We start from the raw sequence: 108,292 nt of genomic DNA on the forward strand, positions 1-108,292 counted from the left end.
CTGCTGTATCATCCATGTGCTCTCTGGCAAACTTCAGACGGGCCTGGACATGCACTGGCTTCAGCAGCGGAACACGTCTGGCACTGCGGGATTTGATTCCCTGCCGTTGTAGTGTGTTACTGATGGTGACCTTTGTTACTTTGGTCCCAGCTCTCTGCAGGTCATTCACCAGGTCCCCCCGTGTGGTTCTGGGATCTTTGCTCACCGTTCTCATGATCATTTTGACCCCACGGGATGAGATCTTGCGTGGAGCCCCAGATCGAGGGAGATTATCAGTGGTCTTGTATGTCTTCCATTTTCTGATGATTGCTCCCACAGTTGATTTTTTCACACCAAGCTGCTTGCCTATTGTAGATTCCCTCTTCCCAGTCTGGTGCAGGTCTACAATACTTTTCCTGGTGTCCTTCGAAAGCTCTTTGGTCTTGGCCATGGCGGAGTTTGGAGTCTGACTGTTTGAGGCTGTGGACAGGTGTCTTTTATACAGATGATGAGTTCAAACAGGTGCCATTCATACAGGTAACGAGTGGGGGACAGAAAAGCTTCTTACAGAAGACGTTACAGGTCTGTGACAGCCAGAGATTTTCCTTGTTTGAGGTGACCAAATACTTATTTTCCACCCTGATTTACGAATAAATTCTTTACAAATCCTACCATGTGAATTCATGGATTTTTTTTTCACATTCGGTCTCTCACAGTTGAAGTGTACCTCTGGTGCAAATTACTGACCTCTGTCATCATTTTAAGTGGGGGAACTTGCACAATCGGTGGCTGACTAAATACTTTTTTGCCCCACTGTACTTTCCACTGAGGGATTTGGGTTTAAGTCATGCCAGGATAGTTTACGTATACCTTTAATGTCACTGGAATTGGTTTTCTTCTTTAAAATTTGTTTGTGTTTATATTTTCATGGACGTAGATATAGAAGTAGCAAAGACTTTGACTGCTAAATTTGAGCTTTTTTGTTGTAAAGTACCTTTAACACTAGAATTACTGACCCTTTTTTTTCCTGGTGTAAGTCCCTACTACTAGATTTACTGACCCTGCGTAAATTTGCGTAAATTCCCCTGAACCTAACACCTCCTAGCACCCCGCTGAGAGGCCTACAGCTCCATTGTTCTCCTGCTTTTGTTGTGCAAACATACCCTCCGCCAACCCCCAACCAGGAGAGATTCAGGAGACAGGAGAGAACCAGGAGAAGGTCTTTCCTTCCAATCGTTGTCAGACTCAACAACAAAGTACGGTACCTGCAGCCTACAATACACCATATTAGTAGTAGCTTTTATGTGCAGTATTATGCAATATTAGTTGTCACTACATTGCATACCTGTCCATAAACATATATACAGAGTATATGTACATATATTTATATATCCACACCTTACATAATATATATATAAAGTCTAGTTTAGGATATCTGGGCCTTTTTCTTTTCATGTGATATGGGCTAACAAGGATTTGAACGTCCCCCTTGAACTTTCACACATTTTGTCACATTACAGCCACAAACATGAATCAATTTTATTGGAATTCCACGTGAAAGACCAACACAAAGTGGTGTACACGTGAGAAGTGGAACAGAAATCATACATGATTCCAAACATTTTTTACAAATAAATAACTGAAAAGTGGGGTGTGCGTAATTATTCACAAATCACAAGATCACAAATCTTCCACTGCAGCACGTTGACAAAAGTTGTTGGAGCTGGAAGTGAAGGGAGGGTGAACACAAATATCTTCCTGTAGATCTTCACATATATATTATGTGTCTGACAACTCTCTTTTTTTTTAAACAAAGCTGCCTGTCAGCACACCAGACTGGCCTAACTTTAACCCGTAGCAAAAGCCAATACAAGTGCAGGTTTAATACAGGCTATCTGGGACTGTGTTTAACAGAATAGTTCAAGTCTCCAAATGGATGTTTTTCGGTGTTGTGTGCACCATAAGAAATCGAGGTAAAGGCTGCATGGCCATCTCAAGGCATATTGATGTTTTTATGATAACAATTTGTAATATTATTCGGAGGCTCAACGTCTGCGGGACCATTGCTAACCTCATGAGAAACGACCACAACAGACAAAAATCAACTGAAAGATTTAACATGTTAACAAAAAGGAAGAAGAACCAAATAAAGTCAGAGTCGAAACACATATAACAAGCCGGCGAGATCAAAGCAGGTGTATGGGGAGAGACCCACGATGACCCCGCTTTTAAAAGAGAAAACAGAAAAGCTCATGTTGACAAGCCAGTATTTCTGAAAGTCATTTTACAGATGAAACATGATTAAGAGCTTTTTGGTAAGTTACATCAGCTCTGGGTTCACAGAGGGAAAACAGAATCTGAAATGAAGTTTCATGAAAAGGACACAATCTTCACTATGAAAAATGAATTGCCTCCTTTTTAGTAAAAGACATGTTACGGGCTTGTGCACAAATCACATCGAACATTGCACGGCACAGTGCATCAAGTGTCAAGGTGGAACATATCTATTGTCAAAGCTCGGTCTCACTTGCAGGTCATGGCTCCTCCAATCGTATAAAAGACCCAAAGTATACATTTAAAAGCTCTCCACACGGGTTGAGAAGGTGACCTTTATGTGGTGCCCTGCTATGAATCCCAGTTTTAATCCCACTGAACATCTGTTGAAAGAGCTGAACCTCTTCACTGGGAGAAGGTACCAATCTACCAATCAAGCCTGAGACAGGTTTGCTCAAGTAAGAGGGTGAAACTACCGGTTATGAGCAACAATAGGGGCTTGGTTTTCATCTGACTCAAGAGTGTACTACAGAATGTTATTTTAAGTGTCCTTGAAATAGATGTCCTATATATGTGCGTGAATAGTCTATCTCAGCTACAAGTTTTGTTTATTGGCTCAGAATCAGTACTATGTCACACACTTTAATGTATTTTAAGATTAAAGAGCGTGGTAGCATGGTGGTTAGCACTGTTGCCTCACAGTAAGAAGGTCCTGAGTTCAATACCATGTGTTAATTGAAAAATCTAAATTGCCCATAGGTGTGAAAAGGTGAGTGTAAATGGTTGTCTGTCTCTCTGTGTGTTAGCCTTGTTACAGACTCGTGACCAGTCCAGGATGTACCCTGCCTCTCACCTTTAGATAGCTGGGATAGGCTCCAGTGACCCCCATGACCCTGAAAAGGAGAAGTGGATGGACGGAGTTGTTTTCTACCCTAAAGATCAAAACATTCAAGGGGCTCAAAGTGAAATGGCCACATCTTACAAGTCTCCAGGTATCATTAAAGATCAGAAATGAGCATTTACTACTCGCATTTAAAGGTTTGCGTCCAAGATGAAACCTAAAGTGATTTATGCAACATTTTACATCTTTTTACCTTTATTATGTTGTGGTGATCTTCTTTTTATGATTGCACCTGACCAGTACCCGAAGAGCTTAAATACTGCACTGGCTGTGGAAATCATTTACATCACTGTTATCTGTTTGGTAAATGGCCTGTATTTATATAGCGCTTTACTAGTCCCTAAGGACCCCAAAGCGCTTTGCATATCCAGTCATCCACCCATTCACACACACTGGTGATGGCAGCTACATTGTAGCCACAGCCACCCTGGGGCGCACTGACAGAGGTGAGGCTGCCAAACACTGGCGCCACCGGGCCCTCTGACCACCACCAGTAGGCAACACGTGAAGTGTCTTGCCCAAGGACACAACGACCGAGACTGTCCAAGCCGGGGCTCGAACCAGCAACCTTCCAATTACAAGGCGAACTCCCAACTCTTGAGCCACAATCGCCCACACCGGGGCAACTAAATAGCCATCTCTTTATATCTGCAGACTTTCCCATTGTTTGGCTTTTATCTATAAATCTCTGCTTGGACTGGTGCCTTCTTATCTGCGTTTCTATATGTGTAAAAACCTCAACCTCAACCAATACGTCATACACTCTTACAGTAATATAAAAACGTTTGTCCCCAAATTTAGAACAGAATATTGCACAGACAAGTGCAATATTTTGCACTTGTCTGTGCAAAATATTGTATTTGTTTCTTTGTTACATGTTTATGTGTTGTACTGGTTGTAATTTCCTGTGCTCTCATGGTCTCTCTTGGCAAAGAGATTTTGATCTCAATTAGACTTTTGCCCAGATAAATAAATGATAATGAAGTTAAATATAAATATAAATAAAAGTAGCAGAACAATCTAATCTAAAAAAAAAAAGTTTGATTAACAATAAAAGTATTTAAATACTTTGGAGCCTAAGGCCAGATTTAGTTGGAAGGATGCTCTCTCTACACCCTCTGCCTCCCAGCTGAGGGACAGCTGCATCTTTAGGACATCACTGTGTCATCAGAGCACTCTTCCTCCAGAATGATCTTTACTTGTTCCAGACCGATCTCGGCCTTTCTCATCCACATGATTCAGCGGTCATCCCCGCCTCTCCCTTCTCCTTCCAACAGGGATTGCCCCCACCAATCACCGGAGTAGGCAAGGGATTAGCTCCTCAGATTAAAGTGGCCATCTCCAAACCCTGTCTAATCCTACCATCTGTCAGAGAGCAGCAAACTAGCCAAGACTCTTGCCACTAGGCTAATCAGAAAGTCAAAAGAACACAGCTAGAGGGAGAAAGACATTTCGAAAACACACTTTTCTGTTTCCCAGCGTGGCAATGGAGGAGACATACCTTCTCAACTATCCAGGTGTCAGGAAGAAAATTCTGGCAGGAGGCAGTGGACCGTTGCCTCACTTTCCACCTGGGACAAAGGTATTCTAAATTGCAGTTAACGTGATAACCTAATCGTTAGGGTAGGTTATCACGCAGTGTTGATGACACTGGTTGTGTGTACAATAATAACCATTGTGGAGTAATTCATGTTCCACGGGGGGGGGGGGGGGGTTTCTATCTTGGGTGTCTATTTTTAGCTGTGTGTTGCAATGCCCACTTCAATTAGATTCTGTTGAATTATTCATGAAGTTAGAAAATTTATTCCGTATCTGGCTCATGCACACAGAGCAAACATTTGGTCAACCAAATTGCAACATGTTTTTTGGCACTGTATCTTTGTTTCTGTGCTTCCACTGATCTGCTGGTTTCCGACTTTTTCCCTTCCTAGTCACATCCAGCCATATGGCACCGAGCCTGGACACTGTGACAAATATTTTCCATGACAATGCCAGCATGAATTTCCATTTACCTGTGCGCGCGTGTGTGGATGTGTGCGTTCCCTCCCCAGTGAGGTGATTCCCATTTGTTCACACAGTTATCAGACTGTTGCGATTACACGCAATCTGTCAGGCTATAAATAAGGTTACACAGATCCAACATTATTTTTAAGTCAGGGTGATGCTAAAACCTTGACGACTCTTAGATGCACGCAAACAGATGATGTCTGAAATATATCATGTATGTCATTCAGTTTAAAAGTACTTACTGTAAATTATATTTACAAAATATACAAGAAAATAATTTTCAAGTTAAATTGGATTTTGTTTTTATTTGGAAATGACAAAGGGGGCTTTTTAGTTTTCTTGTTGTAATTCAAAACTATTTTTGTTTTAGCCACTGATTTAATGGGCTTTTAAAGCTTGCAATCAATGGAACAAATTAACATTCACTAGAAAAGGACAATCAATAGGCTTTGAGAAGATGTGGTAGATCCTTTATATTGACTGCAGGAAATTATTTAAGAAAACTTTCAAGATTTAGGTGGTGATGTAAGTATTTGCAGACAAAGATATTTTTTAAAATTATTATTTCTGTATAGTGCTGTGAAAACGTATTTCTGATATATATATAATTTTTACATATTTGTCACATTTACATGTTTCAGGTGGTCAAATTAATTTTAATATTGTTTTTAAATGATGATTCAGTTTGTCAAGAGAAAAAATGTATCCAAACCTAGGCTTATGTGGAAAAGTAATTGCCCCCTAAAACTAGAAATTGGTTGGCAGCAAGAATTGTAACCAAGCGTTTGTGACAACTGGCAATGAGTCTTTCATATCTCTGTGGAGAATTTCTGTCCCACTCTTCTTTGCAGAACTGTTGTAATTCAGCCACATTAGAGGTGTTCTGAGGTCATCTCAAAGTATGGATTTATGTCTTAACTCATTGAAACACAACAAGACTTGCACCACATTTTTGTCTCACTGCGCAATCCCTTACGTGTGCAAACCCTGCACCTCCTTGCAGGTCTACTTTTACTGCTGGTGGGCTTCAGTTCAACTTACGTTGACTGCCATTGACGTCTATAGACGTCAATGGCAGTGAATGAGTTAACTTATGGCCTCTCAAAAACCTTCATATTGTTGTTATTGAGCCATTCAGAGGTGGAATTCCTCATTGTCCTGCTGGATAACCCATGTTTGCTTGGGACAAAATGATGGCTGGACATTCTCCTTTAAGATTTTCTGAAAGAGAAAAAAATGTATGGTTCAATGAATTACAGCAAGTCATCCAGGTGCAATGGGACATAATATATTTATAAAAGTCTTCAGGATGTCTTCAGTTAAGAAGTTTTATAGCAAATGGTGAGACGAGCCTTCGTGTTCTTTCTGGTCAGCAATGGTTTTCACCTTGAAACTCTCCCATGGATGCCATTGTTCCCCCGTCTTTCTTATTGTTGAATCATGAACACTTTAACTGTGGCAAGTGAGGCCTGCAGTCCTTCAGATGTTGTTCTGGGTTCTTTTATGAGCTCCTGGATTAGTTGATGCTCTTGAAGTAATTTCTGTAGGCTGGCCACTGCTTAAAGGTTCACCTCTGTTCCAAGTTTTCTCTATTTGTGGATAATGGCTCCCATTGTGGAGTCTCAAAGCGTTATAAATGACTTAGATGTCAGGGACTTTGTTTTTCGTCTGTTCTTACGTTTTTGGGCTTTTTTCGACTTTTTTACTTTGTCAGATTGCTTCTATTTCTCAATTCAAAAGGCAGCAGTCAGGCTGGGTGTGAAAGTGGAAAAAAAAAGTTAATCGGAACTAATTCCTGATTTAACAAGAGAGGACAATTAATTTTCCACCCAGTTAAGTTTAGATAGCTTTTACCCCTTTAATAAATAAAATCATCATCAAAACTGTATTTTATACTCAAGCAGCTTATCTTTGTCTTGTTTTGTAAACAACTTGATTTTTCATGAAATATGCAAATGTTACAAAAATGCAAAAAGCTAAGAAATCAGGGAAGGGCTAAATGTTTTTCACCACACTGTATATTAAATATTTTGTTGAAAAATCAGTGGCCACTTTATATGTCTAGTGAAGTCTCCACTGACTGTAGTTTGTGCCATTAATCTCTTGTACTCTCCCTGTTCCCACTTTCCAAGCTGGTTTTCCACTTCCAGACACTGTTGGACAACTTCGAGAGGACAGTCATTGATGACAGCCGACTAGCTGGCAGACCGGCAGAGATCTTTGTCGGAAAGATGTTTAAGATGGAAGTCTGGGAGACCCTGTTGACGTCCATGCGTGTTGGAGAGGTGGCTGAGTTCTGGTGTGATGCCATTGTGAGTTGGATTACAAACCGCACGCACACATTCTGAGATATCCGGCCCCTGAGAGGATGTAATAAGTGTTCATGACTGGGAAAGGGAAGCTTTTACTCCTCATTATAATGCACATGAATCAACGTTCTGTAGCCTCCAACATGCTCAGTAATATAAACATAAACAAAGCAATCTCTTTGTGCAATTTTTTTCTGTTTTTCCTTCTGGAGGAAAATGTAATTTGCAAGTAAAATTTTGCGACTTCTTGTGTTTTTTCTTGTACGGCTGATTGGCACGGGCTGCCAGAACCAGAGGGTTAGCATGATTAAGTGCTTCTGTGTTTTATTCTAGATGTTGCGTGCATGATTTTGTTGATGTGCTAATTTCACAGCACACAGGCTTGTACCCCATTGTGTCCAAGGGAATGAGACTGATCGCTCAAGGGAAAGACCCTCTGGAGGGTCAGAGACACATGTGCGGAATGGGAAACCTGTTCCACTATCACTCCACGGGTTTCCCGGAGCTGGATGAGCTGATGCGGACTCCTCAGCCGCTCATATTTATTATGGAGCTGCTGCAGGTAAGCATCTGTGACAGTGACAGTGAATAGCGGAAGAAGAGAATGAACAGCTTCTCCCACTTTTTAGCTTACGCTACACCAGCTTACGCTTTTCTAAAATTTACTGACAGCACTGACTAAAGTGCCTCTCTGTCTAAAACATTCAGCTTTGAAATATTATATTTTCCCAAACAAGCTTGAGACTAATTAGCGAGTCCAGTATTGCTGGCAGTGCATTAACATTATTTCTGTTTCACATCAGCTGACAAATCTTCAGCAGTGGAAAAATGTAGATACTTTATGAAATGTCTTGATGCATGCTCAATGATCCAAGTAAAGAAATTCCAAAAAGTTGATTCTATTTATCTGGACCTAGCGTTTCAGTGGGAGAAATGTTTTGCAACTCATCAAAATGACTTCTTCAGTCTCCAAAAATGGATCCTTTACCTAAGTAAAAGTTTCATTATCACAAATTGAAAGTATATAAGCAAAGTTTAAAGTTAAACAATTATTATTGCTATTGGTGGACTGAAATAACTACTAACTGTAGCTTTAAATAACTGTAATAAAATAGACAAATTTATCACGCATGCTTAGTACCTGTTTAAAATTCACTTGCATCATTTATCTTCTTCTCCTATGCAGGTAGGAGACCCCATGTCCTACCACAGAGAGTCGTGGATGATGGAAAAGGATGAAAAGCTGCAGACAGTGCCAGTTCTCCACATGCAGGGCAATGCTCTGGTCCAACAGAAGAAATACAGAGATGCTGCCAGCAAGTACAAAGAAGCTGTCCTGCTGCTAAAAACTGTCCAGTCTAGGGTGAGTGAAGAGCGGTTGGAAGAAAGGTGGGATGTAGGCAGGGTGTGTGTGTTGTTTGTGTGAATCTGTCTGTGTGTTTGTGTGGGGAGGGGCATGCAAAATGAGTACTGGGGAAGCTTGTGAATTCTGAGGTCTCTTCAGGATTTGGGGTTTTTGGGACATGCAGCTCCTTCTTTTCCAGTGGGACATTCCTGTTTTCCTGTTTTGCTCTGCTTCATGGTGTCCCTGATTACATGCAGCCGGGTGGGAGGCAGGCAGCAGAAAAAAAAAGGAGACCTGTCTTAGATAAGAGCAGAGAAGGTGGGTGGTGGGGTGTGAGGATAGCGCAATGCTCTAGGGAGAAGAAAAGTTATGTTAAAGTGAACACACAACAGTTTTAGACATATTTGAAGGTTTCATGTTGTGGCTTACAGATAGCTGGCCTTAAACGCTTGGTAAAGTAAAAATGATAATTAAATGTACTGAATTCTTATAATTATTAAAACAGCAAAACAAGAGACACTCACAGACACAGACTTGACACTGAGACATGACTAACTGGGGAAACGCAAGGGAAGCACGAACCCGGAGCACAGAGACAAGAGTAACAAACTGATAAACATGGAAGAAGAATGACCACGGAGACAGAACTAAACATACACGATAGACTACGCAGGGAGGCACAAATGAGAACAGACTAAATGAACAACAACACACAACAGAAATACAAATGATTAAACCAGGAAGAACGAAACTAAACAATAGTAAAACGAGAACATAAGAAAACTAGAAACACCGTGACAATCTCTCAGAGAGCTGAAAATGACTGTTCAGTGATGTTCCCCATCCAACCTGATGGAGCTTGAGAGATCCTGCAGGGAAGAACTACCCAAAAAGAGGAGTGTCAAGCTACTCAACAGGACCTGAGGCTGTATCTGCTGCCAAAGGTGCTTCAACAAAGTATTGAGCAAAGGCTGTGAATACTTATGTGCATTTTGTATTTTTGTTTTTTATTTTTAATAAACTTGCAAGAATTTCAAGTAAAGGTTTTCCCTTTGTCGTTATGAGTTATTGTGTGTAGAATTTTTAGGTGAGAAATAAATTCAATTGATTTTTGAATAAGGCTGTAACATGACAAAATGTGGAACAAGTGGAGAACTGAGAATACTTTTCATGTGCACCGTATAACTACTAAGCAAGTGTTGAATGAACATGTTGTTTTTCTTTTAAATCTGCATTCTTGTGTAGGAGATGCCAGGTGATATAGACTACATTAACCTAGGTCGAATGATTGTCCCCCTGGAGCTGAACTACTGCCAGTGTATGCTGGAGCTGGAGGAGTACTATGAAGTCATAGAGCACATGGATGAGCTGCTGCAGAAACACAAAGGTAAAGAAACATGCTGGAGAAAGAAGAATTGTGAGGGTTTATTCTGATTATTCTCATCATTTCTGGTTAAGAAACATTTTTAATTTGACTTTTTTCAGGAGAATCAACAGGGCACACTTTTATATATTTCCTGTCACCTAGATTCACATTTGCACGGTTGCATCAGCAAGCTTAATCCTGTGCACAGAAGTAGTTCAGCAGTGCACGGCTGTTATTCACTCTTTCCCTCCAGAGATTTGAACCAGCAATGATACCATATGCTCATAGTTCTCTAACCTCCAGGGTACTGCTGTGCCCAAACTTTGAAAGGGGGAGGGATAAGCTCCAATTCTTGCTATCATCAGCCTTTGTTAGCTGGGCTAGCATAATTTACGCATGAGAGCCATTACTATTTAAAATGATTCCAAATCTTTTATTCTTTCCAGAGCTGTAAAAATAAAGAAATCTTACATTTGACAGAAATCTTTTTCTATTTTTAAGACTTTAGAGCTGTTTTTGCGTATACATGTCAGTGAAGAGGTTTGTTTTCTTTATAAAAATTCTACCTGCAAGTCTAAGTGTCATTCATGCAAAGTGATTCAGAGCAAGCTTGACCAGAATATCCTCGAGAATGTCCTATAACATCGACATAACTGCACGCATTATTGTATTCTTGACTTTTCTAGAAATAATTAACATTTTCGTTTGTAACTGACTTATAGGAATTTTGACATTTTGATACATTTGGCTATTTGCTTTCTTGACAAGACAGAGGAAGATTGATGCCACTCTGATGCATGAATTTTAAATCTGAAGGAAACCCAGATGGCCTTCACATAGATCCCTCCTGGTGTTATTTTTTTAGTCTCATAAACTAAGTTGGGATAATATCAATTCACTCTTTATAACCGTCATCATTATCAGTTTAATTTGCACCTCTCGATTCAGGCTTAACAAAAACAGTCATTTCAAAATCTTGTAAAAAGCTGCCAGGTGAGAATCTGATGCCTGCACTGGTTTTACTGCATGTTGCAACTGTTTCTTGTTAATGACAATTTTAAAGCTGCAGCAGTCCCGGGAATTGCAGTGTCATACCCATGGCTGCTCAAAATCCTAGAAGAGCCTCTTATGCTGGCACAGCCTTCACTTCAGAGCCTCATGAATTATGCCCATGTTGAGGCAGTCTTTATTTTACTCTCTTCTCCCCAGTCTGGGGTTTCCACTTCCCCAGTGTTGTGTATTTGACTTTTGCATTATTTGTGATGTGGGGCTATAAATCTGTTTATCACATTATGGTGACTTACCTTTCCTTTAAGGACAAAAAAAGTACTCATGGTGTAAGGAGAAGACTAGGTTGTAAGGAAAAGATACTGTAAGTCTTTTGGAAAGTAGTGTATGCAATGTAATGTCTTTTGAAATGATGCAAACACAACACTATGTGGGGCAATAGAAGGAGATGTGTAAACTGAGCACAAAAGTTTAGCATGGATATGGTGGGCAGGATTTTCTGGGCTTCCCGACCCAGTTTGAGCACTTGTCACAAAGCTGCAGGGCTCTTTATGAAGCTTAGAAGCATGTAGCCCCCACACAAGCATTGATACACCTTCTTCTACTCTTCTCCTCTCTTATTGTCCTCAGTTTCATTTCTCCAGTCCTTTTCTAGCTGTGTCTTAGTTTCATTTCACACTTCCGTCTCCTTTTGCTCACCACTCTGCTTGCATTCTTCGTGCTGTTGTTGTTCCTCCTGTCATCAGTATCACGTTGTCTGCATGAGTTCCTGTCAGCCACTCGGCTGCTGATTCATCCCTTCAACCCATTTGTTCTTTAGAAAAGGATCACTGCACTGTCTCTGCTTTGCCAGAGGCGACAGTGAAATCTGTTTAATTGCTGGCTGAACGAAGATTTAGCGTAGAGGGAAATTAAATGCAGAGAAACAGGAAAATTCAATTATATGTGTCTATCTAAACTAAACACAAACAGGGGCATTGCAATGTGTTCGCATGGTGTTTCCACATGTCTGCACTTTCCAATTTGGGAAATGCAGTTATTCACTTTGTGGTCTTTAATTAAATGCTTGAAAAAAAACAAAACCCATCTCTGTTCATCTTATTTCGCATGAAAAAACAAAACAAAAAACACTGTTATGCCTTGATTTGGCTTAGCTGTAACTCAACACCTTTGTCTCATTTAATATGTGTAGATCTGTGAATATGCAAATTCTTTCCTGCCTCCTCCATCAGCTACTACTACCTCCATCTGCCCCCTGCACACTCCCTGTGCACAGTGGTGGTCCAAACTTCAAAACTGAGTGTTTTGTTAAGCACAGGAGGAAAAACCCAGTGTTCAATTTGTAAAGCAGGAGATATGCTGTACAGTGAGGCTGCTGCTCTGCTGGGTCAGGGGAGAGAAAAATTCCTGGAAAACACACACACACACACACACACACACACACACACACACACACACACACACACACACACACACACACACACACACACACACACACACACACACACACTCAAGCATAGAAAACAAAGACTAGGTGCTAGGTTTTAAAAACTAAACAAAACAAATAATTTAGGCAATTTAATACTCGCTGGGAAGCTTTTAGTGCACTTATAGTAAGGTCTCATAATGATGCTTTGTAAGTCTGAGATTTTTAGGTGTACTCAGTCTAGAGAATATCAAAGGAGAGTAAAATAACAGGCCTGTGTTTACACTTCCATGCCTATTTGTCCTTTTAGATATTACGTGGATGATTATTTTCCCCTAAAGTACAACAATTTTCAGCATCTTGACATCCTCCTAACATGGCAATGCTGCACAGCAGCAGCTACACTGAGCTTAAATGAAATAAGTCTACACTGACAACATTAGCTTTCACGCTACCAAACTCTTAGACCCACCAAGATTGGATTCCGCTGTTTGCTATTTATGAAACACTGCCTCAACACACAAGATTGAAGCATTTCGTAAATTACACAAGGTCAGCCTCACATGGAGCATGACACTCTGAAAAAGACTGAAAGAGAAGTTTAACATATAAGTATCAAATGTTAAAACTATTAGTGTTATAAAAAGAACAACTTACAAGGGTGCAAAGGATGAGCAGCAAATGCGCAGTACATTCTGAATCTCTGTTTTTGAGTTTGTCATTGGAACACTGCAGTTCTGGGGAAGCCATACTGACTTTCAAAAATATGATTTTCATAGACGAGGTTCTTTAAATAAAACGTACAGCCAGCTAGTTTAGCACAAACACTCTAATAAGGGGGAAACATTTAGCCTGACTCGATTCAAAGGTCACTCCACAGTCATTTCTAAAGCTACCTAATTAATGCGCTGTATTTTGGTTGTTTGATCTAATAAAACTACATTTTTTAGTCTTTTTTCTCACAAATACACAATGGGGTTGTTAGTGAGCTGTAGAAGTGGATGGGGCAGAGCCAAGCTTGCTGTTTTTCTCTGTTTCTAGTCTTTGTATGAAGCTCAGCTAACCCACTAGATGTAGCTTCAGCTTTTCATTAGTTGCACCATATCTCATTCAACTCTGGAAAGCAAATAAGCTTTCCAGAATTATTTTTTTTTAGGGTTTATTAGAGTTTTGCAGATTTAGTTTAGATGAGAACTAACAGGTCACACCTACTCTCTGTCCTAAAAGCTTATAAATAACCACCTGTGCTTCAACGTGCATATCAGATTGATTTACGTTTTTTTGCAGTTATTATTTCACTGTGTTGTTGTTTCTTGCCTTTTCTGTTTCGTAGACTGTGTCAAAGGCTACTACAAAAGAGCCAAAGCCCACACTGCTGTGTGGAATGAAAAGGAGGCCCGGAGAGACTTCAACATGGTGGCTCAACTTGACATCACTTTGGCGTCCCTCATCCATCGAGAGCTGAAGGCCCTGTCGGAGCGCATGAAGGAGAAATATTGGGAGGAGAAGGAGCAATACTGGAACAAGCTAGAGAAAAATGAAAACGCAAAAGAAGTGGGGGAGGCAGAGAGGAATGATGAGGAGGAGGAGAAGCAGACAGGAGAGATAGAAGAGGGAAAACAAGAACATCTCGAAAGTGTGACAACAGCGGCAAATGATAAAGTGGGAGGTGGTTCCGAAGAATCTCCCCCTGAATATGCAGAAGTTCACAAAGAGAACCTCGGGGAAAATAAGGTTGCACTGACTGAGGGAACAGTTACCAAAGAAGAAGCAGTGAATTTAAACACTTGCAATAAAACAGAAGGCAAGGACTGGCAGCAGATGTTACGACTGGTCATGTTGCTGCAGAATGAGGGAAATTTCCTCATTAAAGAGAACCACTTTCAAGAAGCTTCTGGAAAGTTCAAGGAGGCTATAGAATATGTGGACTGCCTTCAAAATAAAGTAAGTAATTGGTGATTAAGTGAGGGTTTGTAAAAGCGTTCAAGTAATTGTGTTGTCTTTTCCAGGCAATTGAATGTAAAATAGAGCTTTTTGTTGCGATGACAGTACCCAGATGGACATACCACATTAACAGCCACCGGTTCAATCCACTCAGTGTGATGAATAGTCGAACATGCCAGAGAGTAGTCTTGCTAAAGGACCGCGACTCACTGTGGCTTGTAAACTGTAATCATCTGTCATTGTTGCTTTTTTACTGAAGAGCAGCTGTGGCATTGTAGGTACGCTGGCAAAGTGAAGAGCAGAGAAAGTGCTCTGAAAATAACAGCTATCCACAGAGATATCACTGTCACACTCTCGCCATCTATCACTACCACCTCCTTTGCCCTCACCCTCCCACCTACCCGGCTTTCATGTCCACTCTCTTTTCTCTGCAGGTGGATCAACAGGGTGAGGACTGGGATTCGCTGGAGAAAGTGCGTCTTCCTTTGACTCTTAATTTCAGCCAGTGCATGCTGGAGCTAAAACAATACCAGCAAGTTGTGGAGCTCAACACCAAGCTGCTGAAGAAACACAAAGGTAATATTAGAGTGAAAATTGAGTTTGGTATAGAAATAGATACTTGAGTATATAAATATACCCCGGTTTAGTGCGTACAGAAAAAAAAAAAACAACCCCAAAAAACCTATCATTTTTAAGCTAAAAAATGTCAAGTTCTCCTGCCAGCCCTCAGCAAACACTCGCCTTCACAGTGCAACAAGCCTTGATCTTTGTGTTTACCAGGGAAAGAAGAAACCAAACATTCACAACCGCAAAGCTGTGTCTATCTTTTGTTCCCTCAGCTCCCACCCATGGACATCACAGTCAAAAATGAATTCATTGTTTTCTTTTTGTTTGTGCTATGATGAATTATTAACAGTTAGGGCGATCTGAAAAGGTTGTTTTATGCGTTTCTTTCCCGTTCATTTACTCCTCTCGTGCGTTCACCTCCTACTACATCTCCTGTCTCACCGCTGGCATTCAGTGTAGTTAACTCCTGTGGTATTCATTTTATCTTCAACTTTTACGGCTTTCCAGTTTTACTCTTGCCGGCCTACCAATCATTCTTACCTCCTGTTGCCTCTTGTGGTGTTTACGAGTCAATAGTATTGCCATTTATACTTATTCGCTCTCTTTTCTCAATAGGTAATTTCAAGGCAGTGTACCAGAGGGCTCGGGCTCATGCTGCTTTGTGCAATGAGGATGAAGCTCGAAGAGACTTTGATACGGTGGAGAAACTGGACCAGAAGTTTAAACCCTTTGTGCAGCAGGAACTGAGGAAGCTGGGCCAGAGCATGCGTTCTATGCATGCCAGTCAGAACAAGACTTACTGGGATACAACACAGGAGAAGTGGGGGCCTGGTGGGACCAAGCCCACGAGTGCAGCCAGAAAGAAGAACGTCAAATTTCCTCCAAAAGCCACAGAAGGAAAAGCTAAAGCAGATATTAATGTAGATAAGAAGACTGAAGACACTAAGAGCCAGGAGATGGAAAGCTCAGAGAAATGCACCCCTGTCGAGACAGAGGGGGTGGATGGTGCAGAAACAGGGAAAAATCCAGATGTGAAAGCAGAGCAGGGTAATAAAGAGCCAGAGCGTGGGAGAGCGAGTGGAGAGGGGTTAGATAATGAAAGTATAGAGAAGGCCGTGGTTCATGAAGCTGGGCTGGGTGTACCAGATAATCAAGCAATAGATAAAGATAGAGATCCTGCGCCCGCCAGCTCCGGCAAAGATAATGCAGCGAGCAAGAGATCAGTGCGCGATAAGGCGAGAAAGAAGGTAAAATGTCAATCAAGTGCTGCACCACAGCCAAAGAGAACAAACTCAGGGAACAAAGCCAACAGGGCTAAAACAGAAAAGGGTGGCACTGCATCAGAATAGACCAATGAGCCGTTTTTTCTGCGCTGAAGCAAAGGTTTAAGGTAGAAGTCGAGGGCAGACTGAATAACAGAGTCAGAAAAAAAATGACAAGCACACAAGCCTCACAATGGGACATACACAAATCCAAATATAAACACAAAAAGAAAAATTAATATAAAACAGCCTGTATTTGGCACCATTCTGAGTTAACTTTCATTATTCAAATCTCAAAGGGATAACTGCAGTCACATGAAATAAACAAAAAAAAACAATAACACGAGCAGACAAGGAGTTTGCCAAATACAAACTTTTATTTCTGTACACAAAGAGTAGAAAGCAGCCAGTAACCCACTTGTTATTACAGTAAAAAGCCTTTCTTCAGAAACCCTTTTTTTTTAAATACAGATTAAAAACTCCAGAGAAAAGACGAAAAGAAGTGTTTTGAGTTCTGGACAATAAAACAGGAAATCAAAAGTGTTAAAGAAGTCAAACATTATGATTAATGAGGTATATTAATGGTGATTTAAAAGAACACACAAAGAAGAAAAGAAACCTCATTTCATCAGAAAAAAAACCGAGTGTGTTAGAGTAACAAACTTATATATGTTGCGTGACATACAAGCGCATGTGTCCTTGTTACATATTTAGATGCGTGTTGGTAAACACAGGAGGGAGGGTCTGACACTGAGGCGGCAGATTAATGACAGGGCCCGTGGAGCATGTTGGCAAGCTACATGCAGTAACAGAAGTCTGAGCAGTGATAGCGGTGTCCTCTGGGGGTGACTCCGGCTTATGTAGAGAACCTTTTTTCACCCGGCTTCAGTCATGCCACAGGGAGCAGTGTGTGTTAGTGTGTGTGGGGCAAAACAGGAAGCCACTAGGAGTAAAGAAATGTGCACACGGATGAGACCTCAGATGATCACACAGTCACGCATCATCATTTATTTGGATGGCGGTGTCGAGCAGCAGCAGAGTGAAATGTTGGGACAAACTGTGAATTGCAATGTAACCCTGTAGTATAACTACCTAGTCTATGTGCGTATATGTTTGTGTCATTCTTTCGCCACTATATGGTGTTAAAATAAACATGACAACTGTTGATGTGCAGTCCTACTGGGGGGGTTGTCTCCCCTTCTTTTTCACAACCTGTCACTGCGCCATCATCTTGTGTACCCACATAGAAACGTATGGAGCAACTGAGAGCAATGGATAATCATCACTGTGTAATGAGATGTGTAAATACCAATAGATAAATGTCTATGAATAAACATCGCTTGTCATGGCTTTTTTTTTTTCTCCCACGAGCTGTGCAGCTGCTCTTTGTTCTGAGTTGCGAGAGCTTTAACAAAACAAATTCTCAAGCAGTGCTGATGCAGAGATGGGTTCAACAAATAGTAATGACTATCTTCAGCAGCTTAACAGTGGCAGGCTTCAGTGGAGGTGGACGTGAAGAAAAGGAGAGCTGTGTTTGGGAACCAAGGGCCTCTCTTGCTTCCCTTAAGGCTATTAGCATTTGTATTATGAATGGCACATCACGTTTCCAACTTGCAAACCTGTGGAGCTTTGTCCTTGGGGGCAGTTCCCTAGCAACGGTATCAAAACTAACAGGCAACGAGTGCTGAGGAGGATGGTGTCAAATGTGAGTGCTATGTGCCTGGAGGAAGATCCCATAATGAATGCAGCACATGGGTTTTAAACTCATGTATGTGGGGTCAGAATGATATTTTTAAAGTTTAGCATGGATTCTTCAATGTATATGAGAATGGGGTGGTTTGAGTACGGAGAAACACACAGAACCACAGCTTCATTGTTTCAGGCAAACTTTAGTCCTGCTTCTGGAGATTTTGCTGTGGCAGGCACATCAAAGTGGATCTCTCCCACCAGCCCTCAAGCAATAAATGGATTGTTTTTTTTATGCCTTTCCTCTCTTGTCTCTTAGATCTTTACTCCCTCCAAGCATACCCGGCACCATGGGTTCACTCATACAAGCCTTATTTAACCGGTTTCACCCTATGGATGCTCACATGCTGTGATCCACACTTTTCCATTCCAGCTGTCACTTCCAATCAACCACAGGTCTGTCCGGGACTGACAGACACTAGTGCACAAACACACTCCTGACGCAACCTCCTTCCCTGAATTTAAAGCATAATGAAAAAAGAAAGAAAACGTGGAGAAAGACTAACTCTTGTCTTTTATGGATTCAGCTCGGTTTTAAGGCATTAATTGACTGTGCTATGTTTAGAACAAAATGCACCCTATGAGCTTGATACGATGAGGGTGAAACTATATCAACGACACATCCTTTTGTAAATCTAAAAGCAATTAAGTATGCATTAACATGAGGGGAAATGACACATGCAGAGTCAGTAGCTACTGTTCTTTTCATATCTACATGGAATGAAGGGATTATTAAGAACGGAGCTGGTGTGGGACTGAGTTATCTTGGTGTGCCTTATACCCCCCCTGTAGTTTTTGGAATTAGCATATCGAGGGGTGGGGGAGCTTTAACTTTTAGGAGCTCCTTCCTTCTGTCTGCACATAGCAGGAGAACCCTAAGATCTCAGAGCAGTGGCATGCATGCTGATATTTATCAGCAGACATTTCCTAAACAAAACACAATCCCATTCACAAAACAAATTGGCTTACCACTGAGAACTTGTTTATATCCTTCAAGATGAAATAGATCTCCATTTTTATGAAATTGGCCTATGGTGTATTTCTGGCGATACATCACAGCACATGTTATCGATCATGCAGGGAGCCATTTGGTTATTTGTGCATAATGTGGGTGGATGCGTGGGGGCTATTGCAAATAGGGGTGCGTGTGTAGCAGCATACGTGTGTGCACATACACTGAGTGCAGTTAGTGCTCTATGGGTGTAAAGGGCTCACTTAGGAGAGGCAAGCAATGAGTGCGACAAGCAGTGAGACAGGATTAGAGGAACACAGTGTGTGCATACAGAGGCGCTGTGCTAGCGGGCACTTTGGCTGTCTCAAATAAGTCATGGATTTAACTGATAATGTGTCATTCTGAAAAAGTAAATAAGCCCATTGTGGGTGCTGTCAGCTCCTTGACAGTCTGCACCACGCAGCCACATAAAATGTAGTCAGCCCAGCCCTGATCTAGCTTACACGGTTAAGCTTTAGCTCACCTCCTTGTTTCAAAATACAAAAATAACAACCATGACAACACATTCAGGAGGGGGGGGAAACACACACTGAAGATACAGGCATTTTGATAGAAACAATGGATGTCCTTCCTTTTCCCTTTTTGCATTTTTTTGAGGTTCTTTTCACGGAAGGTCTGATTTGTGCTGCAGACTGATATAAAGCTTCCCACCTCTGAATGACTACACAAATACTGGTAAACACAGTGTCTTGGCTGGGCATTTTCCATCACTTTAGTCTCTCCCTGACCTGCTGCTAACATTAGTTTCCTTTGGCTCGTTAACATGGTGTCAGGCTGCGCCACTGAAGCTATGAAGCACAGCCTGGCCAAAAGGACATCAGCGTGAGCCTTTAGCAGTTTGCATGAAAAAGGCTTTTAGTGCACAAAATTCCAGTAGAGGGTTAGCTCTAAGTATCATTGCCGCTGCAGTGGTCACATGGCCTGGTGTACTGTGGCCTGACCTCAGCTGCATAGAGCTCCTCCCTCTGCCATCAGGCGTTCTTTCAGGCTTTCTTTCTGCTCCTCCAGGCACACTCAGGGTTAGATGTGTGATGTGGTGCCTGAAATTAGGATATAAAAGAGAATTTAAAGAAAAGAAAAGGGTTAACAAGTTTAGGAGCACATGCAAAGGACCAAGGAAATGTTCTTGGTTATAACTAAGAAGGCTATAATTATTATAATCCCTTTCTTTGTTCAAATTGCAGGCTTTGGATTGCCCAGCAAATTGCATTTTAAATGCAGTGGGGCACTGTGGCAAAGTGTGTGACAGTGACACGCTCTGTCTTTCTCTGCTGCAGTCGCCCTCTTATCTTACTTCTCCTCTCTGCCATTCAATCTTTCCATCCCTACCCCCTCCCCTTCTATCGATCCACACTAGTACATATTTGCTCTCCTCTCCATCTCTCATGGTCCCAAGGGCCATGGGGGGAGCAAAGAAGCTGTCTCTGAAGTGTGGAGTGCTACAGCAGCAAAGATCCATGTAGCCGAAACAAACTCACCAGGTTCTGAAGGGAAGACGTTTCTCAGCTGCTCAATGACCTCCTGGAGCTGCAGCACCGTGTCCTGCTCATGCTCCAAATCATCTCCTGCCACACACACACACACACACACACACACACACACACACACACACACACACACACACACACACACACACACACACACACACACACACGGATTCAAGCCGCCACAGAAAATGTTACTTCTCAGTGAAAAGATAAGGTTTTACATTTAGCATGCATGCATATGTCAAGCCCTCATCTTAGCCTGGCTGCATGCCACTGACCTGCTGCTTCAGTGTCTGTAGTCTCTCTGCTAGCTGGCTCCCCATGGTGTCCTCCTCCAGACACAGGAGAAGACAGGGTTGATGGTTCTGATCCATTGGCCTCTGAATCATCTTTGGGCTGCTTTTGGGAGAGACTTATTACCATTCTTTCTAAATAACCCCTCATATCTATCATATTTCAGACATCAGAGTCATTTTGCCTTTCAGATAGCAATGAATGTGATGTTTAATGGCAGCCGGCAGTCCTCAAATGAGAACTCAGAGAAAAAATATTTAAAAAGGCAATTTTGCCCAACAGCTGTTCATCAGGTTACTGTGATTTGTGCTTTGATAGGTAGGTAAAAGCCAAAGGGAGTTGCACTGCACAGACAAGCATTGCAGAAAACAGACTGACACCACAATGGATGCCTCAATTCAGAATCAAAGGGGGATAGTGTAACTCTCGAAGATCTTATATGCAACATTCCCATGGTTCGTATTGTTTTTAGCAACACTGTGGCAATACTCCAGAGGTGAGTAAGTTCAGTAGCTGCTGCAAAACAGGAGTCTCTGTAGAGACTGGGAGGGATTCATACATATACTTCTAGAGACTACAGACTGCAGATTCTACAGATTTTATTTTCTGAGGAAATGAAACTGTGATATAGGTCCACAGAGAAAAGAATTCAAATAGCTTTTTTCCCTCCCTTTATGTTTTTAACCCAGGAATATGTGCCTCTTGCTCTCTTTAACCTGAAGATGCAGATCCCGTTCTTGTTCTTTCTCCTACTGTCATTTATTCCCTTCATTTTCTCTTTATTCTGTGGCCTGAGTGTGCAGTTTAGATACTCCCACTAACAACAATTTACACATTGCCATTATAGTAACCAGTAACTGTGAGTGTCAGCTCCCACTCGCCTATCTCTTTGCCACACCTTTCCTTTACACCGCAGTAAATCCTTTTATATGATGCTCCAGAGTGTATTAAGGCTTATCCTCTTTCTTAACTCCTTCCATACTGTACTTCTTTGTACTCCCATTCCTTCTTTTAAATGAACACTGTGTGCCTTTTTGTACTTTTATAAGTGTATTTCAAGAACTTTGCTATCTGTGCTGTCTGTGAGGAATACAAATATTGAAAACTGGTGAGGTTAAATTTCCCTCTGTGCCCCTTTTTTTAAACTGCAGCTACAGAAATCTGCAAGAACTATACAGTGCTGTGCCAAAATATTTGTCCTCTATCCAAAATATCCAAACCTACCTAATTGTCCCCTAAACCTAATAACTGGTTGTGCCACTCTTGGCAGCAAGAACTGCAATCAAGTGCTGGTGATACCTGGCAATGAGTCTTTCACATCGCTGCAAACCACTCGTCTTTGCAGATTTGTTTTAATTCACACACGCTGGAGGATTTTCAAGCATGAACGGCCTGTTTGAGATCATGCCAAACATCTTAGTCTGATTTAAGTTGGGAATTTGACAAGTCCACTCCAAAACCTTCAATTTTTCTTTTTTAACCATTCAGATGTGGACTTGTTAGTGTGTTTCTGATTATTATCCTGCTACATAACCCAACTGAACTTGAGCTGGCAGGACATTCTCTTCTGGGATTTTCTGGTAGAGAACAGAATTCCCGGGCCTTCCACAAAATTCAGCTTTTGTCTCATCAGCACACAGAATATGTTCCCAAAGATCTTCACTTCAGTCTGTTAGACAGATTCTGTTTAAGCTTTTTGTGATTCAACAGGTCTGTCAGTAATGAGACCTGGGCGTGGCTATAGTTCAACTGAGCGCAGCTTTCCAAAAAATGTGGTTAATCACAATTAATTCTTGATTTAAGGAGGGCAATTTGTTTTTCACGTGTGGCCTGGTAGGTTTGAATAGCTTTTTTTCTAAATTAATTTATTTTACATTTACAGCGATAATCTTTGTCTAATATAATTTTTTTTTTAAAGATCTGCACCTAAAGTATTTGCCTGTAAAACCTAGTTGGTAGACTTAGAAGTACACATAAAAACATACAAGTATTGTTTTTAAATAAATAAAATCCATTGTAGGAACTGTTCATGTCCTTTCCAGGTCTCCCTCAGAGGTGTACCGCTGACCTGTAGCAGTAGCTCCCTGAGCCGGCGCAGCTGGGACTCGAGCTGTTTGTTGTGGTCCTCCAGGATCTGCATACGGGTCTCCAGGCGAGTCTTGTGTTGCCGGAGGACCCGTGCTTCAGCCAAGAGCTCCTCGTCCTGCTGCCCTTCCGCTGTAGGTGAACCGAGACCTCCTTCTCCAGCCTCAGTCAACATGGGAACTGATGCCGCCTCTTCGTGTTTCCACTTAAGCCGCCTGTACTCGCTCTGCAGCACCCTGAGGACCAACAGATGGAGGAGAACAGTCAAGGCAATTTGTTGGTGCAGCAAGCAAAACATCAACTTAGAGAATTATACTGACACAAACAGAAACGCATTATAACCTGACATTTGTATTTATGAGACAAATCATTTGAATGATTTACTAAATACCAACACATTAAACAATCAGTACTGCAGGATCCTAATGTATTATTGATGACTAACCACATGGAGTGCAATCTTCATTTTTAATAGAAGCCTTTCATATCACATATTTGTATGGTGCTGTGAATATTCAGTGGCTTTGTGTGGTGATTCGCTATTAAAACTGTTTATAGACTTGTGATGCATTGTTAATTGATTTGGCTGCTGGAAAATGATCGTCACAACATACTGGTCTATTTAATTGCAGAATTATCTGTAACTATCTCTTTGGAAAAGAAAATGTAATAAATACATAAAATAAAAACAAAAACCAGAAAGTCAGGGTAGCTGTTCTAATGAATGGTGGATGGTCAGAGGTTGAGCAGCTCGCCATGGCATTCATATACCCAGATAAGGTATATGAAACATATTTCATATTTTACAGGCTATCACTGAATTACATGTAAATGCAATTTTGTATTTTTTTTTTCAAAAACTGATTCACAGTCATTTAATGAAATTCATGTTTTCATACATATTAAATCTTCCTGTTAAAAAGGATGTTTTTTCTTCCCACTATCGCCAGTGGGAAGTGCTTGGGTTTTTCTGTTTTCTTGTAGGGTCTTTACTTTTGGCACTATATAAATAAAACAGAACTGAACTGAACTGAATTGATCATTTAAGTGATGGTTCTTGAATATAGGTGGTTGTACCACTACATTAAAAATCATAAAATTTCAGGTAAATTCTATATTATATTAGATACAAGCACATGTCCATCTCTTTATAAAGCTAAAAAAAGGTTGGGGGTTTTTTTGGGTTAAAGAGACCCAAAATAAGTTCTTAATTTTTTTTGCTAATTTATTGTTCTGTTATAAGCATCAGAAAAACCACTAAACAGCCTATAAAATAAGCTAAAGCAACCACTTTAGTCATTAATAAGGACAACAGAGCACACTATAACAAGAGACACAAAAACTGAACTAGGTCAAGGTTTCAGACACCCAAAGGGCACAAGTGTGTGTGTAGCTGTGTTTTGCTGTGTGTCTAGAAAGGTCACAACCAAACTGAGGACAAGGGAAATGTATTCATATGAGTCATTCAACTAAAGGATGCCTCTGGTAACCAATTAAGTGGAAAGGAATAATTAATTTGCTTCATTTATGGAAAATATCTGCCCCTGTAGTAACTAAAATCTAATTCAAAAGCATTAACATCTTGTGTTTTAGATATGTTTTACACTTAAAGCCAAACAATTCATAATAGACTCTTTGTTTTTCTTGTGCAGGACAAACTGAAGGTTGACATATGAGTGGTTTTCTTCAGGCAGTTCAAAGGATTTAGAGTATGAATGTGTTTATTCACTGCAGGAGGTTTGCAAATGACAGCAGACATACTGAACCGAGTGTAATACCTCTAAATAAACACGCAAACATACTTGTGTAAAATGCTTCTGGGGAGCTTTACTTATAAACACTGAACGTTAAGCCAAACTTTAAGGTTTCTGCAGCAAACATTATTTTTATCTTAGCCTCGATCATATCTAAAAGCAAATCAGATCAAACACCGTTTCAAATGTTTAAAATTCCGTGTTTGGATGTGATGCAACTGGTGTTGAAATTCATTCATTTTCATTCATTTATTTATTCATTTTCAGGCACAACAAATACCTATATTGAACATAAAATACACAAAACAAAAAACAAAACTTATATGTCTAATATGTCTAAAAGATGGGATTCTGGAGGATTTATTGTGCTTGAAAACACATGAATTCTAAAGAATGACGAGAAAGTTCTAACAGCTTTATTTCCTGGCTACAGACCTGTTCTCGTTCTCCAGGCGGGCCAGGGTGCACTGGAGCTGCTCCTTATCCTGGTGTTCCAAATGTGCCAGCAGCATGTGCTGTCCACAGGGTGAGTCATGGTCCAGGGCTGGGCTGGAGTGACGCAGGAGGTACTGATCTTCATCCCTGAGTCCCCCACACAGGAGACAGCACACTGAGCCACCAGCACACAGCCACCAGCAGCACAAAGCAGAACCAAGAGCATGGGAGAGCAGACAGGCCAAAGCAAAGCAAGGCAAGCAAGACAGGAAGGCATAACAGGACGAGACACAATGAAACCAGACAGGATACAGCAGCTTGGAGCAGTGTGCCAGGTTCCCAGTCCAAACATTAAATGTTCTGCAATAAAACTTGCTCACCAGACCATTTAACACCTACTCACATTTATTAAAAATGGAAGGTACATCTTAAGCTGAACAATATATTGCTCAGATATTAATGTCCAATAACATTTTATTGACACTGGAACAAAAACGTAATGTTCAAATCTATGATAACATACCTAGGGCTATTAAACGATAAATGGATATGTGTTGTTGTCAGTTTATGTTGCAATAATGCTATTGCCCAGGCAAACCACTTTGTACAGCCAAAGTTAAATGAGAGGCATTCATATCAAGGAAAGACATGACGCCTGAGCTGAGTTACTCTGATACTCTGATACTTAACCTTCAGGTGCATTGATGAGACAATGTGGGTCTAAATGACCCAACTCATATGTGCTTGGGCTTAGTTGACTTGCATGCCTGTTACCTGACAACATTAAACTGCGATTAATATATACAGGTGGAGGTAAAGGCCGAGCATGCAGGAACGGTGGTTCAGGACAGTAAACAGCAGGATGCCAAGCACACACCAGCTGGAAGCACCGATAGCACAGAGCCGTGCAGCAGGAAAAAAGTAAAAAAAAAAAAATGAAGCATTGACAGACAGAAGGACGGGTGTGCAGAATAAGAACAAGAAGATACAAGGGCACAAAAGCTGGAAGCAACACAGCTGCACATAAGGGGAAGAAGTGAAATGCCATGCATACAAACACACAGGCACAGAATAATCCAGAGACAGAGTGTAGATGCAAAAACTATATGCATGTATATACATTTGTGTGACACAGCTCCATCCAAGCAACACACTAGATGCATGCACATAGCAACAAAGACAATGAACGCAGGTTTGATAAGCAGAAATATCAGTACTGAAAAGTTTTTGGCTTCCAAGTCTTTTACTTCTCTCTGAGTTTAAAACAAGCTCTTAATGTATCATCAGTCACATCACTCTCTGAGAGCAGACTAACACAAAACACATGTGGAAAGGTACAATAAGCACACTTCACACTGCACTCACACACATTACACAGACCTCTAAAGTGTGTATGTGGCAAAGCTACAACCTTAACTTTAAAGCAGAACCATCTCAGAGAAGGAGGAAATGGCTGACAGCCCACAGCGATGTCAACAAAATAAGACATGGACACACAGAAAATCATGATCTCAAACAACCCTAACCACTCTCTCCATGTGGCACTTTCTCAGCTTTCCACAATGAGGACTGGCTGCCTCATTCACATCAAACATCCTTATTCCTCTCACTGCTGTAACCCCGCCACTGCCAGCCACTCAGCCAGCTTCTGCAGGCACTCACACATACGCTTTGTGTATCTACACACAGCCACAGACCTTAATCGCAGCGGGCATGTGTATGATGAATAGAAAGTGTGTGCACACTGCTTGCTGTGGGTCATTTTCATTATGTGGCTGACTATTTATGCGGTTACCCAATTTTACCCAAAGAGCTGAACATACATGTACAAGTCTGTGCACACAAACAAACGCAGAGACAGTCGAAGCATCGCGAGAAAAGAGTGTACACACAAAACGCACACATAATCCCTGTGAAAGGCTGTGCTTGTAACGACAGGGTTTGTAGGGTGGGGGTGGTGGCATACTCACAGGCTTTCATCAGGAGACAGACTATCCGTGAAGAATGAACAATTCTGGCTCTCCATTTCCGCCAATCTGTATGTATACAAACACACAAACGCACACACACGCACACCAAGGACAGGATGTCAAATATACACGCAGTTGACACAGGTACACAAACACCCAAAAGAGAAATATTGAGTGAGATCAGTAAACTTAATGAAAAAGGAAAAGCAAGACATTATGTTTATTGCCACACACACTGAGAAAAAATATATTTCATCAAACACAAGCTTTAAACAAATAATCAAAACTTATTTTAAGCTGTGCATGTGGGACCTCTAGCCTGGATAGTAAGGTGCGCAGGGGCATTTGACTAACAAGACTGCAGAGTGGCAAAAATAGAGTAGAGTAAAAGCTATAAAAATATCCACAAGGAGCATGCATAAAACTTTATTGTACATTGTCTACTCGCATACAGGCAATAAAAAAACCTTTTAGAAACATGCTACTGTTCAGCACCACAGACAGCATCAGCGGTGTGTGTAAGGCCACAGTGTGTCAGGTGCTCTGTGGTTTTTCAGCACCAAGGACAGCGCTTCCCTTCTGCATTATATCCTGCTGACTGTCAGCTACACTGTACATGCTGCTCTGTAAGCTGTTTTACTACAACACCAAATAAAATGTGTTGTGGCAGGGCAAAAAATGAAAAGAAAAGAAAATTAGTTTTCTTATTTTTAATGGAATACATAAGAAAATTGGGTCCTACAGAAATCACAGCAAGATGGACAAGGCAGGGGCAGGTAGACCCAACAGGTAGGTGAGTGTACCTACTGTGCAATTAACAGGCTAACATGTCTTTGAGTACTGCAAGATTCTGAACAGCATTTTCTGGGGAAAAAGAAAGAGCAGGACTGTGCATGACAGGTTGCTACCATCGCTATATGTCGTTGATTGAAATCAATAATTAAAATATAATGGTTAACATGCATTCTGCTTAGAAAATTAATAATACCAAAAACATCATTGATAGATAGAATGTTTACTGTAAGCTCAGTGTGATACTATTTTTAATATACACCTATAGTACTGCATAGAAACGTTTATAAAAATGACTTCTTGCCTTCCATAACACATTTACAACAATCAATAATTTTTAAATGGTTTATTAATGTTCCATATTGTACACATCAGCATAAGAAAATAAGTAGCTCAAAAAATTAACAAAAAATAGGTGCTTTGTGCCCCATCTTCATCTCTTACAAGCAGCACACACTTTAAAATACAATTGTATTCACTCTTTCCCATACATTATAAAATATGTAGGAAGATGTGATATAAATAAGATGCATGCATGAGCTGGCTGCATGAAAGTGGAAACACCAGAAAGCCAATTCATCACAAGCAGCTGCAGTCTGCTGAATATCAGAGGGTAATGACTTATAATAGCGATCCATGATTAAAGGGTGGGTTGAAATTGGCGGTCAAACAACAAAGTTGTTATTTGCACCGCAAGCGTCGCTGCAGCTTTAACCTCTTTAGCTTTGTCCTTCAAGTCAGGATATTAATCATCATGAAGAAGCAGCCCACTGATGCAAATGTGCTACGAGTCTTGTGCCTGCCCACATAAATACACACAGATTTGCCACATTAAAATAGTCTTCTTCACACACCGACACGCTACATGCTGAGTCATCTTTCGCAGTGTGTGGTCAGGTGAAGGAGTGAGGGATGGTAGAAGTGGGGATGAATGATGTAGAGGTTGTCAGGTGCATCCACATAAGATTCCATTTCTCTCCAGTTTTCTATGAGACCATAATACTGAGAAATGCAGGATTTATCCATGGCCTGTTACAGGAGGCCCAGCCTGTGAACCCGACCGCTCGTAATTCAGCCCGCAACACTATTCATCACAAAACCGCCGCAGACCTCAAGCTTCAGTCAGGAACAGCAGCAAAGGAGACAAGAAAGAGCAAAAAGAAATAGGAGACAGTATTGTTCAAGTTTCTTGCGCTTACATGTGTTCTAGCCTCATGAATTAATGTAAAAAAATAAGAAATAAGAAATGTGAGCAAAGGGCTATGGTTTAGAAAAATCTTATCTTACTTTCTTTTTTTAATGTAACAAGTTTTTTTTTTATTAAAGATCCCACTGCTTTCATCACAGCAGTGGCGATAATGAAAGAAATAAAGTCCTCATATCAATATTAACAGATTTTAACAGTTTAATAACTACTGAAAACTAGAAATAATCCTTAGCGAAAGCGACAGACCTCATGTCTGTTGCACAGTATGTAAAAACGAGTTACAACCAGAGGGGAACTGAATGGCAATCCACGCCTCCACACACTCATACACAAGATATGCACTAATATTGAAATCTTAATCTTATATTAACATTCATATTGTTATATTACTGTTCATATTGTTTATTGCACTTTCCTGTGCTATGAAATTGCATGAAATTGAATTGAGAGTGAGAGAGGACGTGCGAGAGGAGGAAGCAGATGCACTGTGTTTTTTACTGACTGTTCTAACCTGAAACTTCAAGTACTCTTCCTCTGAGATGACTGTAGAATATGCGGCATGGATTGTGTTTTTATCATTTTGCTTTTTTTCAGAATTTTGTTTATTTCTATGTTTATTGTAGTAGAGTAAGCCATGGGCAAATCTTCATCTGCAGTCCCTGGCCATGTTTTTAAGGTTGTCATTTGTGCTTAGAAACATATAATCATTTATATGCTGATGAAAGAGCGCACTCTTGTCTTGTTTTGCGGTGCAGTTGGCGGTTTTGTGTTCCAGCAGGGTTTGTGCCTAGATAAACCCAATACCCCCCCCCCCCACACACACACACACACACACACACACACAATATGCCATCATAAAGGAAAAATATTAGACAAACTGAACTGACAGAGATTTTATCCAAACTTGAAACTGAAAATTCAAAGAACTCAAATAAGAACAATTTCCCCCTTTTATCTTACATTAACTGACAGTAAAAGTAAGGAAGGAAGTAAAAAAAAAGGTAACGGAGAATGAAATAAAGATCTCCTCTTGCTGCCAGAGTACAAATAAAATAACACCACCACAATAAAGCGTGTCTACTCTTATTATGATGGTGCTCAGATGATGCTGGAACATACGAGTGGGCTTACACAGTTCTCCTTTTTGTGAATAAATGTGCGACTGCCTATTCTCATTTAGAGCCATTTGCAATTCTTTATAATTCATTGCATTCTCATTTGCCCATTCATTCATGCACAGTCCCAAACATATGCAGTGAATGCAATGGCCTGAGCATTGAAACCACTGGCGTTGCCGTTGCTCGTCTTGCTGAAGACATCTGTATACGTGCATGGCATGAATTACCATGTATATCACTCCCAACACACCTGCCTTATATATTATTTACAGGTAGAAAGAAAGGAGAAGGAAAGGAGCAATCTTGTTGCTAATGTATGAATAAAACAGTCACTATTGCCATACATAAGTTCTGTCTACTTGTTTTTTTTTGATAGTTCTCAGTGAGAACATATGAGTCAGCTCACTGCTGTCTTTTTTCTTCTGTCGAACTGTAGCACCATCGATTTAGAAGCGTTTATCATCCCTTATAATTCATTCATTTTTTCCTTTTGCCCATTCACTCATGCACAGACAAAAACATAACAGGAGACCTTTAAAACAGTTTGGGGTTCATTTTTCTTGCTCAGATCCCATCAATACATGTGGATGGAAAAAGCTGAAAACCCCCCGCATTAGTATGTAATTCACCAGAGCTAACAAAGGGCTCGAGATGGCAAGTTGGGCAAAAACACCTCTCGGATTTGAACTCAGTAAAACTAAATTGTACAAAGCTATACAGCAATCAGTTTTTTAGTGCTTACCAATAAACCTACACTTAAAACGTTCATGTTACAACACTGAAAAACACCTGGTGTGTAATATTAAATGGTTGATAAGATAATGATAACACCATAACAGCTTGACCCATTTGTGTGGATATAGAGTTAGACATATAAACATCTGTGTAAAGAATTGTATTCACTGTTGAACACATTTAGGAATAATTTGTAGAAAGGTTTTTGTTTTACTATTGCAAATAAACAAATTGATGCTAGTAATGAGTGTTGCACATGTATTGAAAGTGTTATGCAGCTTTTAGTGCCTCTGTGCTGAAACCAAGCACCACAATGGGGATGAAAGGTGATTTAAGTGACTTTGAACGTGGTATGGTTGTTGATGCCAGATAGGCTGGTGTAAGTATTGCAGAAACTGCTGATATACTTGGATTTTCCCCACGCAACCATCTCTAGGGTTTAAAGAGAATGGTCTGAAAGTAAGAAAAATATCCAGTGAGTGGCAGCTCTCTGGGCAAACATGCCTTGTTGATATCAGAGGTCAGAGAAGAATGAATAGACCTCTTTGAGATGTTATAAAGACAGCAATAACTCTAAAGAACTGCTAGTTACACACAACCATACTAGGTATTATCTTAGTACTGCTGACAATGAGTTCACTGTACTCAAATGACCTTCACAGCCACCAGATCTCAGTCATAGATCATCTTAGGGGTGTGGTAGAGCTGGTGACGTGTGATCCTATCATGTCAATATGGATCAAAATCACTGAAGAATGTTTCCTTGCTGAATATTTGCCACAAAATGATTAAGTAAGTATGGAGACAATGTGCGTTGTGTACTACTGAACCACATTATAGTGTCTCATCAATATGAGACACCATTTATTAATTTGAAAGATAAATCATTTAACTATTTTGGGACTCCATTGCTGGTGAGGAGCCCAAAGTCATTATTTTATATGCAGAAAACAGACATGAGAAACATATATAGTTTAAAGACATGCGAAATTATTATGGTACAATGAAACAATGTTTGCTTCTGAGAAAATGTTTCCAACTGTGCACATTTTTCTAAAATATTCTCAGGAGATTGAAAATTTGCAAATAAATGTGTCTTACTTTTACCAAATTAGATTGTTGTCTGAGGTACATGACCGCTTTTCCCACTTTCTTTATTTGTTGTTTATTTCTGTGATAGTGGCAGCTACAGAATGAAACTACTTGAGACCAATATGACTGAACAGCCTTTTCAGAAAATTGTAGCATGACTGAAAACAAATTATTGAATCCAAGATGACAAAATAGAAAATATGTTAAAGAATAAGAGAAAAGGGGTTAGATACCTATAAAAAGCAGCAAAATAGGGTGGGAGACAAAAGAAGAGAGAGATTGCAGATAGCAAAAGGAAAAAAAGGGGCAAAGAAGATATAGGAGGAGGGAAAAGGGAAGAGATAAAGGGGGTAAAGAGGACAATTGTACTTGCTTTCTCTTTGGTGCATATTCCCTATGTTTTGGCAGTGTGTGAAGCAGTTGTGTGTAAGAGCCTAGGGGAAACAATACACAGTGGCACACTTACCAAAACACACACACATATACACAAACACACGTGCATGCACACTGCACTGTGGGCAGAGCTGCCAGGAGTGTGGGAGTCCAGTGGTGTGCCCTGTATGCTGTCAAACAGACACTAAGCCACACCGACAGCTCCCAGGTGACCAATGGGCTCACTGCCCCAGTAAGTGACAAGCTGCTAGGCACGCTGAGCCCTGCTGACCTCTACACACACGTACACACACACACGTACACACAATGGTCACAAACTTCACTGTGTTTGTGTGGCGCATAAGAGTGAAGGAAACCGCTGGGTAATACAGCCTCTATCCTAGCTGGAGTACAGTGCACAACGCAGACAAATCAATACCTCAATTAGAGTGTGGCAAAGACTAAAGGGTGAGAGAACAGAAAGGGGAGAAGAAGAGGGAAAAGTGGGGTGGAGTGAATGTATGTAAGGGGGTGGGCGGGAAGGGGGTGGTTGATTTGGAGAATGGAAAGAAGACTCTGTAGTAATGATTTGATAGATAGCACAGTGCAGAAAGCCACATACCTGCTGGCATAATGTTCAATCCTGCTGTGTGTGTCTGCATGGGGCAGCTTGGGCGAGGAGCACGGTCTGGGAACAAAAGGCGCCACCGTCAATACTTCACAGATGCAATTTTTAACTCTTTCAAAACATGAATGTGTGGCTGCAGAAAAGCAAAACTGAAAAATTAGCATTCTACTACTACTACTACTACTACCACTGCAACAAACCAAAGAGACTTCAGGAAAAACTTTATTTAGGGAAGCACAAAGGGATTCTGACAGAGGTCCGGTGATTTTACAGGAAGAATGTGTGATGGTTTTGAAAGCCATCATCTCTGGCTTGTGAGTGGGCTGCATAAGTAATGAGTTGATCAGAAGATTAGGAGCGAGGACATCTGTATAGTAAGCTCTTTTTAACAAAATGGCTTTATGCACTAAGAACCTTGAGTATGTGAAGGCACAGCATGATGTTGATCATAATGCTGCCCTAAATTGAGGGGTACAGAAAAAAAGCCCCTCCTGACACGTAATGAAAGCTGCTGCATTTATTCGTTGAATATATTTCATCTCTAAATATGAAGGTCAAGCATTGTTTCCAATTATTTTTCCATTTTGTGCCCTAGGCAAATTTATGGATTAGTATGTTTTTATGTATTATAATTATATGCTGCTGCAAAATGACAATGCCGAGATGTAATCTTCAACCAAAAGCACTTTATCATATGACTGAGATCTTAGCTGGAAAAAGGCAATTTAATGGTCTTCACTTTGTCTGACGAGGGCAGGCTTAATGTCGCAAGGTCAGGACCATACCTTTTTAATAAGCTCCTATTATAACCATATACTGAATCTTTAGCTCTAGCTCATTGTTAGTTGGCAGGACAGATATTCCTTTATCCTTATTTGTCGGACATTTATAAAATAGTCATAAAAGATGACCATAAAAATGGGCCAAAACCTGGACCCATAATTGTGTAAATCATCCTGGGTACATCGTAGCCTGAAGCAATGCTTCACGATGATCTAATGGATGCTAGTCTCATTGCCTGTTTCCCACTTTAAATGAGACTCAGTCATGTGAACAGTGCTCCCGAGCCAGAATGAGATCACAGGACTAACATTATTTTAATCCTGAACACAGAGCTTTCTCTTTAACCCATCTGAGTGAGTCAGCATGATAATTAGCCTGCAACAGCAGGAGTATGTATGGGTGTAACAGTGAGTCAGTGAGGGACAGATGACAGGAGAGAGATGACTGTGTTCTGTGTGTGTTTATGTGCACGACTCACGTCTCTGAGGTATCAGCTTCCAGCACTGACTGCACTGGCAGGTAACCTCTCTGCGGGTGCTTCGTGAAGTACTGCTTTGATCTGAACTTGTTCTTCAGAGTCTTGGCAAAGTCCCTCATCTTTTCTCCTGAGGTTGTCTGTAGTGTGATTTAGGTGCACATGGGGTAAGTGGGTAAAGTTGAGGTGATGGGTGGGAGACAATTTATACAACTTTAGTTTTCTTGGAAATGTTGCGTTCTCCAACATTACCTCATTTAAAATGTATCCAGTCTGCCTTGAAGCCGGTTTGTTTTGACTTTACCAACTTTTTTCCACACTGTGCTTTTTCATTCAGTTTCTACTGCTGTTCTCTGTCGATCCTTTATATTTTGTCTAAACTCTTGCCTCTTTTTTCCCCCCTCTCTGATTCTCTTTCCTACTCTCTCAATCAGTGTAGAAATCTATGGGCGCCTGCCTGCCTAGTTGGTGGGGAAAAAACTGCAGCTAGCAAACATAAAATATTGTCCACTGAGAAAAAAAACACATTGTACGGATGGCCCTTTGCCATATTTTGCAGCTTGGAATTGATTAAAGATTTAATCTGGCACCATCTCAGTACACTCCAGCACTCCAGCAACAGTGCAACAGCTACTCATTTAGAATGAACTTGACTTTGGACAATGTACATGCACTTGTTTAAGACTTTGGTCTTATTGGAGTTTTGTGCTCCAAATCCCACTTTATGTGCACCGTTCAAGTCAAAAGGATATTGCTGCTGAGTAGTGCTCAGTCTCTGCATACTACAGATAACTATAAGGATATGTAACAGTATTATAGATGATAGAGTCCGTACAGTGGAAAGGTGCCTAATCCATGTCTGGCAGCAGAAATCAGGAGACAGGAGTACATTTTTTTCCCTTTTCGTTGGAGTACAGCTGGGCTCTATCCATCACTAGGAACTTGAATTTGTATTCCGTAAGAGCACTAGCTAATGTTTGTCTTACTGGTGTATAGTACTCCATGATGGGGTAGTGCAGCTTCTTTCCCTTGGTTGTGCGCCCGGTTAGAAAACATGTCTGGCAGATGTCCACATTGAACTGCTTCAGACTGCGATACCTGTCAAGATCAATATAAAAGAGAGGCTCAACTGATGTTTGCAAGAGAACCAGACAGAGTAGAGTGGCTCAGTGTGTGTAGTTGTGTTATCCTGCTGTTGGGACATAAATCTGTTTACACCGTCACGCTGAGACCTTTTGGGGGTTTTTCTTCCAAGTGACAAAAACCCCCCAAAAAACAAGTGCAGAGAAAATAATGGTTTGTGTGTCTAATCTTATCTAAATAAGACGAATGACGCATTCAAATTGCTTTCAGTTTTGTGCTTTGTGTATGAATGTGAAATAGTAACTGCTATTATTACATATAGACGTGCACATACATCACTTATATTCTTCACAACATTTGATGAAAATAAACAATATTAATACTCAGAGAGACTTCAAACGACATCCTGCATTATATTAATTTTTTGGGTCAGTTTTGTTCAGAAACCTTCAAGCGTGATGCTAATACTATAGTATCTGCAATGGAGTGTGCAGCTTTTCCTCATTATCTCTCATCATTTTTATTATAAACTAGATTTTCCAGCATTTCCATTCTGAAATGGACTTTTAATTCTGTAATAAACTCAAGTTTAGAATTTGTAGGTAATAAAGTGCAAAAAGATCCTAGGGTGATTATTTTAGATATATCAGAGGCACATGCAGGCTCACAAAGCAGAGTTCAATATAGTTTGGTGTTAAAGTTTTTGGTGTCGGTGGTGTATGGTTGTTGCACAGGTTGTTGGGCAAGGATGCTAGAACCAACATATCCTATCAAATCAGGAACATCATGAAGAAGCGGAAGCTGCACAGACAAAGACTGGAAGAGCACTTGGATACTCCCACTTCTCAGGTGCAGCCACTTCTCTGACAACCCACCCAGGCTGCTGCTGGAAGTAAACTGCGAGAAGCAGGAAGTGTAGATGGTGGGCCGTCGCACAGTTTACTGCTTATATCCTAGTTTTTCATAGGCAGCTGAAAAACAGCTCTTTCTAAATAATGTATAAGGTGGTCGATATGATGCGCTCTAGCAGAACCAGGTTCATTCTTGAGTCTTTGCTTTATGTTTCCTACTTATTATTTGGATTGTTGGTTGACTATTTGTCTTATAGCATGCGCTGTATGTTTCTCATTGCTATGCTGCAGTTGACTGATTGATTTTGATTTCCTTTTAATTAGCCCATATCACTTCAGATCCATATTTATCATTTTATGGAGTACATCTTTGCACATAACACTTGCCTACCTGAAGCCCTTTATGGGACATTGCTTGCAGACGTAGCATTTGGCCTGGTGCTTTGTTGACTCTGCAGCAGCCACTCGGTGAAGCACAGGCAGCCAAACCATGGACTGCGGCTCAAGGCTCATCCACTCCAGGAAGTGAGACACCTCAATAGCGGGTTTCCCTGGGGCCTGAAAAAGGAAGATTAGGGGAGGAAAGAAGCGCAGAAGACTGTAAACAATCCAAATATAGACCAGCAGCAAGTGAGATATGTAAAGTAATTAAAGAAGAAAGTATGTTTCCTTTGCTAACCTACTCGCACAAGGAGTATTGTTTTGCTGAAAATAAGGACTCAAAGAGAATAGAAAAGATAAGAGCGGGACAAAGAGCATGAAAGAAAAGGTAAACCGCTTTGAGATATCTTTCGCTTTTATGCAACAACCTAAACAGTTATAGAGCCACAGTAAAAGAGACATAAATTTAGTTTCTGTGTACACTGCATGTTTGTGGGTTCTCTGTCTCTCCAGCAGATAGCTTGTTGGGAATTCCAGAAAGTGGGATAAAAAGGAAGTCAACCTAATAAAAGAATGACTCGCCAAGCGCTTAAAATCCATGATGTGCTAAATTCTCATTAAGTCTGCATCAGAGATGCATTAAGAGGTTGATTTCCCTGGGGCTCCCTCCACTGCTCAGGCAGGGTAACATAATAAATGTGTGCGTGTATGTGCACTGATCACACAGACTGTGAGGTGTACAGAGGTGTAGAGTCTCCAGGGGATGAAGGAGCTTCTCTCTGTTAGTAGCCAGCTTTGCTCCATGTGGGCGGTCAAATAGCAGTCCCTTGCATACCGAACACCTGGAACTGGCGCTGACTATGCTGTGCATGCCGCTGCATCGCAAAGAGGCACACAGCAGATGGGATGTTTTAAATACCAGCAGGGAAAATAGAGTGATAAACATCCAGTTATCCACGAGAACGCCTCACAATGTGGCAATTAAACAACATGGACTTCTACAATACATCACTTTTGGCAGGATATGAAAATTGTTACGGAAAGAGTTTTTCCCATAAACTTACACATAAAGTAACACCTTCAGCAAACACTTCTATTGTGTAGAAGCCTGTGTTTATATACGAAAAGTGATGCCCCACAAAGTGATCTACCTCACTTTCAAAGTCAAGTGGTAAACAGGCAAATGGGTCACCCCCAAATTCACATTAAATTCATATTTTAGCTACAACTAAATGCCCTGGCATGGAGCAAGTAGAGAAAGGAATTGATTTTAATCAGCCGTAGCTGATACAGCAAGCATGGGCCAGAATAGAGCGTGTATAATTAGAACCTGCTTTGAAAATGAGGGAATTAAAAGGCCATCATTCAGGAAAAAAAAACAAAAACTGTCCTCTTCCTAATAACTCAGTAATTACCTGAGGTCCCAAATTGAATGTCATGCCTTAAAGCTCTTGAAACCTACACGACGTATGCAAATTCAGACAAATTTAGAACATGTAAAAGACACAAAGCATCTTCTTGCTACTTGATGTGCTAGTCACATCACGTATTGTCTAACCCTGACCCTGTAATAATGTGTTTGGTGTAGTTTCTGGCTTTTTTCGGCACAGCAGATTAATGTGTCTACTTACTATAGATGTGCACGGAGAATCTTTTTTCTTTGTAGGAATTAAAAATGTGCTAATGTCAGTAAAACACAACTTTGCAAATCTGGCAGCTTCTGATGTGAGTCGTGACACGGTTTTATTTTTATATGTGGGTTTTTATGGAACTCATCCACCAGCAAATGTTTAATTTTGGCATTCATTTTTCTCTATTTGTAATGCCGCTTTGGTGTAGACAAATTCAATTCGGAATAATTAGAGGTCTTTAATTATTTTCCTGGAGATTAATAAGTGGTTTTAAAAAATGATTGCATTACAATTAAGTTTTCAAGGTGTCTTTCAAATTCCTCATGGTAGCAATTAAGGTATTGTTTCAAAAATTGAAACTAGCACTTATGTTACAGTGTGTGAATATGTTGAGGTATGAACAAAAAATTATCCACACAAAGGCCACAGCAGCAGGATTTGAATTGACATCTCCTCCAACACATGTTTATGTATCAGCAAACTGTGCATGCTTTGTTGCTTTTCTCTGGATTTCCTTGAGCGTGCATGCATGCGAGCGTGTCCTCACCATGCGGAAGCAGCTACGGACACTTGGCTCCACATTGCTGCCCCCAAAAGCAGCAACTTCACCCAACTGGCGGGGGATCTGAATGGCTTCGTGGAGCAGCAGGCTGAGGTGACGCTGGTCTGTTAAACCTCCTGGAGCAGACACCTGGCGGAATAAGTCTGCAAAATGTTTATTAATTAGAATTATTTAAACTGATTATACAGCAGCGCTGTCTCAAAATGTAAATTATGAATTAAATCTCAAATGAAAGCACATTAGGGTAATTAAAAGAAATGGCATACTTCATTTAAAATGAGAGCATACACGCTGAGCAATAAAATATGGAATAGATGAAAAACTTTATTACCAATGGACCTCACATTTCAGATATAAGGTTTCCAAACAAAGCACTGTGGAATAATGTTTACTTTCATGACATACAGAGAGAGACAGAATTGGTATTAGTGGTCTGGCTGGTCAGCTTGGAGATGAAAGACCTGCATAAGTAGAGTCCTGCCAGGGTTTTGAATGAGATCTTTACGAAGCTAGCTGGGAGTCAGCCTGTCGCTGAGGAGATGAATGCTGACAGGCATGCGAGGGTGCTGCACAATGCCAGTACAGGCGTACCATGGATCCCTCTTGCCCATAACACCTGGGCAAGAGGACTAAATAAAGGCACATGTTAAACAGCCAGCACCATGTACACCCTCATAATTAGAACTCTGGTGTGTTGAAGTCAAAGTCAAACACTGAGCTGTTTAATTAAAAAAAGAGTTTGTTTGTTTTATTTTTTACATGATTTATAGAGAATACAGGATATTAAGTGTGCAGCCTGCAAATGTTGCAAACTTTGTAGTAAAACTGGGTTTGCTGCATGGGACAAAGATGGCTGATGACAGCACCCCATTAGGTTTTACAGATCAGGGGTAAAAACAATGAAAAAGTGTCCACTGCAGCCAGCGTCTGTACTTTTGATGCTGTATTTCCTGACCTTTGATTTTTGTTTTTTACACTGATACAAATGTCAAAGGACATAATAGAGGAAACACAAATTAAACATAACACTTAAGAATGCTGAAAAAGTACAATAAAGTTGTATTTCTGTTACTAGAAGGTTGAGGACTCAGTAGTAATCACAAGTAGGATGCTTTCCAGAATTTATTTGTCAAGGTTGATGGAATTTGTATTTATTATTTATTTATATTTACTATTGATAATAATTGATTATCTATCAATTATTTTGAAAATAGGAATTTAGTGACAAATATGGACTGGTTGAACCCCTTTAACCAAGAAAAGGGGGGCCTAACTCACCTCTGGGACCACTGAAGGAAAATCTGTTATCTTTCAGTCTTAGACCTGACACAGATGGTATGCCAGGCATAAATAATCTTGGCATAGGAGAGTGTGAGCATTTTTTTTTTCAAATCATGTATCAACTACAAGCTGCTCCAGCTCCAACCATTGTTAGTTCAAATGCTCCCTCACTATTTTACCAATACGTAAAGGTTAACTAACAGTTTCAGTATCTATCTATCTACCTACCTATCTATAGATAACCAACCGTCTGATTAGCAGATGACCTGCTCCACCTCCTGACCTGCACTAATAAAATATTACAGCTTAATTTATGGTAAAAAAAAAAAAAAAAAAGATGCAGAAAAATCCTAAGATCTTTCCTAATTGACCTGTGAAAAAATGAATGAGAGCCATGAGAGTGTGCATGAATGGTGTCTTTGGCCAGCAATCCTTTTAAGGCTCCTGATGTACTTTGTACAAGTAAAAATGCCTTCTCCATAATGGAAGCAGAGTCATTTCCTCCATTAGAGTAAGTGGATGTCTTTATGTAATACTGGCAATCAGGCCGGTTTTGTTTTGGCTCATTGTTTGCAGTTGAGGAGATGCATTAGGCACATGAGCGAGCATCAGACTTACATTTGTACTTCTCTTGGACGTCTGCATTGCACAAGGTCACCAATCCCATCTTGAAGCTGAGAACTCGCATTTTGCCATTTCGAGCACTGCAGAAAGGAAAGCGAAAAAAAAAAGTGTTCAAATGTGACAGTTTCTGAATGGTGAATAATCTCAAATCATGGCGCACTGGGTCATGATAATAAATTCATACGTTGCTTGAGCCCTGCTGGGAGGGACAAAGTGTGGAGGAATTACACGGGTCAAAAGAAGTGGAGTGTAGGTCAGTGCAGTAGTGTGAAATTGTATTAGAACATAATCAGAGTAACACTGTTCGCAGCCGGAAAGAATTTAGTGCCGAGCTGAGCACCATTGGCACAAACCGGGCTTATCAAATTAACATTTGAAACGCTAAGTGAGAAATCAAGAACATCAAATTCATTGGAGAACTTCAAATCAATGATGTATGAAATTGAATCAAGAATGGAGAATTCTCAGAAGTAAACATTGATGCTATAGATGTGCTAGAAACAGGGACAGACACGGGACTAAGCTTCTAATTCACCAACGGGTCAAAATGTGAGGTAGAGAGATTTTTTCAGGCTAGACCACTACAGTCAAATGGAGTATTCATTCCCCTATTAGATTGAGGGCTGAAATTAGAGCACATGGGTACAACTGGCTGTCAACTCCTCTCACACATTTTCTGCTGTGTACCACATGCCATCTTCAATATGTACCCCAGCGCTGCTCTTCAGGCGACACTTCCCTCCTACTCACCTTGCTAGTGCGGCATGTCTCTAGAGGACACATGTATGCTGCGATATACTGTAGGACACATTTCACTGAAAGAAAACGGCTGTAAAAATGGTCACGCAAACACACACACACCTCATTCACATTCCCCGCTGCTATCTATTGGAAAACAAAAAGCAATTACCGGAATTTATTCAGAAGGTAAAGTCCCTGATTGTCTCTCATTAGCAGCAAGTAGTTAAGAGCTACAGACTGCATTTACAGTCCTCGTGGGGTTATCCCTGGATTTCAGAGGCTGCTCTAAGGGGTTTCTCTTCGGAGAACAGCAGAAAATGGTCAATCAGGAACAAAGATGGGTGAGTGTTTGTGTCAAAGAGGATTTGTTTCGACTGTGTCTCAGAGGAGATGAATGGCTCTCTGCCTGGACAGTGTTATTGGAGGCTTTGTCACGATGTAGCTGTTTACAGATGTCTGTGGTTACATCAATGTGCAAACAGACTCTTGTTTATGACAATGACAAATTGTTCAAAATAGATTTTTTAGTAAGTTATGACATCACAAACAGTGACTGTGCATGCAGTGTGTACCATATTTATTTAATTTGATCAATGTTATTAAGTCTAGTGACCTGATGCAATAACAGTAGTGCTGAATGAGACCTGGTTCTGCAAAATCCTGATATTATGGTCATCCTAGACCCATTTCAAGCCTTTAATACTATCCTACTCATTAAGAATTACATAAAGCATCAAGTAGTTGTAAGCAAGGATCCACTAGAGAGCAGCTGATATTCCAGATGGAAAATAAAAAACATTCAACAATCTAAGTGATTTACAGTTGCTATGTGAATTAAATCCATAGAGCCCCATATAGTCAATATAAAAGCCACAGTTTTGCCTCATTCACGGACATTCAGCAACATTGTGCTTCGAGCAACCAGTGCCTATATTGTAAGGATACTGATACTTCACTGTTGATGTTTTGTTTATATGAGCTTGGCACTGACTTAAAATATCCTGAACTGTGGGTATAATATGAAACTTTATGAGCATTATATGACAGAAATGAATGTGTCATTTATAATAAAAATGCTGCACTGCTTTGGCTTTACACTGCATGAATACTGACCTTTTCCCTCCATACATTATTCTTCCTTGTTAATACCTGCTACCAGCATTACCCACGAGGCAGCGGCACTACTGACAGTTTGGTTGGAGAGTCAGGTGTGGTCTCGTATTCGTTTTGTAAGCTCACTTCTTTTAACTCCATTCCTAAGAACTTTTTAAAAAAATTATATTTTCATTAATGCTTTCAAATTGGGCAGTTTCTCTTTGAAATCCCTGATATCCACCTTCCATCCATCCATCTTCATCCGCTTTATCCGGGCCGGGTCGCGGGGGCAACAGCCTAAGCAGAGAGGCCCAGACCTCCCTCTCCCTAGCCACCTCCTCTAGCTTATCCGGGGGAACACCAAGGCGTTCCCAGGCCAGCCGAGAGATATAATCTCTCCAGCGTGTCCTGGGTCTGCCCCGGGGCCTCCTCCCGGTGGGACATGCCCCGAACACCTCGCCCAGGAGGCATCCTTGTCAAATGCCCGAACCACCTCAGCTGGCTCCTTTCGATGTGGAGCAGCAGCTGCTCTACTCTGAGCCCCTCCCGGATGGCCGAACTTCTCACCCTATCTCTAAGGGAGAGGCCAGCCACCCTTCGGAGGAAGCTCATTTCTGCCGCTTGTATCCGCGATCTCGTTCTTTCGGTCACTACCCACAGCTCGTGGCCATAGGTGAGGGTAGGGACGTAGATCGACCGGTAAATTGAGAGCTTCGCTTTTACACTCAGCTCCCTCTTCACCACGACGGACCGGTGCAGCGTCCGCATTACTGCAGCTGCAGCCCCAATCCGTCTGTCGATCTCCGGCTCCCTTCTCCCATCACTCGCGAACAAGGCCCCGAGATACTTGAACTCCTCCACTTGGGGCAGGAACTCATCCCCGACCCGGAGTGGGCACTCCACCCTTTTCCGGCTGAGAACCATGGCCTCAGATTTGGAGGTGCTGATCCTCATTCCCGCTGCTTCACACTCGGCTGCGAACCGTTCCAGTGCGAGCTGGAGGCCCTCACCCGATGAAGCCAACAGAACCACATCATCCGCAAAAAGCAGAGATGAGATTCTGAGGCCACCAAAGTGAAAGCCCTCCACCACTTGGCTGCGCCTAGAAATCCTGTCCATAAAAATTATGAACAGAACCGGAGACAACCCTATAAAACCCTTTACTCAGATTAATCAGTATAAATATAACAGAGAAATAGAAATCAGTGATAAAACATTAAAGGCAGATTAATGCTGGATTTAAACTTGTCCAACTACAAAGTATGTCTGCTGGTTGTGTCTACTTGATAAGCCACTGGTTTATAAGAGCGAAGCTGAAATACAGACACAGATACCTGCTGCAGTTCTTAACACAAGTAAGTTTTAATATATATTTCACTTTTGATTTTTTCAACCTACTCACCTGTCATAGACGTTGAGCAGCCAGTTAAGACACATATCAACACAAAGTGGAATGTTAACCAGGACGGACCTCTCTTCCTCCAGCTTCTCATACAAAGCTGTCAGGCCATGAATCACCTCAACCACATCCATCACATGATCTGCCTGCTGCAGCTCCTGCTCCCGGAACATCTCCACAAGGCTACTCAGTGCCACTAAATCCACTAAAAAGAACACATATTTATTTAGAGACATAAATATGGCACAATATTGTGTTATGTTTACAAGCATGTGTACATGAGCTAAAGCCTAAACATCCACATATAACGACACATGACCCCACATTCACTTTCAAACACACATACAGTCACAGCGGGATCATCATCCACACCTCAGCAAACGAGAGCATGGGTGACAGCAGTGCTTATTCACCCTTTTTGCCCACTTAAGCCCTACCAGATGTTTCAAGAGCAGTGACACAAATTTGATTTCGCTCTTCTAAACTAATTTGATGGCCCATCCCTAAGAGTGGAGTTAAAAGGGTGTCCGTTGATGCCAGGTATAATTGGATAGCACGGTAATGTGGTAGAACAGAGTGAGATAACAGTAGTATTTTAAAGGTTGGGAGGGAATCAGCTTAAAATGTATTTCTTATGCAGCACTACTCAATCATTCAAGACGTGTGCAGAGAGAAAAAAAGAGCGAGAATTCTGCAGTTATCAGTGCAGCCTGGCAATTAAGTTCTGTAACGATATCAACTAGTAGACCCGAGGAGTGAGAGATAAGAGAGCAGGCAAGAGAAAGGAAGTGGGAACGTGACTGAAAGGGGGTTTTTAGAGTGCTCCATGCATGGTGAGTTCTTATTACAGGAACGTGGGATCTAGAAGGGAAAGAAGGTTGAAAGGGAGTGGTAAATGAAGGTAGAGAAGGTAGAAAAACAGGCTGAACATGAATAACTGAATAGGTGTGAAACTGGGCACTTTTAGGGATACCAAATACGAGAAGGTCTGTGGTCAGGGGAGTTCGAGTACTACACCAATGCTGGAAATGGATGAGATGTAGGGAAGAAGAAAAAGAAAGCAAGAAAGAAAGGCCATGTTGGAGGTATTGACCCTGAAGTGGCATACAATCAAGCTTCAACCATGCAGCAAAAACTAATTGCCTCCTATTATGTAACTCAAATGGACCAATTAATAGCTAATTACCCAGAATGCTAACGATTCAGGTCGTGATGAAAATGAGGACGGAATCTGGCAGTAGAGTAGTTCTTCTTGTGGCTCTTGAGTTTTTCAGTACTTTTAATTGCTGCATTTCAAAGCTGACAGTATAGGAAAATGCAAAGAATATTTTCAACCACATTTCTATGTAGGGTACAAAAGAGCGCTGATGCTTTCGACAACCGAATAAAGAAACATGCCGCAGCTAATCATTATATCTCATTCCTGAAGAGAGCTTGTCACGGTGGATTAGTGATGGTGCAGGATAACTGTATATCACTTAACCAGCCATTTCAGCACAGCAGACAGAAAATAGCGTCGATGAAATACTGTACGTACGTCTCAGAGCTTTCTGAACCCGCCGCAGCTTCATTGCTGTTCTGTATGCTGAGAATTTGATGTTGTTCAGATCCGCTAATAGAAGGAGAGATGGATAGAAAGATTAGAGAAAACAAACTCATCCTGCATGACTCCGCTATACCATTGAGAAATTAGACATCATGTGTCCCCCCTGTTTATCACACCACTGCAGAAATCATTAGTAGTTTACTGTGATAATATTATTATCTGTCTGTGTGCATGCATGCCTTTTTCTAAGCTGAACACGTGTATCTGACAGCGGGCCTATCTCCCCTGCAAGCTCGCCGTGTCACATCAGATTAATGGTAAAATACATGATGTCGTTTAATCACAATTAATTAAAGGCTAAGCAAGAAGCAATCACAGAGCTGGCAAATTGGGCCTCGCAGGTTAATGACAGTAGAGATGTAGTCCCTAAGGTGTTTGAAATAAAGGTCCCTTAATGAGCTATATGACAGGACCTTCAAAGCTGAAGCCCGGTGGTGCCGTGTTACTGGTTCTGCTGCAGCCCAGTGGGGTTCCTGGACGAATGAGCAAGAGGGTGTTTTAATTGTCTCCTTACTCACCCAACGCTTGATACAGTTCTGTCATCTTTGGATGGTCCCAGCATGTCGTCTGGGCCTGATGGCTGATGGAAAGAAGATTTCATTAGGAAGGCAAAGAATCGAGGTACTCATTTTCAGGCCAGAGAGGTAAAAATGGAGCACAAATGAGCCAAAGGGGTAGAGTCTGGCAGGTGTGGCAGACAGCAAAAGGAGTGAGATGAACGAGTAATAAGTAAGAGATAAAGAGGAGAAACAGAGGGCAGAATACAGTGACCATTATTTAGGATAAGACAAAAGATTGTAGGATTGGAAAGAGCAGACATCAAAAGTTTTGTTACACTACAGCTCTCATGGAGACCCAATCACAGTAGCTTTAAAGACTTTCCTCAGAAAAACAATATAAAATCCAACTCATATCTGCATAAAGAAAATACATTTACACTTTTCTCTCCCAAGACTAGCTCGATGGGAACATTTAAATGTAGAAAATCTATAAAAGAGATTCAATAGAAAGAACAACCACAGGAATATAAATGGGAAACTCCAAATGAGGAAGCCTGCCAGCCCAGGACCCAGGAGGCTTTTAGGGCAGTGCTCATCGTTTTACCTGTGCGAGCACTCACTGATTGGTACCCAGTGGAGTGCTACTCAGATGCTACTTCCACTCCCACTGGAATAGTAATATAGCCCATAAAGAACTGACTAGTGAACTAAAGCAAAACCCATGAAGCTTTGTTTCAAATGATTAAGAAGACAAATACTTTTAGGAGAACAAACTGTACCAATGTTTGCAATACATATACAATAGTGTATGAACACACTCCTGAACAAACATATCCACGGTTCAATTATGAAATCTATAACGCTCCAAAGATAAACAGTATTGATGAGGTAAACAGATAAATGAGTTCTTAGGCAAACAGGGCTCCCAGTGGCACAACAGAATTTCGTCTTAATCATTTACAGTTGATCCACTCTTTAACAAATATTTGGCTAATGGGAAGCATTTGTTTCTAATCTAATGAAGGTTTATTATACTCCACGTGATGGATTTGCTTGTACAATGGATACATTTTCCCAAATTGACGCAGAAAAACTAGTTTCTCTCTCTACAATCGTTCTCAAGAGGAACACTGTGTGTTATAAGAGAGTTTATTATAGGAAAAAAATCTCTAGGCATTGGTTGGTTTTTGCAGTTAAGACCTCTTAATGCCGCCCACATCTCTCTATTTCCTTCAGTGATTCAAAGGGGCCTGGGTCTGGGCGTATGGCCGATGGCTTTTTTCCCCCCAGCTTATTTCTCTACCACAAAAATAATGACAAGTGAAGAGGAGATAGGCATAGCTTGAGCATGTGATTGACATGACAAGCATTAAGTGATTTTCTATTGCAGCTTTCATGTTGACTGACACTGACGTAGCTGGAGCAGATACAACTGAAACAAGCAAAAAACAAAAACCCAACATCAACAAAAACAAAAAAACGTCCATTAAAGGAAACATCTAACATGAGCACGATAATGGAAATAAAATCAGTATGAAAATTCAGTGTAATCATTGAACTATGATGCAGGTACTCCATGTTTCACAGACTTTATTAGTTTGCTACATCTGCTACTACAGTTTGCTACTACATATTCAACTGCCCTTTCTCTCACTGTGAGATCTCAACTATAAAAAATAAGAAGATACAAAGCAAAGAACATCCAGTAACAGGGGCTTTATATAGAAACAGTTTACTTCGAGACACCAAATGTTAAATAACTTAATGCTACAATTATTTTCTACCAGATTAGTTGTAGTTTGAGATGCAGTTTGGGTGATTCCCAGTCCCTGGCTATGGACTGAGGGATCAGTGTGTAAACCTGTGTATTCCTGCCATGTAAGAGTCTTTGGTCAGCTATTCTTAAGAAATTATCACCAGAAACTGCAAAAAGCATGTTCTGCCATTGTTAGAGATATATTTAATGCCTTGTCTCTACATAATAGTGAATGACATTTGATCTGCAAGTGTCTCCATATTTTTTCTTTCTAACTTTCTCTTGTCAATAGAATTGCAAAGCCTTTGTCTGTTTTTGTCTGACGATGCATTCATCTTGCTTTAATAAACTCCTCTAGCATTGTAAATAGACAGCACTGACTAAGGCTTCTGTGATTAGTGTTCTGTAAAAAGTGAGCACAGAACATTTGGCCATACCTATAAGACCAGACGTAAAAATACTGCACCACAGGTAAAAATGCAATATGTCTACCAGCTTTGAAAAATAGCAAATGAGCCCAATTTTGATCTAACGACTTAATCTGCCGTGGAAAAAGTACATTTGCTCCGACAACACAGACACTGACCGTGAAGTTGCACTTACTTGATGTAGTAGGGCACTTTGTTTGGGGAGATAGCACGCTCCCATGGTATCTGCACCGAACCTGTACAAATACAGAGAGACAAAATCAATTTTGAAATAGGGATGTCATGCATGAACAGCCATTGTGCACAGTGTCCCTGTCAGCATGTCCAGACACCATATCCATTCAGGCCTTCTTAACAGAGCTAAACAGGCACAGTACAGCCAAAGAGACAAGTCTATTGTGTGGGATTTCCACAGAGTATTGGTTTGTTTGGCACGGCGTAATAGAATACTGGAGGTAGAGAAGACGGTGACACGGGATGACTGTAGCATTTAACGGTCCCCCCAAACTGAACCACAGGAGATTCAGCAAAGAATCAAAGAGGGTGCAAAGACAATACCAAATTACACTCCATGTCACTGCCCATCACTGTTTAATGACATGGGACAATGCAGACCTGTGTGCTCTGTATCTATAAAACACACCAAACATTAAAATCACATTAAAAACACTAGCACATAGGTGAAGTCAATAATTTATCATCTTGGTAGTTAGTTGGACATCTACCACTCACCCTAACAACTATTAGATTATTCTGTTATTATATGTTACCTTATATATGTAATCAAAGTAGTTGAATTAGAATACTGCTGTAGATCACATTATACCCTTTAATATAGAGTGTGTGAGCTGTATGTAGTTTAGTTCTCATTATACTTTTGAGTTAACAGAACATATTCACATATTAGTTCATTAGATAAATGTGCATCACTCTGTATCCTTGATCTGCTGGGAATGTGTTACACTGTTTTCTTGACATGCTTAATTGTTGAATCATGAAGAGAAGGTTGTAAGCAGGAGACTCTGTGTCTAAAGACAGGGGAGATAGATAGACCACATTCCACACCCCCACCTTACAGAAAGCAGAGAAACAACTGCCGAGGTCATAACTTAGGCGCTGTAACAGAGAAAAAATGTGATGTTTTGGCTTTTACGACTAGCTGGGGGCCACTAGAGACTATAAAAAGCTGAGCAACCCGTCACCATTTTGAGACATGTGCCTGACCCTCTGGTAGCATCTCTCCCGTCCGGACGTTGTAATGCTCTGACTGTTGAATTGTATGGAAATAAATGATTGTTGATTGAGCATTGATACACCGAGTATTGTCCCTCCTTCAGCCCAAAGATTCAAAGAATTGGGAGATTTCAACAACTTGGTGCCGTGTGACCCGGATCTTTGGTGTGCTGAGGAGGTGTAGATTTGGCCTTTGGTGAGATCGTGGGGCAAAGTGAACAGAAGGCCGGCCTAAAACAGAAAGGTAAGCACAGCCTGTGCATATTGGGCTTTCCAAATTAATCTGTTCGCTGAGTCACATGTATTTTCACAGTAAATTTGTCGGTGTCTGGTTTTTGGCGCAAGATACTAACAACATAAGTTGAGGCTGAATTCCAGTGTGTTAAATAAACTGCTTCTACCGAGATACTAATAACATACTACGTTGGACTAGTTGCAGTAAACTGCTTCTACCGAGATACTAATAACATACTACGTTGGACTAGTTGCAGCCACTTTACCTTCCACATTTAATTTTGTCTAATACTGGCTTCTGTAGCAATAATACGTTAGAATTTCTTCTGAAGACGCGGCCATTAGTCCAGTACATTGAAGTCGAGGTTTGTTTATTTTGTTTATGGTGTCAGTGACGTCCTGGCTTTTGCCGGCTATGAAATAGAAGTTGATTTAAGGAAAAGCAGATGCTGGCTTCACGGTGCAGTTGAACGCTGGCAACGCGAGAGCGAAACACGTCCGTAGGTTTGGTTTATGATACGGCGTGTTCCGGTGGTGCGGCCGTGAAGTGCAGTAGTGGTTGGTGCTAATTTAGTACATTGGATAGAGGTTTGACGGTGGTTTGTGGCGTCAGTCGAGTTTTAAGGGCTGCGGTCATAATACAAAGTAAAATTTTAAGTACATAGAGCAACACCTGGTTTATGATGTCAGGTATAACTTCGGGGATGCAAGCATCACTTTTATGATGCGACTTTGCCCCGTTGTGGCGGTCATAAGCGCAGAGAAAGGGGTATTTTGGTCTATGGTGCAGTGTGCTTTAAGAAGATCTAATAGTTGAGCTCAGAGGTTTCTGTGCAAATTTCTGCTGATGAGAGGCGCTCTCTGTGTGTCACACTGATGGTGTAACGCGCTGTGTGTGTAAGGCGCGCTCTGGCTGTGTGTGAGGCGCGCTCTGAGTGTGCTTTTTGTGTGTGTGAAGTCTGAACACAGTGACAGTGACGGTTGATGTGTTTGATTAGGAGGACATTAGAGCAAAGACACATTTTAGGATCAAAGGTTGATGCCTAGTGTACCTGTGGAAATAATTTTGCCCTAGGAGTGGCGACCCTCCTGTTCGTGGACGCGCGGCCAGGACCGGCGGCGTCCGGGTGCCGAGGTGGTGACTTGGGGAGGTGAGGGCCCCCGCATAGCTACGGAAATAACACTGGAACGGCCGTGTAATCACGGGTTCACATTTATTCCGGACTAGAACAAGACACATTTTGCGAACAAAGGTTGAGTCTAGATTAGTAAAGAAATATAAAAAAAGGTTGAATTCCTCGTTTCAGTGGTTTGAAATAGTTGTGTGCCTGTCCCCTGACGAGTGTGAAATTAAAATAAAGAGGGAATTTGGAGCCACATAGAGATAGACGGGCATAATTGGGTGTATTACTCTGTGGTGTAATAAAAATAAAAAAGAGAGATAGTAAGAGGTGTGCAGTGGAGAATTATGGAGGAGTACAGAGAGGAATGTGTTGGGAGACTGGCGTACAGTTTACGCTGTCAAGGTAGGCGGGTTGCCTGCTTATCTGTTTAACATGTGATGAAAATGAAATTAAATAAATCTCTTAGTGTGTTAATACAGGAAGCTGCGGACCCGGACCAACTGCCCCCACAAGCACAGCGGTCGAAGCAAAATTATAGGTAATGGGAACCACACCCAGCACGAATCAGCAGCTGTGAAAAAGACAGCAGCGAGGAGAGAATTAGAGGAGAAATTAAGAGAAGTTTTAACACATAAAATTGGGGCCAACGGACTTGTGGAGGTTGGGAAGGCGTCCGGAGCATCACAACAAAAAGGTGAAACAAAAACACACAAGCAGAGAAATCTGAGAGAAAGGCTCCTTTTAAGGTAACGCCTAGTTTGAGAAAAGATAAAATTAACCTGCTTTTATACAAATGCACATACACGCAATGAAGAAACAGCTTACACTCATGAACACGTGAAGATTTTCCAGCAAGGTTAAAGAAAAATTAACATACTTAAATGATGAAGTCTATACATTACTGACAAAGAAACCCTCTGGGTTGCAGGACAACAATTTAACTAAAAAAAAAAAAAAGAAAAAAAAAAAAAAGAAAAAAGGAACACTGGTCTAACCAACCAGGCAAGACGCAACAAATTTAGTGGTAAAAAGAGTCAAATTGTGACATGTTTTCTGTTGATTGATTAATAAAAGTGATTACTGAATGAAAGAAAATTCCTTTTTTGGGTTTTTAAACATGATCTTAAGAATTTTAATATGTACTTGTGTTGTCCTGTCAACTTGGTGGGTTAGGAGTTGATTATATCGGGAGAGAAAAAACAAAAAAAAAGGGGGAGAGAAGGCTGACACAGGGCCTGGCCCCGTTGTCTCCCCTCTGAATAACACAGCCAACACAACAACATTTTCCTGTTCGTTTGTTTTTGTTTTGTTTTTGTTTTTTCTATACATATTTAATTACAGGCTGCTTTGCCGGCCCTGAAAGCCGAGGCTGACTGGACTCCTGCTCTCCCCCATACGTGACACTGACCAAATGCTGCAACAGCTGGACCCACAACAACGACCTGAGAATGTCAACAGACCTGCAGGAATGTGATCTCATGCAGCCGAGACGGAGAGCACTAAACCTAAGGCCCGTTTCACTACACGGGGGAAAATTCCCAGACTGCGTCAGCTGACAGAGCTGTGACGAGACGCCCGCCAAGCCCGAATGAAAAGTAAGGCCGAGCGAAAGAATGCTGACCTTGATAACTTTGCATTCACACTGTGCAGGACAGTGATGGACCAACACGGATGATCGGGTGGCGAAAAAGGGCGTGACCGAGACAAGAGGAGTAACTGAGGACAGAAGGCACCTCAGAATGGACAAAAACACAGAAGAAGATGCAGGTTTCACCTGCGGTGAACATCGACACTGGAGAAAGGACTGCCCCAATTGGGGTCAGAACCAGGACGGACTGAATTTTGAGCAGCAGCAGCAGCAATGGTCGCAAACAAACTGAAAAGGAGGGGGGCAGGACCCCAGGGCATGCTTCAGGCCGTGGTTTACCCAGAACACCAGAACAGGAAAGTGATGAACACAAACACCCACACAAACACACACATCTACATGCACTGACTCAGAATGAAGAGAAACAAACACACACACACACACACACACACACACACACACACACACACACACACACACACACACACACACACACACACACACACACACACACACACGTCTCCAAACACACAGATTCAGAATGAAGTGAAATACACACATGAACACGTGCACTCGTTGAGTGAGTGAGAAATGACACACACACACATATACACACACACACACACACATACACACACACACACATTGGAATGCTGATTCACTGAGAAGTGATCCACATACACACACACACACACACGCTGATGCAATGAAGAATGCTTTGCTTATGCTGATATGCAAAATGCTGCACACAAACATCCCAATGCATAATTTTTATGAGGAGCCATTGATTACCATTAAATACTTAGAATGTGTTATATGTCACCTAGAAGGCATTTATGTAGATTTTAGGAATAAGCTCTAAAACGGTTTGGTTATGAAAACAATGTCTGTGCGTGATGTCTGTTTATGGCTCAAGGCCTTGACTGAATTCTTTGCTGTGCTTCACACAGCCCTGATGAGGAACAGTGGCACAGAGTGAAATTGATGAATTAATAGTGTAAGGTTAGGTTGGAGTACGGCATTTTCTGTGATTGAGTTTTAATTCAAGGAGGAACAAAAGGTGTTCCGGCACCTGAGGTTCTCATTCCCACACAATATTGTCCCGGCAGGAAGCAAAATTTTCCTGTGAATTTCTGGTTGATTGTTTGGTTTTGTTTAGCGCTAGCTTGATTTTATCAGTGAGCTTTGGCTTGTGTTCTTTCTCGTAAGCGAGAGAGGATAGTTTTATGCTTGGACATGTCTGCAACGGGCCCTAGTTTGTGTTATTGTTGTTAGTGTTTTGTTGGTTATGTCTGTTTTCGTTTTGTTACAGTGCACTGAGATAAGAAAATCTGAGAGGTGTGATCCACCGGTGGTGATATGTTGATATTTTGTGAGTTTATGATTTAACAATCAGCTCTTTAAACCAGGCCTGAAAGATTGAAATTTAAAGCGCTATGAAATATTCTTACAAAAACAGTTGCAAAGTGTGCTTCTCCATGATTGTAATTGGCTTGGGAGAAATTCACTTATAGGGAACACTGAGAAGTTCTGAGTCTAAAAGGATTGCACCGAGTCAATCCGGCCCAAAAAACAACAAGGAATTGTTTTCCTTTAAAATGATGACGTCATCTTGCTGGTGATGGATGCTCGAATAGGTTGCGCGTGAGACTCCATTATCAGCAACATCTGGTATGAATGTGTATGGAGGTATGCATGTGAATGGACTGTGATGGACTGACGACTAAAAGCTTTGACTGACTTGATACTGAGACAATGACTGCACCCACTTTAGGATTAGTAAATGCCAATAAACAATTCACCCAGCCGACAAGAGAAGGGTGGATGCTTCGCTTTGTTTTGTTTTGTTTTTTCAGGAGCAGGAGGATAAGAGAGACTGGAGGAGGAGACTCTAGCTTCACATAAGTATGAACTGCAGACTTAACACTGTGGTTGCTGATTTTGAGTTACTGATGTTTGCATTAAGAAACTGTGCTATATTAGCTGTGTTTTGATTAAGGTATCATGTTATATTATTGGGAATGCCAAATGCTACAGTGGAGATAACTATTGATATCACTCATGACTGGAATATGTTACTATTAACCACAGCAGGCCACTGTAAAAAAGTCAATTAAATTTTATAGAGGAAAATCGCCAAAATTTAACAATACCTATGAATGACTGGCCACATTCAGAATAGAGATATGCAATAATAAACATTGGTCCACGTGATTTAGGTTCTCACTTGAAATAGTAAGTTATTAAATGTAGAATATAATCAACAGGGACATTTTCGGGATCGAAGATCCTCAGGGATGACAAGGCTGGAGCAACGGTACTCGAGAGAAGAATTTCTGATACTTTCTGAGATATGATGTCACCAACCTTCTCTTTTAATTGTCTAGCTCCAATGAATTGACACATGGGAGTGTGTCAAAAAGGGGGAAGTTGAGTCTGAACATCAAACAATGGTTTTATGAACATCTTATGACGTTATTTCTGTGTTTAATAATTTAGCTATGGTAAAACTTAAGCTTATAATGTGTTAGACTTAGAAAGGGTTCACTAATTTTTGATTTCTTTTACACACACATAGATTATGATTAGAATAGGTCCTGAACATAATATTTTAAACCAAATTTGAATCATTAAAAGAACAATGGATAACAATATTAGATTATCAAGGCTAGGGAGAGAGGTGTTTTGGTTTTCTGTCTCTTGCAGAGAAAGGAAGAGACACCAGACGGGGACACGGAGATGTGAGGACCCTTCACAGCAGAGACAGATGTGGGGACTGCCGAGACAGCAACTGGGGTCAAGTGTCATGACGTTTGGGCTCCTGGAGAAGATGGATCCCACAAACACAGCAATAACCATGAAGGGGTTGGCGAAAACCAGGAACACCAGACCAACGAGGTTCGAGAGGCTCTTGGCAAAAAGGGGGACACGCCGGTGAACCCAAAACACACAGATCCTTGTTTGAAATCGGGGCAGAATAATCCCCAGAACTGTGCAATGACTAAAGGGTGGTCTAACCCTGGAGGTCGAAGAAAGAAGCTGAGAATCACCCAACTGGAAGACACTGGTAGCTGCAGCAATAAAAATAAAGGTTAAAAGCTCCTTAGACAGAGGTTCTAGTCTAAGTACATTTGAAAGGTATAAGGTGGCATTAAAATGGGAGTGGAAAACTGGAGCACCAAAATAAAGCTGTGGGAGAATTGGGGAGTGATGGGAGAGTCATCTGTAACTGCTGTTATGGTTGTAAATCTAACTTTGCTTGCATCTGAACTGCGTGAATACAGAGGTCATCCCACATATGGTCCACCCGTTAAAGGGGGACAGAGGGCCTCAGGATCAAGAAAACCTGGACCTTGCGACCCTGGAGTGCATGTTGTAAGTGATCTCTTTCAGAGATCAAAAGGGGGAATTATTAGATTATTCTGTTATTATATGTTACCTTATATATGTAATCAAAGTAGTTGAATTAGAATACTGCTGTAGATCACATTATACCCTTTAATATAGAGTGTGTGAGCTGTATGTAGTGTAGTTCTCATTATACTTTTGAGTTAACAGAACATATTCACATATTAGTTCATTAGATAAATGTGCATCACTCTGTATCCTTGATCTGCTGGGAATGTGTTACACTGTTTTCTTGACATGCTTAATTGTTGAATCATGAAGAGAAGGTTGTAAGCAGGAGACTCTGTGTCTAAAGACAGGGGAGATAGATAGACCACATTCCACACCCCCCACCTTACAGAAAGCAGAGAAACAACTGCCGAGGTCATAACTTAGGCGCTGTAACAGAGAAAAAATGTGAGGTTTTGGCTTTTACGACTAGCTGGGGGCCACTAGAGACTATAAAAAGCTGAGCAACCCGTCACCATTTTGAGACATGTGCCTGACCCTCTGGTAGCATCTCTCCCGTCCGGACGTTGTAATGCTCTGACTGTTGAATTGTATGGAAATAAATGATTGTTGATTGAGCATTGATACACCGAGTATTGTCCCTCCTTCAGCCCAAAGATTCAAAGAATTGGGAGATTTCAACACAACCCTTCCAAAGCAACAGCACAGTAGCAGTGCTCCTAACAACCTGCAAAACTTTTGAACGGCTTCCATCTCAAAGCTTCCCAGATCACATTGTAATCGCTAGAACAGGCCTGATACACGGAGGCAGCACCTGCACCTTAAAAGACCCAAAGGACTCACTGCCAACTTCTCCATGCCAGACACATCTCAGGACTGAGTCCACGCCTCAGTGCATCAGAGCCGTTTTTGGCAGCACAGGGGGGAACTACACCAGGCAGGTGGTTTTAATGTTTGAGCTGATCACAGTACACACAGATACACACCACAGCTGAAGTAAAAGTACTAATATCAGACTATAAATATTCCACTATAGGGCCTAATCGTACTATGAAGACTAAATATACTCGTCTTGACATAAGTGTAAATATTACATCATTATTCGCCAAACCTATTTTTTCAAATATCTGCTTTTGGGGAAAGTTTCACTTATTCGTGTATCACACCACTTCAGAAATTGGGTCGTACTGCTAGCAACTAAAATATATTAAGTGACTCTACTAGATACAATACAGCTTTTTTCTTCAGAATCACAAAGTAAATTATTTTGAATATTCTTAATACTTAACAGTTTTGTGTCAATAGAAATTGTGTGCATATATATGCATATCCATGTCCTATATGGAATATGAAACAAGCTGAAATATAAGCATGTTGGTGCATAAAACCACATAGACATAAACCCAGACATCTCTGCAGGGCATAGTGGGCTGAGCTGGCAGTGAAGTAGTGCTATATAAGCCCCAGTGTGGCATCTCTGATCCAGCGTGACAGCAGTAAATCTGGATGGGGTTGGTGAGGACACTGGAGACACACAAGTACACGCCAACACTTCAGATGCACTTGCACAGAGAGATCCCTGCATCATTCAGCCTCTTCACTTCATCAGTTTAAACTAGGCAAGGTAAATCCAATTTTTCAGCCCCCTACAGCCCCACCCCCACCCCTACCTTCCCGCTACTCCTTTGTAGTCTTTGAAGAGCAGTAGGTAAAAGAAAAGACAGAATTCACAAATATGTATCCCTGCTCAAATGAGAGCAATGACTCTTGTGATGAGCTTCACCGGGAAGCTCGTCACAGCAGCGTGCTAGAGATGATAAAGACAGATGCACAAAAGCCTCCCAGCTCCACCTCTAACCCAAATGCACACACAGCCCAGTGCGGGCACACACACAAACACAGCAATTAATAGTCTTATCACCATTAAACTGTAATACACCTAGGCTTCTTTTCTCTGCCTCGGCACAGGGTGGTACAGAATGGTGCAACATGAAGCACCAACTTCAAATAGCAGAAAATGGCTCTTACTGGAAAGGAAGTGCTGCGATCCGGGGCCAAAGTCTCTATGTGCATCCTGGAGCTGCTTCAGCCGCTCCTCTATGGAACCCTGAGGACACACGCAAACACACACATGCAAAGTCAAATCAAAGGGAACCGTGCTGTTCGTCCCTGCACCACAAAATCCCCACAATAGAAACGCACACACACAGACCACCTGCTTCTCCTCCATTAGTTAACCGCGGAATATAAATTATGTCTTTTTTTATCTGCTGCTCCTCTTGAAGGACTTTGAGAGCCTTTGAAGAGCACGAGGTAGGAAATGTAGACTGATATTAGAAAATAATATGTTTTGTTGAAACAAGAGCAGTAGCTTCTGGATGCAGTGTCAGTGCAGCTGGGGGGAAAAGGAGGAAAAGAGGATGACATGAGTGAGAGAGATAGATGGGTGCAAGAGCTCACGTGTGCTGGGTAAATAATCACGGAGACCGTGGAGTTGACAAAATTAAGTTTGCCACTGCCTTTGTAAAAACATTTCATCAGTTATGTTCCCCACCAAATGGGATTTAGTCTGCCTAATCCTGGTTTACTTGAAATATATTGGATTTGGCACTTGAATCGTTGTCAGCTGGATGTTGAAACGCATCCTCAAACAATGGGAGGTAATCCACTCTGTGTGAGGTAGACAGATAAATTGAGAAAAAGAAACGCAGTGGGATATAATTTGTAAAGATAGATATATATTAAGTTAACATCTCCCGGTGATATGTACACATATCATTGCTCCCCTGTGTGATTTAAATTGGTTGGGACTAATATAGAGCACTGTCAATGTGCCGAAGAGATACAACTGCCAACTGTTCTGTGTTGTAAAATCTATTTGCTGTACAGGCAATTTGGGTTGCCATAAGGAAGACAAATGACTAAATTATCCATGATCGACAAATATTAGCAAATCAAATTTTGCTAGCGTCAGTCCAGCCAAAATAAACAGGGTACAGGATGTTGCTGGGATTAAAAATTTATCATTTTAATTAAGACAGCAAAACGTGACTCCAGAGAGCGAGACAAAGGAGGAGGTTTCTCCATTCATTTCAAATTAATTGAATTGAATTCAGTTTTTATTTTTAAAGCACCAAATCACATGAATAGGTACTTTATATTGTTCGCTAAAGACCCTGCAGGATTGTTAGTCCTCACCAAGATACCACATCTGCGCATCTCAACTCCCTTATTTTTATACTGTGAATGCAGAAAGACAGCAGATCAATTAAAGTACAAGCTAGGCAGCTCAAACAAGATTGAAATGATTTTCTCTCATTTTTAACATCTCTCTCTTCAAATGTTGCTTGGGCCCTACTACAATCACAGAAAATCTGAAGGAAATCTAAAATCTGGGAGATGAATATCTGCTGGTGTCTATGGATACTCAAAACCTGTTTACCACACTGTACATCAGATAAGCTTTCATCTACCTTCATTTACCACCTAAATCAAAGACCAGAGGGCACACAAACTGTGCGGCACATAGCTGCTTCAAAGATATACGTAGCAGGAATAGTTGCTGTGAAAGAACTTTTGCATGGAGACTCCTTTTACAATTTATGGACATAAATTAGGAGCAAGATAAGCCAAACCCTGCTCTTTCTTCATATACCAAATTGAATAAGAATGTAATGTAATGTAAGAATCTAATATAAGAATGCAATAATACTCAACAATGCTTCTTAAATGAGTAGAGAGGAAACACATTGTAGATTTGCATTTGATTTTGTACTTTTTGGTCATTTTTGAACACCATGTTTAAGAAATGGCTACATACACTTAGGTATGATTATTGATGGTTGGTTCTGGAGTAAGCTTGTTAGGTTTGGCTGTGCCAGCAGGGGGAAACTTAATTTTTTTTAACTGTAAAATCTCAGTGTAAGCAATTAATTAAACTGCTGGTGTTTAAATTCTGGTTATGACGACTTTCTCTTTGGGTCTGAGCAGGATTTGAAGATTCCCAGTGGTCTCACACCATCTTTAATTTTTGTACATGTTGTGGTTCCTGTCAGCTTCATCAAGCCATAACCTCCCACTTGTACTGGGACAGTTTGGAGCCAAGTGGAAAGTGATTGGTGATGAGTGATGAGAATTAGCACCTCTAAGTGGGAAAGGGAGGGATTTTGTGGAAGAGTTCTGGTATCTAGGGATGGTGTTTATGAGTAGGGGTAGACTGATGTGGGTAATTGTCAAACAGACTGGTAAAGCATTTGCAGTGATGCGGCATAAAGCAGTATAATGTGAATATTTAATTGCTTTTGTAGATTAGGCAACCCAATCTGAATAGCGCGGCTGGAGGGTAAACCATCAATAGTCTGTAAATGGTTGTGAGTTAACAGTACTGGGCACTGCTGCAATCTAATGCCACCTGTCAGAGTTAGCACTTTCAGCATGTTTTTTGCATGTTTATTGAGGGTGAAAAAAGCTGCTTTGTGTGGACCTCATCTCTCCCTTTAGCCGCTTGTTTTATTCCTGTCACTAGGCTAATGCTAGCTGTGACAATGGATGACTGGGGTTTTCAGCACGTGTGAATGTTTTAAACAATCATCTAAATTTCTCTCATTAACTCTTATCAAAGAAAAATACATCTACAGCAGAAGTGGTGTAGGTTACTAATGTATAGAAATAAAGACTCTGTGGGAGTATCTTACTGGTTTGCAAGCAAAGGCCAGTGAACTTAATTAGTTCACCACTAAAAAGACATATCACAATGACATGGTACCCGATAACAAAGTACAAGCTTTGTCTTACACCCACACATCCACTGCTTGTATTACTGATTCTAGGGAGTATATTCTCTACATTAAAACATTTCTGCAAAGAAGTTCACATTTTTCCGGAGAGCTATTTTTGAAGCTTTGTTGTGTCATCTACCCACCTAATCAGTTTGGTTCTGAGTCTCATTGTTCACTGATAACACATTTAAAATTTAACCATATTTAGGATTACATGCTTAGAATTAGAATAGGGGGTTGCTTGAAAGCATTTCAGTGACAGTCTATAGTATTGTAAGCATCATTTAAACAAGTGGAAAACCATTGAGTAGTTGTGGAAATGCTACATTAAGGTGCATGAAAGGGAAAAAAATCATTCAGAAAAATCATATTCACCCTATATTACTGTACAATAAAAGAGAAAAAAAATCATGGAAGTTGAACTTATTTTGACGAGATATTTCTGTACCAACATGGTGGGTGGACTAACTGACAGACAACTATTGCCATAGAGCATCTACCTACAAGTTTTCAGGCTAGTTATTGAGAAAATCTTTAGAAAGCACTGACACATGATTCTTACAGGGCTGCATTATTATTGTTTATTTGTTATTTCTTTCAGTCCCACAGAGAGCCTGGAAAAAAAAATCTCTTGCTGACAAATCAAAGGCACGGCTTCTCTATAGTGGTCTGTTCTGTTTTGTTTTGTTCTGTCCATGAAGTGCTCAGAGCTACGGACGCAATCTGAAAGTCACACTGAGACAAGTCACAGCGAGCGTGCAAAGTGGGTGCTAGGAATTAACTTCTAAGAATAGTTTAACAGACACTGAAAATCATCATGCTCAGAGTGGAGACACCTCATGAGGAAACAAGGCTGGAGTGGCAATCATCATGTCAGGGTGTGGAAGAGGTGTCATGACAGTTATCTAATGGGAAGGGGATGTTCTCACAAGAGATGCAGTGAAGGCTGAGAGTTTTGTTGTGCTTGCAGGAGTGTTACTAGGTTACTGATGGTGGGTAAAGCCTGTGCTTGAAAAACACTGCAGTTAAAGTAATGCACAGTAGATAATGCATCAACTAAGCATTCTGCTAAGCACTGAGAGGAAGCCAAGTTCAGTTCAATTTTTTAAAGGGGGTTAAGAGTAAGTGCTTTCATGGCACTGATGAATTACCCTCTTCATTTAAGTGCATGGGTTTAAATATATGTTCATCTCATTGGTGCACTGATGTACACTCACTGCACACTTTTCCTATTAGAAACACCACCAGATGGATAAAGCTGTTGTATGCAGTCAAGACAGACTCTGTTGTCATTGGTACATTTCTTACCAATTGTGCCCTACACTGACGTGATTTTATCACATTATATTCTGCAGATTTATGCTATGAATCCATTCTACCACAATGGCACTAAAATAACTATAACCATGCAGAATATTGTTATAATAATATAGAATACCATTAGTACACATTAGCTTGATGGCTGGCTTGGGTAAAGGCTGTGACACCACTGACAGACAGCTAGAGTGAAATGGAGCATTAGAGTGAATAAAATTATAGATTTCTCCAAATGTGAAAATCGCGGCAAATATTTGCGATCAAGTGAGGACAAAAGTCTGGTAAAATATATAATTTAAAAACAGAAATGTTCCGTATTGTTTTACATTCTTCCTTATAATGTCGTTTCAGTTCATTTAAGTTTGCAGGTATTTGTTTATGCACAGCTCCTTTAAGCACAGCATCTCAATCAGGTCGAGGTCTGGACTTTGACTGGGCTTATGCAAAAGAATGGATGAAAATGATTAAAAATCACGGTAATGCAAATTTGCTGCTGTTCTTGGGAACATTGTCCTGCTGCATGACATGATTTTGACACATTTGACTCAAGAATCCTTGGCTATACAGAGGAGGTCATATGCAACTCAGTGCCTGCAAGGCGCCCAGGTACTGAGCTTGGACTGGTAGTGCTGGGATGCCCACCTCTGGCATTTAGTTAACACGCACAGGAGCGCCACAGACCAGGAAACTGTCAAAACCTCTGCTGTTATAGAGGTGGTCACATTTCATGAAGTGCTGCTAATCATGTGCTTTTGATTAGCAACACCTGGCTGCTATATAATTAATATAAAAAAATACAAGATATGAAACCTGTGATTAAAAAAAAGGCTGTATTTCAACAAGAAGGGAATAATATATAAAACAGGAAACGGAGAGGAGAAACAACTCCACAAATTAGTCAGTATTTTACAGCAGGAGTGTTGTTTTACTTTTTTTCTTCTTCTTGTTTTATGATTGATTTCACACAAAGTCACTGTTAATGAAAAAATTGTACACTAAAAATGAGAGAAACAATACATGTTTTATGAAGTCCCCCTAAGGTTTTAAAGCTTCTTAAGGTTTTTTAACCTCCTCCAAGTGGGTAGGAGGCACTCATTACTTTTTTCCTATTGTTATGTCTTCAATTGTAATGGTTTAGGGCTCTTAAGCTTATGAAGGTTAGGAATGACTCTAAATAACTGTGACCATTAAACATATTTAATAACAAATGTATCTACATTCCTGCTCATTTCCTTAGTTTGAGCTCCCTTAAAAAGAGAAAGAGAGGGAAACAATGAAAAAACGAGCTCATCACAGGAATGAAATGCCATTGGAAAAACAACAGATGTTCATAAAGCAGGTTAATATTGTGATTAGTATGTCAAGGCTGCTGGGATTTGATACATTTACATGCTCCCAATGCAAATCCAACATTCACTCAGCCAAGTTTCTATACTATTAGTACGAGTTTTGAAACTGATTTTTATTCTGTGGGAAAAGAAAAGACAAAAACCAACGTCACTGCAAAAATAACGAAGAAGAAATCAAAACTTCAAGCGCAACTTGGTTTCATTTAACACATTCTATAAATATTCTACATTTTGACCTTAAGAATGTTTTATTTTCCCTGAGATTTATAAGCAATAAGCCATAACTTTGTATACAGACGGTGAAAACAGCTAAATAGACTGCCTCTAAAGCTCAAAATACATTTACCAACACATCCAACCAGCTTAATAATTTTAAGGCAACTTTTCTATGAGACTCACACACAAACAGTAATGTATAATGACACTGTACTCTGGCTGTGGATTTTTTAACTAATCAAATAGCTATATTTCTCTATCCAGTTTTTTCACTTAGATTTGATCTAATCTGATAAATTTTCCCAAACAAACATATGTTCTAAAATTTTATACTCTTTCTTTAAAATTACCAATCTTGTGATGTTGTTATCCAGTGGCTTCAACCGTTCTGTGAGTTAAGTGAGAGATACATCATTGATCTTTCAGCCTGCAAACATACTCTGATCTTCCTCTTAAATGGTATGAAAACTCTTCATCACGCACACGGCCCCTCATCAATGTCCAAAAGCACACCGCTGTGCTCAAAAGATGTGTAAAACATAAAACAGTTGGAAGCCAGAAGTATAGACACCATTAAAAGTCCAAACATTGCACATGGAATCACTCTCTTATGTCCTCTTGAATGTGACTGCTGCACAACCTGCTGCTGACAGAGTCAAACAGGCACTATGGACCCAGTAGTGAACTCTACCTGAAGTACTTTCCATCTGCTGTTGAGATGCTCCAGAGCACGGGCATTCTCCATCGATAAATGGACGTTGGAGATTGCCAGCTGGTGGGCTAGATCATTGATGTGCTTCATGCCCTCTTTCACCTGGGTCAGTTCCTCCTTAAATAACTGGATGGAGCATGAGCGAGGACAAGAAAAACAGAGGACCACAGGGAGTTGGACGTAAACAGGAGTAGTGGGAAAAGAGAGGGGGGAAACAGATTAAATACAAAATATTGAACAACATCAGACATAGATAGAATTATAGCGCAATCCAGAAACATCCAGTCTGGACCAACTACATTTAAATTAAATTTTAAAAAAAATCAATGGAAAGTTGATCCGTTATAGCTTTCTGGTCTGTTTTAGAAAGAATTTGGCAGAAAGCCATGTTTGAATGTCTTAAGATCAGACGAGAGAACAGTACTGAAACTGAACCAGCCCCTTTTTATAGTGTGTAAACTGAGAAAACCAGAAAATTTGTAAAATAACTAAGATGGAATGTGAGTATATGCATGCCAGTGTCCCGTGCATTTTGCATTGTTGGTCGCAGTACTGTGCAATATTTCAAAATCTGGTTTTGATATGATACCAAGTAGATACAAGGCCACTATCCTAAAGGTAGCTTACATAGGGGAGAGCAGAGCATATGAAACGAAAGCACCATTAATTTTCTAAATCCCAATACATTTTCATGACCATGATTGTTGCTTTCCACCGTTAATTAGTTAAAACAATAAAGCACACATTTCACACTTTTTCATGTGTTTTGAAACACTGTTTTTTGTAGCTCTGGAGTGGAAATAAACTTGGCCAGAAAGTACTTTGGGTCAACTTCTGTTGTTTTCAATGTGCTATATAAACAAAATAGTCCAGGCATTTTCATAGTTCACATTTGCTTCATTTATTTTTTTCCCCAACTGCAATAAAATAATTCATTTATCATATTTCAGTGGGATGAATGTATTCAGTCAAACGGAATCATTCTGCTACAGTAACAATAATGATGAACACTAAACCTGTGAAAGTTAGCTAATGCTGAAGATCAACGCGAGTAATAACTGAAACATCATTTTCACCACTATCCGCGTGTTCTTTGCCTCTCTGAAGTACAACTACTTGTCTACAAGCACTCGTCACTTTTCACAGTGAAACATGGTGATTGCAGCTGTAAGTTAAACTTTTACTTTGAAGGGAAATGGTTCATTTTCAGTTTTCTTCACCCTCACAGTTTCTTCACATTTGCAGACAAGTCAATACCTTCCATGAAAACTATGGGCAATCTGCTCACAAGCCAGTGTTTTTATTTTGTTGACCAATCATTTCTCATGCAGAATGCGCTCATTTGCTTCTTTTGATGTCAGAAAATTAATCCCTGAACCTCTCAAAATATGCTACCCCAGCAAAAATGAAGAGTTAATAAAAATCATTGGAAATATGAAAAACAGTAAAAAATAAATAAATAAATACATAAATAAAATCTGATATTTTATTTTTACTTTTACAAATTATGTAAGTATTTCTTTTTCATGCAAGAAGAGTTATTAAAATCTTTTTATCAGTTAGTCTGTATATAATATAAAAGTTATATTTGGATTTTGAGTGTTGATCAGATGAAACAAGACTAAAAAAAATGTAACTTTAGGATGTGTGGAATGTAGAGTAGATGCTGCAGATCTACTCTACATTTGAATGCAAAAGTGTCTAGTGTACTTTTATAATTGCATCCTGTGTGCATCCATGTGTCTGTTTTTGTATATGCATGCACCCATGTGTAAGCACAAGGGAGTAAAGGAGTACAGATGACGCCAACTGACAAGCCTGCCCTAAAGACTGAGCTGAACATGTGCTGGCTGTGACAGGAGTCCAAACAGTGACATGATTATTGTGAAGTGCCCTCGCTTCTAATGAATAGCGCCGCACAATTACAGGCAGCGGCAACAGAACCAATGACCTGTCATTTGTTTAACAACATCTATTCAGCTGAGATTTGTAACTCCTGCCACATCGCAGTGTCATTTTGAAGGGCCTTGTCATCATCTGTCAAATTACAGCCTTTCTGGCAGGAATGTGCATGCAGGCAACAAAAAACAATCACTTTAAAGGAACACAGTTTGAAACAGATCACCTGTTTATGCAGGAGGATCGCATAATTGTGGTTTTTAGAATTGAGAAAAAAAAAAAAAAAGCTGGATGTCATTTTTTTGATGTTTGTTTGAGACATGTTGCAATGTGTGCTTTTTCAGAGATAGCCAGAGGCGATAATCTCGAAGGAGACAATTAGTTTACTCTACAGGTAAACCCAATTTAGATTAGTGAGGGAGAGATAAGAGAAAAAAAAGAGCCGAGAGTGTACTGCAGATCGGTACCTTGGTAGCATCTATGTGGTCCTGTAGAGAGTCAATGAAGAGGTCTCCAACAGGCTCCCAGGCATCCCTCACCCCCTCTGCCTGCTCCAAGGCCCCTGCAAGCTCTTCCATTGCAGCCTGGATCTGAAGAAGACGCTCCAAAGTCCTTTCCATATGTCTGGAGGTTTTGTAGAAAATGCAACTTTTTAAAGTTAACTACCCGATCAATTAAAATCTGGAATCAGTGTGAGGAAATAAATCAATCAAAATCCATGGAGCATGCAGTGAAACAACCCATTTATCCAAATTTACAGGCTGTCATTTCAATAAGGCAGTGTATATAAATATATATTTCATTCCACCAGTTCTAAATGGCTTTTGTGCAAAAACAAGTTTCGATATAGAGAAAAGTGAGCTCTGAATTTTCACGACTTCAAACCTTGATAAATGTGTTTTCATAATTGTTTCTGTAATGGATTATAGCTGCCACATTTTGTAATCAGGTTATGGTAATTGTATTACATGAAATATATTGCTACATAAACCTGCTGTGGAGGCACACACACACAGTCATGGGAAGAAACAACTCTTGGCTTTAAAACCATAAAACACACACAGGCATTGTTCTCTTGTATGGATGTATGATCTTATTTTTTGATAAAATAAAAAAGTTTTATTATAAATATACACCACAATCTCATTCTTTTAAACAAACACAGTGGCTGTAGCTCAGGAGGTAGAGCAGATCACCTACTGATCAGAAGGTTGGTGGTTCGATCCCTGGCTCCTCCAGTCAAGTATCCTTGGGCAAGATACTAACCCCAACTTGCTCTCCGATGCATCCATCGGAGTATGAATGTGTATGAATGTCGTTAGAAAGCACTAAGTGTAGATAAAGTGCTTGTGAGATTGGGTGTGATTGGGTGAATGAGGCATGTTGTATAGAGCGCTTTGAGTACTCCGTGAGAGTAGAAAAGCACTATATAAGAATCAATCCATTTACCAATTTAATTGCTCTTTGAACCTTTTCCATTTCATTTTTTACCTACTTCAACTTAATTTGTAGAGCTCATTTTCTCTTATTGCTAAATTTCTAAACACAGTAATTTTCTAAAACTTTAATCTTTAACAGCTGACAAAGGTTAACCACAAATACAAGACAGATTTAATTTCTTAAACATGATTCAGAAATTCAGAAATGATCTAATTTACCCAATAGCAGAGTAAATTGACACCAAGAATGGGTAGAAATCATCTAAGACGAAAGGAAGAAAAATGTGGAAAAAACCGTCTTGAAAAATTAATTTTTCCTTTTCCATGTTTATATTTCATATTTAAAACTCCATACAATTATATACTCACAGGCCAATTCATTAGTTACCAGCACTGGGTGTAACGTGCTATGTTTAACATCAGAAGACGTTTACAGTACGGTCCTAAAGGAAATGTTCTGCATAGCTTGGTTATAACAAATGGCTATTTGAGTTATTATTGCCTTCCACTCAATTTAAGCCAGTCTGTCCATTCTCTTCTGACCTCTGTAATCAACAAAACAACTTATCTTTTTCTAATGATTCTTTGTAAACACTAGAGATGGTTGTGTGGGAAAATCACAGTAGATCAGCAGTTTCTAAAATACTAAGACCACCAGATCTGGTGCCAGATCACTTAAATCACCTCTCTTCCCCATTTCCTCTGATGCTTAAATTAAATTTCTGAAGGTTATCTTGACCATATCCAAATACACTCAGTTAAGTGCATTAATAAGCAGTTAAAGAGGCGGTTCAGATGAAGTGTACTAACAATCTTCAACTATCACAATCTCGAATATTTGCTGTATATTACATGTAGATTGTATTTTTGCAGATTGCACAGTATGCCCTGAACAATGTATTGTAATGAATGTTCCATGCTGTTTTTACAGACTATTGTTTTCAGCATCGATTACATTATTTTTAAAAAAAGAAAGAAAGTAATTGCCGCATGGCTATGATGACAAAAAACAAAAGCCAAGAACACTTGCTAGATATGGTCTGTGGACCCTGATTAAGACTTAGAGTTTATGCCAGTTTGCTTGAAAAATAAACTTAACATATCACTCAGTTTTCTGTGGTAATACTTGCACTACATGATATCTACTTCTCTTTTATCTCTTTTGGTTTTGTTTTTTGTTTGTTTTGCTTTGTTTTTTTAATGAAACAATTTTATTATTTGATGTTTGGTGTTCCCAGAAGTGTCGGAGGTTTTGTGAATGTAGTTTGAAAATTGTTTTTTTTTTGATTATTTGAGAAATAGGAAATGGTTTCAACCAATCTGCTTAAGTAATTCTGAGAAACTGTAATATAATTATGACAAATATGCATTTCTTTTTCCTTTTCCCATTAACTCCATTCCATTATCTCTGTCTTTATCTGTCTTGTTCATTATACATAGACTACAGAGTATACTGCACGGACTCACAAAAGCAAAAAGAATAATCACATATGCCACACCTCTTATATTTAATCATAAGCGAGCTTTAGTCACTCTTCATGACTAAAAGAAAAATAAAGTAATGAATAACAAGTTGTCCAATAGTTTCACAGGCACAGAGACCACAGAATTTGTTTTATTTACTGATGTTTTGTCATTACTAGTTTAATTTAAAAACACTAATTACTAAAATTGTATTGGCAAGGCCTGCAGAGGACACAAATACTTATATTCTGAAGAAAGATCTAAAAATAATTTTCCTTGTACTCAAGTTGATTAAAAATTATGACAGACAAAGAGTACAGAGTCCCAGTGGTGGAATAAATGAAGGGACGGATAATAACCCAGTAAATCTACAGCGTACTTGAATAGAAGTATATATGAATTATCAGCAAAATGTGCTCTTCATACTAAAAACTGGCCATTGTGAGCAACATTATATTGATTGAATTATGGAATGTGTAAGAAGGCTTTTACTACTGTATCGGGTAAGGATTAAGCCAAATAAAACCCCACAAAAAAAACACAAAAAAACCACAAAAAAACAGTTCTACTACGCTATCTTGAATTCCTCTAATCTTTCTTTAATCTCTTGGGGGGCTTAATCAATTATTTAAACAGAACTAAGTTCAGAGACTAAATGTATCTTCGGTAAATTTTCTAGCAACTCCTAGATATCTGAAATATGACAAGCTGTCAGATAAATGCAGTAAAGTAAATTTTACCCTGGATTTTGGTGGAAGCAGAAGGTGCCATCCAGTGGGAATACTAAAGCACAAGTATTTCAAATTCGCAATTAAATAATCCTGATAAACTATAGTAAACAATCCGAGTATGGTTTCTTTTCACCAGTTCAGAAACCACCCTTTATCAGAACAAGATATTTTATATATATATTACAAATAAAAGAGTCTGACCTGTGGCGGTCCACACAACGTGCTGTCAGTTTTTCCCACAGGTCACTGGCTACGTTCGCCTGCTTCCACACAGAGCGGCTCACATTCAAGATCCGCCGGCGTGGAGACACCTCTGTGGAAGATGGAAGAGGTTTGATGGGGTCATGCGGAGGTAACAGCATAAAGGTGCAAAAGAAGAAGTAATAAACGGGAGCATACGGAGAAATAACAGGGTGAAGAGAAGAACGGGGGGTTAGAAGTCAGCCAAGAGAAGAGTAATGATTTAAGAAGGATGGCATATCAACTCGATGAATAGAAACAGGGAAAGAGAAAGGCAGGGGGCCGCTCATGTTGGGGAACACAGTAAGGTTGATTGCTAGAGTATTCCCTCAATGAGCAGCCAGAAGTGAGAGCCAAACACTACAAAGAGGATGTAACCGTGGAGAACCAGAGGAGCATGCTGTATTATTGATCTGAGCAGATGGTACTTTAGAGGTGGTGAACTAGAGCTAATTGGTCCTGACCCACACATTTTCCCTAAACTCAGTGTGACACGAGAGGACGGATCACTGCTAATAACTACTAATGGAACGTTTCACCTGCATGGGTCCTACCAAAGGAACTCAACTAAGGGGGGGTGTATGAGTATGACATTTTGGCTGGAGCAGCAGTTGGCACAGCCGATGGAGGGAGCAGACCTTTTCCATCGGTCAGGGTCTCCTCGGGCTCCTGGAAGGGGTGCTGAGCCAGAAATGCCTGGGCAGACTCCAAGACAGAGTAGATAAATGGCCCACGGGACTTGACATCCTCCATGAATGCCTGCAGGGATACAGAGAGGGAAAAATGTAAAACTATCTCCAAACTTAAGGGCTTTTTCCTCAAAGGACGATGAGGAAGACATGGTCGCAGTTGAACCTGCATCTACTCTCAGAGCATTCTAATACTTAATTATGCAAAATAAATCATCAAATAACTGAAATATTATTATTATTAGAAAATATTATTTCAGTTATTTGATAAATGACATTAATCACCAATCATTGTAACCTCTGGGCTCTTAAACTGCTTTTTTGAAGTTGTAATGTCAAACTTTTTCTGGCTTAGTAAAAAGTAGAGATAGATTGGATATTGGTCCAGTGGTGTTAGGCATCAGAGACAATGAGCAGATGCATGGTTCATCTGTTCAGTTCAGGTCTATGTTGTTCTGTGTTTACTTTGCCATGTGACAGTAGCTGCTCTCAGCAGAGCTAGCATCAAGGAAGCAAACAGCAGGCGGTTTAGAGGTGTATCACAGTTTTCTATCTTTGCGAATGGTTTTTACTTAAACTTTAAACTGTGATCAGAGTGAACTGACATGACTCAAAAACATCCAGCGATGACAATGGTTGTTGATTTACTTTCACTTTCATCATGTTCACTCATAGATTTTACCCGAGGAGCTAGAAGGTCACTGGTTTAGTGTAACAGTTGTTGGTAAGCTTTTACCACACTTACAGTAATACTGTATACTGTGTTGTTGTCAGTGCCATTAATTATTATTTCACTAGTGTGAGGAGGAAAAGGGAGAATCTACTGTGGCTGTAAATGACAGCAGTTTGTACCCTAATGTCTCTCACTTTGATCTGAAATACAACCAGTGTAGTCAGTCTAGTTGCTCCTTCAGCTCCTGGTACTTCTCTATTTTCTCGTGCTCCTTCTTTCTCATGTTGCTGTCAGCTACAATTGCGTCTCTTACAACTGCAGTCTTCTTCTCATTGTCAACCACTTCTATGTCTGGTTCACTGGCCAACAGCTGCTTGTCTGTCTGGACCTTGAAGTCCCACAGGACCTTCGCCCTGTTGTACGCAATCACTTTCATGGTCTCCCATTGGGAATTGGGGACTTCTAAAACACATGCACCACAAATGTTCCTGTACACTATCTCAGTCACTTGGTTGTGCCTTCCAGTGTGTGGAAAAAGTAACATAGAAAACTAGTCGAGGTACACAGCACTATCCTTAAGTAACTATAATCTATTAGTAATATCAGACCGAGGACTGAGTCAAACAACTTTTATATGCCATAAAAATCATCCAAACCACAAAATAGAAAGAAGTTTACATACTAATAATCACCAGCTGACAAGTCTACCCAAGCCTAATATCAAAATATCAGCAAAACCGACTCTATTTATTTATTTTAAATCAAATTCATTTGGATTTACTTAAGATACTCAATAACAGGGTAACTATGAGCAAAGTTATTTAAACATATCTGAAATCTGGATGCTAGAGATAAGACTTTATGAAAGTTTCTCTCTGTGAAATCACCAGTGGAACAAGTAAAAATGTAGCAAGAAACCCTCTGAGTATACTGATTAGAGCAAGGGTGTGTTTGACGTCTATGAATTTTTCACTTGGTGAGAATAAATATTTTATTTTTTCCTTCAGAGATTGCATAACCTTCCTTAAAGATTACAACATGCCACACAGATTGTTTAGCTAACCTATTTAAGAAACACTAAATGGCGTACATAAAATTAACTTGCTCAAATGCATGGGTTACTTAACACAATCACTAAACACACATAAACACACATACACACACACACACGTTCCAGTGAAGTTACACGGCTCTCTGCTTGTGATGAGAGCCCAGGGCGCATAGGACTCTACTGGGTGCACTGGTCATCTGCCCTTCAAGCACAGAAGAGCCAATTAGCTCAAGAGCTCAGCTCCACTGGGTCACATTCAACAGTACTCACTATGCAAATTACAGACAAGGAGTCCAGTGTGTAAGAAAGCGCAAACACATATACACACCTTTGTAATGATAGTTGCTATTGTTGAAGCTACCCACAGGGGGCGCTCTGTAATCAATGAGATATACAGAATAGAAGAAGAAAGTGATCGTGGTAGAAAGAATAATAAACAGCTAGCTGAAGCTAGCACCAGGAGCAATTCTTGATGTTTTATTCATAGAGGAATAAGAACATTACATGGTACCAGGAGACGGGTTAAGAATAAGAAGCAACGCAACAAGATGGATGCAATAAAACCGCCAAGTCCGTTGAAACTGACTGGAAACGTGGATGCAAGTTGGAGGACTTTCAAACAGCAGTTCAAACTGTATATTGCAGCTGTCGGAGTGGATCGACGGGCAGATGAAAGAAAAATAGCCATGCTGCTCACCATCGCCGGCACAGAAGCAATAGAGGTCTTCAACACTTTTGTGTTTGCTCAGCCCGAGGACAAAGATAACTTTGATGAAGTCATGAAGAAATTTGACGAGCACTGTCTGTCAAAGAAAAATGAAACATACGAGAGATACGTCTTTCGCTCACGCTTACAGCATCAGGGTGAGTCATTTGATACTTTTCTCACAGACCTCAAGATCAAAGCTCAGTCCTGCAATTTTGGTGATCTCAGAGACTCTATGATACGAGATCAAATAGTGTTTGGGACTAATGAGAAGAAGCTCCGAGAGAAACTGTTGAGAGAAACAGAACTAACGCTGGAAAGTGCTATAAAGATAAGTCAAGCCAGTGAGCTAGCACGACAACATGTACTGACGTTTAGAGAGCCTGTTCAAGGAGCAGCGCAACAGGAAAATGAGGCAGTGAATGCAGTGTCGATTAAAAGAAAGCCATGGAGTAAATTCAAAAACAACGACAACAAAAACAAAACGTGTGACAATGAAATGTTCACTTGCAAGAGATGCGGAGAGAAACACAGACCAAAACAATGTCCCGCATATGGAAAAAAATGTGCAAAATGTAAAGGACAAAACCATTATGCAAAAATGTGTCTCTCCAAAAACAAGGGACAAAAAGTACACACTGTGCAGGAAGACACAGATGACAGTGATGATCTAAGTGAAACATTTTTCATTAAGATGGTGTCACATGAAGAAGATGTCAATGCACAGTCTTCAAGACATAACACTGGCCAAAGTGTTAGTTCAGTCACAGATGATAAATGGACTGCTCCACTGTTAGTCAATGGGACATTGGTAACATTTAAAATTGACACAGGGGCCAAAGCTAACTTGATCAATGAGAAGGATTTCAAGGCACTGACTGAGAAGCCTAGAAGATTTACAGAGAAAGTCACGCCGCTGAGGGCCTACAATAACCAGCCAATACAAACAAAAGGAGGATGCAGACTTAAAGTGACAGCAAAAGGCAAACAGCATAACATTTTGTTCACCATCGTACCTGATGGACACGAGTCACTTTTAGGAGATAAAACATCTGAGGATTTGGGACTAGTAAAGAGGATCTATCAGATTAATACTGACACCATGAAAGAAGCCAAACAAGGCAAAAGACAGGAACACCAAGGGCATGAAGGAAGTTCAGACATTATCAGTAAATTTCCTTCAGTCTTCAAAGGACATGGAACATTGCCTTACACCTACAAAATCCAGCTCAAGGATGATGCCGTGCCTGTGGTGCATGCCCCAAGGAGAGTGCCTGCTCCATTACGGACAAGTTTGAAAAAAGAGCTTGAAAGAATGACTCAAATGGGTGTCATTGAACGAGTGGAAGAGCCCACAGACTGGGTGAACTCTATCACTTGTGTCAAGAAAAAGAATACAGGTGCCTTAAGAGTCTGCCTTGATCCCAAAGATCTAAATGAAAATATTAAAAGAGAGCATTATCAGATCCCTAAGAGAGAGGAAATAATGAGTGAAATGGCAGGAGCTAAGTTTTTTAGCAAACTGGATGCATCACATGGATTTTGGCAGCTGAGGCTAGACCCAGAAAGCAGCAGGTACACTACCTTTAACACGCCATTTGGGCGTTACTGTTTCTTGAGGCTCCCATTTGGAATTAAATCAGCACCAGAGATCTTCCACAGGGCAATGGAGTCCCTGATCGAAGGGCTGGAAGGCACCAGAGTCTACATAGATGACCTCGTAGTCTGGGGAAATACAAGGCAACAACATGATGAAAGGCTGGAGAAACTTTTGTGGAGAGTTAACAAGAATGGACTTAAACTGAATAGAGACAAGTGCCTCTTTGGTGTTTCAGAGATGACCTTCCTGGGAGAGAAGGTTACAAGTGAAGGGGTGGAACCTGATCAGTCAAAGGTACAAGCCATATTGGATATGCCAGCACCCACTGACAAAAAAGGTGTCTTGCGAGCAATGGGGATGATCAACTTTCTGGGTAAGTTCATTCCTAATCTTACCTCCAAGACAGCATGCCTAAGGGAGCTGCTACAGCACAACACAGTGTTCGAGTGGACGGTCCGGCATGAGAAAGAGTGGAAAAAATTGAAGGAAACTGTAACTACAGAGCCGGTCTTGACATTCTTTGATCCATCAAAGCCAACAAAAATTTCAACAGATGCCTCAAAAGATGGCTTGGGAGCAGTTCTGCTCCAAAGGAACAAAGACAAGTGGCAACCTGTAGCATATGCGTCCAGATCAATGACAGAAACTGAACAACGCTATGCTCAAATTGAAAAAGAGACTTTGGGCTTAGTGTTTGGGTGTGGAAAATTTCACAGCTATGTATATGGATTACCAACCTTTACAGCAGAGACTGATCACAAACCTCTCATCTCGATCAGAAAAAAGAACCTCAACGACATGTCACCCAGAATTCAGCGCATGATGATGGTGTTGCAGCGCTATGATTTTGAGCTGATCTACACGCCTGGGAAATATATCGTACTCGCGGATGCTTTATCCCGAGCGCCAGCACCAAGTGGTGACAGGTTAGTCAGCACTACAGCCGAGGAGGCTGAAACACATGTAAACATGGTAACTGCCTCACTCCCAGCATCAGATGTCATGTTGCAGCAAATTGTACAGGAGACGACAAAAGATCCAGTGCTGCAGAAAGTATCACACCTTATACAGAATGGGTGGTCAAAAGGAGTCTGTCCAGGGTTCTACTCTGTGCGAGCTGATTTATGCATGGCTAATGGGCTGGTGCTGAGACAAAACCAGATTGTCATACCGCAATCCATGCGGAAAGACATGCTTCAGCGTATCCATGAAGGACATCTTGGAGTGGAGAAATGTAAAAGGAGAGCGAGAGAAGCAGTTTACTGGCCAGGCATCAACAGGGATATTGAAGAGATGATACAGAAATGTGAAACATGTCTCAAACATCACTACAAACAAACAAAAGAGCCAATGCTGGCAGCAGATCTACCCACTGCACCATGGCAAAAGGTAGGCACGGATTTATTTCATCTGGATGGCAAGGACTATGTTTTGGTGATTGACTACTATTCTAATTATCCAGAAGTGGCACAGCTTTCCAGTACATCAGCACAGTCAGTCATCACACACATGAAGGGCTTTTTTGCCAGACATGGAATTCCGCAGTGTGTCATCAGTGACAATGGTCCACAATATGACTGTAGAGAATTTAGTGACTTTGCAAAACAATATGGATTTCAACATATCACCTCTAGTCCCTTGTATCCCCAAGCGAATGGACAGGCAGAAAAAGGAGTCCAAATAGTAAAGAGATTGTTCAAAAAAGCAAGAGACAGTAAGACCGACCCTTACCTGGCTCTGCTAAGCTACAGAGCTTCATCCCTGGAGTGTGGGGCATCACCTGCTGAGCTACTCATGCATCGCAAGCTCCGCACCACACTTCCACACATTTCCAAGGAAAATGACAATGCACATGACAACAAGCTGACCGACAAAAGAATGAAACTCAAGCACAGACAGAAAGGGAACTATGACAAAACTGCAAGGCGTCTGGAACCGCTTCAGGAAAGAGATGTTGTGAGGATTGCAGGTCCAGATTTCTGGGACAAAAAAGCAACAGTTCTCAGCGAAGTAGGGCCCAGATCGTTTGCTGTTCAGACAGAGAATGGACAAGTGTTAAGAAGAAACCGGAGAAGTCTGTTAAAGACACAGGATGTTAAACATCAGGACACAGAGACTGGAACTGAACAACGAGGTGCTAACCCTGTTGAGCACCACAGTGAGCCTCCTTCACCTTCCCCAATGTCTGAGATACTGAGAAGGTCTACCAGACCTAAGAAACCTACAGAGAGGCTCATAGAACAAGTGTGAGCTGTTGTGGTAAAGAATTGTTAAAAAATAATAATAATAAATCACAAGTAAACAACGGATAATAATTCATTTAGAATAGTAATTGTTCACACTTAATTGATACCTGCTGAGTTATGTGTTATTGACTGTTCAAGCTGTCAAAGGTGAAGAGTTCTAATGTGCTTGAGGGCTGTATGGGATTCATTTGGTTCATTCTGGAAGATGTAAGGTATACATTTGGATTTATTTTGTTTGACTTGTGCTACAATTTTTGGTTATAAAAAAAAAAAAAAAAAAAGAATACTACTGAATGTAGCTTGTTGCACAATTTATAACATGTTGAATGTTAGACAAGAATGTTCAGATGTTACAGAGTAACAGTTCTCTTTGGAATTGTGGTTAGTATAACACCAACCTGTTTGGAAAGGGGATGTAATGATAGTTGCTATTGTTGAAGCTACCCACAGGGGGCGCTCTGTAATCAATGAGATATACAGAATAGAAGAAGAAAGTGATCGCGGTAGAAAGAATAATAAACAGCTAGCTGAAGCTAGCACCAGGAGCAATTCTTGATGTTTTATTCATAGAGGAATAAGAACATTACAACCTTCACTATTACTGAGGAGATAGCCAGAGCCTTCCTGGGGCCTCAAAGAAAGCCAACGTGTCAACCTTCTCCATTCTTCTGCACTAATCTTTGTTCTGTTTAAAACATAGCGCAGGTGTGAGAATTAATGCCAGGGATATTTCCTCTCTTCAGAGTAATTTATTTAGGTGAAGCCAATGTTCTCAATCCTCTTACGGTATAAAGAGATTACATTTTCAGCTAAAAATCTACATTACTAGCTGGAATTAGCAGTGCTGTGAGCCACTGCAGGGACAGTGTTTCAGTGTCTATGAAAATCCCCAGGACCAGAGCCCGGCAGGCCTGATAACAGGCAGCAAGTAGAGTGAAACAGAGAGCCTCAAATGAAACACCAGCAAACACCGGCCGCCACCATGCAAACATGCAAAAGTGTGGCACGACGGGGAGCTGCAGCAAGAGATAAGATTCCCAGTGCAACAGTCTTGAAGAAAACCTGCTTTCTGTCTTTTTCCTCTTCCTCTCTCACACTCTTTCTCCAAGCGCAAATTCCCTCCTTAACCTTTCATTCTCGCCTCGCCTCCTTCCTTTCCTTTACCCACTTTTCATCCTCTCTAGCTCTCTATTCTTTCCGTCGTCTCTTTAGCTGCTTTGCTGCCCAAAGAGGAGCTGAGCCATGGATTCCCTGAGCCAGCTGTCATGTTAAAACTTTAATTCCAGCTAAATTTCACACTCAGAGGCTTCATCTTTGGTTGAAGGAACATTAAGAGCGAAGCCTTCAGATCAGATTAAGATACATAATGCATGGCGGAGAAAAAGTCAGGGGGAGGAAATAACTTCATTGACTTGGTCTAAACATTTTGACTCCCTTTACTCATCCCGGATGCTCCTTTTCTATGTGCTTCTGACAACACAGAAGTAGATGAATTTTCATTTCATTTTCCTTTTGCAGCTACTGCAGACACACAAAATCCTTTCCAATGCCAAATTGCTCAGTCGTTCCAACACCGAAGCACGCACAGCCATACACTATTTCCCCCAATACGTATCTTACCCCTCTGTCACTGCCCCAAATATACACACAGCAAATATGCTCCCAAGCCAGGGCTCATGCAGATGTAGAGACACACATACACAAGTGTAATACAGTGAGAACTCCACTCACACACAACAACATCAGAATAAATCCACTTAAGATCAATAATTCACATTTCTTAAAACGCTTTAATTCTCTATAGAAAACCGAAATGCAATTTCCCTCTCTGCTTTGTCGGAAAAGTTTTAGAACGACCAGACGCTCGGGAAGCGGCGGCATCACAGATTATAAAGGCATGCTGTGCTGAAAATGGGACATTCGAGGAGAGAGGAGAGGAGCAGAAAGGAGAGGAGAGGAAAGGAAAAATTGTACATTACATCCTAGTAAGGATATACTAAAAATAGATTATAGTAAATGTTGTATTTTACAATGTTGTAATATATTGTAATTGTAATGTATGTCTTATAAGAGATGGATCTCCCATGTCTCATGATTTATTCATGAGACATGAACCCAACATGACCCTTTTAGCTTTTTCTGATCTAACACAATTATAAGAATTAATTATAAATCACATAAACATGCAATTTGTTCGAGAAAATGCAAAAGCTTTATTTTCCTTATGGGTATAAACCCCCATGTAAGTGGTAATTAAAGAAAGAGAAAAAAATACAGTTGGGGTTATAAAAACCTGTCGAGGGGTAGGAGAAAATACACATAAGAGTGACTAAGAAAAGGGACAGGGAGAAAAGAGAATGAAGAGAAACCCGGGGGAGAGCATAGCACAGATAAATGTGGAGTTTAAAGGTGTCTTTTGTTTTGTTTTTTATTGTTATTGCCGGCCTGCTAATTGGGAGTCTGATTTCACAGTGTACCAGTTGAGATGGGAGTTGAAGTGGTGTGAAGCAGGAGCCACAAACCTATGTCAAGTGGCCTTTCAGACGCACTGCACAAACTGGCAGCATGGAAAATTGGAAAAAGGGTGGAATGGGAAACTATGCTGTAGTTACAGAACCAATTACAAGTTTGTGCGAGCGGAGGCTACTGTAGGTGTCTGCGTGTATGTGTGCATGTGGCTACATCACTACCACTTCACAAGATATATCACTGCCGAGTAAGGGCTAAGGCGATTTAGTGGGAAATGAAAAAAAATATCCAGGAGATCATAGTTGATGTTTTTCCAAATACTTGCTATCACAAAGAAATCCGAAGAGAGTAAAAATGAATGGTTTTATACCCTCCACACACACTCCTTAAAGTATATTATAAAGCCTTGAATATTTGATTGCATTATTTGACTTAAATAATAATCAAAATCATTTTGTTCTAATGGATGACACACACACACACACACACACACACACACACACACACACACACACACACACACACACACACACACACACACACACACACACACACACACACACACAGAAAGGGAGGGAGAAAGAAAGGGAGAGCTGCCTGCTAGGCAGTTCCTGTCTGTACCAACTTTATGAGTTTCCACTAACACACTGCACACAGGGCTATAAGACATGTCAAGTTAAAAAGATTTCAGTTGAAAGATTTCCCTCCCTTAAAGACATCCTGGGGTTTCTATGGTTGTGCCACCAGTGGGTATCATTAACACACAGGAAATCCATTTTTTCTTTTGATCTCGTCAATAAAAATTCACTGACAAAATATTGAAACTTGCACTCATTATGCTGGCTTGTTAAATCGAACAAGTCTGATGTAATAGAGCTTGGAAACTGGATGCATGTATGGTAAGTATGGCAACAATGTAGTCTAAACACAGAAATTCAACTTATTATACTTGATTTGTTTGTAAAAGTCCAAATCAGCTGTTAAGATATTATGGTGAAGTACCTTTTTATGCTAACACCATCAAACATGAAATGCATACGCACTCAAAGACATACCACATATGTGTTATGTTAACTGATGATTTTCAGTTGTTGCAGGTGTGATAACGTGCAGCAACTTCACCTTTTAATAATCTCTGTTTTAGATCAGTGATGTTGTGATGGCTTGTCCTGCAAATACCCTGCCTCTCACCCAAAGTCAAGTGGGTCCATCACCCTCTGCAACCCTGAGCTGAAAGAGATTTAATGCATGTGAAATTTCTCTTCCTTTTGATGTATTTTCTAAATAATATATTTAATCACCACTTATATGTTGGAAGGTTGTCTTTGATCAGCATCACAGTTAAAACTTTGTTGGTTAAGAGAAATGCACTTAGTGGTAAATCTAATGCACTATAATTACAGACCCAGCTTTCCAATTATAGGTAATTAAGTAACATAAATGACAGCGTGACAACCTGACAGAAACATAAATGTAGATGTATGATGCTGTGTTTTAAATAACTGCATATACATCTAAGAGCGATAACCTTAAGAGTCAGAGTACATGTTTTGTGCAGGGTGAGGCAAGGACATACACTGGCCAGAAATATTGCTGCACGTGTTAACTGTTGCTGTGTGAAACAGACACACACAGGGCAGTGAGCGCCAGCAAGTTTATGGAAAACTGAGAAAGTCACCGGATGACTGCTCATTAAAGTCACACACAAATTTCGGCAGATTTACCTCACTACTGCGGGAAAATCTAATGATAGCACAAATTTCTTGGAAGTAATTGAATTCTCAATGTATGAATCAGACTTCCTATTCTGAATGCTGTTATCAGATCTGAACACTGATTGATTAAAACAGCAGTTCTCCTAGTTTTGCTGCAAAGTTCTATGGTGGACTAACTTTGACAACATCTCATCATAACCTAACCTATAAGTTATAGGTTAGGTTATGACGAGATGTGATGAGATGTTATAGGCTATAACCAACCTAACTTCTTCCTTGAAAAAGACCACTAAGTGGGTGTGCAGGGCCTTAAAAGAGAAATGGAGTAGCCAATTAGATTAAAGCACCTCATTCCCATGTGTCTTTAGATGGTGATGAAGATGGGTAAGAGGCCTGAGAAGAAATGGCTAATGAGATCTCAGCCACAGTTCTTTGGAAGTGGTCCTTTTTTCACTCCTCTATAAGAATAGACTCTTTTAAAGGGAGCGATCATTGTACATTGCTCGATAACTTCCTATATCATTTTTAATTTCCCTTCTGAGGAGGAAATATATATATATATATATATATATATATATATATATATATATATATATATATATATATATATATATATATATATATATATATACACATACACACACATATACATATATGAACAAAAGTAGCTGCTGGACAGATACTGTACATGACCTGGGAAGATGTAAAGCTATACACGACAAATTAAGCTTATATAATCATACTGCACTCTAATTAGCTTAACTCCTGTCACAAGAGCTCCTGAGTCCTGCAGAATCAGTTTTCAGCCAATAGCCAAAGTTAAATTATGAGCATCTTTACATTCAGTACAAGTATGAAAACATTCACTGGTCTAAACTGACTTGTTCAATTGATCACTTATAATTCTGTTAGCTCCTGGGTTTTTTGGCCCTCTTTCCACACAAGACCTTGAAAGATTTACAGGCCAGTTCAAATCACTGAACCGTGAGAGAATTATCTGAGAGGACGACATGTTGTCAATGTTCCCTAAAGCCTTAAACTTTGTTACTGACAAAAAGAAAACTTAAATTAGCTACCAATTCCATCAGCTTTAAACTGGTAATGCTTGTTTGTTGCTTGTATTCAACAAACACATCACCATTAAGTGGTACACATAACCCACAAAGAATGAGGCCTAATCCTTAGGTGGCTCAGTGTTAATGAATCTGTTTATTTGCCCAAAAGTCTCTAAAATCTTTTAAAATCATGGTTTTAAAGTGCAGCGCTTTTTCCTGCTACAATTAATCCCCTGAATCCCAGCCGTGGATGTAATTTGTGATCTGGAATTGTGAACATGACTTAAAGATGGACAAACACACAAGTCACAAAACCTCTAAATAGCTTGAGCTCTATTGTTCAATCTATGTAATTAATTAACCATCTCAGTTTGATTTTTAAGCAACAACATCAAAATTGTAAAGGTTCCAGCTTTAAAAATATTATAATTAGGTACTTTTACTTGTTTCACATACATATGTGTGGATGTCAGGAATCATATCATATCATTTGTGTGTTACAAAAACATAGTAGTTGCGGCTGTGGTTCAGTCAAGTTGAAAAAGAGCAGGCTCATTCCTTAGATTAACCTGGTTAGTTGGAGCAGTTTGTTTAAGCTGTTCCTGAGTGAACCAAAAAAAAGTGAGCTGGTATAGCTTGCATTTGATTGGAGGGTTTCAAAGTTTGAATTTCTTTCATTATTATTTCACTTAGTTAGTAAACCCGTTTCTTTGTGTATTCGCCAGCTGTCTTTTGGAGATCCGAGCATCCTGCAGTGTACTCCATCAATGCCTCCATCAATAGTATCAACGACAGCTAAACTTGGAGAAAGTTTCAGTTATCTAGTATTGATTCAAACTGGACAATAGATGCCGGTTTGATCGATATCTCGGATATCTGCAAAAGCTGGCAGAATAGAGACTTGTTATCTGCAAACTCCAAGCATGCTTATCCTTGTGCTTTTATTACTGCTCTGCTGAAGATTCAAATCCAGAATATTCCCCTGATTCAAATCTGGACTATTTTAGCTTTTATCAAGTAAAAGAAAAAAGTGCAGACACTGCCCCAAAAACCACACATCACACAGGTAAATGGGCTGCATTTATTTAGGCGTTTTCTAGACTTTATACTGATCAAAGTGATTTATCCATACTGACACAACAGGGGCATTTGGGGGGTTTAGTGTTCTACATGAGGCAACATCAGCATGGAGACTTTTTGGTTAATGAACTATCAGCACATGACCTCGAGCATGCTCCCAGTATAATTTCATATTGTCTAATATGGACATAGATATATGGCTTTTAAAATTGAGAAGAAAATCCTTTAATATAGCAAGAATCTTATCCCCTCTATCACATATAATCAAAGAATGCATTTATGCATTTTAGTTTCTGTTGTATTTTATATACATATATGGTTTTCTTTGGCTAATTTTTCAGTATGAATAAGCTGTGTATCTAATTTTCCTTTTGAGAATAACCACATCTTGTAAACTGGGTACTGAAAAGGAATTATCCACGTTACCTGGTGGAACTCCCTCTGGTGCTGGACAGCTCCCACATCACCTCCTATGGGCAGCTGCTCCGACAGCTCCTCGTCCTTGGCCGTCAGCCATTCTATGATCTCCTGCAGGGAGAGCTGCAGCTTCCCGCTGTTGTCGGAGAAAGCCTCTAGCCGCACCCTGCCAGCACATACAGCAACACATTGCTTTAGCAAACAGTAGGATTTTCCAACTCACCAAATAAATGCTGCAGATGACAGTTGGTCACTGCAGCCTATTTTGCACAATAGCAACATGTTTACATGTTTTCTTAGATAACTTCTAAACCACTCATTAGCAGTGTCACTTGAATTTGCAGTTCAGTAATGACTCTTAATATCACCTGCATGCCATGTTATTTTTCCAGTAGTCACCCAGGTATTTTTCCATTTGAAGTCCAACCTTAAGAGTCTAAAGGTAAGTAGCACACTGTCCAAGGTGAAATGAAAATATATTTCATGAGAAATTTGCTTTTTCAAGGATAAAGAAAATTGTAGCTTTTTTGCAGCAGTGATATGAATTAATCCTTAAAAGGTTTTCAAACAGTTCCCACAGATGGCCCAATTTATGCTGATTATTTTGTTGTTCCCACCAGATGGAATACATTATCAGGACAATACTGCAGGAAGTACTTTTTATAGCTACGAGAATGGTGAGCAAAGGGCAAGTAATAAAGGAAGACAGACTGGTTGGTCAGGTGTACATCCTACAGCAAGATAATAACCCACTAACATTTGAATAAAAGAACTAAGTGGTAGGTCTTAAATGGCACTCATTCTGGTTTGGTGTGAAGCGGAGAGGTTAAAAAAGGTCAAAGAATGTTCCCACAAATGTGTTGCTCTATGTTTAATTTTTTATTCGAGAACGAGAGTCAAAACTGTGTTTAGATGATGAATAAGTCAAAAACTTAGTTAATTCTAAAACAAGCTCAGACAACATACCTTTAAACAATCTTGAATTATTCATAATCTAAAGATTTAACACGGGCATCTTTTGTTAACAGCTTGGGTTTATCAATTCTGAAGTAAGCTTCAGATGGTAATGTTTGGTTATCTAAGCTAGAGAGAGGTAGCATGTGATAATTTAAAAGACAACTTATACACAGAGGTAGCAACAATATGCCAAGGTGTGAAGCATCTTGCCTGCAAAAGTACTGCCAGGAGGAAAGACTGCCACCAGGAAAACATGGACATAAAAATGCAGAGTTAAAATACTTTAGCACCTTTTAAGTGTTTATCAGCAAGAAAGAGAAAGAGACTTTAAACATATTGGTAGACACATATGATCGAGTATAGAGTAGCACTATATGTAACACTGTACTTCCAACGTGAACACACAAAAAATCTGTATAAATGAATGCCTTAATTTCAAGTACAATGACAGCATTACTGGATCCATGGACAGGGTGATGGTGAAATGACAGTACAATGCTACATTTTCTTTATTATATTTGCTAAATATAAATACTTTTGTTCTTTTTTTGCAGTCTTTTAATCTATGAAGCAAGGGGATATTTTAAATGTATGTGTTACAAAAAGTTGATAGCAACACTTTTTCAGTCTTTTGAGTCAGTAAAAGTTGGAACAAGGATAGTAGCTACGTTTTTGGTCTACTTTTGTCTGAAATCAGAGAAGATTTACTATGTCAAAAATGACTTGAGATTTTTATGGTAAATCTGAAAATTCTGTAACTGCTGCTAAATGAGATGCAATACTGGACTATTCTATTTCTTTTAATCAAAGATGCATGCAATGTCTTTTATGTAGAATCCCACATGGTAGCGGTGCAAGGTGAGAGGCACAGAGTTGTAGATGACAGTATTTTCCAGGCTGAAGTGAACTAGGTTCACATGACAGAAGGAAGTTATCTGTTCGCCACCTGCCAGCAGCATAAGAGATATCTGAGGGAAGTACTGCTTTTGTAGCACAGTTGGCGCCGGCAGTGTGGGGGCAATGTGAAAGCTTCCTCGTGTTTCAATTACACACCAGAAGCCAGCACTCAAATATCATTATTCCTGCACATCACAATTTGCCAGCACTGTCACATCAAAGATGATGAGTGGGAGCGAAAGCAAGAGTGAAAAAGACGTGTTACTGCTCACATCTGTAAATGAGAGAGGACTTTGCAAAAACCTAACTTGATTCAGATGACAATTTATGTGAAATCAAAGCAAAATCTTTAAGATTTTAGCTGCAATTAAATAGAAAACCACCAGAGATGAACTTCTGCAAGACACAAAGTTAGTTAATTACATGCTGCTAAATGGAGTTTAAGCAAATACTTATTTATAATCTTTCAACCTGAACCAACAGCATGCCACCATCGCCGATTCCATATTACTGACTGAAAAAAGGACTGTAAGGCAATATTATCCAAATTGAATTCAGCATAGATGGGCTCTGACACATAAGGGATTAGGTGTCAGGTCAGCGATGGCAGTTTCAGAAATCGCATGTGGGGAAAGCTTCGAGACTTTAAGGAGAAAAAGACAGAAAGGTGAAATCAAGCTTGTAAGTGCACGTTTCAGAACTGATAGGCCTCTTTGTTCAACCCTGTGTCAGAAAACCTGTGTGAACCAGACCATGATGTCCCCTAGCCTCTTGTTGCCCCTCCAGCTGTACTCGCTGTGGTAATTGAATCAGAGAGGAGCTGTTTTTCCATGGCCCCTGCAGAAGAGGCTGTCAGTCCATAACAGGCGTGAGGACACACACACAACCATACCAAAAATACACACATACAATCACTCAGCATGAATGGAATGAGTTTTCTGTTTCAAGTAAGAGCAAACCAGGGCCTCGGATATATCTAAGTAAGGTCATCCATCAAAAGATGACCCTGACACTTTTGCAGAGAAGCTTCAAAATGCTTCGAACTATGCAGCAGACATTCACACAAGCAATCAGAACAGGCACGAAGAAACACGCACATACACAGCTCAGAGCGCATTCGCTGATCACTGCTTTCCATTACACACACCGAGGGTGAAACAAATAGAGCGCTGTGCTGGAATGTAATCGCTGTCACATGGTGAGGGCTGCCAAGAACAACTCCTGCCCTGCTAAGCTACAGGGAGCCCAGGCTTAAGGTTTGCCAGTATGTGAGGCTGACTGAAGTTATTTTATCTCAACTGGAAACATCATGATATTCATTTAGGTTTTTTTATGGGTCAGCCTCTGCTGCACTGGATAAGGAGATGCCAGGGATTTTGCCTGTATGTGTCCAAAAAGAGGGAAGAAAGGACCAAAAGAGGAAAAGGTTTGGTGGGTGAGCTCTTCTTACTTTATCCAAACTTATTCAGTCTAGGTTTTGATAGACGATATGGCATCTTTGTGGTGATATGCGGTGTTTAGTATTTGCTCATTTGTTTTCTTTTGTTTGTAATTTGTCTGACCATTGTATGTGGGGAAAGCTTTTGTTGAGATGTCTACTCCTGGGAAGATTGCGGCATTCAATCAACACACACCTGAATGGCTGAGACCAGCAAACTGCCTAAAACGTCTGCTTTTGCAGAAGTGGTCACATTTTTTCCCCTTAGTAGCATCTGGCTGCCAGTAGTAGTACACTCTAAATTCCTAAGGAAGCAGTAGGCGTGCACCTAGTTTCCTACAGGATTGCGCAGAGAAAACTTTTTTTCACATTGAAGAACAAAGGGAGAAAATTAACCAAAAACAAAAACATTCTGTGGGTCTGTTCGTGTTTGTGCTGTGCATAGGCCTGTATCTATGCCTGTCTCAAGCTGCTCAAAAATAGCCAACAGGCTTGATGGCAATGCCAGAAATAATCGATACAAATGAGCTAATGGCAATGCTTGAGTGCATGGTAGACTGCTTCCTGTGTCCGCCCTTGACACGGCACACGCTCAACGTACAGAGTCATCTGCTGGCATCACAAACAACAGTCTAATGATTGAAAGGCAGCCAGTTGCACGAGCACACACGATGAGATACTCTGGTCTGAATTGAGACTGGTACTCAAAATACCAGATATTGTCATAGTGAAGAATGCATACCTTTTCATTTCCTGGATTAGCGTCATGCGATGGATTCATAAGAGATAAAATATGCCACCCAACATTAGAGAGACTGATCTTTGTTGTGAATATGAATAAACAGATTCTTGCTACAGCAGCTGAGGTAACAATCAACATCCCCGTGTCCTTGAAAACGACACTGCATCATTATCAGCTCATCGCTGTGGTGGCTCTGGAGAAGAATGCCAATCACAATGTTCTGGGTGTAAATATAAGATTGCATTGCTCCTTGGTTAACCTTTCAGTGTAAGTCAGTGTTCTACCAGGTGAAATAATGTGTTACATGAAAATTAATGGTGTGTGTCAATATTTCTTGAGATTTAGCATCAAAAGTAAATAATATGGTCAAACAAAACTCCAATTCCCTAATCGGTGAGAAAGATTACAGAGAGAAACATAGTGCTTGGTTCGATGATTAATTCATGCATAGGAGGATATGCTCAGTGTTTCTCCTGATTTAGAAGAGAGTAGCGTGCTAGCGTGTTGCCTCGGGGCCCAGAGAAGCTTTGAGCACAGCCCCCTCATCTCATTCTTTCTCAATTGCAAAGACATTGCAAGAGAGCTGCCAATGTGATGAGCCCTGTTGATACAACCACTGCATTTTGTTCAATTATGTATAAAGAATTATTTTTTCCCCCCAAATCTCCTTTTGGTTTTGAATTCTGCTTTATACTCAATTTGATTGTTTTTACCTTCATACAATAAAGGATTAACCTTCTTTTTGTTTTCAACCCACTCTGTCATAATTAAATGTTGCAGATAATCAGCACATTAGAAAGCTTTCCACCAACGAACCAAGTCGTCCTTTGGGTACTTTCAGTTTGCTGCCAAAAAAAGTGAGTCTTTGAATGTTTCAAATGGTAAATGGCCTGTATTTGTATGATAAGATAAGATAACTCTTTATTGTCATTGCACAGTCATACATAGTACAGTAGTACAATGAAATTGGAAAACTGTCCTACGTCGGCACTACATATAACACAACACGACACGATATGACACATCACAACACAACGTATAGCGCTTTTCTAGTCCCTAAGGACCCCAAAGCGCTGGTGCCTCACACACTGGTGATGGCAGCTACATTGTAGCCACAGCCACCCTGGGGCGCACTGACAGAGGCAAGGCTGCCGGACACTGGCGCCACCGGGCCCTCTGACCACCACCAGTAGGCAACGGGTGAAGTGTCTTGCCCAAGGACACAACGACCGAGACTGTCCAAGCCGGGGCTCGAACTGGCAACCTTCCGATTACAAGGCAAACTCCCAACTCTTAAGCCACTCCCATATATCTAACTACACAAAACCTTTGGCTGGTAAGTGGCTCAATCTGTCACATTAGCAAAATATAAATTTATGACCTGATCAAGAAAAATGAGAAGGATCACTAAAATGACCAATCAGAACTTATGGTTTGTCTTTTTTTTTTGCTTGTTTGTTTTTCCAATCTTCATGTCTTTGTGGAATGAAAAGCCAAAACACAACTATAAGAAATTAATGAAAAATTAAATGTTCAGATAAAAGACATTGCAACATTTGGATAAGTAATTCAAGAAGCAGCAATAAATGGCTGGGGCTCTTTCATATCATTAGTACAAAAATGGATTTGAACAGAACTCTAATGGTCTATTGCTAACATTTAAAATTAATTTTCCTCCTGTTGGAGCAGAAACTACTTTCTTGCTGTTCAACTACTTTTTGCCTCCAATTGCAGTCTCTAATTGTCTTTCCTCAGAAAAGTGCACATATTTTAAAAATAGTAGGCTATGTTTTTAGACTAAATCTTGTAGCATGTTTTGTTGCCGACATTTGCAATAAAATGCAACCTGTCTCAAATAGGTAAATGTACAGTGAGCATAGTTATGCCAGTGTGGGGTTTTTTAACATGTCATATTGTCTTTTTTTTATATATATATCCTGGCAGAGTCAAAATTGTTAGCCCCTCCTGATGCTAATAGTCAATTCTATATTCTTTTTGCTAACAGTTATCTGCTGACTGCTGGAGGTTTTCTTTTAAAATCTTCACATAAGCTTCTTTCTTCATCCTTTGCACTTTAATGAGATTCCCAGTTCTAGTTGCACTGAAGCATCCCACAGCATAATACTCCCACCGCCATGTTTCACTGTTGAGACAGTCTTCTTTGGGTTATGTGCCTCTCCCTTCTTTCTTCAACCATAAGCAGCATCTCTGTGGCCAAAGAGCTTTAGTTTAGTCTCATCTGACTACAGAACTCACTTCCAGTATCCATAATCTTTCTCCATTGTCTGTTCTGCAAAAGTTTTTCTTGGTCTGTAACCTCACTATATATTACTGTGCACGATTCTAGTGATTGTCTTCTTTGAGACCACAGTTCCCAACTTGGCTAAGGCATCCATGAGTGTCTTGGCAGTTGTTCTGGGGTCTTTGGACACATCTCTCACTGGTTTTCACTCCAGAGTCTTTGAAATCTTTTGCTTTCTTTCTCTGCCAGGCTTCTATGTTCTGTACTTTGTGACACTCTAAGAATTTCTTGATGACGTTTTCACTCCAGTTCTTGACACTTATAAATGCTGTGATAACTTTGTATATTCATCTCCTGCTTTGTGAGCATCAGCATTCATTTTCCTCAAGCCTAAACTGATGTATTAGGCCTGGTTCCATGGGTTTGCAGTTTGTTTTTGGAAAGCAGCTATTATCCTCCACCTGTTGAGGTGGAGCTAGAGGTTGTCTCTCCTCTTGGGATCTCCTGCAAATCATCAGATGCAATTAACTGCCGTTAGTCTCATGTGCACTTACATGAGGACGCTGCTTATTTCCTGCTGCCTTGGATCACAATTCACTGTTTTCCAGAAGTGCTCCTAGATCACCTGCCTGCCCACGGTCAGCCTCTTCTTGGACCAAGGGTTCTTCTGGATCCTGCACTTGAGTCCTAAAAACCATAGCTTACTAAATCTGACAATTTTATTTTCAGCACAATGTTTTTTCAAGTGATGGCTCAAATCCTTGAAGTTTTTAGACTGTGCATAAATTGGAAGATAACCCTAAGTTTTATCTTGATTTTACTAGCTTTAAACTAAATGAAGTTAAAGTATACTTTTGGAGAGCAGTGGTTTCTGCTGAATAGGGGGTGAATAATATTAACGCTGTTAATTTTTGTTTTTTCTGGAAAAAAAATGTTATTCTATGAAAATACAATGTACAATTTGTGCTTTTTTTTTTAAAAAAAAACAACAACAATTTTTGCATGTTTACAAATTATTTGTTGAAAACCTCTGTCACGGCTGAGCAGCTGATATATTTGCAGTGTGGACCCAAAAAGCAGACAAGGGAGAGATGGCAGTGAAGTTTAAACAAAAAGGGAGCCATTTATTTGGCTGTAAAAACATGAAAACAAAAGAAAAGCAAGGCAAACAGGAGCAAGAACTAAAACCTAAACTGGAAATAACTATGAACAACTATGACAGGAGAAACATGAACACGAACCTGAGCAGGTGCATGCGAGAAACTATGACGAGAAAACATGAACATGGACCTGAACATGAACAGAATCACGAGAGACCTGACGTGACGTAGAGGGAGAAAAACAGACGAACCGACAATGAACAAAGGGAGACAGATGACTTGAATACACAGGAGGGTAATGAGGGAAGTGAGAACACCTGGGGAAAACAGCTGACACAAATGAACCTGAACGCCACAGGGGAAGTACAACTAAACACACTGAACATGGAACATCAGACTCTTCACAATAAAACAGGAACAAGAAAAGGGACGTAGACAAGACAACATGAGCTTGACAAATAGAACATGCAACATGCAGACATGAAATACACGGGGAGACTCAAAAGACACAAGGAGACATAGAAGAAACATAACTGGACCAAAACTCGACTAAACGTAAACTAAAATAATAACAGAAGAACTTCACATGATTTCAATTTAACAATCAAAAATACAAAATAAACTCAGAATGCTGGATCACAGACCCAGCCCGCTGACAATGTCTTGCTGTGTTAAAAAACCCTTTGGGAAAATTTGGATAAAAACCTATTCCATATAGAGACACACTAGTTGTAATTTTATGTAAACAAATAAGAACTAGTGTGTCTCCATATATTTTATGAACTATATAGAGACACACATGTGCACATATCCCAGTGTAATCCATAGACCAAAATCTTTGGAGCTGGATTACCATACTGGCATAGAGCCTATTTTGAGCACAAAAATAAGTTTCTCACACTGCAAAGCATTTGAAAATCACAACAGTAGGTAATTTAAAGTTGTGACTGTCAATATCAATAAATTATATGCTGTCATAAAAGTACACTGCTAACAGCATGTTCATGTTTACCAGCTTTTCCCAAGCTTCTCCCTCCTCTTTCCCTTTTTGATTTTGTGCTCTGTAGGGGTAGATCGTGTCATGCATGATGCATTCAGAGACTCCTCCTGTGGCGGAGGAGTTTTACTGATTCCTAGCCTAAAGGATTTCTTCCAAGAGCAATCTTACTGATATTTGTGGGGAACAGACGTGACGAATGACATGAGCAGAGCACCTACTGAAGCCATTTTCCACAATTGGAAATACTTTATGCATTTGAATATATAAAAAATATAACAGCCATGGGGAACACATTCCTGTAACAAATTCCTCACAGCGGCATGAGTTAATAGAGGAAACTGTGCATGCTTCGAGCTCTGAGCGACAAAACAAACATTAATAAAAAAAGAAAAGAAACCAAAAATACTGACGCTGTTCCTTAGTAGCAATTCTCAACTTGAGGAATATTTAGACATATAAAGCAATCTATTTGGTTACTTCAACAGAGAAGATAGTTTTCTCTACTTTCTTTTCCTTCTTTACCTTTAAGAACAGAAACTAAACCATCTTAATCAGTGACTCACTGCTATAATTATCTACATTCAGAATGTCCTATATGAATCATGCACATTTCCACATCATAATTATAATACAATATGTCAATATAGTCTCAGTGGGTTCTGCTAGATGCCTACAATATGTACAGTAGACAAAGATATGGTATTATAAATGTATCTTGCTATAATGCTTCGCATATTACAGAGAGCAATTTGACATTGCACTGGTATGTAAAGATGTGAATGAAAACCGGGCGGAATTTCAATGCAAATGCAAATGCACAGACATGGATATACAGACAAGGGTTGAGTGGGTACATATGAATACAAATAAGGTTGCTTTTTCCCCCCAGCAGATACCCAGGATGTATCATTAGCACAGCACAGAGTAGGGAAGGTGTAAAAGGTGTTAGGAGAAGCTGAGACACTTGAAAGAAATAAAAGATGACAAATAAGAAGCACGAGAGATCACTGCTGAAATGGTCATACAATCCCACTCCTCTTTAACACCTGAGTGTATATGTTCAGTGTCAAGACAAAAAGGAAAACCAGTGATATATTTTCCAGATTTATTCTGTGCATATTGGTGTGAGCCTGCAGAGCAGATGTTTTCCCCCAGAAACATTATTTCGTTTTACTGATTGTGGAAGTTAATGTGTTTATGTTCATTCATCCAGACATGGATCAGCATACTTATCACTATTTTATGCTTATGAGACTCTGCGGAATTTTTTTTTCTTCCTGTTTTTAATCTGTTAAATTTTAACAATAAGCCACATGGAGAGGTGCTGGGACTCCAGAGTGGATCCGTCCTTCGTTGGTTAGTTGCATTGCCTAAATATCACTACTTCCCCTTTCATTCAATATAGATAGCTTGTTGCGGAAGAGCAAGCAGAACAAGAAGCTGACAGAAGTGCGAAACTGTTAACATATTTTAGTAAAGTAGCAAATTATGGAACTTTCAATACTCAGAGATTTAAACAACTACATTATCTGCTTTAGAAACATTCTAAGAGTAGGACTGAAGAGGGGGTAGTCATCAGCCATTCATCACACTGCCTCGCTAAAGCACTGTGCAGTCAGTGTATTGCTGGTGTCTCTGCTGAATCAAACTAATAACGTTTGGGAAGCTGCAGAGCCATATCAGAAAAGCTGGTATGACATAGCCACTTAAATAAACACCTCCTTCAGCAAATAATAATAATCATTACAACCATTTTTATTAATATTGTCCTGCTGCAGGGACACTAGAAGAATTTGTGTTTGTGTTGTTACCTTTCGTAATGAGAAACTGTGTTTATTAATGTTTTGTTTGTTTTTCAGTGTTTTAGGAAGGTAGATAAAAAAGTAGGTCTTCTTTAAAAGTGCCCAATATGTGGAACATTACAACTGTCATAAAAACTCACTGGCTACTTCATTAGGTACACCTATTCAACTATTTGTATACAAATATCTTTAGCCAATCACATGGCAGGAACAATATATTTTGTGACGAAGACATGGTATCTGCTAAAGTTCAGCATCAGGATGGGAAAGAAAGGTTATATACGTGACTTTGGCATGGCATGGTTGTACACAGACTGGTTGGTATGAGTACTTCAGAAACTACTAATTTACCATCTCAAATTGGTTTCTTGAACATGACAGTGACTTCACTGTACTCAACTGGCCTCTACTAATTTCTATATTTCCATATTTCTAAAGAGTGTAGAAGATACCTGCTCTGTCACTTGCCTCTCTTTGCAGTTTCCAGACCTTTTAAATGAAGATAAAGAGTCAAAACTGGTATGAACTTTTAAAGCAAATACTTTTACTATTATACTTTTATACATCAAAGCAGTACGTTAGACAACTAAATTTTAAACTAAACAGCGCACTTGCAAGGATAGCTCATGGTTTCTAGTTGTTACAGTAAAGCAACACCTTTATTTTTTTTTTCCTGGTATTACTGAGTCCTAATTCATCACAGTACTCAATGCAGTCTAAGATGACAAAAGAAAGAAAAATTAGATCATACAGTGAAACTTACTCAACTAACAGCTTTTTATTTATCACTAAGCAAGGTAATGACAAACTAAATGAATGCATGCTGTATATTCATTTTTTTAATCCTTTAGAAGCTAAAATATGAGGTAATTAGTTGTTTTAAACAAATGATTGTGCACAACAACAAAGCTTAAACTAGATCCATAAGGAAGAAGAAAAGACACTACAGAGAGGTGATATGATTTAAAATACAAGCCACACTTGTTATGTTTTGGTGACACCTAGAATCAACTGCCTTTCTCATTGTTCTTACAGTGGACAAGATCAAGTATTTGGTAAGTTGAATGTTACAGAAAGAGTGACAGCACCCACAATAAGTGTGGTCAGTGACAGTAAAACGTGTATCCAACATTTAAAATGATTCTCATATGCATCTGCTCATGTTTAGTTATACTTGAATTTTTAAAGTAAATGTTTAAATGGACCGGTTCCTATATAGCACTTTTCTACTCTATTCAAGCATTCAAAGCGCTTTATACAACATTTCTCATTCATCCATTCATATACAACCATTTTTTCTATGCCTAAGTGCTTTCTATCTAACATTCACACTCCGATGAGCTCATTTGACAGCAGCTTGGGGTTCAGTATCTTACCCAAGGATACTTTGACATGCAGACTGCAGAAACCGGGGATTGAACCACCAACCTTCCAATTAGTAGATATCCACAGACACCCAAAAGATCATGCAGATGAAAACGCTCCCTTCACTGGTAAATTAAAATATAGTTCTGCAGTTGAGTGTCAAATATCTAGATTTCCACTGCTTACATGGGAAGTCCCCAAAAAAGCTTGCAGTCATTATATTACAGTGGATGGGATTTATCAGGTGATATGAATAACTGACAATACATTTGTTACAAGCAAACTTTGGGAAAGATGTGACCAAAACTTTACTGTTTTGTGGAATTTAAGAGTGAATAGACGTATGTCATATTATTGCTTTGACTACATCATAATTTATTTCTTCCCTCCTCTAAAAAGCCAAACTCTTATTTCTGATATTAATAATTTCTTCCATTTGCACTCCAGTAGGAAACAGTAACTACTTTATAAGAACCTAAATTCTTAGCTATATTTATAATTTGTATCCAACTGCTATAATTACAACAATTATTTATTTATTTTTTTTTGGTGTAATAGAAAAATCTTTAGCTCGCTGATCCACATTTGACCCCAAAGCAGCTCTTACTATGGGAGAATGAATGCAACCAGGGCTAATGTAAAAATAAATAAATACACATCCAAATCCCTCATTGTCTTCTAACTCCCAAAGACGGTGTTTCTCCCAATTTGTGGATTTGATTTGCTTCATATAAACCATTCAGCTTACCTCTGTACAGGGTGAGCACAAAGCCTCATTATTTTTACAGCTAGTCAAACACTGCAGCGGTCCAAAATGTCCAACATTGTCTCTAATCTGCACAAAACACTTCTGATTTGTTCTGCATCAAATGACTGGTGAGAAGATATAGTTCCGTGCTCTACTCACTCTTGCTTAATTTGAAGCTGTTTACAGCTTGGGATTAATGTTTGTACACACACACACACACACACCTACACACACACACACACACACACACTATGTGGTAACTTGCCATATTATTCATGGGGATCCCATTTCCCCAATGATTTGTTTTATCATTAAAGTGTATCAAAGTTTGTTTTTTCAGCCTTGCCACCAGATACGCTTTGAGCAGCATGATATGCGTGACATCAATGGGAGTCTCTCAAGGAAAGAGAGGGAAGGAGTGTGTTAGGACTCTTTAAATTATTATAGAATTGATTTAGTAATTGATTAAGACACGGAAAAGGCTTACAAATAGTAAAATTAAAACCCCTGAAATCTGGGCCACATTTACAGCAGTTAGCCTCGTGGCTTAAACCTCATCCATCAGTATTACAAGGACATAGTGAGTCTGAGCAAATATATACAAAGCACTTTAGAAGAATGCAGCCTTTTCTTGAAATAAACTCCTAGATCTCAATATGATTCTCAGGCAGCAGTAAAAACAAAATCCACTCCTTCGAGTGACTAAATGATTGATGGCTAAAATTCCCAAAAGAGTGCCACATACATCAGGCCCTGTCAATAGCAACTACAGAAGAATAGGTTTTCACCCAGCCTTGAACAATTTAATTATCATTAACATGTAATTGGAGCTAAATAAGCCCTGCGGGGATCATACTGTAGCTTTTCCTGTGGGTGATGTAGGAAAAGTGGGGCACAAATAACCAAAGGCGGACCGTCTCTAGAATTGCTAGTAAGCATAGGATGATGTGGAGGTGGAGGATAGTACAAGAAAAAATATAGCACCAGCAGAACAAGGTGAGATCTGCAAGAGGAAAATGTACAAAAATTCAAAGTAAATGGAAATAAAAGATATCTTGAATTAGGAGGACACTGGTAGACGTGATAGATGTGAATAGAGATAGAGGTGTTGTCATAATAACAAAGATGGAGACAAAAACAGACTCAGAGGTCTCCCTTTGCCCTCAGACAGACGCTGAGCGTAGGTGGTTGGCTCTCTGCAGTTATCTGAGCCATGCGGCAAATAAATTCATAGCATGCCACTGAGCTACCCACACGAACCCCTGTGGGCATTCCCTGCAGTGAATAACAGTGGGCATGTCCCTACGTGCCACAGCCTGAACCTTAACAATGCTTGTTATTGTTATCAATATGGTTAACACTAATCAACTAAACTATGGCAGAAAGTCTGTTTGGAGGAAGCAAAGTCATACCTGCAAGTGAACTGTGATGATTCAGCAACAGCCTATTTTTGTCTGACTACAACAGTATGCAAAAATAGGACGCGGTAGCTCCAGCCTCACTGGAAAAACGCCATGATTGAAACTGTCCTCCCACACTAAAATGACCAACTAGTTTGTTCACGAAAACAGGTGTTATTTAATTGTTATTACACTTTTCAGTTGAACTCAATAGAGAGGGCGTAGTAAAAGTAAAAACTCCCTCCTACCAGGAAGAAACAGTAACCAGGCTCAGGGAGGCGCAGTCATCTGCCACAACTAGAATGAGGTGAGGGCAGGAAAACAAGACAAAAGACACATTGTGGAAGAGAGCCAGAGACTAATAAGAACTTAAGATTTAATGCAGAGTGGTGTATAAACACAGAGAGTGAAAAAAGGTGAGTGAAGAAAGAACACTCAGTCCATTATGGGAAGCCTCCAGCAGCCTGTGTCTATTGCAGTGCAACTAAGGGAGGGTCCAGGGTCACCTGATCCGGCCCTAACTATATGCTGTATCAAAAAGGAACACTTTAAGCCTTTAATGTTAAAAGTAGAGAGGGTGTCTGTCTCCCAAATCCAAACTGGGAGCTGGTTCTACAGAAGGGGTTATGTGGTATAGTTAAGATGCTTCTAGAAGCCATGTTAAATAATTCTATTTAAACCAGTGACCTTTGCACAAACTCTAAGATTTTAGGTAAAATAAATCACACAAACATAAAATGGGCAGAAAATTTAAATGTTAAGCTTCCTTTGTTTTCCAAAACTGTTAAATCCATGAATCTTTTTCACTCTTTACAAAAATCTTGATAAGGGAAAAAGGCTGTTGTGCCACCTAATGACATTTAAATTGATAAATGCCACGGCTGAGGAGATTCTTAGTGCCATGTCACATTACACATTATTTTGTTCCTGTTCTGAAAGAATCATTAGAAATTGTCACTGTTCATGGCTAAGATTGTTAAGCCCGTTGTCTTTTCTCATAAGGTCAGCAGTTCAACATCCAATCCTGATTTAACCAGCAATTCAGTTTCTTTGACTCTCCAACTTCTCCAACCCTAATCCGATAATCGAGTGGATTTCAGGTCTAAATTTATCCAAACAATTAGTGAAAACATACGTGAACAGCAAGGGCTGTGAGATGAAACTCAAACCTAATCAAAAGTTGGGTGTTGTTTTGTTCCACCTCTATTTCAACAGCCTTTTAAGGTAAACTGTGTACACTCTATTAAATGGAAACACTCCACTCAATGGTAGGAACAAAAACTAATAAGACTGTTTACTTGGAGGACTTGTTGCCTTGGTCAGATTGCCAGCAATCTTGCAGTGGGGCAGATGAGTAAGACTAACAGGTTTTAAATAGACAAAAAGCAATCATTCAAAGTATACAGCTATTCTAGCAACCCATTTTATCGTCTGTAAATAGTCTGAATCAAACATGGATGTCTGAACCAGGTTTAATGGGACTGAATAGAACTGCACTCACTAACAGCTATAAACAGGATAGTGGCATAGAGTAAAAGCCAAAAGCCAGTCAGATTCATCCTCTGAGAACCCTGATAAAGTATAAGATATAAGGAGAGTCAGTCAATTACACACATGCCCATTATTACCATTTCTTTCAAAGTGCTGTAGAAGCACCATCACAAACAGACATAATAGCTTCAGAAACACACACGGATTAGTTGGATTAATTTTCACTTTGAAATGGATCGTTCAACTACAAAGACAGATGGAATGTGACAGCTGCACAAGCCTAGCATTTTTTCTCTCTCACAGTTTTAAAAGATGCTTCATTCAGCGATATCATGGCTCAATAAAGGCAAAATAAGCCCCCTTTTCTCGATTTTTCAAATTTATTAAAGGCATCCAGTCGAATGGACACAACTGAGAAATGAAAAAGGAATCAAAGATAATTCTCTGATTGTCCACTGAATAAATTACAAAAGAGCTAAAAGAACAACTGATCCCTTTATAAACCAGTCTGAGAAAAATAGCATAAATTCACTGAAACCTCCTACACTCTCATACTGTATTTTCTTATATAATAGTTACAGATGGCTGAATAGTCTCACCAATATGGTTGGAGTAATAAATGTCTCTTTTATATATGTATTCATAATCAGTTAGCAGTGATTATGATAGACACAGTGCAATACAATGCTGTGGTCCACTTGTTTGGGGCTATTATCTCAGTGCTGCATAAGACATTAAACCACAACTTGATATAAGCAATAAAAACAGCATGTCTACATATTTTGCCAAAGGCATCAAAGTGCTATTTTGTAGTCAATAGCACATGCTACACAGCTGGTGAGGGTGAGTGTGAGTGGAGTGGCTCATGGTGTAATGATTTTGCCAATTTTCTATGTAAGACGCCAAAAAAGTGATCAAACCCCTAACCTTCTGTTATCAGCACTGAGTCCAATTAGCTGAGCGACACTGTGTCATGCTGATAAATTCACAGTGCCACTGCCGTCTGTTAGAGAATGCATTTTGTTACACTGTTTACTCCTTATCTTAATTTGTTTAATTCTCTGAGCATACAGGGCAATCAGCAAATTTTGAAAAGCTGCTTTTCCCCGTCTACTCAGGAGTTTGGGGCATCGCTGTAAGGGTGTCTGTGTTGGTCAGGTGTTGACTTTGATCTAACAGAAATATCTCAAAATGTATTAAATGGTTTGACGAGAATGAACTGAAGTCATCTACTGTCAATCAAGTAGCTCTACCATCACTTCAAATACCTGGATAGCAATGCCATTTTCAATTTCTATAAGCAGCGAATTTACTTTCCTGTGTCACAAAGTTTAGGGACTCAAACACAGAAGAAAAGGTTAGTTAATGCACACAAATCCAAATATGAAAACCTAGAAGGAGCTGCAAAGGAAAGCAAAACAGAAAACTAGGAGCACCGGAGATGCACATAGGCAAGCAAAAAGGATGGACTGAAAAGAACACGAGGAGAGCAGCTGGACGAAACTGAACACAGAACTAAACAGGCAATGCTAATGCGAGTGAGGGAGACAATGGAGGGAAAACAGACAAAGAAAGAAAGACAAGGAAAAGAACATACCCGAAAGGAAAAGCAATAAAAAGAAGCAGTAACAACAAAGGCAAAGTGAAGCACAACAGATCCAGTGATTCACAAGAAATAACCTCCCTTCCAAGGAAAAGGTTGTAACCTCAAGCTGTTATCAACAAGTTGGCCAACGCAGATGCTGCGTGTGAAATATAAAAATAGAATAATATGTGTACTGGCAGTATCATCTTTAGAGACATCGGCATCTTAGAAATCATGGGTGAAAAAAAAGAGTTGTCTACCACCCTCAAAGTTTTAAAAAGACGTATTTTAATCAAAATCATAATCATTTCATAATCCTTACCACACAGTGAGTGGAAATGATTCAAGCTGAAACCTGATCTGTGATGAGATTCAAATCCCAGCATCCTGTTCAAAAGCCAGCTGTGTTTGTACAAACGCAGTCTCACGTAATACAGACTCTGTCGTTCCTTTTAACTGGAAATGCGCCTATATGGCATTTTAGGCATGTTTAAATGTATTTTCTCCAATGGAAGGAAGGAAAGGCCAGTATGCTTACTTTGGAAAACCTGTTAACCTTCCACCTGCTTACCTCAACTGCAAAGGCGCACATTTGTCACTGAGAGCACTTAGCTCAAAGCACTACAGTGCTTAATTACAACCTCACTGAGCTGTTAGCCAGACTTCAGAAAATAATACTGCAGTACAACAGGGAAAGTTTCAATTAGTTCAGTCTAGGTACAGTATACTATAAAGGATAATGCAGGAGACTTTAAACAAAAGAAGGAAGCTCTCGTGACTTTATTAGAACAAAGCCTCAACCACCTGTCAATCAGTGCCAGACAGGCCATTATAAAGCCAGTTGTCTGCTCTTGTCCAGCCGCTGGCACTGAACGCAGTCAGGCGTTTCATCTGGACAGCACTCACCCTCAAGGTTAGACAGCTCTTCGGCAAAGCTCTTCCTCATTCATTCATTCTTTCCCTCTTGCCACTCCCCTTTTCCTACATAGCATCTCTCTCGTGTGAAGATTTAATACCCGTTCTCTATCTCTCTCCTCCTCCCCGCATCGACGTCGTCCTGTATTCCTCTCTTCCTCTCTCAGCCTGATGAAGTCAGAGTGTTGCTCGGATATAAACAGCCACTGCAGGCCATCCATAGTGATCTCATTACACAGGACTGCAGGGGAAACTGTCGTACCCAATTTAACAACTATCCTTCCTTAACCTCCCCCTCCCCCTTCTTAGATACATCAGGGTCAAGTAAGCAATTAAGGGGCCAATTGTATAAACAGGATGCCAGTTGAATGGAAGATATAAAAATCATACAGCAAGCCCGGACAGCATTAACCTATATTATATGAATAATTAATAAGCTGACTGGAAAGAGACGTGAAATGTGTTATTGTGTGACAGCACATTATCAGACAATGCTTTTAATTACCTGAACACAGTGAATAGCAACATGAAGAATCATTAGGTGGAAAATGGGAAACAAGCAAAGAACAGTGTAAATGGATATCACATTAGCTCCGGTGCTACTGTGTGACGGGCTGCATGTGAACTTGTTGTTTTCCCCACAGGGATATAACCACAAAATGACAACAGCCATAAATAAGGGTGCGACTTTAAAACTCTGGGTTATTATTAATAGATGCTGCACAAACAAATTCTATGTATAGATGTTGTAAAGCCAAAAGCCACTCCAACATTACATTATTACTTCAGTGTGCATCTCTAAAGTGCTTATAAAGAGGACAGGAATAAGCTTTGCCTTTTTCGTTCTTTCCATCAGTGCTTCAATAGAAATAACTGGCTTTAGAAACATTAAGTTAAACTGAGTGAATCTCAGCATGCCAAGATGTGTTTGGACTGTGATGATGGTGAAACAGTTCCATAAAAAAAAAGCTGATTGGATGCAGCTTACAATCATCTGCGCCTTGAAAAAAGCATGTTTATATCTTTTGAGAAAAACTAGCAGATACAGAAGGGCAATCAGCAATTTTGTTACCATAGAGCTGAGAATGTCAACTGCGAGCAATCAAGACGGGTTCATTTCACCCAAAAAGTCTGCAGTCAGCCTCTGTTCCCAGGTACATACGGCATGCTTCTTTGAGACAATCATCCATACAGATGGTTCCAGGCTTTTCCAAATGGCTTTGACCTCTGTGAAAACCAGCGTGAGTGCTAACTTACCGGATATTGTGCGATTTGCGTTTGATCTCATTCCAGCAGAGGTTCATTTCTCCTGTTTGATTCGGGCCACCCCCTCTCAGTCTCCTACACTCAGTGCCCTCCTCCTGCCCCTCACCGTCCACTGTGGACTGGCATGGCACACAGTGGCATCCCGGCCACGAAGGCCGCCCCGCAGCTAAAAACACACACACAGCAGGACACACACAGGTGAGTATTACAGTTTGGACAAATTTGAATTGATTGCTAATAGATGGTGTTCTGCTCTTATATTTAAAACCATTGAGGTAAAAAAAAAAAACCCCAAAAAAACTAAACCCTAAACTTTTGTTGTGACATAACACTAGTTGAGAAAGAAACAAAAGATAAAAGATTCGGTGCTACAGTGATGGCTTTCCAATGCGTTAAATTCTTTCTTCACAATATTAAACTGATATGTTTTGGAGTCTGACAAGCCTGGATCTGTTTCACAAACATGAAAGCCATATATACAGACACAGCAACCTATAAAAACATGTTTTTAAAGCTATAAACCCAATTCCCAACCATTTTTTGACGGTCTTAAAAAATAAAATCTATCGGAATAAAATCACAGAGTTTTGTCACTTCTAAGACAAGACACATTAATTCTTAAGATGAAAGTGAATAATGAATCCAAGACAAAAAATGTCGACTGTTGAGAGCAGATTTGTCAAACTATCTGCCAAGCAGCAATTGCATGCTATTCAATCACGACCACATAAAGTCTAGAACTTATAGGGCGCATCATCGTTAAAAGCAGTAAGGACTATGTACCCATTAATAAACAATATCCCAAAATGCGAAGCACGACACACACAAAAGCATGGTCAACAAATCGGGGCCATATGCAATAACCCTGTCCGGTCTGTGAGACAGAAAACCTGATTCATGAGACACCAGCAATTTTATCCCATTATTCCAATCCATTAAACTCAGGAAACAAACGTAGACAAAAAGCCTCTTTTTCACAGACTTTTAGAGTGAGGGGGTATTCAAGGCTAGATATGAAGAGGTGCAATCCTCTTGATGGAGCTAGGGGGAAAAATATCAAGGAGTTAGTCCACACACACAAGCACACACGGCCTATCATACGGACAAATACACACACACACAGAGTAATAAGTGGCATTCGGAGCAGGACAAGCTTTTCCAGGTTCGCAGGTCATGATAAATCTCACGTTCGGTCACTGGGCTGTCTGAGGCTTCCTGTCTCTTGTGTTCTTTTCACAACCTTTACCTTTGCAGCAGCTGGGCATCTGAGCTTACACCCTCAGCCTTTATAACACACACAGAAATACACGCTCACACACCATGACCGGCAGCGTCCCCTGTGTTGGTCAGAAGGCTCTTATCAGATTGTTTTGAAACTGGTTGATCATATCTCTCCCACAGAAGAACCCAACCTTTAACACTCACTGGAGCAGTCAGCCATCCATCTAAAGCAGCAAAGGGACAAAATACTGCACTCAGTACTCACACAAATATGCACCTATCAAAATAAGTCTTAAACCACTAAAGGTTCAATGGTCGACTCAAATAGATTAAGCTATCACCATGTCTACTTTTGAAACTAGCTGGGACTGTAAAGACTGTAAAAACAACACATAAAAGACTTCAGACGACACAGGTGATTCTTGGTCTGCATGCTGGCCTGCCAGGTCCAATCTTTGGTCTTGTATTCATTTATTTATATTGAGCTTTAGTTCTTGTGTTTGACATATTAAAAAAAAAAGATCATTTATTGTTATTTTTAATAACTGAATCATTTGTTTTTTTGTTTTTACTGTTGGCTTGTTTCATTTTCCCTTTTGGGGGGATTTTGTCAAAGTTTGTAAGACAAGACATTTGAAACTGATAATGGAGTTGGTAATTCCATTATTTTCTGATATTTTATGGATGATTCATGAAATTTCAAAGGTTATTCATCTCACTTTATAGGAAAAAAGTCAATGCATGCTTTTATTCTAAATATAAGTGTACAAAGTAGAGACAAAGTAATCAAGAAATTAAGCTCAGAACCTCCCGTGATGTTGATGATAAAAATTGGTCTATTCGAAAGCTTGGAAAGAAGGATTGCTGTGTCAATACAAAGTTTTTCTGGGTGATCACCTTTATCCTGTGATGAGACATCTCTATCCTGATGGGAATGGTCTCTTTGAGCATCCCCAGGTCTCAAGTGGTCTCTGAATGGTCTGATGAGTGTGAAAATGGTGTGAATCATATGCTAAGGCCTTCACAGTCACCAACTCTCAACACAGCAGAACACCTGTGACAAATGCTCTCTTACACTACCATCAAAACATCAAATTAGGGAATTTATTTTGAAAGAATGGTGTTTCATCCCTCTACTACATTACAGAGACTCAGAGAATCAATAAATCTGTCCCATGTCATATATTCACTGCACGATGACCCTTTTCTAAAGATTATTCTGCAGAGATGCAAGTGAGAACACAAAAGTCCAATCCAGTCGTCTCTAACATTAACCTGCCAGCTCCAGAGTACGAGGTCGATGTAATGTTTGATTGCATCGGTGTCAGAAAAACCAAGGTTATAGTCTTGGTGAATTCCCAGCTTGTGAGTGGCTGTCTCCTGTCTCCTGCCTCCTGCACACTTTAGCCAGGCTACTCCCTCGCCCAAACCTTTCTATGTGAGAAAGGATAACCTCAGACAGTGTTGTGAAATTATTCTCCTGCTCTTTTGTGTGAAAGCAGGTTATGTTTAAACAGCTTATATTAAATAGTTGTCCTCATTCAAGGACAACTGTTTAAGATTTATAATCGTTATTAATATTCAAAAGAATTAAGATATTTAAAAAGAAAAAAACTATTTGTTAGTCCTTATCGTTGCTTCCTTTCGAGTGTCTACCCATTCCTCTCTGCTGCAGCGGCTGCAGTCTAAGCAGAGATACCCAGACCTCTTTCTCCCCGGCCACTTCTGGGGGGACACTGGGGTGTTCCCAAACTAGCCCATAGAAGTAATCTCTCCTTTAGTACTGGGTCTGCTCTGGGGCCTCCTTCTAGGTAGACATACACAAAACACCTCACCAGGAGGCGCCCAGAAGGCCTAGCTAAATGCCTAATCTACCTCAGCTAGGCTCGAGGGAAAACACCTGGTGACTGGAGCTTGGCACATGGGGCCCGGCCAGGCGCAATTTGAAAGAGAAACATGGGGCTCCATGTGCCCTTAGGACCAGTGCCTTGTGGTTTAGGTGGCGGTCAGCGGTGGAGTTGCATCCCGGGTTGCAGAGCATTTCTCTTTCAAGCTTAATTGAGCCCAGTATGAACCAGGAAGGAACTTTTGCTGCACTTTCAACATTTCAGTGAATGACTCCCCGGTAAGACGGAAGAATAGACTTGCTTTCAGCCCACTCATCTCCTTTCTTTATCCTTACACTCCTCTGCCTGCATATTTATTCTCCTTTCTATCCTCTGCAGATATACTCTTCTCTCTACCTTTCCAGTCTGTTCGGCAGGCCATCCAACTTCAGATTGGCTGTAGGTTTTTTTTCCTATTTCATATGAATCATAATAACCATCTCATCCTCACTACAGTCTCCTGTTATCTCTCCACTTCCTTCCCTTCCTTTTCTTTCCTCAGACAGCTCCCGTTAGTGTAGGTGAAACTTGTGTGAATCAGCACTACCCGGCACATCTCTCCCACTCCCTCCTGGCTCAGTGTCTCTTTCCCTTTGCTGGTAATCAGGGGTCACGTGTGACTTTGCATATAGTGTTTGCACTGAAAAGACCCCACTAGGATCTCCAGCGCACCTTTTAAAAATAAGAACACATAATAAAGCCTTTCTATTCTACAGACAGATTTGATTCACTTCACTTCACCATTTGTGAATAAAAATGAATGCAAATGAGTAAACAGAAGACACACGTTGCAGAAGAGAAACATGGTTGTTTGTTTGCCTTGGAAAGCTGAATTGTCAAAATGTGAAATGGAGTTGAACAATGACGGCCATCAACCACGCCACTGCAGACATCAAGGGAATACCCCAAGGGTGAAAGATAGCTCTGAGAGAGGTTTGGTTCAGGAGTGAGGCACAAACTGAGTGACAGACGGGGACCTCAGTTCTCTCTTCTGCAGCCTTTTCTCATGCAGCTGCCAGGATCATATAAAGACACAAGGTCATGCATCATTGCACCTGGAATATTCTATTTACAAAATGTATTACATATTATTTTTAAGCAAGTTTATCGTTTTTTTTCTGCAGCAAATTAAATTATAAATGACAACAAAAGATAAGTGATGTCTACATAACTCATTTAATGCAAATATCTATGTTATTTCAGTCTCATAGGCACACATTTGCATTAGGCAGGCATGTATCAGCCCACAGTGCAAGACATTAGGTGGTTCTGTCTCTCGCTTTAAACTTCAAAAACATGAGTCAAGCTTTAAACATGCATTATTTATGGCCTTGATTGGATGTGGCGTTGCTCAGTCAAGCATATGTACTGCATGTTTTCCTAAGATGCTGAAAAACCAGCTGAGATTTCACTGACATGCCACAAAGTGACACAAACAATATTCGTCTTGCTGCTATGGCTACAACACTCATCTCTCTCTTTTTTCGTTTCATGACCGTTTCCAACAGCAATCACATCTCAACACTTTAAAAACATGCCCCAATTATGTTAACAGTACAGACAGCATATCTGCCTTTTGTTCTTTTCTCTGACCACTCAAGCCGAGCCAACCTGTAATAACATTTTCCAGACAATATGTGAATGCAAAATCAAAGGAGCTGAAGATGATAAAAGATAGCACACAAAGCTTTGCTGGATTTCACAAAGCAAAGGAGAAAAGACAGTTCAACTGTGCAGATAAAGCTTGAGAGGATCAAAGCCACTGTGCTGCTACACCAAGTCTACATGTTGATATTAATCTGAAGGAATCAAGACTTAGTTCAGATATGCCAGAGAAGCAATAAGATAACAAGGATTTACTTTCATTACTGGAGCTTTGCCAATTAATACAGTTCTTTAACAATGTGCAGCGCCTACCTGAATAATATGACTTCCTGCGTGGTTCTAAATGAAGGCTCAGATTCACGTTGTTAAACCCGCCACCACGGGTAACCGAGCATTGACATTATTTACCCAGTCTGTTGGTTGGCATGGCAGAGAGTGCAGAGATAAGTTTGGGATGCAGATGAAAGAAAGATCCAGGAAGAGAACTGGAGGTAGGAAAACAAGGAGAGAGGCACAGGCATGGGGAGAGATGTGTGAACTAATAAGCAGAAACTTTGGTCCTGGTCAAAGACGTCTCTGTCCTTGCACATTCCTTCTTACACCTACATAGCCCCCACTGCTCACCACCAACAGGAAGAAAAGGCCATCTGCCTGATGTCCTTCGACCCACACACACTCTGATCACTGCACAAAAACATGCACTAGTAGTTAGGGGAACAGTTTGTAGTCAGAGAAAAATTTAAATAAAATTCCAACAGCCGAGACTTGCATTTCTTAGTTTGTAATAAAGATCAAGGGTCAAAGGAACTAAAACAGGGACTTTTGTGGCACAACGAAAAGGAAAAATACAAGAAGAAATATTAGCACATACAGAGAATGAAGATGAAGAGCAAGTAAAGGTAAATATTTCATAAAACTTTTTCATAAATTTTTAATTCT

General features: G+C 40.1%; 2 protein-coding genes and 1 long non-coding RNA gene across 4 annotated transcripts; 2 read left to right on the forward strand and 1 right to left on the reverse strand.

The window, feature by feature from the left end:
- Window positions 1-4,555: 4,555 nt before the first annotated feature.
- On the forward strand, window positions 4,556-16,475 carry LOC146677917 (uncharacterized). The gene is made up of 8 exons (XM_085428093.1): window positions 4,556-4,736; window positions 7,294-7,473; window positions 7,844-8,032; window positions 8,657-8,833; window positions 10,061-10,202; window positions 13,949-14,559; window positions 14,994-15,135; window positions 15,742-16,475. The coding sequence occupies exons 1-8, from the start codon at window positions 4,641-4,643 to the stop codon at window positions 16,473-16,475; spliced, it is 2,271 nt and encodes a 756-aa protein (XP_085284219.1). The 5' UTR covers window positions 4,556-4,640.
- A 95-nt stretch (window positions 16,476-16,570) lies between these two features.
- On the reverse strand, window positions 16,571-107,871 carry drp2 (dystrophin related protein 2). 2 transcript variants are annotated; one of them, XM_085428071.1, is made up of 24 exons: window positions 107,666-107,871; window positions 102,633-102,807; window positions 83,703-83,859; window positions 70,631-70,751; window positions 69,954-70,065; window positions 66,586-66,742; window positions 64,199-64,345; window positions 57,876-57,954; window positions 48,487-48,547; window positions 46,146-46,207; window positions 45,559-45,633; window positions 44,025-44,226; window positions 40,781-40,866; window positions 38,867-39,024; window positions 36,699-36,865; window positions 35,360-35,471; window positions 34,377-34,513; window positions 33,110-33,175; window positions 27,172-27,237; window positions 25,202-25,348; window positions 22,996-23,248; window positions 20,912-21,032; window positions 20,625-20,711; window positions 16,571-20,186 (listed from the first exon to the last, which is right to left on the reverse strand). In XM_085428071.1, exons 2-24 carry the CDS (start codon window positions 102,677-102,679, stop codon window positions 20,167-20,169), a joined length of 2,640 nt encoding a protein of 879 aa, XP_085284197.1. In that variant the 5' UTR covers window positions 102,680-102,807; window positions 107,666-107,871; the 3' UTR covers window positions 16,571-20,166. The 2 variants fall into 2 exon arrangements, with proteins under 2 accessions (XP_085284197.1, XP_085284206.1); XM_085428080.1 differs by having other exon boundaries at window positions 16,573-20,186; window positions 20,912-21,029.
- LOC146677919 (uncharacterized) lies at window positions 49,064-53,008 on the forward strand. The gene is made up of 2 exons (XR_014914323.1): window positions 49,064-49,788; window positions 52,244-53,008. It is a non-coding gene; the product is annotated as an uncharacterized LOC146677919 (long non-coding RNA).
- Window positions 107,872-108,292: the final 421 nt, after the last annotated feature.

This window comes from Rhamphochromis longiceps, linkage group LG2 (genome assembly GCF_057381845.1).
Source record: "Rhamphochromis longiceps isolate RC_006_pf linkage group LG2, R_longiceps_female_GT1.1, whole genome shotgun sequence".
Classification (NCBI taxonomy): Eukaryota; Metazoa; Chordata; class Actinopteri; order Cichliformes; family Cichlidae; genus Rhamphochromis; species Rhamphochromis longiceps.

Bases quoted from the DNA above. Each gene is read 5' to 3' on its own strand.
- LOC146677917 (XM_085428093.1), top strand. From the start codon at position 4,641: ATGGAGGAGACATACCTTCTCAACTATCCAGGTGTCAGGAAGAAAATT. The intron at 4,737-7,293 runs GTATTCTAAATT...CCACTTTCCAAG, and splicing joins ACTTTCCACCTGGGACAAAG to CTGGTTTTCCACTTCCAGAC. The intron at 8,033-8,656 runs GTAAGCATCTGT...TCTCCTATGCAG, and splicing joins TTATTATGGAGCTGCTGCAG to GTAGGAGACCCCATGTCCTA.
- drp2 (XM_085428071.1), bottom strand. From the start codon at position 102,679: ATGAACCTCTGCTGGAATGAGATCAAACGCAAATCGCACAATATCCG. The intron at 83,860-102,632 runs GTAAGTTAGCAC...ATGTGCTGGCAG, and splicing joins CGCAAATCGCACAATATCCG to GGTGCGGCTAGAGGCTTTCT. The intron at 33,176-34,376 runs GTGAGTCGTGCA...TTTTGTTCCCAG, and splicing joins GAAGCTGATACCTCAGAGAC to ACCGTGCTCCTCGCCCAAGC.